This window comes from Hemicordylus capensis, chromosome 1 (genome assembly GCF_027244095.1).
Source record: "Hemicordylus capensis ecotype Gifberg chromosome 1, rHemCap1.1.pri, whole genome shotgun sequence".
NCBI classification, from domain to species: Eukaryota; Metazoa; Chordata; class Lepidosauria; order Squamata; family Cordylidae; genus Hemicordylus; species Hemicordylus capensis.
In genome coordinates this window covers 87,780,235-87,924,413 of record NC_069657.1, presented here as the reverse complement: position 1 = coordinate 87,924,413, position 144,179 = coordinate 87,780,235, and the positions used below count along the sequence as shown (strand labels likewise).

Below are 144,179 nucleotides of genomic sequence, written 5' to 3'. Positions count from 1 at the left end.
CGCACAGGAGCAGGAAGAAGTAAGGCTGCAGCTTACTTACAGCGGAGCTGGTATATATAAAGAGTTAAGGGATCTTCGCTCCTCCTCCCCGCCATTGGTGCCATGCTCCTCCCCCTCCTCTTCATTCACTCACCCAGCAGCCACCCTTCCCTTTCACTCAGTACAAAAAGAAAAATTATATATAATGTTGACTAAAATCATTACATTCCTACAGAATAAAGTTAGAACAGCATTCTTCAGTTCAGATGTAGTTCAGTGAAAGTATCTATTTAATAGTTTAAATCCAATGTCATTTTTATACTGCACTGTGAATGTATGACTGGAAAGCTATTTTAAGATATATTTATTAAGGAAGTACAGTTAGACAAGTCATTGCAGCTCACATAGACTGCCTTGGCTTTTCATTTTGTGATGTTTGAACTGATTCCTCAATGTACATTTCTGACTTTTATAGGGGTTTATTAGAGGCCAATTTATATTGAGACAAATGGACTGTGTGTGTGTGTGTGTGTGTGTGTGTGTGTATAGTGGCACATAATATTGCACATGTGCGCACACACTGCCTTGATACTGCCGCCCAGAACAAAACTCATTCCACTCACTGAATAAAATACAATTAGAGGGAACCCTGGTAGCACTATTCATATATTTTGAGTGAATGTCTGTCCAAGCAGTCATTTCAAAAGTCAACATAGGGACTAGGCTCCTCAACAATATAGGGGATAGATAACATTTACTCTGTACAAACGCTGGATGTAACACATGAATAACTATATGTGTAAAGATCAACAGTCACGTGTATACTATGCAGTTTGGTATGTGCATTTAAGATAATGTGGGTCTAGGGCTATATGTCAAATAGCTCAGGACTAAGTGGAGAACCAGTGATAGAGGGGAGTGCTGGCACATGCGGACCACACAGGATGTGTGCAACCAGGTGTGCATCTTTCTCCCCTTCATATGGTCATCTATTCTTTTGAAGGGCCAGAAGATTCTCTTCTGGGCAAGCATGCCTATAGAAATAGTGAGATGGGGAGAGAATGCAAAACACATGAACTACATCAGCATAACTGACTCAGGAGGAGGGGGAGCGCATCTTGCATCTCAGAGTTTTCCACTAGGCGTCAGCTGCTCTTTAACCAGAGTGGCGCTTTGCAGGCGTCATCCCAGTTTCTTTCACACTGTGGGAACAGCCTTTTATAACTGTTTTGACTGTAACCAAGGAATTAGGGAGATGGATGAAGGCAGCCAACAGTGTGACAATCTTCTAAAGACTCACAGATGGAGAGCCGACTTTTGCAAGCTGAATCACTCTGAGGGATCACTTTCTTCAGGCACATCAGCTCAGCAACAAGGACCCAGGGGCAGATGTCTACCCTTTCTCCTAAACTGAAGGGAATTTAAAAAGCCCCTCTTTCCCCTCCACAAACATATAGACAGGTTGTGTAGTGAGGCTGCATTTTTTTTAAAGAAACTGAAAGCAAATATATCATATATCAAGGTCTTCTGCCCCTTGGCATCAAGCGAATCTTGTTTCTAAGAGGATTGGTATGGACGGCTTAGTGCATCTGGAGGTGGGGTACAGTTTGACTGCAAGTTCTGCTCTAACTATGATAAGATCCTCCCATTTCACCAGAAACCACATTTCCCAAAGTTCCCAGGCCACAAATGATGTCTGCCTTGGTAATTGCCCTACAAGGCAAGGCAAGCCTTCTCTGTGCTTACATTAACTCTTGCACATGTGTTCAGATTCAGCTGAACCCTGTGCTCACGGCACATGGCTGTGTGCAATGTATCTCTCTCCATGCCATTCTTCTTATGGAGCCTCTGGTGGTGGCAAGAGAGATTCTGGAGTGGGGTGGCTGCAAATTGCCTTACCACATCTAAAGATCCTTTCTTAGCAGCCTCATTCAGTTCTCAGTGTGATGAGGAAAAGTTAACAGCAGTTTATAATTGCTGGCACATTTCAAGCGTGTAAACACCAAGGAGGGGAGAGAGAATTGTTTAGGGTGGTCTAAGTGAACAGAAATAGGACAAAGGGGAAGGGCAAGAGAGAAGGCAAACATATGGATACAGAGAAGAGATTCTGTGAAGGGAGGAAAGCAAACAAGACCATCTCAAGGAACTGTGTCTCACTTCTGAGGCACCAGAGTTGTGCCTAGGAGACAAAGGGTCAGTCTGGAGAATATGCCTCCTGGCCTTCTCAGATGCACAAAGGAGGATTGTGGGTACACATGTCCTGCATCTAGTGTGTCATCTTACCCCTATTTAATCATCCAAACCATCTCTCCACATGCAATTAAGCAGCGGCAAGGCAACATGTTGGAGGGGGTGGAGACATGTGCATATGCACACCCATACTCCTTCCTGCTGTATTTGAGAGGTCTAGCGGATATATCATCCAAGCCAACCCTATATGCTATTCCTTTGCTTGAAAGTAATGTGACTGCATCTTTTGTGGGTCAAACTAGATGTTATATTACACCCACCATTAGTGCTGAAGGACTGAACTTTTCTTTCAAAAATAGCAGATGCAGGTGACCAAATCTGGACTGAGACCATGGCAGTGGGGCAAGGGCCTTAATCCTTTGTCCTTGCATGGTCCCAACTCCCGTTGGCTTCCAGTTGTCATCGGGGGAAAAGAAAACTACCATTGATGTCAACAACAGCCTTTCCCCGCTATGTACTAGCAGCTGCAGTGAGTCTGATCCAGATCAGGACCATGAAGGAGACAAAGGGTTAAGTCTGCCCCACCAAGTTCCTGATCTTGTTTGGGATACATGTGGCTTGCTTTCTATTTTTTTTTTTTTTTTAAAGAAAGGTTGTTATGGTGGTGGCTGTTATTAAGCTATTGTTATAGGGAGTCTCCAACTTACAAATAGGTTGTGTTCCAAAGGTTCATTTGTAAGGTGTTCATAACTTGGAACGCATATAGCTCCCAAGAGTGATGACCTGTTTGTATGTGTGGGTTGGTGATTGTGAGCTGGGGACTTCCTTAATGTAATATGTTATGGAGCTTTGTTTGTACGTATGGGTGTTTGTAGCTCGGGTGGGTGCCTGTATTGTTATTTAAAGTTATATCCCTTTTCAACAAAAAATAAAATAAAATAACAAAAGGAATGAGGAAAAGGTTCCCTGTCCCAAATCAGGTCAGAGTCTAAAACGAAACACAAAGGAGACACCAGCAACAGCCACTGGGAGAGATGCTGTGTTGAGGTTGGATAGGGACAGTTGCTCTCCCCCTGCTAAATATGAGACACCACTCTTCCCTTGCCCAGTGAGCAGGGAGGTTAAGCCTGTCATTAAGGATCATCTGGTGTGGCCTGGACCTGCGTGGTTGCTTCCTGTACCGCTGTCATAATATATATAATAGAGAGACCAGATAGGAGGAGAGTATGACACAGCAACACTTGTGATGTCCTAGGAGTAGCAGCCTCAAGCATGAGTATCCATATTCTACTCCTGCTCCCATATGGCCTCCCCATTACATACATTGAGGCTACACTCACAAGCATGTGAAACCGGGCTAAGGGAGCCCAGCCCAGTTTTGCATGCTCATGAGAACCACCGGGCTCAAGGGCGAGCCTGGTGGCAAGCCCACCTAAACAGCCACCCTCTTGAATGAGGTTAAGGGAGTGAGCACTCCCTTAGCTTTTTTTTTTTTTTTTGGTTGTTTATCATGGTGGGCACACTTGGGGGGAGGAGGGCTCCCAATAATGCACTGTGCACTCGCGCAGTGCATTATTGGGGCTCCTGGGGGTGGGGTTCAGGACAGCGATGCTTCCCTGTGCCCAACCCCTGGAGCGGCTGAATGAGGCGCTGCAGGGAAGCTGCCACACGTCTGGGCAGGCGATCCTCCCACCCTGGGTCCTATGGAGGATCGTCTGTGGGGAAGGGAAGGTTAACCCTCCTTCCCCGCAGTTAGCCCCAAAGCTCTCCTCACTGATCGTGAGAAGAGCTTCATTACTAAAGCCACAGCTGAAGCAGCCATGTGGAACTGGCAGCCAGATTTTTAACAAGGGCTTCCTATTGGAGGCACATACCCAATCTTGCACCATCTGCACTGGCCACCAATTTGTTTCCAGGCTTAGTTGAAGATGATGACTATAACCTTGTGAGCCTTAAATGGTTGGGGACTTTAAATGCCTTGCAATATGTTCCAATCACTGTCTGCAGCCTTGCTCTGGCTGGATGTGCCTTCTGGGGCATGGTGGTCATCAGTTAGGAAGAGGGCCTTTTCAGCGGTGGTACTGACTCTGTGGGATACATTTCCTTGATTCCTGTCCTGTACTCTTCAGGCATTGTGCAAACCTGACTTTTTCATTCTCCTTTTGAGAAAGGGAGATGCTTGGTTGTGCTTGGTGATGGTTGGGTTGTTTCAGTTGTGGAATATGGTGGATTTGGGGAGGGGGCTGCTTTTCATCAGTGTTATTATTTTTATGGTTGGCTTTGTGTGTTTTTTTACTTTTGAATGTAAGTCCTCTTAGTCCATCCTTGGTGAAACAGCTGGATATACATTTTTAAACAAACAAACAAAATATTGTCATATATAATGTAACTGTGCTTTGCAATCTCTCTCCTAGAGAAACCTATTGGGGTTCCTCAACGACAAGCCTGGTAAAGGGCAGACAAGTTTGTTCCGTAGACAAACTTGTCCATTCCAGTGTATAGGCACAGAGACATGCAAGGAGAGTTTTCGGGCACACACTCAGTTCCCTGTGGGTGTTGGCAGGACCCTGCAATGCCTCATAAAAATCACTGCAACTCAGTGGGTTTCTCTGATAAGACAATTTGATGTAGAAACTGCGCCCTGAAGGTATTTTGAATATATACAGATATATCCTAGTTTATCTGTCAGCTATCAGTGTTGTGACATTCTGCTAACTATTCCTGCTCTGGTCCTGTTTGGACTACTACTGTAATGTTTTGGACACAGGACTGCTTTTGAAGACGGTTTAGAAACGTCTGTTAGTGCATAATATTTCAGCCAGACTACTGACCAGGATCAGGCAAATTGAATGCATCTCCTCAGGCTTAAAACAAGCACACTAGCTCCTGCTCTGTTTCCTGGCATAAATCAAAGCACTGATTTTAACCTTCATAGCCCCACATGGCTTAGGATCCAGGTACTTTTAAGGACCTCCCACATTAACCTACCTAATTATTAAGATTTTCTCAGAGGCTGGGTACCAAGTCTGATATCCATTCAACACCAAGTGAATATTGTTCCCCCCACCCCACCCCAGCCCTGCAAACCTTTAGAGCTTTAGATTTTTGTTTTAATCCGGTTTATAAACATTTTTTGCTGATTCTGTTTTTAATACAACATTACAATACGATTGCTTTTATTGTTAGATACTCTAAGAAACGTAGGTCACAAGAGCAGGATATTAAATATTCCAGGTAACTATCAAATACTGTCAAATATCAACTGTTCAATATTCAATACTGGAACTAAGTATAGTTGAGTATGAAAAAGAGATATCATTTGATGAATATTCCATTTTCCAGACAATATCTGGAGAATATTCAACTTCAAAATCTATAAGGGAGAATTTTGAAGATAATTTTGGGGAGAGCACATTTGTTTCATGGATTACTGTAAAAAGTATTGTAAAATAAATAAGTAACTTTATTTATTGTTCACCAGTCCAGCCAACTATCTTTACTGGTGATGGATCAATGTAGAAAAACATCTGAGACTGAAGAATGACACCTAGTGGATATGTAGTAGATTACAGCTAGTCATGTAATTTAATTATTTTACAATTTTTATCCTAGTTCACCATTGACTAAAGCTGCTTACAACATTACAAACAACAAAAATCAGAACACTGAATATAGACACAAAAGCAGTCAGCATCACTTTAGTTAGTTCCACAAGCTCTGTTAGAAAAGGTTAGTTTTGCACAGCTTTCAAAAAGCTAAAATCTTCTATGGACAGTAACACCACAGCTAGATGGAAAAAGTAGAAAAACAAGTTATTCTGGTAAAAACTAATCTATCTACTTTCCTTTCACTATAATCTTATTTGATAATTGCCATCCTCACAAGTTAACCCACTTCAGCCTTAAACATTCACACCGCCATTATCTTGAATTGGGGTAGATGAGATGTATCCCATTGATGTATCCCTATGTTTCACTCACTACAACTGCACAAAATTTGGTTCAAATCAGTTATGCAATCCACAAGTTAGCCCACTTATGCCTCAAACATTCACATGTCTGCCATCTTGAATTGGGGTACACAACATCAACACACACTATGTCCTATGTGTCCCTATAGCTGTAGCAAGTTTGGTTCAAATTGGTTAGGCGGTTCACAAGTTAGCCCATTTGTACTTCAAATGTTCAGGCATCTGCCATCTTGAACTGGGGTGCATGGCATCATCACAAACTATGCCACTGAGGTAACCCTATGTGTCCTTACAACTGTACTAATTTGGTCCACGTTCACGCATCCTCCATCCTGAACTGGAGTGGATGACTCATCCACCCCATATGCCACTGCAGAGTCCCAAAGTGTCCCTACTGCTGTAGCAAATTTGGTTCATATTGGTCCAGGCATTGCAAAGTTGATAGGGACACACACATTCTCCCTCCCTCTCTCTCTGCTGCTTGATCTCATAAGTTTACTTTCCTTAAGGAAAGTAGGCTAAAAACTGACATTGTCAGGTTGGCTCCCACAGGAGGCAAAATGAGGCAATTGCTTGAGATGGCACCTGTTGTTAACTACACCTGGTTTTGCACTCTGTACATGCTCAGAGGGAAAGAGGGAAAGTCACATCATGCACAAACTGAATTGGTTCTTGGAGATGGTGACCATGTAGGATCTGGGCACGCAAACAGAGATAGAGAGAGACACACTCAGAAAGTTCAATGGGCTTTATTATAAAAAGTTGCTCATCAGGATAAAATAAAAACATGTTTCTGATTCAAAGTGTAGTGTAATGTGCCTGACTAACATATGTGTGTGCAATCAGTAATTACAGCTATCTAATAATCTAACAAATTCTAATAAAATATTTAGAGAGAAATAGAGAGAGAAGAAGGAGGGAGGGCTTAGGAAGGGGGTGGCAGTGATTTGTAAGGAGGAGGAAAGTGGGGAGCAGGCTAGGCTGTGCGTTGAATAGGCATCTCACCAGGTTCACGAAGAAGGCTTCAAAGGAATTGTTCATTGCTGGAGCTTGAGAGCAATGCAGGCTTCAGATGGAGGAGAAACGCGGGTGCTGGAGAACAGGAGCCTGGGGTGCAAGCTTTAAGTAGTCAAGCAGGCTGGGGTCAGCTGCTCAGAGCAAAGTGAAGCACCATGGCTGGGTAATCTGGACTTCTCACTGCGCAGCAGAAGTCACAGACAGTTCCTGTCCATGGACAGAGTTCCTGCTTGTTGCCCCGCGGCTCAGCAGCAAACTCTGGGATGGCTCTTGAGCAAGTATGCTTGTTAGGCAAGATTGCTTGGGAGTATCATGGCTGGGGAGTCTTGACTTCTTACTGTGTAGCAGAAGTCACAAACAGTCCCTTCTCCTTGGAAAGAGTTCCTGCCTCTAGCCCAGCGGCTTGGGCAGCAAACTCTTGGATTGCTCATGAGCAAGTCTTGTTTGTAGGCAAAAGATTGCTTGTAGGCAAAAGACTGCTAATCTGCCATGTCCAGAGACTCCGTCTTACAGTGGTTCCATCCTTTGATGTCCACTTGAGTCTTCTGGATCACAAAAGGCGTCTATTCCTGCTATCCTTTGGATATTGTCTTTTAATTATCAAAATTAGCTCAGGATATTTGGTCAGTCCAGGGTAAACAGGGTCTCAGTTCATCTCCTGTTAGCAGAGTATTGTTCTATTGTCATTCCCCAAAACAAATCTACATCTTCTCCTGCCTTGTCCCAAGAATGTTAAAAGTCAGGAGCTAGTGAAAGAATTAGCTCTATTTGTGTGAGACAGCAATTACGTCACTTCTTGTGTACCTCTATCTAGTGTGTAATTATAGCAAGAGAATATTTAAAGTAACATCAAAAAGGGAGAGGAGAGTTAATCAATACATTTGACTAAAGCAGAAGCATCCTGTCAGTGAGGGAAGGGGATTACTGGAGAGCCAGTTAATTTCAGCAGTGTGGGACTGGTAATTAAGCCTAACCCATTGTGTCTCTTGTCTGATAAACAATGCTAGATTGCCCCTGACTTTACAAATCATTTACCAGGCAGTCATGAGATCTGGGTGTTGTGTACTGGTTAGGTCATCTGAATTCAGGAATTAATTCATTCCTTAATATAAAATGGAATCAGACACAGGCCTGAATTCCATATACTTCTGGGTTGGTACCTCTGGGTCTAATGTTGGGGCACAGAGGGGGTCCCCAACACTATAGAGTTGGTATTTGGGGTGCCCCCCGCCCCTTGCTCCCTGCTACTCTCAGGAACGTTTTTCACTCATAACCTTGCCTCATAACTTTTTTTCACTCACACCTTGTCTCCACCTTGCTTGCCATCTCCTCTTCCTCATGATCCTTCCCATGTGTGCCCCTGGCAGTACCAGCTGACCTCGGCATATTACTACCTCCCGCTGTCTCTTCCCTTCTCTCCAGCAGCATGTTAGTCTGCTTTATTTCTGGACAAGCTTGTTGCTGGAGTGAAGCGACAAGAGAGGAAGAGAGCTGCTACTACTGGCTTAGCAGTTCAGCAACGATGGAGAGGCCAGCTGCAGGAAGCACATTCTGCACTGTCTTGCATATACCTTGCAGACAGGAGGGGACAGCACATCCCAGGCACTGTGCCTGGGCACAGACACAGGTGCCTGAGCCTGTGAGACGGGGGGTGGGGCCAGCAACAGACAGGCCAGTGAGGCAGCAGGGTGGCAGCAGCAGAACTAGCTCCTGCCCAAGGATGGGGCCAGCAAAAGGATCAGGGCAGTTCATTGCCATTTGTCTAGAGAAGGAAATGGCAATAAGCCAGCCTGCACATCATACATTACAAGGTTTGCCATCTAGGCTTTTCTCCAACTCCAACCCCATCAGTTATCCACAGGGCTCCTTCTGCCCCCTCAAACAATGCTGCTTTTCCACCCTTGCTGCCCCTTATACTTGGAACTGCCCCCCTGAACACCTGCATGGTGCCTCCTCTCTTACTTCCTCAAAGCCCGCCTGAAGTCTTTGGCACAACCCTTTTGTCACTATACCTGTCCATAGCCTACCTATATAGAACAGGTCACACAGCAGGCAATAGCTAGGTGACCCTAACCCTAACCCCTGCTAACTTGGGAAAGAGGCACCTTTTAACATGGTAATTCTCTTTATTTAGCAGCAGGAGGGTAACTGGCCCTATCCACCCCCAGCACAGTACCTCCAGTGACTGTTGCTGGTGTCTGTCTAGTGTTTATTTTTCATGGGGGTGGTTGGCACCCTCTGTGCACTAGACCACCACTCACTCTGGGCCACCCCAGCACCCCATAAGTGGCTTTAAGGTTTTTCTCCATAGGGAAGAATGGAGGTTTCAGCAGCCCCATAATTGCACTTGGGGGGTGCTGGGGTGGCCCAGAGCAAGGGTGCCAACCACCCCCATGGGTTGCTAACCCATGGGGTACTGGGTTTTGTTGTTTCTGAGGTGTTCTGAGTGTAGATTCTTTGGTAGCATAGTAGATTTTCAATGACAAACCATGAATCCACTCTCATTTGCTAACCTTAAAGACACATAAACTTCAAAAATCACTTAAAAATCAGCCCTTTGCCCAATTCCTTTCAAATAATTCTGATTGTTTCCTTGCCCCGCCTGGGCACTACCACCCACCACACTCTGCTCTAGGACACCCCTTCCCCCCTGATGTGAAGCTATACATTTGCTGCAATCCGCATTATTCCCTATGAGGAATTCAAAAATACTTTAAAAATTCACCAATAATTGGAGGAGTGTCCGATTGCCTTGGGGTTTTGTGGGTGGTAGACACCCCTGAGTGCCTACCACCCACCCCAATTTTGTACCCTAGCTGCTCCAAAATAGGGTATAATGGGCTGGTTTGGGTCCCAGTATACCCTATGAGAAAAAATAAAAATAAATTTCAAAAATTCATTAAAAAATCATAAAAATGTCTGATTGCTTTGAGGTTTGGGTGGTAGGTACCCATGGGTGCCAGCTACCACCCCACCCACTTTTGGAGGTTCGAACCAGTTCAAAATGGTTTGAAATGGTTTGAATTCAAACCGAACCAAGGGGAGGTTCGAGCAAAACCAAAACCGAATCTCCCCCTCCTGCTTCAAACCTGGTTCAAATTCAAACCAAACTGGGCAAACCAGTTTTGTGCACATCCCTATTCCTAATCATATGCAGAATGCCTTCCTTGTTCCTGGTCTTCTGAAGAGAGGCAACAGCTGCTGTAGCTGACAGGCAACCAAGGGATGTGTTACGTGGTTTGAGCTCTGCACTGGGCAGCCTGGCTTGTGATGTTGTTGCCCAAAAGCCTCAAATATTTTTCCAATCCTGATTAGCAGGAGGGAGGGGTGAGTCTGTGTCAGTGTGTTTATAAAATAGGGGGGTGCAACTTCCTTTCTCTTCTACTTATTTAAATGACTATTCAGAATGTGAAGAAACATTATTCAGTTACTCCTCATCCAACTGTACACCCTGAGACACGTTACATGTGCAGGTTTTGGATTTGACCAGTAGATGGCATATGTTTACTAGCTGAGATGAATACAAAAGCTCACTTCTTCCTCTGTAGGCTTCCTGTCCTGACCTGGACACAAAAAGTTGTTGACTATGAAGTTAATGAACCATTTGGAGTTGATTTACACATTCAGGCTAATCACTGGTCTCAGCTCTCTTCAATTCAGTTGGTGTGGCAGAGGAGTTTGGTAGCATGTGGTGACTACAAGTGTGAGCTCTGAGCTAGGATGTCCTTCGCTTAAATATATCTGGTCATTAATTCAGTCATTAATTTCTTAAGTGGCCTCAGCAAACTGATTCTCTCTGCCTCAGAGAGCAGTGGAAGAGGTGTAGCACAGGTCAGCACTGCTGCACAGTACAGCTGTACAAAGGCAGTTTCCATTGGGCATGCTGTTGTGTAATTGCATCTGTGCAACACTATAAGGACATAAGAACAGCCCTGCTGGATCGGGCCCAAGGCCCATCTAGTCCAGCATCCTGTTTTGCACAGTGGCCCACCAGATGCCGCTGGAAGCCTACAGGCAGGAGTTGAGTGGATGCCCTCTCTCCTGCTGTTACTCCCCTGCAACTGGTACTCCTTATGGGAAGCTACCTGCGGTCGACTCTTCCAGAGTTGTATACACACGCACAGCAGTGCAGGGAAGATTCATACCACCTGAGTTGCTTTGTGTAGTATGCTAGCCACTATTGTTAATTCAGACATGCAGAAACATACATTGCATGTTTCATTGCTCTCCCATAGAAAAACTCAATAGAGCAGAAAAAGCACATAAGAAAGTTTTTATTTCTGTTGAGGGTGTTAAATAATAAAGGATTTTTAGCCTACTTTCTGAAGGGAAAGTAGGCTTATGAGATCACACACCCCTCTCTCTGACCCTCTGATAACTTGGTGTTTACAGTCCAATACAAACTAAATTCACAGCAGTAGTAAAAGAGGAATACAATTCAATAATGAAAATGGTTAAAAATCTAACTTTGTTTATGAATCACCTGGGGTCTTAATCTGATGGAAACATACACACACACCACACAATGTCTAGAACTATCTTTCAATTCTGTTGAAAAATACTGGATTAATTATAAGAGTTCAGAAAAGCTGAAGGCTATCTATATTTTCTAAGATTGTTAAAATCTAGTTTTGTTTATAAATCAACTGGGGTCTTAATCTGATAAAGAGAAATACAGTAAGATATTTGTATGCATGTGTGCACACACTGTCTAGAACTATCTTATTATTTTTGTAGCATGTGTAATTCTGATTAATCTGTGAATTTATTTATGAGGAGTCTTTTATATGTTTTGTATGCTTTAACTATAGTTGTATAACAGCTTTTTGAAAAGTAAATTTGTGTGTGTGTTCACTAGGCCCCCTGCCTATTCATAATACCATGTCATGTTGTCGCAAAACCCTTTTCTGTTGATCAAAGCTAGCAGGGCATGTTCATAGAGTGGTTACAGACACAACCCTATTTGTGCCTCAAAAATGTGCAAGATGGCCACCACTCTTATTTCACACAAGTGATTCAGAGACATGAAACTAATGCCAAATGGTCAAGCACACTTGGTAAGGCATGTTCATTGAGTGCTTGCACATCCCTATTTGTGCCCCCCCCATATGCTAGGTGGTCCCCCTGTATGAGCAATTTAGACCAACTAAGGATGTGAAACCTATACATGGTTTCTATGGCATTCTATCACATGCCAGTGCTAAATCAATTACGAAATCATATCGGGAATGTCCATAGGTCACATGACGTAGGCCCTACATCCTCTATGACATAAGCAGGACCTCCTGACCTTAGGATATGCATTCATTCATTCATTCATACAACCCCTTTCATATCCCCCTTTCACAACACATGGGTGGGGATCCTATGGGCCCCCAACAAGTGTTTGGGGTTTTGTTTTTTTTTGCCAATCAGCCATGTTGCTTCAAGATGGTAGCAAACCAAAGTATAGATAACATCACTTTTGTAACGTATGTGCTGACAGTCGGATATAAACCAAATTCACAGCATACGGAGGATGTGCTAAGTAAAAGCCACCATGTTAAAAGAAGCAGAAAGTAGGTTCTACATCAATTCTGCTCAGAACTTAGAATTACTTCTTACTTACATACAACCTCTTCTTCTGTATCTCCCACCCCCACCCCTACTGCCAGCAGTGATGCATTCTATCAGAGCTATACCATGTATAGACTCTTGTATATTTGAAGACAGCTGGATTGAGGCCAGAACTACTCATCATTCACTCATCTTCTTGGTGAAAGTCTCATGTGTTCATTTGTGCGTCTGTGTGTCACATATCTGATGCCACAGCCAATTACAAGTTTAGATCAGTTTGTTGGCACATTACATCCAACCTTTTGTTAACTCTTTTTGCAACCAGTCAAATAAGCAAGAAAATAAATGGGGTAAAAGTCTGTGTGTATAAAATAGTTTTCTTCCTTGTTTAAGACAAATCAAGATTTGAGGGCAATGTGACTCATGAAACATAAAGGGCAAGTGTGTTCGGTTCTTGGTAGTCTTTGTTCTCAGTTGAAATTACTCTAAGCCACCCCTGTAGAGAGCTGGCACAAAAGACTCTATATTATTACCTTATTTTCTTATGAAGCTTTCCCTCATATCTCACTCAGAATTAACTGGTACTCTGTAATTCGTTAAATTGTTTTATAAAAATAACCTCAAATTCCAAACTATGCCTCTTCCTTTAAAAAATAATAATAATAATGGGAGATATAGTTCCAGCAGGCTCTGTTGTGGCCAGCCTTAGTCCACGCTCTGCTCTAGTTGCAGATTGTTCTGTGTTCATGAAGGGTCCCCCACCCCCCAGGTTTACAATTTCTTAAAACGTTTAAAGTCATGTCCAGTTCTCACGAAGACAGAAGTTTATAGATAGACTCCTAGAAAACTACAGGAAGTACCAAGTCCAGGCTTAAAGGGAGCAGGGGGAACTAGACCTCCAAGTGCACTGCCAGAATCTAGATTTTCCAGGTTATATGTGACATGTATATTCAGTATTCACACTGATGATTCCTCTAACTCCCCAGTCTTTTTCACATTCTTTCATGCAATTTCCTTCCATCTCCATCTTCACACAATTCACTCATCAACAGCCACACTAGATGAGACACGGAAGACTTATGACTAAATCTATCAACATCTTTTTTCCAAAGCTTAAAAGCAGCTGCATAGGCAGCTGTTGCATGGGCTACTGAATAGAATCAGGGCCACAACACTGGGCGCACAATTGACATTGCTGCCACACCCAGTTGTTAATAGACAAAAAATGGTATAATATGCTGGTGCGAATAACAGTTTCAGATGAATGACACCGAATAAGAAAATAGCTTAGGGGATAGGTTTCCCTCCCAGTGCTACTTTCTTGATTAAATTAGCAGTCCAACAATTCTTCTTTGAAGATAAAATAGAACTGGTCAGAAAATTCAGGCACATATCTTCTGCATCTTCTTCATCACACATCACATCATTCTCACAAAGTGCTGTTTACAGTCTGACTTCTCGGCCTTTGAATTTCCTCTCTTCCGCAATAATATGTTTTCCTTAGCCCGCATGTAAACCACTGCCTTGTCTCTTGTCTAAGGTACCACTGATTTCCTCTCCTTCTCCTTCTAGTCTGCAAAGAAGGAGAGGAGAGCTGGTCTTGTGGTAGCAAGCACGACTTAGCTAAGCAGGGTCCACCCTGGTTGCATATGAATGGGAGACTTGATATGTGAGCACTGCAAGATATTCCCCTTAGGTGATGGAGCCACTCTGGGAAGAGCAGAAGGTTCCAGGTTCCCTCCCTGGCATCTCCAAGATAGGGCTGAGAGAGATTCCTGCCTGCAACCTTGGAGAAGCTACTGCCAGTCTGTGTAGACAATACTGAGCTAGATGGACCGATGGTCTGACTCAGTATACGACAGCTTCCACCTCTACAGGGAGGCTAAATATCTCCACTAAAAGTTAACTATTTCCTTCTTTAGTTTGGTTCTCAATAGTCTAAATATCTGAATTACTCCTCAGTAACTCAGAACACTGCCATTCATTTTCCATCTTCTACTTTGCTTCCCAAATATCCCCCCCTTTCCCCTCAACTTTTTAATCTTCAAGGAGAAGAATAACAAAATGCAATGTGATTTTCATACTAGTTACACAGTCTGAAGGCAAAAACCTTGACAGATGTTGTAACACAATCCACACATAAAATAGTTCGTGGTTGGCTAAGCCAAAGAAAACAACTGAATTCCAGTCTGTGGCCATATTGGACCATTTTGAGACATTATTTCATTGCAGCATGGGTTCTGGTAGCTAGCGGTCATCACTTCAGACAATGCAAGATACCAAGTTCAGAGCAGTTTCCATAGATCTTCCAGGCTGAGACCATTAGAGGAATTCTGTTCCTTAAAAAGATGGAGAAGAAGAGATATTGGTAACATCCAGATTGGTCTACTACAATGCGATCTATGTGGGGCTGCCCTTGAAGACGGTTCAGAAAGTTCAGCTGGTGCAAGTTCAGCTGCTGCAAGGATGCTCGTAGGTGCAAGTTGCTTAATGAGTGTCACACCCATCCTGTGGCAGCTTCAATAGTTACTGGTCCACTTCTGGGCTAGATTCAAGGTGTTGGTCTTGAACTTTAAAGCTCTACACGACTTAGGGCCGGGGTACCTGTCGGACCGCATTTGCCCATATGAACCTTCCAGGGTCCTCCACTCATCATCTCAGGCCCTGCCTGCTCATGGCCTCGCCACTAACAGAGATCCGGTCGGTGGGGACTATGTATTTTAAACTTTGAAAAGTTAAACTTTGAAAAGTTTAAAATCCCCATGTATTTTAAACTTTGAAAAGAAAACAGAGGGAAATCATTGTTTTCATTTGTTGTATGCACCACCAAACTTGAGCTGCCCGGACAAGGAGAGCTATTGCTAGTTAGTACAAATTCTACAACTTGACTTAGCAAGAAGCAGGAAACAGTTTTTTTGCTGACAGGGTTAGGCACTTCCTGCTTCTCAGTACATTCGACAGTTATTGCAGACATAGTAACAAGAGATGGGGAGGCGGGCAAATCACTGACTGGAATGATTGTCCAGTCATTCAAAGTTTGATTTGAGCCCATTGGTTCAGGGAGAGGAGAGGGCAGGAGACAGAGCAGAAGAAGAAGCTGCCATATGGGGAAATCCAGCAAAATATCATGTGTGGGGCAAAGAAAAGAAGTGGCTCTGTGAAGCAGCCCCTAAATATTTCTCTCTCTACGTTATTAAAGAGAAAAAAAGGAGTATTATAGAAAACTAGGGTATATTGCGAGAACTGCCTTTTCAATAGAACTCAATTTCAACCAGTTCCAACGTTTCTATAATTTAGGTTGTTTACAGCAATATTTAATATCAATTTACATTTATTATTGAATTCCACAAATCTACAAGAGAGAGGAATTGTTATACCAAGGATGCTGTGGCCCTAAAAACACTTATCAGGGAGTGGGCTCAATTGAACAAATAGCACTTACCTCATGCATTATGCATTGTGAACTATATGTTACTCCTCTGTGTTATAAGGAGTTGTATTTAAGCTTTCATTTACAATCTGTGAGTGTTTAGTGTCCCTGTTTACTGCCTAGGCTTGCTTTGGTTCATACATTTCTTGGAAGACCTGCAACCATATTTTCTGTCTGTCTAAGCTTAGACTGGCAAAGGTTACAGGTCAAGTATCTAAAATCTATGGGATTGATTTAATATTTAATATTGTAACATCTACAATGTAATGAGTTTCATTTGCCTTCTGTTTTTAAACCCTCTGAAACCATGAATCTTGAATTTATTGAAGTGTGACTTCATGGACTGGGTCTCACGATCAGTGAGACCCGGTTTGGGGCAGTGAACGGAAAGAGTGGGCTAAGCCCGCTCTCCCCGCTCACAAGCGGGCAGGGAGCCCTGGGCGGCCGGATCAGCCACCCACACGCTTGCCGGCTCCGTGACGGAGCCAGCGGGGGTGGGGGGGCGGGGGGTGCATGGCCCCCGCAAGCCCCCTGCGAGTGCGCAGGGCATACTGGGGAGACCCCCAGAGCCGGGAGGCAGCTTTTCGCCTCCTGGCCAGGGGTTTGCTCATAAGTAGGCGTGGCGCAAAGGCGCGCGCGGCTACTCGCGATCCTAAAAAGCAGGTTTGCTGGAGCACTCGCTCCACAAACCTGCTTTTTAGCAGGGGTTCTCGAGTCGGTTACCTGCTCAAGAACCACCGGGCTTGGCTGCGAGCCCGGTGGTTCTTATGGTCAACACAAATCGGGCTAGCCTCTGCTAGCCCTATTTTTGTTGATCGTGAGAATCACCCCCATATGTGTGAAAATGCATACTATGTGCAATATAGCACCTATATTTTGCACCTATATTGCATATGTGCAATATAGGTGCAAAAAATGTACAGCACAATCTTATGCATATGTATTCGGAAGAAAGTTCCATTGTATTCAATGGAGCTTACTCCTAGATAAGTAGAGTTGCAGCAGGCTTAGTGAATTATGTGTGTAAAAGAGTAGATAACTCTCTAGTTCTGCTCAGCAGATTTGCTGATAAATAATTAGCTCTTTTCTTATATTGTCTTCAAAGTAATGTACATCCACTGCACTTCAGCAAACTCAGTGTCACATTTAATCATGTTTGAAATCGTATGCATGCATGCATGGCTAGTTATCTATGCAGTTCATGATGCATACAGCTCCCTTCTTTAATTTGCATCACCAAAGTTGTTCTTAAATGCCCTGACAAAACCCAGGCAGTAGCTGGAATTGTTTGCACACAATGGATTGTATACAAAAACATTTAAAATGACTAAGCACCTTTGAAATCAAGAAGACACATTTGTCAGGACTAAGTTCTATCTCAAGAGACATAGGAAGTTGCCTTATACCGAGTCAGACCATTGGTCTATCTAGCTCAGTATTGTGTACCGGCAGTAGATTCTCCAAGGTTCCTAGCAGGAGCCTTTCCCAGTCCTACCTGGAGATACTGCCAGAAATTGAATCTGAGACCCAGCAGTGGGATTGGGGGAGTGGTAGATGAACCTCAAGTGAGACTTGTTCTCATTCTTCTTGCCCTGATCTAGCGGTCTCCCTCAATGTGCCCAGCTGCGACACTAACCCTTTGCACAAGGGCTCATCATTTGCCCAGTTTCCTAAACCAGCAAACAACCAGATTGCAAGCAAGGGGTTAACACCGTGGCTGGCACGGTGAGGAGAAGCAAAGCAGCTGGGACAGGGCGAGAGAACCAGAGAGGCTCATTTACACCCACACACCCCCTTCACCCGTACCAGCAGCCACTTCTGGGGCCTTCTGCATGCAAAGCAGATGCTCCACCACTGAGCTACAGCCTCACCCTCATGATTAAATCCCATTGAAATGAATGAAATTAGTTCATTTCAATTAGTTAGTTTGAACTGGGCAAATGTGTTGTAATGTAAGTTAAAATACTTTGGCCCAATTCAGATAATGAGAAACCACGGTTCTAACCATGGATAAGGAAAACAAACGGATCAAAACTTGGTTTCAGACTATTCCTTAAGTCTGATTTGAAGTAAACTAGTTCTTTTGTATGTTAGATGAAATTGTGGTTTATTTTGGTCCAAAAATAAAAGCTTTATTTCCTCTCATCTTGCACATGAAAGTGGAATAGAAGGGTGGGATAAGCATGTGAACCCACAGTTCACAGAGGCTCATTCAGGCAGTGGGAAACCATGGTTTCCCTGACACCTGAGTTCGGCCATTGTTAACTACTCAAGTGCCACACAGTGGCTTCATTGTTATGTAATGCAGAACCGCGGGTCCAATGGGCCCTTGGTCCTGCTCCCCACCACACCCAGCTCTCCTGTCCGAATTTGGACATAACAGAGAGCAGGGAGCCTGCAGACAGCGACTCTTCAGAGAGGAGGGGGAACTGGCTGTGTGTGCTTCCTTTTTTCATGAAGGACAGCCCACACAACCAATGACAGCTGGAGAGAAGGAGGAGCTTCCACCCTCAACTCTGGTTTGAGGGAACACAGGCTGCAGTTCCGAATTTGGATGCAACACAGGCTGCATTAAACTTTGAGTTGGAATAGCTAAACTCACTACAACCAAAAGGTACACGTTGGACTCAGGAGAGTGGAACTTCAGGTCATTTTCCACGTGGAACCGGAGTTCCAAGGGGCTGTCCTGCATTCAGACATTCAGGTTTGGCAACTTCTGGGCCCTTTCAACTCTGGTTCCGTGTTACATACCGATGGGGCTCATATGATGTGGCAGCATGTTTCCATTGTGCCAGTTACAAAGCATCATGTGCCCATGCTGTTGAGGACAAAACTGGAGACAGTGAATTGATATGTATCTTAGCCACTCAGCCTCTGTCCTTCTTGCTCTTCATCCTGTGTGAAGAATATATCTATACAGATTCCAGTGTGGGAGCCCCATTGAACATACAGCCCCTGAAAGCAAAAAAGGCTAGAGTTACAACTTTTCACCAGCCTTTGAGGCTGCACCTTTAACAGCTGCTTGATGTGCAGATATTAACAGGCAGGGGCATATCTAGGGGTAGGGCAGGCAGGGCACGTGCCCTGGGCGCCACTTGAAGGGGGGTGCCATTTTGTAAAATTTTTTTTTTTTAAAGGCTGCCCAAAACAAAATGGCCACCATGCATGCTCAAATGGCCTCTGTGAGGCCCTAGGTCATGCCAGGCCTTGCAGAGGCCATTTGAGCATGCACGGTGGCCATTTTGTTTTCAGTGGCTATTTAAAAAAAAAGATTTTTTTAAATGGCCACTGCACATGCTCAAATGGTCCCTGCGAGGCCCTAGAGGCCAGTGGGGGGAGGAGGAACCTTTGCAAACCCCCCAGCCTTTAGGAAGCCCCCCGAAGGGGCTACAGGTAAAAAAATAATAATATATAATATAAGTCACTGTACACATATTCAGATTGGCACTATGTACAGAGAATCAGGGCTTGTGAATACTGAGCTGATGCTTATGAGCTAGGATTGTATTCATTTGCTCTTACTTTGCTTCTTGTGATAAGTGAGTTAAATGTGATGTCTTGCTAATATGGCTATTAATGGTCAGTTTATCTTTGAATCAGTGTGAAATCCTTAATATTAAGGCCCACTGGGAGTTTCTTGCTCTCTTTCTCTCATTTAACTGTCTTTCTGAAAGACTAGAATCTATTCCAAGCAGTGACACAGTTTACTCTGCATATCCTTTAATTATTTTTTCAGAGTATCTGGGGAAAGTCAAATTCTCCATTTATTTTTAAAACTCATGTAATGGTGATGCTACAATGCATAGTAGAGAATTAGACAGGCACCTCTGTTTAGTTTTCCAAGTACACCTCCACATAGTATTTGGGTATTTCATGAGCCCCAGCATACTGAAATTTGTAGTTTTCCAGCATTTTTTGATCTGGCTAAGTCCACTGCTAAAATAGTTTTTGAAATATTAAAAGATTAACGAGCCTGACTTGTATTTTTCAGCTGATATTATGGTAAAGTTATCTCAAAGATGGGTGTCAGATGCTTGGACAGGGGGCGCAATTTCAGTGTTTGCCCTAGGCGCTATTTTCCCTAGATATGCCTCTGTTAACAGGGGATAATCACCACTTCAGGGGTACAGTGACAAAAAGAGTGTGCTGGCAAGACCTATCCCTTGTACTCATATGCACCTTAGTCGCTCTCTTCTGCTCTCCACAGCTATAGCATTTGAGCCTGAAGAGGTGAATGCTTATGCCCATGATTTGAAAAGTTTCATCAGCTGATTTGTACAGATCAAGTGGTTGCTAAAGGCACAAGAGCAGGACAAGCCATTTGTTCTGGTCAGTTGGTGACCCTAGAGACAAGTCAGTTGGCAACCCTAGAGACATTCCATGAACTGCTCATGTATGTCTTGTGTTCTTAGATCCTAATCCTAACTTAGAAGAAGGAAAGGACATAGAGGAAGATATCTCCAGTGGGCATTTCTGGACAATGAATGGTAGCCAATTGCAACTTATCACCAGCCTCTAAGGCTGCACCTTTAACAGCCCTTGATGTGCAGACATTAACAGGTGATAATCATCGCTTCAGGGTTACAGTGACAAAAGGAGTGTGCTGGCAAGACCTATCCCCTGTACTCATATGCACCTTAGCTGCTATCTTCTGCTCTCCACAGCTATAGCATTTGAGCCTGAAGAGGTGAATGCTTACATCCATGCTTTGAAAAGTTTCATCAGCTGATTTGCTAAAGGCACAAGAACAGGACAAGCCATTTATTCTAGTCAGTTGGTGACCCTAGAGACAAGTCAGTATTCCATGAGCAGCTCATGTATGGCTTGTGTTCTTAGATCCTAATCCTAACCTAGAAGAAGGACAGGACACAGAGGAGGGTACCTCCAGTGGACATCTTCTGGACAATGAATGGTAGCCAGTTAACCCAAAAATACAAGCAAAGAAAAACGAGGAACTCCTAAGGCCTCTGTATTAATGTAGCTGTTGATAAACAAACTTTTACTGCACATCCAGTTGACTCTGTGAGTTTAATGCAAATTATGTGGTAGAAATCAAACAGGAAATATATTCTAAGACTTGAAATATTCTCTGCAAATATTTTGCTACAAGCCCTAGGAAGGAACAAATCCCACAACTCTCTATAACATACAAAGTAGTGTTATTGCTACCACACCAATGCCAAGCATGTAGTGGAAGTTTTCCCTCCCCTGAAGCCATAGTGCTTAAGATTAGAAATATTATTACTAGTAATCTTGACACAACCTTAACTATCAGCTATTGTCTAATTCTCACAAGCAGCACATGAGATTAAGTAAACCTGCTTCTGGACTGTTTCACGTGGCAACTCACATGATTGAATACATGATTGCCTGTGGGCTTCCCAGAGGCATGAGGTGGGCCAACCAGGAACCTAACCCCCGCAATCAAATAGCCCTCAATGATTTGATATTCACGGCCTCCACAGTTGCATCCAGGAACAGAACCCCTGCGAATATCGAGGTCCTCCTGTACTTCCTAGTGCTCTGCTCACACTTTCATTAGGGCTCAGTTAAAGCGACCCTCTTGGCACTGGGAAATGTGCAGCATTATGTAGAGGTCAGCATGGTGGGAAATGGCTCTCAAATAATTTATTTATTTATTTGTCAAAATGGCATCGGTAGAATACAGGAGGGGTTTACCATTGCCATCTCCCGTGCAATATGAGATTATGCCTTTCAGCATCTTCGTATATCGCTGCTGTCCAATATAGGTGTTTCCCATAGTCTGGGAAACATACCAGCAGGGATTCGAACCAGCAACCTCTGGTTTGCTATTCAAGTCATTTTCCCCGCTGCACCATTAGGTGCAGTTTATCCAAGTTTATCCAAGTTTATTCACTATCCAAGTTTATTCACTAATAAGTCCTACTGAGTTCTGTGAGGCTGTGAGGAATGCAATCTTCTTGTCTTTCTTTGTATAAATGAATAGCATAAACCTCTGTAAGCTATCAGCCAGAAATTTTGTCATTCACTCTGGAGTACACCTATTCAAATAAATGAGGCTACTTTGGAATAGGAAGGACCAATGCCTAGAATCTCTAATATTCATCATCTCTAGGATGAGACAACACCAAAAAAGCAGACTTAAAGCAGGAAATGGAATGTCAGTATTATAGCCAAATAGGGAGGAAAGATGGAAAATAAAGATTGGTGTTTGAATTTGGCAAAAACATTAAGCTTAGCATTATATCCTCTCCAAACAACTGCTTTAACTCAACTATTTCCTTTCTCTTTTTAAAATGAGAGATCCAGTAGACAAAATATTGTTATTTCTGCTATTAATAATAATAATAATAATAATAACCAATAGACATTCTAAAAATAGCTCCATTTATGCCCAAAAGAATAATTAAACTCTCTTCCATTGAAATCAATGGGATGTAAAAGTACTTAACTTTGGCTGGATTGTTCCCAGTGTCTGGCTATAATATACATACACCCCATATATAGTGAAGAGAGTAGGCGGCCTAATGGTGCCAGCTCAAAACTGTCCTAATGATTTCAACAAATTTACTCCCAATAATTTGTCTGTTTATGCAAAATAACTCCCTCATTTCAATGAAGGTAAGTGTGCATATGACTGCAGCCTTTAAAATAAAGGGGGAAGAAGAAAGAAGGGAACAGGTTGGGTGGGGCACTGACTGTCCTGTCTTTGCCTCTGCCCCACCTTTCCTCAGGTGTGTAGGATCTCCTTGGGCTGTTGCTGCTGCTGTGGCTGGGGGCCCTGCTCCTATATAGGGCATGCTGGCCCAAGGGCGCAAGCCGTCTTTGTGGCTCTCAGCCGCGGGGCGAGCTGCCTGGGGCCCAGAAGACCTTTCTCCTTGTAGCCCAGAAGACCTTGCTTCCTGCAACCGAGAAGCTAGCAAGAGATTGGATAAGTCTGGTTCTGGTTTCTATTAAGCCAAGAAGCTGTGGTGGGTTAGTCTGGGGAGATGTGTCTGGGAGAGCGAAAAAGTGGTCATGGAGTGGGGGCAGTGATATCACAGGTAGCGGGCTGAGGGAGGTATGGCGGTGGGGGTTGGGCAGGCCGTTACAGGGGAAACCGGTCCAGGCAATTGAGGCCTGTTCCTTTTTCCAGCTCTTCTCCCAACCCTCTGACCCCAGGGAGCTCTGAGAACATTCCCTCGAGGATTAGGGTGCTGCTGCTGAATGCCAGGTCAGTTAATGCAAAAACATCTCTCATCCACGATTTGATTGTGGATGAGCATGCTAAGCTGGTATGTGTGACGGAGACCTGGTTGGATGCGCTGGGCGGGGTCGGTCTCTCTCAGCTTTGTCCTCCAGGTTTCCAGATCGTGCAGCAGCCCCGCCTCGAGGGTCGGGGAGGAGGCGTTGCAGTCATCTTTCGAGAGACCCTCCCCATTTCCAGGTGCCCGGTCAGGCAATCTAAGAATTTCGAGTGTTTGTCCTTGAGGGTGGGCCTCCGAGATAGGCTGGGGATTATGCTGGTGTACCGACCACCCCGCTGCACTTCAGTCTCCCTACCTGAGCTGGCGGGGGTGGTCTCGGAGGTGGCCTTGGGTTCCCCCAGGCTTATTGTTTTGGGGGATTTCAATGTCCACGCTGAGGCCCCCCTAGTGGGTGCGGCTCAGGAATTCATGGCCTCCATGGCAACCATGGGCCTGTCTCAATTGGTATCGGGCCCTACCCACGTTGCAGGACACACTCTGGATCTGGTTTTTGCCGACCGGGAAATAAATGATCTGGAGGTGGGGGAATTTGAGACAACTCCCTTGTCATGGACAGATCATCACCTGCTGGGGTTTAGTTTGACTGCTCCGTCTGCTCTCTGCAGGGGTGGTGGGCCGATTAGGATTGTCCGCCCCCAGAGGCTTATGGATCCGCGTGGATTCCAGACGGCCCTCGGGGAGTTTCCAGTGTCCAGAGCTGGTGACCCTATCGAGGCCCTGGTAATCTCTGGAATGGAGAGATGACCCGGGCTGTTGACACGGTTGCTCCTAAATGCCCTCTCCTGCTTGGTGGAGCCCGATCTGCTCCTTGGTTTTCCTCGGAGCTTAGGGCGATGAAGCAACTCGGACGACGGCTAGAATGACGCTGGAGGAAGAGTCGTCACGAATCTGACCGAACACGGGCTAGAGCCCATTTTAGGGACTACTCCGTGGCGGTGGGGGCGGCGAAGAAATGTTTTTTCTCCACCTCCATTGCGTCTGCTCAGTGCAGGCAAACAGAGCTGTTTCATGTGGTAAAAACCTTGCTCCACACATCCCCCCAGACAATGGGGGAGGAGCCATCTACAGCTCTTTGTGATCAGTTTCCCTGTCGCTTTGCAGATAAAGTCGCTCGCATCCGTGCTGACCTGGACTCCAGAGTTTTGGCAGTTCCGGCAGACGTGCCTTTGGTACCATCTGGTCCCGTTGTGTTGGATTCTTTTCGGTTGGTGCGGCTGGAGGATGTGGACAAGATCCTGGGCAGTGTGCAGGCAACTTTGTGTGCTCTTGACCCTTGCCCTTCATGGTTAATAAAAGCTGCCAGGGAGGGGACAGGTAGATGGTTGGAGGTGATGATTAATGCTTCATTAAGGGAGGGCAGGATGCCATCGTGCCTCAACCACTATTTAAAAAGCCCTCCCTTGATCCCTCCAACCTGGATAACTATAGACCTGTGTCTAACCTTCCCTTTTTGGGCAAGGTGATGGAGCGTGTGGTGGTGTCCCAGCTGCAGAGGGTCTTGGATGATACGGATTATTTGGACCCTTTTCAATCTGGCTTCTGCCCTGGGTTTGGGACTGAGACTGCCTTGGTCGCTCTAGTGGATGACCTACGCTGGGAACTAGACAGGGGAAGTGCATCCCTGTTGGTTCTGCTGGACCTCTCGGCGGCGTTCGATACCATTGACCATGGTATCCTTCTGGGCCGCCTCTCGAGTATGGGAATCGGAGGCACTGCATTGCAGTGGTTCCGGTCCTTTCTTGGGGGGAGGGTCCAGAAGGTGGTGCTGGGAGACAACTGCTCGGCCCCGTGGCCGTTGGCCTGTGGGGTCCCGCAGGGATCGGTCTTGTCCCCCATGCTGTTTAACATCTACATGAAGCCGCTGGGAGAGGTCATCCGGGGATTTGGACTGAGTTGTCAGCAATATGCGGATGACACTCAGCTCTATCTCTCCTTGGGAGGCGGTGGATGTCCTGAATCGGGGGCTGGAGGCCGTGATGGGTTGGATGTGGGCTAATAAACTGAAATTGAATCCGGATAAGATGGAGGTACTGTTGGTCAATAGGAGAGCCAATCGGGATGAGGAGATTTTACCAGTTCTGGATGGGGTTGCACTCCCCTTGAAGAAGCAAGTACGCAGCTTGGGGGTACTACTGGACCCAGCTCTGCTTTTGGAGGCTAAGGTGGAGGCGGTGGCCAGGGATGCCTTTGCACGGCTTCGGCTAGTGCGCCAGCTGCATCCCTTTCTCGAGAAGGCAGAACTGGCCATGGTTACCCATGCCTTAGTCACGTCGCGGCTGGATTACTGTAATGCGCTCTACGTGGGGCTGCCCTTGAAGAATATCCGGAAACTACAGCTAGTGCAAAATGCGGCAGCTAGGGTTTTATCCAGAGCTGCCCATTGGAAAGAGTTGCACTGGCTGCCGGTTCGTTTCTGGGTCCAATTCAAGGTGCTGGTTTTGACTTTTAAAGCCCTTAACAGTTTGGGCCCGGGGTATTTGAGGGACTGCCTGCTCCCAAGGGTTGCTGCCCGCTTGACGAGGACATCTGAGGGGGCCCTGCTCCGGGTACCGACAATGAGAGAGGCCCGGCTGTTGTGCACTTGGGACAGGGCCTTCTCTGTTGCTGCCCCCAGACTCTGGAATGCTCTCCCAGTGGCCATTTGCTCCTCGGACTCCATCACGGCTTTTAGAAAGCTTGTTAAAGCTTGGCTTTTTCTCCAGGCTTTTACATAATCATTTTTACTGCTGCTTCTGTGTTTTTTTTCCTGTTGTATTGTTTTTATGCTAGTATTTTATAGATTTTAAATTTGGTCTGTTTTTATATATTTTTTAGCTTAATATTTTTATTGTCTTTTATTGTATGTTTTAACTTTTGTAAACCGCCTTGGGGTTGTCTTTTAACGAAAGGCGGTATATAAATGCAACAATAAATTAAAAAAATTAAAAAAATCAATGAAGCTGTTCTGTGGTATAAGTGTTAGATTTCTAGTTCTTGTGAAAGGAAACAAAAAAAGTCTACAAAATAATGAAGGTAAACTAGCCTTTAGGAGACATAGTAATATTATTATACTAATTAATATGTTGAATAACCAGCATTTAATCATTGTAATAAACACATCATTATGACAGTTTTGATTAATGTGTACTATTGCCAAAAGAACAAGTTGCCAGACTGCAGGAACTTTCATGCACAGGTTTTGATTCTGAACAAACTAATAAATGTTTAAGCCAGTGAGTGTATGCCTGTATTCTTGGCCAAAAATAGCCTTAACTAAGTAATAGACTGGCCACTTGGCACATCAAGTTCTAGAGCTCTCACAAACAGAAATCACGTACTCAGGTCTTAAGGAGACCTAGCATACTGCTTTGGACACTGCAGATAAATTATTTTGGAGGAAGTAGTTTGTGCAGCACAGCAGTTCAGGGCTGCAGAATCAAAATATGGAGGCTATTCTGACGATCAGCCAAAATTGGGCTAGGGGAGCCTAGCCCGATTTCGGCTGTGTGAGCCACCGGGCTAAATACCCCTCCCCTTAAACCGGGTTTGTAGAGCGAGTGCTCCACAAACCCGGTTTTTAAAATCGTGAGTAGCTGCAATGCGGCTCTGCGCCGTGGTTACTCACAAGTAGACCCCCAGAGGGGAGGTGAAAAGCCGCCTCCCGGCTCCGGGGGTCTCTCCAGTATGCCCTGCGTGCTCGCGCAGGGCATACTGGAGCTTCTGGGGGCCGCGCGGCCCCCGAACTCCCCAGCCCCCACTGGCTCCATCACGGAGCCAGCAATCATGTGGGCAGCCGATCCGGCCACCCAGGGCTCCCGCCCTGATCGTCTGCAGGGAGAGGGGGCTTAGCCCGCTCTCCCTGCTTAGCTCCCCAAACCAGGTCTCACTGATTGTGAGACACGGCTCATGGAGTTTTCCGGTGTGTATTTAGGAGTGATAATTTAAATCATGTTTTTAAAATGTCTCCCATCTGAGCAATTATGTCAAACTGCTTTGCACCATGCATGCTTAAAGATTAAAGTGTTTGAATCCTCAGAAGGGCTATGCCTGCCTAGTGTAGGTAGGGTGGCCAGCTTTGATTTAAACTACTCCTGAAGATCCCCCTCCCAAATATTTTCCACTATACCTCTCCATTATAATCTCCAGGTTTGCTTTCAATAGTCACCTTAATATTGAGGTTATTCCTGGAAACTCCAGGCCATTCCTGGGGAGTTGGCAACCCTAAGTGCAGGAGGAAGTCACAGTGTTGTGTTTCTTCATGGAGAGCACATAGCAGTGCTTACTTTATGGGATAAAATAAAACCTGTAATGAAATCACAAGCCCCAAACAAATAATCCCTTATCCCAAGCCCTTTTGGTTTCTTAACCTTGGGCCCCCAGATGTTGTTGGACTACAACACCCAGAATCCCCAGCCACAAAGGCCATTTCTGGGGAGTCTGGGAGTTGCAGTCCAACAACATCTGGGGACCCAAGGTTAAGAAACATTGAAGTCGTTCTCATAATCAGCTCTACCCCAGTTAATGCAGCCTTATCCAGATAGAGCTGGTTGTGAGAAGCTCCAGGATAGGACCCGATCCCAATGCTCTTCAGCTACGTAGCCTGAGTTTGAAATCTGGGCTAAATGTGAGGACTAAAAGTCCACACCTGGCTGTGTGGACGCTCAGACTGCTGGCAGCCCGAGCGTCCATACAGTTTGGTAGAAGGAGCTCTCGGCAGCAGAGAAATCTCCCAGTGCACCATGCTTCTGGCGACATGCATTGTGGGATGCAGGAGGACCAAGCCTGGTCCCCCCCCCCCCGAGCACTCTTGCACTGGTCATGTTGACGTGGGACACTTTGGACCCTGGGAGCAGTTCCAGTCACGTGGAGGAAAGCAGGCAGGCTCCTGCCTCCCCTCCGCCCCAACCCTCCTCAGCCCCAGCTCATGGTCATGTGAAGGATCCTATAACTTCTCAGTGTGTGGTAAATGTATTCCTGAGGGTATATGAGACCCAGGAAGGAGGTATGGGATGAGGCTGAGAGGAGAAATAAGCCCAGTGAGGAGGATGGAGAAAAGAGTGCCTGCTTGCCTTTGCTTCTTTCTGTACAAACAGGCCTTTTAAAAATAGGTTTTTAGAATATTTTTTTAAAAGCATTTAAAATGTTTGTGTATTGCATTTTGTGTTTTATTGAACTTCTTGTTGTTGTGTGTTGTATATATTATTTTGTTGTTCTGCTGTGAGCCACCCAGATAACAATTTGTTATAGGATGGCTAACAAAATGTTGTTCTTTGCTGCTGGTTACTGCCTAGAATTAATCTCTCTTTCTCTTTTCCTGTCCCTCTCACCCTCTTTTCCCATCTCCATCATGTCCCTTCCAACACTTAAAATGATAACAAAGGAATTGGCATGACGTGCAATGTGTGGCACTTTCTATTTACCAGCAATATTTGGCATGCTGCGCTTTGCATGGCACTAGGTTCAGCCCTCCTGGCTTTGGCCAACATCATCTCTAACCCGAATACATTCTCTAATTCAGCACCCCTGGTGTAAAAGATGGCACCCAACCCACAGTAGACTGGGCATCTGTCATATCGCCGCCTTCTTCTACGCAGTCTTCTTCTTCTAACATATGGCACAAATTCGTGTAAATATATAATCCACTGGAAAATAGAGGTACTTCTTACATTGTTCAGAAGTTAGTGGGTACTTGTTACTTAAAAGATTGAGAAACAAGCTCTAAAGCATACTAAGGGGGCCATCACAAGAGATGTGAGCAACGCCCCCGCCCCCATAATCAGAGGACTGGCAGACAGAGCCTATCATCAGGACCATTGGCAGCCACAGTCCATCAGCCTTTGTGTACATGCTGATACCATATGCTGAATTCAGCACTAACCTTATTCAGTTTTTTAAAGTTGGTTTAGAGGTAATCGGTGCTCTTGACATAACTTGTGAGACTAAGCCATGGTGAATCAAGCCCTCTTTGCACCAGAGGCAGGGTGTCAAACAGGGTTGTCCCTAGGCAGGGACTCAGGGAAAAGTAGAGTGTGAGCACATTTGTATTTATTTACTTGTTTGTTTGTTTATTGTATTACACATTTGTATACTGCTTATGGTCTCCAGGCAGTTTACATAATAAAATACATCATGCATGAATGGTGAGTTTTAAAAGCCAATCATGATCAATATTGCACTGCCTTCATTCTGAAACCCACCCTCCTCATCTTCCTTGCAGCAAGCTCTGCTATCTTAGCAAGTGTAATGAAGTTACAGCCCTTGACTGTAATGATATTACAGCCCATAGCAAGTGTAATGATATTACAGCAGCTCATGTGAGGGGGGAAATGCTGAATTATCCCTGGCGTGCTGCTTGGGTGTGCTTCTCATAAAACTATTCTGAATTTCCGGTAGACTTAAAATGCTGCCACCAGATCTCTCCTACAGGCTACTCTGAACAGGAATTGGAGTGATCAAAGACTCCTCTTCACCCTTTCCTCCTTGCTAACAAGCAAGGGTATAAATTCAATTGTTCTCCCAGGCCTGCTGCCTGCACATGGAGTTAAATTGTTAAGTTGGCCAAGCATCAATTGAGAAGCATTTTGCACCAGAGAAAATCTCCCCTCCTTCTCCTGCTGGGTCAATAACCATCCTTGGAGGCTTGAAAAAGGTAAAGAACAAAGAAAAGACTTTTATTCAAAAGGCTACAAAAATAGGTTGTCTTAAGCTTCAGTTTTAGGTTGCATTTAAGAACGCTTAGATGGTTACAGAGTCCTTTACAATTACTACAGATTGGTTCTGTCTGAGGCTCTTGGTTGGTTGGGTAAATTTTTTTTAAAAAAAACTTAGTTAGGTTACAAGAATACTTCAACAGCACCCCAAATGATACTGGGGTGGCATACAGTAAAATCTTAGTTACTGAAGCTATTCTCACGAGCAAAGGAGCCCAACCCAGTTCCTGCTGCGTATGTGCAGCAACGGAAGATGCACGGCTCACGGCGACAGCAAGCCTACTTACAGAGTCCACCACTTAACCTGGGTTTCAGAAACGAGTGCCCGAGTAGCCTCCCGACTGGCTACAACAAATCTCCAGGCATCAGGAGGCTCCCCAAAAGGCACCACGCACTCGTGCGGTGCCTAATGGGACTCCTGGGGGCCAGGAGGCCCCCGAACCCCACCACCCCAACCAGCTCTGTGATGGAGCAGTAATCGTCTAGGCAGCCGATCTCCCACCCAGGGAGGGCTTCCTGCTCGACTGCGGGGAGAGAAGGTTAAGCCACTCTCCTCACAAACCCTCTTTTGGCTCTACACACGGATCGTGTATAGAGCCTTGCAAATAACATATTTAGGAAATGCAAAGCACACACCAAAGACACAGAAATGTTCACGCAAATTATTACTAAAATATGTTCTCCTACCCTTAACTTCTGAAGCCACTAGCCTTGGCTTCCTTTTCCCTAGAACTCACCAAGCTCCTGATAAGAATCAAGCCTCCTGCAATCCTTTCTCCCCAGGATCTACAGTCATACTGCAGCAAAACTCAGTTACTGCATGTTCTCCTGTGCTCCTCCAGCTCAGAACTCCCCTTCTTCTTCCCAGAATGCCCAGCAACAGCCCTCTAGGTCCTACCCACCTGGCATACTGATTAGCTGAGCTCTGGAGTTCACCAGCCTGTCAGTCAAGACAAGGGTTAGAATTCACTTCCTGTTAACTCTTCAGAGGGAGGGGAGACTGAGCTGCATTGCATCCACAGATTTATCCTGTTGCTACATCAGAGATGTTTTAATTCATTGGACATCTCACATCTATGAACCTTGATGTTTTTGATTCAATTAAAGGTTGTTAACTCTATACTGAAGAGATGTGCCTGAGACTTATGGCTTCCTTCTGAAAGTAACACTTGTGTCTCTTATTTTCATCAGGCAGCATTGCCTAGTGAATATTTTGACTCTTCAACCTAGAGGTATACAAGGTTCCTCTGGGGTTAATCCCAAGAATGAAGTTGTTCTCTTCATTGAGAAGGAAGTAGCTTCAAAATTGTATTACCTTGCTCAAGGCCCTTTTATGGGTTCGTGCACTTCCCTAACCCCCAAGTTCGTGCACTTCCCTAACCCCCAGAAGCTAAAAGGGGATTGTGGGGGAAAGGAAAGCAGAACTTTCATTGGAGGGTTGTTGGATTTCCTTCCTCTCTTTCTCTGTGCTAATGTTTTCCTTACTCACAAACGCAGAGGGGTGTGTGTGTGTATGTTTCCTCTGTTTTTGTGTTTGCTGAACTCTGCTCTCCAAACTTCAGTATACTGCAAATATGCAGAATAAAGCAAGCTAAGGGGGAACTCAAAACTGTCTCCACTTTCCATTCCCCAGCCTCTTCCCTGTAGTGTCTGTTAATTACTTCTGATAACAAGAAAAATTTAGCACCAGCAATCTGAATTATGCATTTGCTCTGTTTCTTTCTTTTCTGACTCCCTAATGGGCTTGTTTGTTTTTCAGCTGCAGGCGGGGTGGGGTGGCACTATTAGCACAAGGTTACATGCATGGCACTTCTCACACATACTAAAGAATGGCATCCGTGTCAAATGTTGTACGCCTTCTGTGCAGCCTTCTTCCCCATTCCCTCCTTTTTAAAAGCATAGGGCAGGAGGATATCTTTCCACCTCACTGGTGTCCCAAGAATCTGCTGCCTGAGGCAACTGCCTCACCCTGCCTCACAGAAGGGCCGCCCATGTGTGAAATCAATCATGTGTGAACCTCAATTCTATGCATGTTTGCCTGGAAATAAGTTTCCCTGTCTACAGTGAGATTTACTCTCAAGTAAATGTGCATAGAGTGCAGTCTTACTTGTCACTTAACCATACTGGCCCTACCTGTGGCCCTGACTCTACACACCAGTTGCTTGACTTAAAATTAGTTCTCTTTCAATAATGCCAGTGGGTCTTCCATAAGGCAGCCTCTCCCTGTGCAAACACCTTGTTAATATATAGGAATGCTATATATGTGTGTGTTTTGTCAAGGTCAAGTCTGAAGACACAGATGAAGACACAGATTATTCTGCTAGGAATGGCTGAGGACTCTATTCCGGAACCTGTTTCCATACTAAGGCTGAGTGATTCGTGAGGTACTAAAAAGGAAAAACACCCCTGAGCATATACATGGTGTCTTTCCCTCACCATTGAGTAGATGCTTCTGCCAGCCCCTATAGCCTCACATTTCTAGAAAATTTTATCTGAACCTGGCACTTTCCTTTCTATAAATGCCATTCTACACACTAGAACACTATGCAGATGCTCCAGAATGTGTGTGGAATGTGTGTGAATGGCAGGCTCTGACCTCTCTGGCTGTTCTCTCCATGTTTTGAAGCACATCTGCAATACTTATACATGCTACCCATGTATGTAACTCTCTGTGAGACTGGGAAACTGTGCAGAGAGGTGCCTGTTCATATACGTGCATACATGTAGGCATGTTTTTGTTGCTGTTATTATTTTTACATTTATATCCCGCTCTTCCTCCAAGGAGCCCAGAGCGGTGTACTACATACTTGAGTTCCTCTTTCACAACAACCCTATGAAGTAGGTTAGGCTGAGAGAGAAGTGACTGGCCCAGAGTCACCCAGCTAGTTTCATGGCTGAATGGGGATTTGAACTCGGGTCTCCCCGATCCTAGTCCAGCACTCTAACCACTACACCACGCTGGCTCCATGTTAAAGATGTGCTGAGGAATGCACAACGGGTTGGTGGGGGTGGGGCAGAGCCTTGCTTTTCAACATCGCTCTATCCCTACACACATTCGTTCAGGACCCAGAGAACAAAAAGGTCTGGCTTGCCAACACAAGTACACACAACAGCGAAGTTATTGGGCTGGAAAATATTGGCCACCAAATTGCCATGCAAAGGAGTGTTTAACCATGCAGTCAATCCCTCATCTGACCAATGTGAAAAATATATAACTTGTCCCTACAATCAGGCTCTGTACCAGAGGACTGGAAAGTAGCCAATGTGACTCCAGTTTTCAAGAAGGGATCCAGGGGGGATCCAGGAAATTACAGGCTGGTCATCTTAACTTCAGTTCCTGGTAAACTGATGGAAAGCATACTTAAGGACAAAATTGTTAAGCATACAGAACAGGCCTTGTTGAAGGAGAACCAGCATGGCTTCTGCAAGGGAAAGCCTTGCCTCACCAACCTTTTGGAGTTCTTTGAGAGTGTTAACAGGCATGTGGAATAAGGTGATCTGGTAGACATAGTATACATGGACTTCCAAAAAGCTTTTGATAAAGTTCCCCACCAAAGGCTCTTGAGTAAACTTAGCAGTCATGGAATAAGGGGACAGGTTCATGTGTGGATCAGTAACTAGTTGGATGACAGGAAACAGAGTAGGAATAAATAGACAGTTTTCACAATGGAGGGAGTAGGAAGTGGGGTCTCCCAGGAATCAGTACTGGGACCAGTGCTCTTTAATTTGTTCATAAATGATCTAGAAGTTGAGATGACCAGTGAAGTGGCCAGATTTGCAGATGACACAAAACTATTTAGGGTAGTGAAATCCACAACGGATTGTGAGGAGCTCCAAAAAGATCTCTCCAAACGGGGAGAGGGCGACAAAATGGGAAATGCGGTTCAATGTAAGCAAGTGTGAAGTAATGCACATTGGGGCCAAAAAACCCAACTTCACATATATGCTGTTGGGATCTGAGCTGTTGGTGACTGCTCATTGAAAGTGTAATCTCAGTGTGTGGCAGCTGTGAAAAAAGCTAATTCCATGCTAAGAAGCAGTAGGAAGGGGATTGAAAATAAAAATGCTAATATTATGAAGCCCTTTTACAAATCTATGGTGCGGCCACATCTGGGGTATGGCATAGAGCTTTGGTCACCATATCTTAAGAAGGATATTGTAGAACTGGAAAAGGTGCAGAAGAGAGAAAAGGGTGACCAAAATGATCAGGGGCCTGGAGCACCTTCCTTATGATGCTAGGCTATAGCATCTGGGGCTCTTTACCTTGGAAAAGAGGCGACTAAGGGGAGACATGATCAAAGTGTATAAAATTATGCATGGGGTGGAGAGGGTAAACAGAGAGAAATTTGTCTCCCTCTCTTGCAACACCCCATGAAACTGAAGGAAATTTAGGACCAACAAGAAGAAATATTTTTTCACACAGTGACTAATTAATCTATGGAATTCCTTTCCATGGGATGTGGTGATGGCCACCAGCTTGGATGGCTTTAAAAGGGGCTTAGACAGATTCATGGAGGACAGGTCTATCAATGGCTACTAGTCTAGTGGCTGTGGGCCATCTCCAGCCTCAGAGGCATGATGAGTCTCAATATCAGCTGCAGGGGAGCAACAGCAGGACATGTCCTCACCTCTTGCCTGTGGGCTCCCCAGAGGCAGCTGGTGAGCCACTGTGTGAAACAGGATGCTGGACTGGATGGGCCTTGTGCCTGATCCAGCAGGGCTGTTCTTATGTTCTAATGATTGCTTTAAGTATGGTTTGGACAGCCTGCCCCTCATGTGACTATGTGGGGATGGCACAGCATGCTGAGTGGGGGTGAGGAAATGTGTGCACACACATGCTTGGGTCACCAGTTTGATGGTAACATCAAACCAATCCCTATCAGATATTCGACTATTAGGTTAACTGAAGTGTGCAAGCAGAGGGAGTGGCATCACAGCCCCACGGCTCCTCCCCCCCGGAGTCTTAGAATAATTAAATAGATAAAAATGTATGCAGATAGAGAAGGAGCCTCCACAATATGCCCCCCCCCAACCCCAATAAAACGTTTGAAAATGGCTGCCTCTATAGCCAATCCTGTTTTGCATGTAAGTGATGATGATTTATGTTTGCATACTGCTTTTCGGAAGAAAAAAAAGTTCTCCGTACAGTTCACATAGTGGATTATATAGCAAAAGGGATAAGAGTTCAAACACTCTTGTAGGCAGCACTGTGGTGGCAGGTTGTACCCCAAGATAGGCATGTTCATTTTAACACATACAGATGAACTCTCATAGATAGGTAGGTAGGTGAGTGTTTGTAGGGAGGTGACCGTGGCGCAGGGGGAGGCAGAGACATCAAGTAGGCTTTCCCACCGGCATTTACAGAATGTGTGAAGAGTGACAGAAACTAAACAGCCCTGTCACATTCACATGATTAGGGTTACCAGCTTTCTAGGACCAGCCTAGAGTCTCCAGGTCAGGAATTAGCATCAGTGTTGAGGTGATTTTTAAAAGCAATCCTGGAGATGTTAATGGTTTGTTATTGTGCAAAATACTGGAAAAATCCTTGGAAAAATGATCTCCAGGAATACCTTCAGTCAGAGTCAGCAACCTGATGTTCTGCTTTTAGCTGAAAATGTAATATTATGATCCTACCAGGAGAGCTGGTCTTGTGGTAGCAAGCATGAATTGTCCCCTTTGCAAAGCAGGGTCCACCCTAGTTTGCATCTGAATGGGAGACATGTGTGAGTACTGTAAGATGTTCCCCTCTGGGGACAGGGCCGCTCTAGGAAGAGCTTGCATGCAGAATGTTCCAATCTCCCTTCCTGGAATCTCCAAGATAGGGCTGAGAGAGACCCCTGCTTGCAACCTTGGAGAAGCTGCTGCCAGTCTGTGTCGACTATCCTGTGCTAGATGGACCAATGGTCTGACTCGGTAGGCAGCTTCCTATGTACCTACAGTTTAGGCAGACGAACCAAAGCGCGCCAAACTCTGCATAGGACCGGGCTTTCAAGGCCACAAGTCTTGGAAGTTCCAAGTTGGAACACAGACTTGCTTCGAAGGAAGCGTGGATAAGATTGGACAGTTAATGTCCTACTTGTGTACACATTTACAAACCTGAAGTGAAAAGCCCGAAGCACACTGCTGCTAGTAAAATATTGGAAGAACCTGATTTAAGAAGAAAGGAAGGCTGGGCAGAGTCGGCAACCTCCTGGGTTGTTTGTTTGTCAACTTCTAGTCAGCACTATTTGAAGCAAAGGACGGATTGTAAGGTTAAAGGAACGTCTCTCTCCCTGCCCCCGGGACATCTGCTTGGAGAATAGGCCGCGCTGCCTGGTTCCTTCAGGCAAGCAAGGGTTAAGCTTGCAAGGCGTCTCCGGGCTGCCCTAGGGGGTTGGCCATTGCTGCTGCTGCCGCCTCCTCCTGATCAAGAGAGAAAGCAGCAGCTGGGGTTGGGCAGCCAAGCTCAGCCGAAGCCACATCGACTGTATTTTCCGCGGCACGCAAGACTAGCCAGGCGTTGCTAGCAGGGCTCCAGTTGCAGGTAATCAAGCGTCGACTCCACGCGGTCTCGTGGCGATCTCCACCTCCCAGGAGCGCCTTGCTTGTGTTGGAGGGCTACGGTTAGAGCGAGGAGACCCGGGTGGGGGTAGGATCCAGCCAGATTAAAGGAGTTTCACCGTGAGGCTTGGCCACTCTCGCTGGCGGCTGCTGCTGCTTTCCTCCGGGGACTGATCTCTTCTCCGTTCCTAGTTGGTGGGGGTAAGTGTCTTTCCGCGCTCCACGTTGCTCTTTCCTCTTTTCTACCCGCCCCCCCCTTAAAATATTGCTGAGCCTTGTCCTGCAGCAACGCTACGCGGCAGTCGCATTTGGGTCAGTTCTGCTGAACTGGGGCGGCTGGTTGCGCTGCGCGCTCTCTCTCCCCCCCCCATACGGCGGGGGGGTGTAGCACGTGACAGTGTTTTCCTGGCGTGTCCAGTTGCTATTCTGGATTTACCTGCTTTTTAGTAGGCACTGGAGGGCCCTGTTGAAATAAGGTGTAGCGGAGAGGCTGAAATAGGGGACACGTTTCTCACCAGCTTGATAAGTAATGTAAAGCGCGAAGACTTGTGTCTCCCCCAGAAGTTCTGCTTGTTCTCTCTCTTCCTTTCCTCTCTTTCCCCCGACCCGCTGTTCCCCTTAACGCAGTATTTTTGGCTTCCTGGTTGGTATTCATCGTGGATAAATGCTCTGTGGGGCACTTCAGGGAAAGTACTGGTGTGGCACAAGCACAAGTTCAGTAGGTGAAGATGTTTCCCGTATGCTAGGAAATGCTTCGCTTGGAAGGGAAAGGGGGTTTCCAGTAGGAACTATTGGCTTAAAACTGGGCTGGGTGGAGAACTTGCGTTAACTGGAAACAAAGTTCAGATCTGTCCCCCGCCTCCGCCTCCGCCACCCCCTTCCCACGTGGAATAAAAAAGAGCTTCCTCGTAATACTGCAGTTTTGGAATCTAATTGAATCACATCTTGACTGTGGAGAATGGTGATGTGTTCAGCTGTTGTAAAAGCACCTATTACTGTAAGACACAAAAAATGTGGTGGTGAGCCAGAAGGCTGAAGTCCAGCATGTGGGCCAGACTACTGCATTCTAATGCCAGAATGTGGGCTTACTGCAGTTCTCCAAAGATGGTGGGGGTGGCGGGACAACAACATAGGAAGCTGCCATATGCTGAGTCAGACCATTGGTCTATCTAGCTCAGTATTGTCTTCACAGACTGGCAGCGGCTTCTTCAAGCTTGCAGGCAGGAATCTCTCTCAGCAACGTACTGTATACTTTGGTAGTTTGTTGGTTCAATTAAAAAAAATCTTGTCCTAAAAATCTTGTCCTATCTTGGAGAAGCCAGGGAGGGAACTTGGAACCTTCGGCTCTTCCCAGAGTGGCTCCATCCCCTAAGGGTAATATCTTACAGTGCTCACACTCCCTTTCATATGCAACCAGGGTGGACCCTGCTTAGCTAAGGGGACAAGTCATGCTTGCTACCACAAGACCAGTGTCTTCAGGTGATGTGTATATGCCAGCTATCAGAAACGAATGTGGAATAATTCATTTGTGTGGTTGTGTATAGTGATGTCCTCAGCCTGCAAAGTCACATGGCATGGTGAAAAACTCTGCTCATAAGAGGAGAACTGGCTTAATGAAAGCTTTTCTTGGAGGGGGAATAAACTCCCAAAGAGTCACTTCTAGGCATTCTTTGTAGCAGACTAAAAAGCAGAGATGGATAAAGCAGACCTGATCTTGAAGCAGTGAAAGCCAGCACTAAATTTTTGCAACAGCTGCCAACTTGTAGTATTCTAGGGTTTGCTTCCAAGATAGCACATGCCAGCAGTTATGTCTGTCACAGTGGTGAATTGTTTTATCTATAAACTGTGTCTTGGTAATTAAGTGGCTCCAGTGACAGCCCCTGTGGTGGTGGTACTTGGCATGAGCTGCTGTTTGCCATTTATATGCATGACACGCATGCAGAGAAACTTTAGATTATTTGGATTGTCATGGAAAGGGAGTGCTGTGAGTAGACGTAAACTCTGTTGCCAGTTCAGGAGGTTTTCTTTTCTTGGAATGCAGCAGCTGTGGTTGACAGCTGCCAACTCTCTAGTGTAGAACTGTATTATGGGCATAGAAGCTTGGTCCCATCAACGTTTTATCACAGAAACTAGAGCTGGAAGAAGTCTGCAGCATCCATTTTCTGTCATTCTCACTTGGTGTTCTAGTGCCTCGTCCAGTATGGTAAGCGGCAGCGCTGTGTGTTTGGCTAAAGGAAGCCAGCCACAACAGTCTAATAATGTGTGAGGAAGTAAAAATCTTATTATTCCACCGGGCAGCTTGACTAGTTGCTGCTGTTCAAGCTTGATAATGCTGCTCTTTCAATTCCTTGTGGGGATTTTCAGTGTGTACCATACCTTAAAAAATAGGATGTATTGGTACTAATATGCTTGCGGAAATTCTCTGTTGGGATGCTTATTAGAAGGGGTTGATTTGATGCTTAGGATTTGTGATTGGAAAAATTTTTTAGTCTGGCAGACTGGTGCTTTTTAGTCATTTGAGGCAGTTTAATATGCTATAGGGAGCTGCTTCAATTCATCAGATTTGGCTTACTAAATGTATTCACACACACACACACACGGCATGGCTAGTCTGATCTTCTTCTTTATTTGTGGCATATCATGATCCAGATAAGGCATGTTCATGTGATGACTGTTTGGGGTATAGAGAATTGCAGTGAGGGGAACATGGCTATATGATACCCTGGTGGCTTTTAAGTCTATCATCTGACATTCATTTTCTTGCTAGCGTACGCCCTCCCACAATGAATTCATGTGTTCTTTAGTTGTCTGACCCTTGAACGTACCAGGCTGTCACCTGACTAGTTCAGTTAATGGTTCTCCATGTGTAGTGTCTGCAGGTGTATTTTTGTGAGGTATCTTAAGAAGCAGGATGCAGATATTTTTAACTGACTTATTATCCTCTTCATAATCTTAAAACTTGGTATCTTGCACTGTTTCATGAGTCTGAAAAGGTGTGATAGAGGCTTGAATTTGAACTCCCTCTACCTCTCACTTGTTGGTAATATCAGGTGCTTCTTGGCTGAGAATGTCAGAGTGCTGCAGTAGCATAAAGCTGAAACAGAAACGTCAAGAATGAATAGCTGACTGCTGTGTTATACTTGCTTTGGCCTTGATAATTACTGGATAATCACACCAAGCAAGGCAAGGACTTACTAGAAAAACACACAATACTTTTGGCAATGTTCAGCGACTGGATGGACCCCCTGCTTCCGATGGCCTGCTAGGCCCCTTCGGTTTTGACAGCCTTCAGGACCCTGCAGTGGGAGAGAGATTGTATGAACACGTCTGCCTGGTTATGAAGGAATCCAAAGACTTTTAGCAATGGCTGGCTGTGTTATAAGCACCCAACATTCCCTGTGCCAGTATAAAATTTTCCACTGAAATAGATGGGTTTTTTTCTTCTGTGACATTTGAACTAGTGACAGATTGAGCAACTTCAGAAACCTTCATTTTGTGGTATACTTAAAAGATATAACTTCAGTAAACTGCTAAGAGTAGTTCCCATAGATGCACTCACACACATTATTAGTCTGGTTCACTTTTTCAGCAGAATATAAGAAGCCCATTGGGGAAATTGGACCCAAGCTCTGCAGTAGGTGGGGAAAACTCCACAGCAGCTGCATTTTAACAAAAAGAAAATGGAAGCAGCTGTAGAGTGAAGAATAACATTGCAGTGCCTGTGTTAATATTAAATGCAGCCTCAAGCTGATCCATTATCCAAAAACTGGAGACATTTTTAAGAGCTACTTCATTTGCAGTTGTTAAAGCCTTTTCCTGTGTCTGAGAAAAGAAGAGATCCATAATACTTCTGGAGTGCTGCGTGTCATTGCATGGAAAATGAGTTATTGCTTCCAGTTCTGTTTGCGTAGCACACTAGAACTATATGCACACAGATTTCTGTGTGGTGTGTGTGTATATATATCGCTAGGCAGAGGAGGGAGGAAAAACTGCCTCATTTCAGGATTTCACATGAATATGAGACTACCTAGGAGGAACTGGAAAGCTTATATTAATAAACCTGTACTTTTGATTTGCGCTAAACAGTGGGGAAATGCTTGACTGATAAGCAGAAGGTTGCCGGTTCGAATCACCGCTGATCATATATCGGGCAGCAGTGATATAGGAAGATGCTGAAAGGCATAATCTCATACTGCGCGGGAGGAGGCAATGGTAAACTCCTCCTGTATTCTACCAAAGAAAACTACAGGGCTCTGTGGGCATCAGGAGTTGAAATCAACGTGATGGCACACTTTACCTTTAAGAGGAACTGGAAAGCTTATATTAATAAACCTGGGTTTTTTCAAAGCAACTTGTGGACAGGATATGTATCCCATAACATGATAACTGATTGTGTGAACAAGTCCTGCGTTAACTTTAAGATGTGTCCTAATCGCAAAAGGTATTTGGGCCTTGCATAGCTTCTAAGTCTCATTAAGCTTCTGGCATCCTGCTTATAGAGCAATTGGCTTTTATTCTGTGACACACTTTTTCTGTCACTCTTCAAAGCTTAAGCACAGCAATCAGGTTCATGGTTCAAATGTGGAAAGAGTGTTCTAGTTCAAATACTTGAAGTACATAGTCTGGCTTTTGGGTCTTGCTAGGTTATCCTTTCTAGCTTCTGTTTCTGTTCTCTCTCCCTCCCTCCCTACCTACCCAACCCCATCAAGGGTACTTCTGTTGTTTTTGGTTCAGCACTGTCTACAATAATTTCCCTGAAATTCCAGTTCTGGCAAGAGTATTAAAGCTAAACTCTTGGGCTAGAGGGACCAGTCTGACGCAGATATTGGGAAAAAATGTATTGTATACTGTAAATGCTGCTGGCCCAGGAAGGTGGTGGCAGTGACATAGCAGAGGTCTGGGTACAGAAAGGCCGGGGGCGATGGCTAGGCACACTCATCAGGCATACTTGAATCAAAGATTCAAGCTGACTTCATTTAGGCCTTATTCTAGGCCAGGCTTGACACTTTCTTTGGATCTAGGAGCCTGCCCAGAAACTCGGGACACTTGAGAAAAAATAACTGTCTTGGTGATGGACATTGTGGAAGGGGATGGTAAATGGATTCTCTTTATCCCCTTTACAAATAACATACTTGGAACAGAAACAGGGCTGTCTGGGATATTTAACTTCCCACCCCTTAAATAACACTACCTCTGAATATTCTGGTCTAGGTGCCATGGTTAAATTTCTAGACACCTTTAGACACCTTTATGACTCTCTGGTGACTTGTCAAGCCCTGTTTTGGGCTGTGTGTGTAACTGTGCTCCTGTAATCAGTTTAGGAATAAATTGCAGGATAAAGGCAATGCCTGGACAATTGCTTTGAGGGATGCATAGAGAGATTCAGAAAGAACCTTATTTGTTGTCTCTCCCCTACCTCCCAGTTGTCTCCTCTTTTCCTCCCCAAGCTTCATGGTAAGGATGTGCATGAAGTATTTTGGCGCTTCCAATTCTGGGTGCCAAAACATTTTAAGCTGCCCCAGCTGAATTGTTTCAGTGGGGGGCAAGCGGGCACTTTAAAAGGAGGAATGCACTTCAAAAGGGTCTTACTTATCCCTCCACCACGGTGATGTCTGTTCAGAAAAGCCATGTTGCATGGCTGCTTCCTGCATGGAAACAGGATGGTCCCTGTTCCTAGCAGCCTATGGGTGGCATTGGGATGTAAATGGCATCTACACATGAACAAATGTCATGTTCATGGTCAGCAACAACATGCTGACCATGCAAATGATGTTTATGCATGTGCAGATGCCATTTACGTGCCGATGCTGCCCGTGGACTGCTGGGAACAGGGAACTTCCTGTTTCCAAGCAGGAAGCAGCCATTTGGCATGATTTTTAATATGGATCTCCCCGCCCTCCCCACGCGCTGTGCAAAACGCTTTGTGCACATCTCTACTTCATGGGCATGCTAAGACCTCTCGAATTTAGAAATCATAAGTCTAAAAGGACTACCTGCCAATGCTGTAGTATGCAGAAGAAACTTTGTTCCAAAAGCTTTCTTTGAGTCTCAGTTAATGGGGATGGGTATGTGATGTTTTATGTACTTGTAGGCAGTCGTAATTCTTAACATCTAACTGGCTATTTCAGCAAGCATGGTGATGGTTCTTATTCTCTTCCTGAACCAAAGAGGCCACATTTCTTGTACCCATGCAGGGAATAATAGGAAACATCAGTAGTGGGAGCTTGGAAGGGTACTAAGGGCATTGGAGAGGGGGTTATGTTGATTCTCTTCCAGGTGCAAACTGTCTCTCTTCTATCGTATTTGTTTTGTGAGGTAAAGTGGTGTACCGTACATAACAGTAGTGAGTCCTCCTGTAGCTTAGTAGGAGGATGTTACAAGAATGATACCCAACAGGGTCTTACCCAGAGAAAAGGTTTACAGTGTAGACACATGCTCCATAATAGACCTGTTAAAGGCTTGTTCAAACTGTGTGTTCCCTGCCTCTCCCATTCCTGTGTTTCAAGGGTGGCATATTTTAGTTCCACTGCATAGAATAATTATCATAGGAATGAAACCAGAGATCATCTTGGCCTTTTTAGGGTCAAAACTCAAGCTGACTTTGGCTGCTATTCTGCCTATTGTATGCCGAGCCCTCTGAAGGCCAGCCAAGGCCATGCCTAATAAAATCCATAAACATTTCCTGGGTATTACGTTATTTGACTTAAATCAACAGTTCAAGAGTATCTGATTGAAAGAGACGCCATTTTAGCCTCAAAGTACTGGTTGCATAGGTGCTAAAGGACCTGTCCATTTCTATGCTGCAGGGACTAAAAGATGCAACTTGTTGTCCTAATGTCACCTTATAGAGACCTTGACCCTTTAGTCCTCATCCCATAATGAAACTGGATATATTCAAGTGCATGTTCTCCACTACACCTTTCCAGCTTTTTTATCTGAAACTAGGACTGCAAGCTCTCAGAGTAAGGAGTAGTCATTTTACTTGCATTACTCTGCAAGTGCTGTTTACACTGTTGCCATGCCAGCAATAAGCATATTGAGCAAAGGGCAGTAAACCTTGCTGGTTTGGTATTGCTGGAGGCTTTTGCCGCTGTTTTGCCACTGTATTGCTGGAGGCTCTTGCCGCACATTTCAAACATGGTACAAAAATACCCCCAAAGGTCGCTGACCCAGAATCTACTACCATCCACAATGCTAGCGCTGCAGTAACATCATTGGCACAAGTTGCTCTCTTGCACACAATTATTACTCATTACGATCCTAGCATTGCAACAGCTGCCACAGCAGCACCCTTAGTAGCAAGCATAGCTCAACTACAAGCAACTTAAGCCACATTTTGACTTGAGTACACCTTACAATGCAGATTGCAGACCAGAGCAGTGAGTGAAGCACAAGTTAGTCTCAAGCCCAGACATGGAGCTCATCACAGGAATCGCCAAGAAATACACAAACCTGTCCATTTCTTGCCACAACACTATCTTGCAAACAAAACAAACCACAACTCAAGGAAGGCAGGCACCCAAGTTCTGCAAGCAAAACCAAATAGTAATAGCACAGCGAGGCTCTACACATGATCGCTGCAGAGACCCCTGAGGCCAGGAGGCTTGCTGTTGCCTGCCGGTCAGGGGTCTACTCGTGAGTTGCCATGGCATCTTGCAATCCAATGTCCTACATGCATATATAGGATATTATTTGTACATCCATCCTCCCGTCAACCTCTTGTAATACAAGAGTGCTAACCACCAGTAGCCATTTGTATAACACAATTTTCTGCTCTGAAATATCACATAAAAACTACACACTTCAGTAAATTTATGAAGTTCTTGAATTTTGATCAGCTTTTTCTGAACCCAAAATACCAAATTTGCCAAGTACTTAGGGAAGGAAGGATGAGGTGTACGCTCATGAGAACAGGGCAGGATCGGAGATGTGGAGTCGCAACATATTTTCTTGTATCCTCATCAAGTGCTACATGGAGAGCAGCATAGTAGGCATAGGCTTGGCTATACTTATCCTGCCAGTTCCCCTGAGATTATTCTATCCTGCGCTGGTTGTACTTCAAGAAGTAGTCACTCTGTAATTGCCTTGCAGGTACAGGAGAACCTCATTCTTCATGGAACCTCTGTTTGCAGTTCCATGTATCCATGGGGTGTCTTATTGACACCTGTTTCTAGTATCTGCGGATACGAATGGGTTAAAACCCATGTATCCGCAGTTCCTAGAGGGCTGGACATGACTGTAGAAGTCACTTCTGGCCACCATTTTGTCTCTAGGGAAATGGGGCAAGCCATTTTATTTTATTTTATTGCATCTGTACACCGCCCCAAACTTTTGTCTCTGGGCGGTTAACAATAGTATAAAACAAGTTAAAATATATACCAAAACTTAAAACAACTTAACAATTTAAAATCAACCACGAATTACAACCTTAAAATTTTAAAGACAGAAAAAGCTTGGGTGAAGAGGTGGGTTTTCAAATGCTTTCTAAAAATTGTTGGAGATGAGGAGGATCGTATCTCAGTAGGGAGCGCATTCCACAGTCTTGGGGCAGCAACCGAGAAAGCCCGTCCCCCGTGTGGCCACCAGCCGAGCTGGCAGCAACTGGAGACGGACCTCTCCAGACAACTTTAATGGGCAGTGGGGATCATAATGAAGAAGACGTTCTCTTAGATACCCAGGGCCTAAGCCATTTAGGGCTTTATAAGTTATGACAAGCACTTTGTATTTTGCCCGGAAACCTATTGGCAGCCAGTATAACTCTATCAACAAAGGAGTGATGTGGTCTCTCCGAGATGACCCAGAGACCAATCTGGCCGCTGTGTTCTGTACCAACTGAAGCTTCTGGACTACGTACAAAGGCAGCCCCACATAGAGCACATTGCAGAAGTCAAGTCTGGAGGTTACCAACAAATGTACCACTGTTTTGAGGTCATTGATCTCAAGAAACGGGCGCACCTGGCGTATCGGCCGAAGCTGATAAAAAGCACCCCTGGCCACCGCCTCAACCTGAGAAACCAGGGAGAGGTGTGGATCCAGAAGTACTCCCAGACTGCAAACCTGTTCCTTTTGGGGAAGTGTGACCCCCTTCTAGAACAGGCAGATCAAAATCGTCTCTAGAGTTCTGACCCCGCACAATAAGTACCTCCGTCTTATCTGGATTCAGTTTCAATTTATTCTCCCTCATCCAGCCCATTACTGCTTCCAGGCAGGCATTTAGGGAAGTTATGACATCTCCTGAAGAATTTGACATGCAGAAGTAGATTTGGGTGTCATCAGCTTACTGATAATACCCAGCTCCAAATCCCCTGATGATCTCTCCCAGCGGTTTCATGTAGATGTTAAAAAGCATTGGAGAAAGTACGGAGCTCTGAGGGACACCATTCCTAAGCTCAGATTTTGAAGAGCAACAATCTCCAAGGGACACCATCTGGAATCTGTCCAAGAGGTAGGAGCGGAGCCACTGTAAAACAGTGCCTCCCACCCCCAACACCCTCAGACGTTCCAGAAGGATACTATGGTCGATAGTATCAAAAGCCGCCGAGAGATCCAAAAGGATCAACAGAGTCACGCTTCCTCTGTCAATTCCCAATGGGAGATCATCCATCAGGCCGACCAAGGCAGTCTCCACCCCATAGCCCGCCGAAAACCAGTTTGAAATGAGTCTAATCAGTTTCCTCCAAGACCACCTGGAGCTGAGAGGCCACCACCTTCTCAATTACCTTGCCCAGCCATGGGAGGTTGGAAGCAGGCCTATAGTTGCTCAGCTCTGAGGGATCTAATGCAGGCTTCTTAAGAAGAAGTCTAATGATTGCCTCCAGTCCTTAAGACAAGGAGGCATCCTGCCCTTCCTCAGAGAAGCATTTATGATTTCTACCAGGCCTCCTATAACAGCCTCCCTGCTAGATAGAACAAGCCATGTTGGACAAGGGTCAAGAGAACAAGTGGTAGGCCTTACCGCTCCGAGCAGCTTGTCCACATCCTGAGTCACATACTGAAACCAATCCAGTCGAACCACGTAAGAGGAGTTGTCGGACACCTCCAATTCAGACATCTAATTAATTGTGGAGTCTCCGTTTAAGTTGGCCCGAATCCGAGATATTTTATCTGCAAAAAACTCTTTAAACACATTGCAGCGGGTAAATTCTGATTCAAGGTGGGGGGCACTTCTTTGCCGCACGTATTGCCTGAGCATAGATCTTTAAATGTGCTCCATGTCGTAATCTGTCAGATTCGGTTCGAGACTTTCTCCACTTGCGTTCCAGTCGCCTACCTTGCCGCTTCTGCCCCCGTAGATCTTCCGTATACCAAGGGGCCTGTTTTGAAGAGGGTCGGAGGAGACGCGTAGGAGCAATCGTGTCTACTGCCCTGGTGAGCATGTTGTTCCAGTTTTGCACCAGGGCATCAACAGGATCACCAGCAGAGCCAACATTAAATCCCTCCAAGGCTTCTTGGAATCCTATTGGATCCAATAACCTCTTTGGGCAGACCATTCTAATAGGCCCCTCACCCCTGCAGAGATGGAAAGTGGTTGTAAGCCTAACCTTAACCAGATGGTGGTCCGTCCATGACAATGGGGAAATCACAGGAGTCCCTGCCCACGGAACACCACCCTAATCAGAGTAAAAGACCAAATCAAGTGTGTGACCTACAATGTGCGTCGGTCCGGAGACCACTTGGGACCACTTTCTGTGGCTCACTTCTGGGGGGGACGGGACGGACTTTTTGTCATTTAGGGGGGCAATCCATCCTTTGGGAAGCATTCCTGAGCACACGGACCAGTGGAGCATGCCAAAGCAAGTTCTGGGCTGTTGGGGGGGGCTTAAATCTTTCCCCCCTCCATCCTGGAACCTAACCCCCTTTCCCCATAGACTGAATGCGTCCTTACTCACAGTTCTGTTACTCATGAGTAGTGAGGTTCTCCTGTAGTTGTGGCCCCTCCTTGGCTTTCTAATTCCTAATGGAAAAAGCTAATTCAGAATTCTACAAAAAAAGGTGTAAATAGCCACAATCCAGATACAAAAACTTGAGTTTGTAATCATAGAGCTTTTTAAAATGGAAATTCAAGTATTTGTAGAGACTCTATCATAAGATAAACAGTTTGGTTTTTTTTTAAGCTGAGCATTGTAGTAACTTTCCTAAGCATGCCTTCAAGTTTTAGGTAAGGCGTGAGAAATTACAAGTGGCAGCAGTTACATTAATAAGTGAAGGTTTCACACATGGGTGACAAGAAAAGCCAGTGCATAATTCTTATACAGTATGCTCATTTAGGAATCTCAAGTTTGTGTCACTAATTACTACCTCCAGGGTAGCTTGTAGCTGGTACAAAAAGTAAAGAGCAGGGTTTTAATGATATGACTAATTCAGAGCATACAGAAAGGAGGATTCCATATGGCAATAATTAAGCAATGTATGTGTGAAAGACATTGGCTATGCTGAACTTCCCTCTATCCCTGCAGGGGAACAGTACTAAACAATTTTAGCCTCTGCTAATTTATCTAATAACTCCCAGACCTTTGGCCAGCTTGTAAATATTTTCCAGTTGAGGGCTGAAGAGGAAACAATGAGTAAGAATGGAATTCCCTAGCATGGCAAGGGCCTACTGCAGCAAGCTCTGTTGCTAAGATCCATGATTAGCTCAAAGAGGATTCAGTAATGGTGTTGCCAGACATCTCTAGGCTTTCCCTGGAAAGCCACAAACCGAACAGAGTTTCTAGATTCCACATTCATGTCTTCCAGAGCTGGGGGTGGGTGGGGAAGGTGTGTGTGTTGTCTCTGTGTGTGTGGTGTGTGTGTGTAGAGGGAGAATGGGAAACCAGCTATAAATATCCGGTGAGGGAGACTGCTAGCAAGGAAAAACCCACCTGCCTCTAGTCAGGTGTATAGACCAGTAGCAGACACAAGCTATGTGAGCCTGAGTAGAACAGAAGAAACATTTTTTCTTCTTTGCCAGAAAACCATTTGTTCTGTTATCTTTCTCCAGATCCTGCCAACTCTTTGCTCCCAGCTTTCTGTCCTCCATGCATATACAACTCTGTGAGAAAATGGGGAAAATCTTAATTGCGCTTCCAAGTTGTATCCCTTAAACAAAACCAGCTCTATCCATTATGTGGCATTGAATTTAAACAAATACTTAAGCTGCCTCTAATGCTGTTTTTTTATGCTACCAAAGAATCTACACTCAGAACACTTCAGAAACAACAAAACCCAGTACCCCATGGGTTAGCAACCCATGGAGGTGGTTGGCACCCTGTCTCTGCCACCCCAGCACCCCCCAAGTGCAGTTATGGGACTGCTGAAACCTCCATTCTTCCCTATGGAGAAAAACCTTAAAGCCACTTGTGGGGTGCTGGGGTGGCCCAGAGTGAGGGTGGTCTAGTGCAAAGAGGGTGCCAACCACCCCCATGGGTTGCTAACCCATGGGGTACTGGGTTTTGTTGTTTCTGAAGTGTTCTGAGTGTAGATTCTTTGGTAGCATATAAGATTTTCAATGACAAACCATGAATCCACTCTCGTGCTAACCTTTAAGACACATAAACTTCAAAAATCACTTAAACATCAGCCCTTTGCCAAATTCCTTTCAAATAGTTCTGATAGCTTCTTGGGCCCCCTTGGGCACTACCACCCACCACACTCTGCTCTAGGCCACCCCTTTGCCCCCGACGTGAAGCTATACATTTGCTGACACCTCCATGCTTCTTTATGGAGAAAAACCTTAAAGTTGCGTAAACTTCAAAAATCACTTAAAAATCAGTCTTTTGCCCAATCCCTTTCGAATAATTCTGATAGCTTCCTTGCCTACCCTAGGAACTACCAACTACCACACTCCACTCTAGGGTGCTCCTTTCCCCCTGATGTGAAGCTGTACATTTGCTGCAATCCTAATTATTCCCTATGAAGAATTCAAAAACAATTTTAAAATTCACCAATAATCAAAGGAGTGTCCAATTGCCTTGGGGTTTTGTGGGTGGTAGTCATCCCTGTCGGTCTACCACCCACCCCGCTTTTGTGCCCCTAGGTGCTCCACAATAGGGGATATGGGCTGGTTCTGGTCCCATTATACTCTATGAGAAAAATAATTGAAAATATTTCAAATATTCATAAAAAATTGTAGGAATGTCTGATTGTTTCAGGGTTTGCATGGTTGTTGGCACCCATGGGTGTTCCACAATAAGGTATAATGGCCTGGTTCGAGTCCCATTATAACCGATGAGAAAAAAATAAAAATAATTTTCAAAAATTCATAAAAAATCGTACGAGTGTCCGATTGCTTTGGGGTTTGGGTGGCAGGTACCCCTGGGTACCAGCTACCATCCTACCAATTTTTGGATGTCCGAACCGGTTTGAATCGAACTACCCCCTGGTTCGGTTCAAATTCAAACCTGCAGCTCGAACCTGATGGCTGGTTCAGTTTGAATTTGAATCTTCGAACCACCCTGGTTCAAATTTGAACCGGTTCGCACATCCCTAGCAGACAATGGCATGACTGGGAAAGCAAATAGATTGGTTTAGGTGTATCTCTCTCCTCTCTTCTCACTTGACTTCCCCAGGGGTTCTGCTGTCATCTGCCAGCTTCTTCTGACTACATTTCTAGGTGCTCAAGCAGAGCAGCAGGACTACAAGTTGTAGGTGAGTCAGAAGAGGGGAGAAGACAGGGTAGTCCAACCTTCTTTCCCAGCCACCTCTATCACTTCTTGGTAGAAGGGAGATGCACAAGTGAGCAGCACAAGAACAAGCCTTGCTGTGGGGTACATTATAACAGCAAAGGAAGGCTGGGAAGAGAGGAAAACACTGGCTGACTTACTGCACAGTATTGCATTCATGTTGTAAAATTGCATTTGTGCAGTTGCACAAAAGTGCTTTTGTGAAAGTGCACACATTACCAAAAGACAATGTTTCAATGGTATGGCCATATCATTGTGCAGCTGAGTTTGTGCCATTCTTGCACTTGCACAAGAGTGGTCTTGCCTAACTGCATGAATACAGTGTTACAACATGCACACAAAGTTGTGCAGTATGTCAACTACTATCCTAAACAACCTGTTTCCTTCCTCTGATATTTCTAACATCCCCATACCAAACATCAATAGGTCTGTGACCTGTCTAGTCTGAAAACTGAAGCTGGCTCACACTGAGGCCTTTAAACGAAATAACTGCAAGGGACTTCATATGCATTGCACACAGGTTTAGAATTTACAGCAATAGTATGCAGAGAGAGAGAAGGAATTTGCGGACATATAAGCAACAGTGACTGGCAAGCTTCTTGACTAAAATGAATAAAACGTGTTGCAATGGGGATTTAAAACTATGAGGTAGGTTTCACCTTTCAGGTCTATCTGAACTGGTTGTTCCTACTGAAGGCCCAAAGGACTTGAAGAAAGTCCTCTGCACATGGAGTGGGGAGAGCTTCTTGAGATGCAGATTATTGGCTCTAGCATTACTTTATGGGCCAGCACTGGTTAGTAACTTGGTGATATCTGCCTCCCCATCCAGTAGTAAGCAGAAACTTGACCCACAAGGCCATCTTGTTAAATCTGTGAGTGATCACATTCTTAGCTCTTTCTCTGGAGCTTTAGGAGGAATACATAAGCTGCTTGTTAAGCATGTGGAAGGAGTGCTAAAGCTGGCTGGCAAAGATGCTGAGGAAACAGTGTGAACTATAGCTCTTATGAATGAAGACTTGTAAATTCATTGGGCAGTGGTGGTATGGGTACTAATTACACAAAATATCTTTGGATCATGGTCATAGAAGGTGAGTTGTCTTCCCCCCCAAAGCACATTCTTAATTCCTATAAGTCTGTTCTGTCCCAAGAGTTGTTGGTGAACACTATCAGCTTTGCCATTTAAGCCAGACTTGTATCCTATGAACTATATACATATAAACTCCTTGATGAGCTGTGATAAGATGTGCTTCCTTATACCTAAGTCAAACTGCCATAGACTGTATCTTGATGAATACTGTACATATAGTAGCTATCTCTGAAGCTCGTGATTACTCTGTTTAGGTAGATGGGCAACCTCTTCTGTGTTATACATGAAGAATCTAATGTTACTACTTATATTTTTATGTCAGACAGGTTCTCAGAATTAGGAATGTTGATGGTTCTTGGTTTGGGGGATCACATGTATGCTTATGTAGGAGTTAAGTCCCACTTATTCAATGGGGCCTACTTCCAGGTAAGTTCTCTTAGGATTGCAGTTCATGTGAGATGCAGATTTGATGCACAATTGAAAATAGCCAACTGCATACATCAGACTCTCTGAATAAAGAGTATGTTTGATGGGTTTGTGAGTGTAGGGTAGAAGAAGATACAGCATCCTGAATCTGGTTGCTTGTTTTGGTGCCTATTTTCTGATGTGCAGCAACAGGAGTTTGAGCTTTATAGACTGTGTCTGATCCTTTGATTAGTGCATTGGAGGAAAATACCTCTTGTGTCTTACCAGCTGAATACTGAGGCCTTTCTCCACACCTTCAGCAGAATTATTTCTAGCTTATTTGATTTGATTACTCATCCGCTCACATGAATAATAGGGCTGAACTGTAATAGGGGAAGAGTTGGCTTTCATAAGCATCTTTATGCCCTCCAATAGTGTGCATACACCCCATTTTGGCAGCCCTTGTTTTGATAGTCCTTGTTTTGCTGCACTGGTGGGTAACTAAACTGCCATTGCATATGGCAGTGTACTGCTCTTCTCATCCCACCTTTTCAAAGCAAAGAGAGAGCTTTGTTTGCCCTTGGTAAGGTTGTGCAGCCAAAATCAGATTGGATATGTAGCATTGTGCTGTCATAATCCTCTGTAGCTCCCTTCTCTGTTTGTTTGTTTTGTTTTTTAAACAGCCATGCGTAACACAAAGGGGCTATTCTGATGATCAGCAAAAATCGGGCTAGCCTCTGCTAGCCCGATTTTTGCTGATTGTCAGAACCACTGGGCTCACAGCCGAGCCTGGTGGTTCTGGAGTGGCTAACCCGCTCCTGTAGCCCGCCCCTTAGCCTGGGTTTGCGGAGTGAGCGCTCGGCAAACCCGGGCTATCTGCTCGTGAGTAGCAGCAGCGCGGCTCTATATTTAGACCCCCGACCGGGAGGCGAAAAGCTGCCTCCCGGCTCCGGGGGTCTCCCCAGTATGCCCTGTGTGTTCGTGCAGGGCATACTGGGGCTTCCGGGGGCCACGTGGCCCCCGAGCTCCCCAGCCCCTCACGGATTGTGACACCCAGTCCAAAGTGTGCACCCCCAAAATCCCACTTTCACTTGATTTTTCTTGCCCCAAATAGCATTACATCAGTTTTACATTTTGTTCCCAAAGCATCAAGCTGCATTTTGCAATTGTCCTGTACATCTGCAAGTCAAGGTAGCCTATGACTGAATTAATTTGAGGCTTGGAATTCTCTAAAGTTTGTCATAGACTAGATTAGGCTGGCTAGCTACTAGTTTAGAACAGTAGAACTAATTACTGCAGTTCATTCCTTTTAATTGTGTTTGGGCTCGGTGTTTCAAGTGGGACAAGAAATAATGGGATGGCTTTGTTTGAAATCTGACCAGAGTCTGTCCATTGAGAAGAAGTGGGACTGCTTTAGATCCACCTGAAAATGGGATGACATTCCACTTTGAGACCTGAATTTTCTGTATATCACATGCACCAGAATAAACATAGGGTGAGGATAGGTATTATGTTACAGCAATGGGCATAGAATCTCTCTCTGGTACTGAAAAGTCTTCCTTCCTGGTTGGTTTGTTTTTTGGTCAGAGGTATGTGTAGATAACTGCATTTTAAGTAGATGGGCATGTCAACAGGGGAAGAATATGTACTCTGGTGCATAAAACCATATGAACTCTTGGAATTTAGAAGCGATGTCTGCTTTACAGGTGACCTTTTAACTTGCTAATTACAAACATATATGGTATGAGATTATTTGGGTGTGGGCAAAGTGATGAGCCAAGCCCTTGCACTTGTGCAGTGAAGAACTTGTTGATGCTACTATTCCCTGTCTTCCAGCCAGAAGACTTGTCTCTCTGACTCCTGTTGAGCTGGGTCTCAATCTTGCTATGGGCAGCTGTCTGCCTAGAAGAGCTTGTGAGCCTTACATTTGTAGCTGATGAATGGGCTATATTCCTTGCCAGAAACGTTTTAGGGTGTGTGTGTGTGTGTGTGTGTGAGAGAGAGAGAGAGAGAGAGAGAGGATCCTTTTCTTGGCACAAATATGACTTCTACACTGTGTTTGAATAGATTATTTGGCCACATTAGGATAGAACCTGAATTGGAATTAGCTGAAATAACATATGCATTTTAAAACACTCTAATTTTCACATGAGAATCCTCTTTCTCCTCTCCCCTGCTTCAGAAAATATATAAATGGTTGCAGTGGACAAGTTTTTCTTGCTTTAAATGTTACCGCAGGCCCTTCAGCTAGTACAAGAGAAAATATCCTTCTCCCCTCAGTCCATCATACTGTGCTATAAGCAGATTTTTATACAGTTCATTTTAGCCCATGCTACCACATTGTCTTTCGTCACACCCCCTCTCCTCTCTGAAGCTGTTAGTAGTTGGAAATCTTGTAAGTTTGCTAATGCCTTGTCTGTGTGTTGGGGCTCAACAAATCTTGGGCACCAGGGAGCCTTGGTGCCTCGAAACTTAATTGGGGTGCCTAGACAAGGATATTAAGAAGTAGTTATTTAATCTTTATTTGTCCCAGGCAGTCCTGTTTCTGTTCAAGTATGTTAGTTGTAAAGGGGATAAAGTGAATCCCATTTCACCCTCCACAGTGAATATATCATTATTTCCAGTAATTTTGTAAGGTGTACATTGACTGGTGCCTAGATCCAAAGATAGTTTGTCAAGGCCTGCAGTATGTGGCAGGGGAAATTGGGTGTGCCTTTAGGTTATTCTATATACTGCCTTTCAACAAGTTTTTTTCAAGGAGGCTTATAAATATAAGCATAAAACCACCACAGAAAATATTAACTGATCTTTTAAAAGAAGTGGTACAATGAAAATATTAAAAAGTCCAAGAGAATTAAAAGGCCTTCATCTGTCTCCGCTACTATCCAAATGAATAGAGGCGCAGACACCTGGTGAACCTGTGCACACCAGCGCTGATACATATATCCCTTTGAAGGTGACCACAGAGTGTGTATTCCAGCATTGGTGAAATTGATGAGGTTATTTTCTCCATCCCCATGTTTCCATACACAGAGGAAATGTTTAAATAAAGGATGGGGATATGGAAAAATGGGTGAAAGACTAAAAATGTGTTCTGGATAGAACATATCTGTTCATAAGCAGCACCAGTGCGGGAAGTCTGAAATACAGTTACAAACCATCATCATCAGGAAATGACATTCACTCCCTAAATGCCTGCCTACAGGCAGTAATGGGCTGAATGAGGGACAAAAAATTGAAGCTGAATCTAAGCAAGACAGAGGTGCTCAGAATTTAAGTGATGAGTTGGATCTTCCTGTGCTGGATGGGATTACACTCCTCCCAGAAGGAACAGGTACACAGCTTGGGAGTGCTCTTGGATCCAGGCCGCACCCTGGTATCTCAGGTGGAGGCTATGGCCAGGAGCGCTTTCCATCAACTTTGGCTAATTCAACAGCTGCATATATTCCTTGCAGAGAACAATATCATACAGTGGTGCATCAGCAGGTAACCTCCAGGCTCGACTACTGCAATGTGCTCTACTTGGGGCTGCCTTTGTACGTAGTTTGGAAACTTTAGTTAGTTCAAAATGTATCAGCCAGATTGGTCTCTGGGGTAACCTGGAGAGACCATATTATGCCTGTCTTAAAACAGTTGCACTGGCTGCCAATATGTTTCCAGGTGAAATACAAAGTGCTGGTTATTACCATTTAAAGCTCTGAACGGCTTGGGTCCAGGCTATCTTAGAGAGCACCTTCTTCAGTATTGTCGTAAATCTGTTAGCTTGGCTAACCCAACAGGATTTACAACCCCTTTCAGCACTCCCCCGTGAGATAACAGAAAGCAGCAGCAAAACTGCAAGAAGGAAAAGAAAAGGCTCACAAAGAAAATAGTAAAGGAATAAAGTCCCCTGAACTGAACTAGGTACCCCCCTCTAACAATAACTAGTAATAAGTGAAAAGAAAACACAAAGCAAGGAATGAAACGAGCGAAGGACACCAGAACAAGGAATTAACGGAACAAAGCAGGAAAGCATAAACAAGGCAAACTGGAACTCGGAAAAAGTCTGGAATTCAAATAGCATGCTGTCTGCGGCCAGTAAAAGTTGCAAACAGCATCTGACTGAGCAAGTGAGAGACTGCTAAATATATATGGCTCAAGAGAACCAGCAGCCAATCAGGCTTCCCTGAGTCAGCACTTAGGCTTCCTCTCTTGTGATCTCCTGCGCCTGAGTGACTGAGCTTGCCTCTTGGGATGCCTTCTCAAGACAGGTGAAATCCCAGGCTCCTCCCCATCAGAAATCATGTCTGGCAGCTGTTGCGAATCCTCAGCTACAGAGTCTGGTCTCCCTGCCAAATCCTGTTGCTGTGCCTCTGAGCCCTCACTAGCAGGCGAATCCTCCTGCTCTGACTCTTCTGAGTCAGAGGTCTGAGCCATGACAGTTATGATCCTCATCACTCGTTGAGGTCATCTGGAGAGGTCTGTCTCTAGTTCCCACAGGTACGTCTGGTGGCAACTTGGAACTTGGCCTTTTCTGTAGCTGTTCCTGGCCTATGGAATGCACTCCCGGCAGATATCCGCAGTTTAGGCTTGCTGTCTGCCTTTAAGAGAGCTCTAAAAACTTACTTGTTTGGCCTGGCCTTCCAAGGTTTGTAAATTTTTAAAAAGTATTTTAGTTAGTTTTAAATGCCTTTTAATTGTGTTTGAATTGTGTTTGTGTTGTTTTTAGCACTGTGTTTTAAATGGTGTGTGTGTTTATGTCCTTTTAAAGTTGTTGTACACCACCCCAGAGCCTTTGGATGGGGCAGTTTATAAATGTAATAAATAAATAATAATAAATAAACCTTAGCTACCTCCTGACATGAGTGATTATAAATGTGTATTTAAAAATACTCTTCTTTTAAAGCCATTCAGACTGATGTGTGCTCTGGGGGGTGGGGAACCCTCACTTTCCATCTGCCTTCTCCCACTTAGCTCAGGGGTTCTCCAACTGGAGGTTGGGACTCCCAAAGGCATCCTAAACAGCTTGGGAGGGAGCTGTCAGGAGGAAAGGGGCCTTGGCCATCATGACCAAGGTGTGGAGACAGGTGAGGATGATGGGAGGCAGATGGACAGAAGCCAAAAGCTACTTGTCTCTGCTGCTCAAAGAGCCAAGGGCAGGCACAGCAGTGGCTCTTCTTTGGCTGACGGACCAGGGGAGAACTTCCTCTTGGGAGACACTCACTAAAACAACAACAACAACAAATATTTATATACTGCTCTTCAACCAAAGTTCTCAGAGCGGTTTACATAAATATAAATGAGATGGCACCCTGTCCCCACAGGGCTTACAATCTAAAAAGAAACATAAAGGTAGACACCAGCAACAGCCACTGGAGGAATGCTGAGCTGGGGATGGATAGGGCCAGTTGCTCTCGCCCTGCTAAATAAAGAGAATCACCACTTTAAAAAAAGTGCCTCTTTGCTCAGTTAGCAGGAGTTTCTGCTAACTAGAGCTCATCTCGTGAGTGGCCAAAGAAGTGCCATTGCTGTGCTCCCTTTGGCTTTGTGAGCAGTGAGGATCCAGGTGGTTTTCAGCTAGACTGGAAACAGTTTGCCTGACCCTCAGCAATGTGTTTCTGGTCTATACGTCATTCGTCAGGATGTCAGCCAGTAGCTTTAAACATGGAGGGTGTGTGTGTGTTCCATGTAGCTTTATATATTTTAGGGAGTCACAGTATCAAAAGGTTTGAGAATCCCTGACTTAGCTCAACATCCTGATGTAGGGCTTACTGTACAGAGGTTTTGCAACACAGTGCTAGAAACAAACAAGTAAAGCAGCCCCAGTTATGTCCAGGAGTATAACTTTAAGCCTTGGCAAATAGCTCTGCTATTCTTTCAGATGATGAAAATAACAGCTTTCATTAAAAGGGGGAAGCCATTATATTTGCCTGCACTAAAGTTACAGCTAGAGATGTGCAGAACCAGTTCAGTCGCAAACTGGACCAGTTTGATTACAAACCGGTTCAAGCTGACTTATCGAACTACCCAGCCAATCAGTTCAAACCAACCAGTTTGCTTTGGCACAGTTAAGTCCAAATTCAGACAAAACCCCGCCAAATGGTTCATGCACACCCCTAGTTACAGCTTGAGTCTCTGGACAGTTCACTGTTTCCTTTTCAATGAATATCCTGTGTGCTTTCTTTTCAGCTCATATCCTGGGATACAGGAGAGGTGCAGGCAGCAGCATTGCAAAGGGCTATGCTTCAACTTCTGGGAGTTGCCCTCTGTTAATGATGTCTTGCAAATGGCTGCATTAAAATCCTTCTAGAAGGGCTTTACTTTCTTAAGGGCATCAGAAAAATGTATTGTCTTAAATGGGCAACTCTTGTAATCCCAGTAATGTTCGTATTGCCAGTATCTTTGGTTTGCATTTTTGACTCCCACCCCCTATTCTGGTTGTGTGGCATCACTGCTATGCAAGCAATGATTCCAGGAACTCCACTGGAAAAGAATCCTTTGCTTAATATGCAGAGTGTGGTGTTCTGTAGCTCCTCCTACTTCTTGCTTCCTGATTTTAATATTATTAACAGACTTTGAGAATAAGCCTTGAATGGAAAAATTTGTATTGGAATCTGAGAAGCAGGGAATAATTGGAGTCTGGGAGAACAGTCCTGTGTGAGGCTGTGACATTTACAGAGTGGGTAAGGACAAAGGAGCAGCAGCAAGGAAATGCTGAGACCTTGTAGGGATAGACATGGCCTTCTGAAAGCAATCCCCTGCTGCTGCTGCTGCTTTTTAAAAAGAATCACACAGCAGCTTTTACTTCAGAACAATAGTGATGTAGTTTAGGATGCAACCTGAGATGAGGTGGCTGTTCACTAGGGCATGAAGCAACATGTCAAACGGCCAAGCTGTTCACTTAGCAAAAATGTTTTTGTCATAAGGAGGGGAAATTTACTGTTAATTGAGAACTGGGCTGGCCATAATGCTGGAATGCAGATAGCAACAGAAAAAATGAATGTGAAGTACTTGAGATCTGCCTCTTTTTTTTAATGTCAAAAGTCGGGAATAAGGAAAGATGGAAGAGGCCAGTCATGGCACTGTGGCATGATCTTGCATTCATGAATTGCTGGAGATCATGTTCATAACACTGGATTGTGAACACAGTTGCGGTCCTACAGGAGATCAAGCCAAGATTATCACTTAACTTGTTTATATGTTAGACATGGGAGCTCAGTTTACTTCCTTGCCAGCTGTACTCCTCTCCATCCCATTGTACTCCTCACATTTGTTTTGTTCCCTTTATGTACACTTTAATACACACAATAAAATATAGATTAAAACAAAATTGTCAAGTTTCTACAGTTTTCTGCTGTTTGAGAGTTTGTAGGCTTTCTCTTCGGGTAATAACTTGGTTAACTGCCCTCTAATTTGCATATTGGTGTTCACAAGAAAGCCATCTCCTTATGGCAAATTAAATGGCCAGAGCTAGCCTTTGGGTAAACCATTGAAACTTGTGTCCTAGAGCAAATATTGGCAAGGGTGAAACTGGATGCACACAGAAAAATGAAAGTTGAGTTGTAGCCACAGAGTTGGAAAGCTTCTAGTACAAACAGCTCTAATTCTGTGTGCGAGGGATAGCAGGAGCTGTGCATTTAACCTTGGGAGAAATTCAAAAGATGGCTGGAGTCTTTTACATATCATCTTTAAGAGTTTGGCTCTACTTCTAGCTGCTTTCTGCCTGGAGTCCTGTTCATGTCTCTTCCATTTGAAGCAAATGTGAAAAGTAATCCAGTTTAAAGCCTGCCTTTTAAAAAAAATTAACCACATAGCTCCCAGAAAATCTCCATCTTAATGCAAGACTATTCCTGCTGAGGATCTAGACCAAGGCTTTACAACTTTGGCCCTCCTATGGATGTTGTTCTACACCTCCCATCATCCCTGACTACTAGCCACTGTGGCTGGGGATGATGGGAGATGTCCAAAAACAGGAAGAGGGCGGAAGTTGTGCAATTCTGGTCTGAGCAATGAACTTGCTTAATTCCTTTTTTAAAGCCACCTAAGCCAATGGCACCTGCTGCAACTTCTGGTAGCAAAATCCCTAAAGTAAGTAATGCTTTGTGTCAGATTTTCTCTTGTCTGAAAGAAGATTCAAGGAGATCTATTGTGGCTTTACTACCCCAGCCTTGTCTAAACTAGAAACTTTCAGATGCTTTAGCCTTCTGGTAAGGGTACTCTTGCCCTTGATCATGGTTTTTCTGAATCTATTTCTAGCTCTAAAATATCCTCCTATGAAATGTGGACTCTATGCAGTATTCCAAATGTAATGGCACTATAGACTAATACAAGCATTGCAATAATGGTTTTTGTCTCTCATAATCCTTAGCATGGATTTTACCTATCCAATACTGTTACACAGTAAAAATGGAAATTTTCATTCATCTCTTGTGACCCCCAAGATCTCTCCTGGTTCAGTTCTGACCATTTCATTTATATTTGACACTTGCATCTTTCTTTCTTTCTTTTTTTACTGCAGTGTGCATCACTTGCCATTTTGTTGACCCTTTCATTGCTTGTTCCTTACTCAGATTAAGGTTTTAAATAGTATTGGTCCCAAAACAGTTCCTTGAGGGAGCTCCCTGCTTGCTTCCCAGAACTATGAAAACTGTAAGTTTACTCAAATGCTCCAATTCCAGTTACTGATCCTAGGAGGACCTATCTCAGACCTGCTTAACTTAGGCCCCCATCTGTTTTTGGATTACAACTCCTATAATCCCCATCTACAGTGGCCAATAGCCAGGGATTATGGTAATTGTAGGCCAACATCTCCAGGAGGGCCAAAGTTGAGCAACCCTGACCTATCCTCTTATTTTATGTTTGCAAAGTTTTTATAAAAAAGCTTTTTGGAAGTTTATGTATATGCCTGCTAGATCACACTTTCTCCAAAAGGTTATTGATGCAGAACATCTCTCTGCAGAAGCATTTGTTGAATAAGGATCAGCACTGATTCTTCTTCATGTTTCTAATAATGTATTATTGGAGAAGTCACTGCCAGTCTGTAGACAATACTGAATTAGGTGGACCAGTGGTCTTACTCAGTATAAGGCAACCTCCTATGTTCCTATTAATGTGGAGCAAACACTAACCTAATGCCCCTGTAATTTCCTGGCTCCACACAGAACCCTTCTTTAAAAACTGGTGTGATATTTGGACAGTCTTCCAGTAAGGAGAACTATATTAGTACATGTGTTAGGTAATCAGTCATTTAACATTCTTAAGAACTCTTGAGTGTATGCTGTCTGGACCAAGACTTGATGAGCTGTAATTGTTAATTATCTCCCATACTTCATGTCTTGTCACCTTTATTTGACTTGGTTCTTCAAATACCTTCCTGAATAAAGCAATTCATGCATGACTCTATCCAACATCTTGCACTTTGAAAACCAGCATACATTCATTGAGCTTCACTGAAAATTTTCCTTCAGTAATCCTTTCACACCTTTGTGTCAGATCTACTTAGCTGTATTTGTTGACCTGCATCATGTATCTTCTGACTGTTCATTAGCGGAGTCTCTTCTGTTCCTACCCACCTGTGCCGTTTCCGCTTCCTTAGCCTAGCAGGAGGTGGATCCGCTACCAGTTAATAATGGGCTGGGTCTGGTGTGGGACCAGCTCCCAGGATAGAGTTGATGCATGCAGCCTTTATTACATTGGATGTGGGGCAGTGATGCTATGGAGGTTGTATATGCAGCTTTTGTCTACTAGCAAAAAAGAGAGAGTCATAGACTAAAGTAAGAGGAAGGACCTTCTCAGGTGGCATACAGAAAATAGCTTTGGCCTATACCCATAATGTCCAATGCAGCTCTAAATGGAAGAACATAATCTCATTCTGGAGGAAAACTAGACAAAGTACATCCAGATTGTATTTGCTATCAATATAGTAGTTTAAGATGCCAAAAATGTGTTGGAAGAAACCAGTTTTCCCCTCTTACCTGTAAAGAGTTAAAACCAGAAGGAAGTAGAGGCATATGCACAGCTTTCCTAAACCTGCCCTCTCTTAGGGGTGTTATGGAGGCCAAGCATGAATTGTCTGATCATCTAATAGCAGCAATGGGTTGCCTGAGGGCCAGTCTTATTTACCTTGGGTGCATGTTAATGCTGTACTACCCAAAACTGAGCCCATGCTTGAATCTTTCAAAGCATGCTTTCAGTTTGGAATAACAATTAGCTGATTCTAGGAGATCAGACTTGATCTTAATTCCCCAACGTCACTAGCCTGTTGCAGTTTCAAAAGTTGAAGACTGTAACTGGGATAGCTAGTGAGAATTGCTGCTGCTTCATTCATTGGTGCTGCCACAACAGTTAGATAGATATGTCGCCCTACTGCCATAGGGCTCAGGGCGGCTTACAAGCAAACACACAACACCACAATTTCATAAACATATATCTTACATATCCTCATAAATTCCACATGACATAATAACCAAGGATTACAAGATCACTCACTCAACAACAAATATTTATATACTGCTTTTCAACAAAAGTTTCCAAAGCGGTTCACACAGAGAAACAATAAATCAATAAGATGGTTGCCTGTCCCCAAAAAGCTCACAATCTAAAAAGAAAAATAAGACAGACACCAGCAACAGTCACTGGAAGTACTGTCCTAGGGGTGGATCAGGCCAGTTACTCTCCCCCTGCTAAATAAAGAGAATCACCACATTAAAAAGGTGCCTCTTTGCCCAGTTAGCAGAATTCAGTTTTAGAACAGAGATCCCAATAGCCCTAACTGCTTTGGCACACTTAATAAAATGTACTGTATGGAACCATCCTAGAAACTTGGGACTTTTAAAATACTACTTGGAGGTTCATTGCACATTTTTGCAATATTTAAATTTTCCCTGTCCTCCTGTAAAATCATGTTTGTGTGACACAATCTTGTCTAGTCATCATAAGGATGTATAAGATCCCATGCTCTGTTGCAGTCTCAAAGAAAATGCATGCACAGAAAGGTTATGGAGCCCTAGCAGTGGTTGGGTGCAAGTACAGTAAATGCATTTTGATAAATTCAGTCTGATGCTTTCAGTTATGCCTAAAGAGATCCCAAATTAGTTTAGCCATGACATTGGTGCGGTTCTTTCCCTTAGGACCTAGTACCTAGTAGATCCTTGTGAATTAGGTAATAAGCGGGGCATATATCCCTGCCGTTCATGCTGTTGTGTACCTCAAGCCCCTCTAGACTCTTCTGTAAGAGAGAACATTTGTAGGTGGGCATTTTTTATGGTAAGTACTTCTGCTAAAAAGTGGATGGCAGCTTAGAGTCCTGAGCAGACATAAGTACTGATGAATCATTTGCTTGTTGTGGGTGCTTACTGTGGATCAATTCAATTTCAATGTTTGGCCATTGTGGCTGGGAATGATGGGCGTTTAGTCAAACATCATCTGGGGATCCAAGTTTGAGAACCCCTGATTTAGATCCCCTTGGAACATTCCTCATCTTACCCTGAACTGGCCCCTGCCCCAGTAAACAGGGCTGTAGCTGTAAAAGCTCAAGATAACAGCCGTAGAATAATGGCTAGCATAATCAAGTCTGTAACTAGCTGGTGTTCTCTGGGTGGTTCTACTCAGACTGGCTTTGGGATGACCGTGTTCTCCATGTTGTGGACGTGGAACACAAAGCAATTCTGCAACTGGCTGGAAAAGGCCGCCCAGCCTGCCTTTTTCGTTTCTGGTTAACCCATTTCCAGACTATCAGCTGCTGAAATGGAAAGAAAGTCTGGAGATCCTGAACCCACCGCCCCCCCCCGCCTCCGGAAATGAATCCAGTCCTCTCTGCCTCTCCTTCAGCTGCCAAATTCCTGTGGAACTTTTCCCATATGTATGTCCTCCCCCTCCCTAACTTGGCTAGAGCATCCTTTCCAGAACTCTTTCTGCACAGACTCTTATGGTCAAAGTGATGAATTGGCTTCCTCATGGCTGTTTGATCACAGGCCGGAGAATGGGAGGATGGGTGGAATGATGCAGATTGTAAGTGGCAGAGCTCGGTGTGAGACTTGTCAGGTTTGTAAATGACTAATGTTCTCATGCTGCTCCAGTTAACTTCACTAGGCTCACCCACCTATCAGGTAACCTGTACAGAGTACTCTGCCCAATCTCGTGCACAGGCCGCATGTGACACTTCTCTCATCTTGAAACCAGCTTTGCTGACAGAACTGTCTGAACAGTTTGAAGTGCCATGGGGTTTGCACTGAGAAACACCCCCCCCTTTAACTTAGGATAAGGTGTGAGTGATAATTAGTGCAAATCTGCTGTCTGTGGTTGAGTTATTCTTTTTTTCCTTTTCCCTTTTTTTTATTTATAAAAAGTTGAAATTATTTCAGTGATGGCACTGGGAAGCTGGACTGTCGATGGGATGGAGTGTCTGATATAGAAGGTAAATGGACAATGCAAGAAGCAGTGAGGATGAAATGTTGCACACTATCCCGAAGTGCAAGACTCTGGTCACCTTTTGATCCATTTAGCAGATGGATCTCTGACAAGTCCTGCATGGGTTTTGTTCCCCTCTGATAGTGAGGACTAGAAAGATTACATATATAAAATGCTGAAATCCCAGTTCTGTGTCGGTCCCACTGCCCGTGTGCATACACATGTATAGAAAGCCTGCCTATGGCTCTGTCTTCACTCGACTTAAACACATGCTCTTATCTCTTGAAGTGACACCTTTTAGGTTTGGCCTGTCAATGTCATGGCTATTTCAGTGGTAGGACACCAGAGTTATATAAATACTTAACCACATTGACAGCTAACAGGGATTGCATTTAATGTGCAGCTCTAAACTTGACAGTGGGACTTGTGTTATGCTGAGACACTCTGGAGCCTTTAGAACACTGAGTGGGCTCATGGTGCATGATGTGTGACGTTAAAGATACCAGATGTCCCATCATGTTAAAGTAAGGGAAGTCAAAGAAGTTGGATAAAAATTAAAGAAGGGAGAATACTACCCTGATGTCTTGATTTGGTTTTCTGTAATAAAATTCACTTCTATGTGAGTTGCCAGTTGCAGCAGTGGTCTGTGCCATGATCAAAATTAGATATTTGGAAAGATGACAGAGGAGGAAACTGTATTTTTCCACAGCCCAAGGAGGTCATCCTCCAATAGTATGGATTGTGCATGTTCCAAGGAGAGGTCTATCATCGGCTGCTAGTTGGAGGGCTGTGGGCCACCTCCAGCCTCAAAGGCAGAATGCCTCTGAGTACCAGTTGCAGGGGAGTAACAGCAGGAGAGAGGGCATGCCCTCAACTCCTGTTCGTGGCTTCCAGCGGCATCTGATGGGCCACTGTGTAAAACAGGATGCTGCACTAGATGGGCCTTGGGCCTGATCCAGCAGGGCTGTTCTTATGTTCAATGACAGGACCAAATTAGAATTGAAGGCGTGGATAACTTCCTGCTTGGGAGGCAGCAAAACTTCAGTTCCTGTCTTGCTCTGGTGAACAAAAATCACTCTTGTTTTTTCTTAAGCTTTTTGCTGGCTAGCTTCATTTCTCCTTTCTCCTTTCTTTCTTACCTATCGTAGCATTGTGCTAGGGTGAGAAGGAAGTGGGTTTATTAACCCAAAGACTCAAAATTTTACTCTTGTTTCTTATTTGGCTTATTGGTTCCCCTTCTTGCTTTCATTTCCCACTGCGAGCATTTTTTCCTCAGCTACGTCATGCAGCGGTCTCACGCTGGTGTCCTCTTAGAGGGGTCTCTATCCGAAGGGCCACAATCATTCCAGAGGCAGATCTCGGCTCAGAGACCCTCCCTCTGCTAGCAAAGGACCCCCGCTCAACTTTGCCTAGCCAGGAATGTGCTGCACCTCCCTCAGTAACCCATGGCTGAGCCTTGGAGGCCTCTAAGAAGGCTCAGAAAAAAGGCTAAGAAAAAATCGAAGCATTTGGAGGACAAAAGATGCAAGCGGGTCAACTTTGAATAAATGCTCAGCCTTGGCTGCTGCCGTGTGCCTGAGCAAAAAGCTGCTTCTGCAGGTGGTTTGTGAGAAGCGTCCCCCTCACTCTTTGCCAGTTCCCTCCAGCACTGGTTCCGCTCAGCCCTCGGAACAGAGTGATATCACACAGTAGCCTCCTATTCCTGCTCCAGCTCCGCTTGAGGAGGTGATTGAGATTAGGGCTTCTGTTAAGGAGCCCATGCCTGCTGAGCCGCCTGTTCCCGCCTTGGAGCTTACTGCATGCTCCCGGTGGTACCCCCCACTTCTCTGCCTCTCCTCCTGGCTGAGCAACCGTCTCTAGAGCTCTCCGTTGACCAACCACCTCCAGAGCACCCTGGCGTCTCTGGCACTTACTGTACCTGCACTGCCCACAGAACCAGCAGGGCCGAGCGTTCCACCTAAAAAGCCTCTGGATGCTCCTATTGCTGGCGCGGACCCATTCCCACTTGATATTTCAGCTTTGTTGGGGGAATTCATCACACAGCAGTGTATATTACCCTTCTCAAGGCTCAGCTTACTCCACCAGCTAAGCTCTTGACTCCCTCCCATTCCCGGGGTGAATTGGCATCCTTCTAGATCTTCCTCACCAGCCTCTAGCCCACTGAGGCAGCCTGTTGCATCTAATGAATGGGACCGTTTCCAACCTTGCATCAGAGTAGCTCGAAAAAAGAAGAGGGCTAGATCTCCATCTTTGGAAAGGGCCCCCTCTTCTGAGCACCCAGCTCCCCTCCTGCCCAGCTTCCTACTAACCCTCCTATTCTTCCTACCAGACCACCTCCTATCCCTGTGGCAGTTCTGTCTGGGTCTCTTTCTAATGTCCCTAGAACTCATGCTACCATATCTGACCAACAGGCAATCCTAAGCGATCATAACAATGCCTCACTGTCTCACAAGGAAGAGGGGGAGCTCTTGGATGAGAACATGCCAGCCACTATTCCATCCTCTATGCGCCTTTTCTCCTCCAATTTTGAAGTTATGTTCTCTAAAGCTAGGTGCACTGTTAACAATGTTGCCCACTTAGATATAGCCCAGTCTACATCGACTTTGGAGCATGTTTTTCCTTCCAGTTCTACACGCACCACTGGTCCTTTCCCTCTGATAGTGAGGGAAGTTGTGATGGCTGAATAGGCTGCTCCCATCTCTAACAAGTTGGTGGGCCCTATTCAGAGGCAGTTATTTAATAAAATATTTGTCCCAGGCAGTCCTGTTTCAGTTCAAAGTAAGTTACTTGTAAAGGGGATACAGAGAAACCCAGTCCCGCTTCCCCTCCACAACATCTGCCACTAAGTCTGGTTATTTTGTCAAGTGTCTGTTGACCGGCTCTTTATGTCTAAATAGTTGTCAAGGCTTGTAATAAAGTTAGCATCACTTGGCTGTAAGCTCTGCAGGTATGGAGCATAATTGCTTGGTGTGTGTGAGGTCTCTAATTGGGGCACAAGGGCTGGGAAATGAATGTGCTTCTTGAAAGATCTCAGAACGGTAGTGTCATTTTGTTTCTTCAGAATGAGCATGAAATAGCAATTCAGTTCAAGAAGGCCCACTGTTTTTCCTGCTAAGTGGAACTGAACTACAGTTTACCATAAAGTTTGGGAGGCACACCAGTGGAGTTGCTCTGGATTCGGCCCCAGTAACTAACTAGAATAGGGGAAATCATCTTTACATAGGAGATGTCTTATTTCTGACATGACAGCCCCAGAGTTTGTATCTTTGTCTCTCTCGGAATGGGTGGATTCCACTTCTGGGCAGGAACAAAATATCTCTGGTTCTCGGTTCTTGCAAAATGTGGATGTAACTCAGACTCTTATTATAAGGGGCAAGGTCTATTGAGTAAGAAGGAATCTGTGTTTACATGTCTGAGAATGCTCCGTCCCTATTTGAGATTGACTTGATGCTCTGTGTGATTGACGGGTGTCATACAATATACACCCCTCTCAATATTGTGTTATAAACTTAGGATTCTGGGCTGGGTGTTACAGTGGCTAGGCACTTTGTGTGTGGAGGACAGGTTTGGTATGCTAAGAAGCTTTGGTTCAAATCCTCACTAAGCCTTGAAGCTCGCACTGTGACTTTGGGGTAACTGAAATTGCTCAACCAACCATGCTTCACAGTTGGAGACTGAAGTGCTACTCCAAGCTGCTTGGAAGAAGCTGATAACTCTTATCATAAGAACATAACATAGAGTTCTTATCAACTTTGCAAGTGAAGGATGACCTGCATTCAAGGAACAGATATTTCTATAGAAGTTAGTATTTGTTAGTCTTTGGTGACTGGTCCTGTGAGCAATTTATTGCACAAGAAAACTCTATATGCTTCACTCCATCTCTGTAATGTTTACTTCCTCACTTTTGTTCTCTGCAAATGTGTGCTTTGAATCTGAATTTGCCTTGTTGATTTTTGTGGATTCTCTCTCTTGAGGAATCCTTCCTTTTGAGAAGAATTCTAAAATGGAAATTCTTGCCTGTCTGATACTCTAGACAGGATCTTGAAAAGTATACATTTTCTAAAGTGCCAGAAATGTTGTTCTTGGGTGCCATGGGGTGCATGACACTTGTCTTCTGTCTTGCAACTGGAGATGCTGGGCTGACTGGAGCTGCTTTGTCGTGTCCAACCCTACCTAGATCATTTTCCTGCTGCTGCTTTGATCAGCTGTCAAAAATAACTTGTAAAACATGTATACTTTGACATTCACTTTGAAATTGCTATGCAAGAGGTAAAAAATCCACTTCAGAAGTTAAAAAAAAATCCACTTCATAACTTCAGGCAACACACAAACATGATCTGCTTCAGCAGCACACTACTTTTGTACTGTAACTTGAGTTCCATATACGCTTATGAAGACATTGCCCATTTGACACTCTAAAATTGCTGAAATATGCAGCGTATTATGCTTACTATGTAACTGCCACTTGCTCAGTTTATCTTTTGGTCTGAACTTAAGAACAGCAGAGAGATTCATAAAAGCCCATTAAAGCAACTAATAAGAAACATGAAATGTAAGTGCAAAACCAGATGTGATAGAAATAGCTCTCGGAATCAGTAGGCTACTGCTTTGGCCTGCCCCTCTTCAGAAGTGTGCCCCTGCTTGTTAAGATTCAGTTAATGCCTGTCAAGTACATAGCAAGCTTCCGTATACCGTCAGACCATTGGTCCATCTAGCTCAGTATTGTCTACACAGACTGGCAGCAGCTTCTCCAAGATTGCAGGCAGGAATCTCTCTCAGCCCTATCTTGGAGATGCCAGGGAGGGAACCTGGAACCTTCTGCTCTTCCCAGAGTGGCTCCATCACCTAAGGGAAATATCTTACAGGGCTCACATATCAAGTCTCCCATTCATATGCAACCAGGGTAGACCCTGCTTAGCTAAGTCGTGCTTGCTACCACAATGTACTGTATGCTTTGGTAGTTTGTTGGTTCAATTAAAAAATCTTGCCCTATTAAAAAAAATAAAAAATATTGCCCTATCTTGGAGAAGCTCACTTGTATCTCCAAAATGAATGATGATCTGAGAGGTGTTGGAAATGGAAGATCAAATTATCTGGCCAGTGAGTGTTGAGGAGCTGCTGCCAGGTTTGCTGGTTATTTTTTACACTGGAGCAAGACACTGCCACACATCTCAAATTAGACTTCAGCAGTGTACTGAGAGGTTGCAAAAAGGGGTTGAGTAGGCAGTTTGAGGTGAGTGGCAGTTTGTAAAGACTTGTTAAAAGACCTTTACAAGTAGTTTACTATGTAAAACCAACTTGTAAAATAAAATTCTAAAAGCCAGTTCAGAGTTAATTGCCTCAGCTTTGTGGCCTCTAGTGGGTTTGTGAAACACTGAACAAAGGTACATGTGACTGACATGATGAAACAAGGACACAAAAGTGTCCTCGAGGTGCAAATTATCCCAAACCATAATCTGGGTAGGGCTATCTGATGATAAGTTCTAGTAAGAACCGATCTGCTTTCCTTTCACTATCCCTACAACTGCTGGTTCGAATCCCCATTGGTATGTTTCTCAGACTATGGGAAAACACTTATATTGGGCAGCAGTGATATAGGGAGATGCTGAAAGGAATCACCTCATACTGCGCAGGAGGAGGCAATGGTAAACCCCTCCTGTATTCTATCAAAGACAACCACAGGGCTCTGTGGTCGCCAGGAGTCGACACAGACTCAACGACACACTTTACTTTACAACTGGACTAAACTTGATCCAGATCAGCTAGGCAGTTCACAAGTTAGCCCACTTGCACTTCTAATATTCTTGCAACTGCCATCTTGAATTGGGGTGGATGACATTACAAACTCTGCCCCCAAGGTGTCTGTACAAATTTGGTTCATATCAGTTAAGTGCAGTGTTCCCTCTAAGGTGAGCACATGTGTGCGTGCTCACACTTTTTTAAAATGTCCGCTCAGTTTTAGATCCTGCTCAGGTTGAATCAGGAAGGCCCCACTTTGAATGCATGTGCATGCACACACTGCCTTGATAGCGCCACCCAGAACAAAACTCATTGCACACACAGATGAAAAAAAGAACACTGGTTGAGGGGTCCGTATGTCTCCCTACAATTGTACCCGATTTTGGTTCATATTGGTCCAGGCATTGCGAAGTTGATGAAATGGGGAATTTTTTCCCCTTCAGTTACAGTAGGTATGGAAGTGGTTAATTTAACATGTATTTCCCTTGATTCTCATTTGGACAAGTGCAGTAGCTGGTTAGCGCTCCTAGAAAGGATGGGACTTTAGAAAACTCTCCAACGTTATATGCCTTGGGAGCTTTCTCAATAGGTTGACTCAAGGTTGACTCAGCCTTCCATTCTTCTGAGGTCGGTAAAATGAGTACCCAGAATGTTGGGGGGCAATATGCTAAATCACTGTAAACCGCTTAGAGAGCTCCGGCTATAGAGCGGTATATAAATGTAAGTGCTATTGCTATTGCTAATAACATTTTAGAACTCTGATTTATTTATTTTTGTTGTTGTAGCTAAGTGTCACTATGCTCTGTATTGGAGAATGGTGGAGGTACAGAGTATGTCTTAATTTCAAAATGATGTGTTTGGACACAGTGTAAATCCACTGCACTTGGATAACTTTAATTTCTTGCACACCTAACTGGGTGTACCCTATGTATTTAGCAACCAGATTAGTAGCTGGAGTCTTCATGGAGCACTGCCTCTAGGGAATGTACTGATTACTTCTGTTTAGTAAAACAAGGATCATTAATTCTGTCACTGCTTATTAACGTTCTGCAGGTGTATGTGCTTGTAACAAAAAACCAAAACAAAAAACAACCTGCATAGCTGGCTCTCTGGTATTCTCACTTTTTCTTTTAAAAATGACCTTGGGTTATAGAGTTTGGTAAAATTGCTGTAGCTGAAGATCTAATGCAGGGCTGCACAAGTCCAGTCCTCCAGCTGTTGTTGGGCTACAATTCCCATCATCCCTAGCCACAGTGGCAAATAGTCAGGGATGATGGGAGTTGTGGTCCAACATCACCAGGAGGGCCAAAGCTGTTCATCCCTGATCCCTGGGCTGCACCACTAGATGATGTGCTTGTTCCCTCCCATGCTGCTTACTCTTGACTGATCTCTTTCCCTCAACCCTGAGGGCAAGTTCAGTCACTTCAGTTGAACTGCTCCATTGTTGACAAAGTAGGACTGTTGCCTAATTTTAAAAAAATAGATGATTGTGTGCATGTAATTTTCATATAAAAAACCAATCTTTCTAAAGAGTAAAAACATGGATTAGATGAAGTACACATGTCACAAGAGACATCTTGAAGTCATCTTCCCTCTTAGAAAAGGTATCCCCTCCTGAGATGGTGCTTACTTTCTGCAGGGGTGTGTGTCTTAAAATTGCTGCCTGATTAATTGGGTGTCCTTAGTCAAATTCTATAGCATAATATTCCATAAAGTTTTATAGGTACTGTACATAGGTTAAAAAAAATGGCACTGGTCCAAACAAGTTGTGTTTGCAGTCTAAAATCAATATGATACAAAAAGAAGAAAAGACAATCTAGGCTAGGGTACCAAAACTTCCTGTTTACATGGTGAGCAGATAGAAAAGTGACAGAGGAGACCAGTCAAATGAGCCGGGTGGCTTGATAATTGATTTAAATCACCAAGAGAACCTCAGTTTAAACAATTTAAATTGTTATACACCGATGATACTTCACATATTTCGTCAGCAGTGGTGGAACTCTGATAATTAAAACATGTTAACTCAGGACATTTACAAATCTAGGAAGTATACTTAATGTATTTTTTTAGATAATTAGATTTTTACTAATTTAGGAACTAGTACATAATACCTGGTGTGTTATGTAATGGATAGCTTTACTCATTACCTGTGTGAAGCCCTGCATCTCATTTCATTGCTTACACTTAACATATATTTTTCTCTTTACTTGGGGAAGACATTGCTTCAAAATATTCCCAAACAGGGTATTTCTTACACCCAGAAGCTGTGACAGTTTTTCAGTGGCAAAATGTGGGGCAATATAGGAAGCTACATATTAAATAATACCTTCCCTTTTTCCTCCCTCCCACTCCCCACTATTTTTCTACTCCACCTCAATTCCTGTGTTTCTCTGTCTTGTTTTCTCTACTTTGGCCCAGGACCACTACAGAACAACCAGCCTACTATCCAGACTGTATTTGCACACAGAAAACACTTAGAAATAAACCAAAAGCCCAGAAATTTCCAGAAGCGAGAGCTGATAGGTACTAGGCAGACCAGAGCCATTTCCCTAAGATGAATCTGAAATGAATGCCCATGTTTGGCAGGCAACTCAATGGCTTCGTTCGGACAGAATGCCAACCCAGAGGTAAATGTGCCAGAGGTTGGAGTTTGTGATGAACCAGATGAGTGAAGCCATAGTTTTGTTGCCCAACCACTACTAAGTTTTCACTCCCAAACCTGAATTTAAACCCTTGTTTTGTAATTTTTTGTTGCTGAAACCTGAGGTTTGAAGGCACCACTGTATCTGCCTTCTGCTGCTGCTATAATCTGGGTTTTGTGTGCAAGCTCCTCCCACAACCATAGAGAGGTCAGCTCAGAGCAGTCCAGAAATGTGCCTGTTCTAGGGTGGCTGTGTTTCTTGCTGGCCACCTCTTGGAGCTGATGCTCCACCCTTTGCCATCTCCTTATCCCCTCATGCCACTGCTTGGAAACAGGGATGCCACATCCCTCGAGTTCATTCATTTAGAGGGACAGAGCCACATTGAAGCAAGCCCACTTCCCCCTGTGTGTTTTGGACTTATTGTGTTCCTGAGAGGGAGAAGGATGGGAGGACAAGATAGAGATGCAGAAGAGGTTTCCAGCAATTCATCACTGCAGTGCTTTGTGCACAAACATACTCGGTTCTAGTAATACAAATAAGTGGGCACATTTCTGACCACACACCTCTAAGTCGCCCTCAGTTCCCCCATCCTTCTGTCTTCAGAATGAAAGCTTGCACGCAGCTTTATTTTCATGAGTGAGGTTTCCATCCAGACCTGTGTCCCACCTGTATTCCACATTATTTTGCTTTGCATGCATGAGTTAGATGCCCCCATCCCTCCTCCTTTCCCCTCATGTGAAAAGACCAGGGTAGCACCCTATGCCCTATTCCTCTGTCTACTTGGACAATCACCACCAGCCATGCAGTCTCAGTGTTCCATGACAGCTTCTCCATCCACAATTGGCACAGGCACCACCACAAAAAGCAGCCAGATGGGATGGAGGCAGGAAAGTTTGTGCAAAGTTGTAGATGGAGGCAGAGATGGGGGTATTCCGTGGACCCCTGACCATGTCCAGTCACAGTTGCAGCAGTTCAGGAATGAGACCACCTTCAACTGGATGTCTAGATCGATAGTGCAGAGGGGCTTCTAATGCACTGGGGCACAATGCAAGGAAAGACTGCCATTTCCGAAGAAGAAATTGACGGAGCTCATACGCACAACAAAATGTCAGGAGTGAAGCCAAGGACCCTGCTACACTGTTACCAGTTTGCATCACCAGCTGAAGGGACATAACGCCCAGGAGCACAGCTGGGAGTAGAGTCCCACCCCGCAGAAGAGGCAAAGAGCAAGCCAGATGGCACCACTGACCAGCATGCCAGGGAGTGGCCGGGTGTTTCAACCACCTGTTTCCTGTCCCCATGGATTGGGGTGGAGTTTCTGTCCCACACAAAGGGGATACATTTGCCTAGTGTTTCAAATGCTTACTTGCCAATTGGGATCGTGGTGGGGCATCACAGAGGGAGGAACTGGGCAAGTTTTGTGACTGGCCGATTACACCTTTGGGGTAAGCAGCACCACACAAAGGAGACAAACTTCAAAAGTGCTGCAGCCACCTGGTTCCCCATGAGGAACTTAAGCGGCTTATGTCCCAACCAAAGGGAAGAAACTAGGGAAGTGCTGCAACTTGTTAATTACCCACTGTAGAAGTGAGGCAGTATCTGACATCCAAAGTGGTAACTGGGTAATGGTTCAAATTGCTCACATCCCTATTGGGTGTTGTGGGGCAGTAGCATGTAGAGGGGATAAACTTGCCAAGAGCTGTGAGTGCTTGCTTCCCCATGGGAAGGGGTGTGTGGTTGTGGCCCACAAAAAGATGGATTTGCAGCTTGCCCAAATGCTTTGTTACCCACTGGGGGGTTGCCCCCTGTAGAAAGAGGATGAACTGGGTAACTGCTACAACTGCAAACTTCCCCTTTGGGTTTGCTGCCTACACTATCCAAAGGTGAGAAACTGGAAAGCAAATCATAAACAGCACAGCAAACCACTCCTCTGCCGTTGTCCAAACTCCTCTCTCTACCCACAAGGACATGCAGGAGCAGCACAACCAGATCCTCACACTAAAAACCTCAGATATGCAGGACCCTATACCACGAATACAAAGGCCGGGTATATTTTTCCACGTATGGGGAGGGCATCCTTCACACGATGGGTTGTCAGTCACTGCATGCTCTGAGACAGGGCCAATAGGATTTGAGCACGATCGTTACTCCCCCTGCCGAGCCCTAGCTTACCCAGTTCTGGTCCTGTCTTCGCTCTGTGACAGTACTACTTTTTCCTTCTCTCCATTCTGCTGTGTGCAAGGGGGGGAAAGGAGTTGTTGGCGACAGATACGGTCGGTGGTTTTGTCGGTTCTCTGTTATTGTGTGTGTTTTTTCCGTTTTGTAGTTGCCTAGTCAATTTCACCCTTTTCCCCTCCAAGTGTTCCCTCGTTGTTCGTTCTTCTGTCAGTTTCTCTTCCACCACCGTTTGCAGTCAGAGCCATGGAAGTCGCACATACGGGCGACATGTTGCGGGGTTCCCTCTCTGAAGGACCCCTCTCGGATGCCCCAATTCAAAAGTCCCCAATAGTCCCTTCGGGGGCTGGGGAAAGTGCAAAAACGGCCGATGCGGGCATAATTCCGGCTGAAAGTGCTCCTACTATTGTGAAGGTGCTTACCAAGAAGAAAGTGCTTACGGGCACGGGCCATTCTAAAGCACTCAAAAAATCAAAGCACTTGGGGGCGGAGAGCACAAAGCCTAAAAAGAAGAAGAAAGCTAAGGCTTCTCTCTTATCTAAGGCGCCCGTGAGTGAAAGGCTCCAGATGAAGGCGGTGAGAGAGCGACAGCCGGGAAAGGAGGCAACGGCTCTTCCCGCTCAAATAGCGCCCGCCATTTTAGAGCACTTAAATCCGTCCGCGGCTTCTCAGAGCTCGATCGGATCGGTTGCTGGGGCTTTTGCTGGGGCATTGCTGCCCGTTGTACAGGCGACGGGGGAGCCGGCCATGATCTCCCCCACCTTCTCGGCCCGATCGGAACCGCTCCAGCCTCAGTCGTCTGCGGTGAGTGTTTTGGCGGGAGAACCGCTGACGGGCGCTGTGGGCCCTAGCGGGGAGTTGCTATCAGCAAAAGAAATTGCTTGGCTTACTGCCTTTGTTCAAAAGAATTGCCTCGCGGTGGTGTCTCCTCTCTTGAACCAGCAAGGCAGTCTTAATGCCTCAGTGCCTCTGATCAGGTCTGATGTCCCGGGTGGCTCAACAAATCCTGTGGCTTGCAGTGCTGCTCAGACGGAGGGACAAAATAATATGGTGGGCGCCAATATACAACGGTCCCAACCACGCAGGGGCAGACGCCCATCTTTTTCCTCCTCACCGGACTCCAGTCCGGTCAGGCAGTCCATCCCTGTGGGAGAAAGGGTATGGCTGGCTAGAAATGCCAGAAAGCGACGCCAGGGGAGAATTTCTCAAGTTTATTCCTCTGGGGGGGAGGACTCTCCTGTTATGAAAAGAACATGTACACGATCTAATGTTGCAGCCCCTTTGATAGAGGGGCCACAAGGGGATCAAGGGGTTCCCATTTCCACGTCAGGCGCTCCTGCCAGTCGACCTCGGGGTCCGAGTTCGAGTTCTGACGAATCGGAAAAGGAGGAGGGTGAGTTGTCTGATGAACAGACTCCATCAGAAACTCCCTCCTCAGCACGGTTGTTTTCCCTTAACGAGTTTGAGATTCTTTTGGCTAAGGCTAAAAGAGCAATTAAAGATGTTTCTAATGACTCCAGCCCTCAGCCGGTACCCGGGCTAGATCAGGAAGTCTTCCCATCCACTTCCACCTCCCCAGCCACAGTCCCCTTCCCATCCCTGTTCAGGGAAGTAATGTTGGCAGAATGGGGGATCCCTATGGCATCTAAACCTTCCTTAAGTTTTCCTAAAAAATTGTATACTCTTCCTTCTGATATTATGTCCCTCATAGCCGTTCCAGTGGTTGATGCTCCGGTTGCGCAATTGGTGACTGGAGCATTGGTCAATAAAGAAGGTGAGGAATTCCTCAAGTCACCAGAGGAGAAGAAAACGGATCATCTCCTGAAAAAAGCGCACGAAGCCTCGGCGACCATCATCCGGGCAGCCTCCACTAACTCCATATTTGCAAGGGCGACAATTCTCTGGACAAAGGAGTTGGCAAAACTGGTACCTCCAGAACTCACAAAACTGCGTCAGGGCCTGAATAAAATTGCAAGGGCTTCTGCCCTAATGGCGGACTCTAGCCTGGATTGCTTGCAACATGCTTCCAGAGCTATGGCGGCCAATGTAGCGGTTCGTAGGGGTCTCTGGTTGCGACACTGGAATGTCGACTCTAAATCAAAGGCAGCTTTGGCGGCCACCCCCTTTCGTGGTGTGAAGTTGTTTGGGGAGGCCTTGGAACCAGTGTTGGTAGAGACACGTGATAAAAAGAAAGCCATGCCTATGGGTCGGGGGAGGCCCTTTCGAGGGGGGACAAATTTTCAACATTCCTTTCGTCCCTTTAGGTCCTTCGGAAGATCAGGATCTGCTGGCTTTCGAGACAATTTCAGAGACAGAGATTTCAGAGGGAACCAGTATAGGTCCACCTGGCGCCAGTCCTGGAACCCAAGATCCAGGGGATCAAACAAACGTGGAGCTTCCTTTGCCGCTGGACAGGATCGTCGCGCCCGTAAACAATGACTACTGTCAGGTAGGAGGCAGGTTGAGTGCCTTTGCCACAGTTTGGGGGGACACGACCACGGACTCCTGGGTCCTTCACACCGTTTCTCAGGGGTACCGCATAGACTTCATGTCTGCGCCCCCAGACTTTTTCTACATCACGCCTCTTTCCAAAAACCCCGTGAAGAGAAAGTTGATGCAGGATGCCATCCAACATCTATTGGACATTCGGGCCGTGGAACCAGTTCCTGCACAGCAGACCTTCAAAGGGGTTTTCTCCCTCCTTTTCCTGGTCCCAAAAAAGGACGATTCTTGGAGGGCGATCTTAAATTTGAAGCGGCTGAATCGGTACGTGAGGAAAAGGCATTTCAGGATGGAGTCCCTCCGATCCATCAAGGCAGCGGTTCTGCCAGGGGACTGGTTGGCCTCGTTAGATTTGTCAGAGGCATATCTTCACGTACCAATTCATCCGGATTATCGACGTTTCCTCCGGTTTTCATACAACGGCCGCTCCTATCAGTACAAGGCCCTACCCTTCGGCCTTTCCACGGCGCCGAGGGTATTTACCAAATTGATGGTGGCGGTCATCGCCCATGCCAGGTTACAGGGCATCCATGCCTATCCTTATTTAGACGATGTTTTACTGCGGGCAATTTCGGAGGAGGAGGCCGAGGCGAGTGTCTGTCGTGCAGTCAGTATCCTTCAGAATCACGGGTTTCTCATCAATGCCACCAAGAGTCATCTGCGTCCTACTCAGGTCCTCGTTCATCTCGGTGTATTGTTCGACACCAAGACAGCGGTCGTTCGCCTACCCAAAGAAAGGAGGCAAAAGATCGCAACGACGGTCATTTCACTGGTGCACAGGAAGAAGGTCCCACTCCTTTGCCTGGCTCAGCTCCTGGGCATGATGGTGGCTTGTTTCGACTGCGTGCCCTGGTCAAGATGGCATTCCAGGCCTCTGCAGTGGCTTCTTCTGCCTCACCAGGAGGACATTATGGACAGACGGAACATCTGGGTCAAACTGACCTCAAGAGTTCGGCATTCCCTTCGGTGGTGGACCTCGTCGGCCATGCTACGGGGCCTTCCCTTGGAGCTAATGCAGAGATCTGTAGTCACGACGGACGCCAGCAGGTTCGGTTGGGGGGCCCACTACCTCGATCTGCAGGCCCAAGGAATATGGGCTCAGGAGGAACTCTGCCACAATATAAATTGGCTGGAACTGAGGGCCGTCCGCTTGGCTCTGTTGAAGTTCCAAGTTCACCTCGAGGGCAAGGATGTACTAATCCGCACAGACAACATTACCACGAAAGCTCATTTGAACCATCAGGGAGGAACGAGGTCACGAACGCTAATGCTAGAGTCGGATGCGCTGTTCAGCTGGGCGGAACTCCACCTGCGCTCAATAGCAGCAGAACACCTGGCGGGTCGGTCGAATATCCTGGCAGACTGGCTGAGCAGACAGTATCTGGATCCGGGGGAATGGTCGCTCCACCAGGAGGTGTTCAAGCAGGTCTCCAGGATGTGGGGCCCCCCAGTCTTGGACCTCTTCGCTTCCCGTTCAAACAGCAAACTTCCACGGTTCTTCTCTCGACACTTTTGCCCTCAGGCGGAACAGGTGGACGCCCTGACGTCCAGATGGCCTCGCGGTGTACTCCTTTACGCCTTCCCCCCGCTGACTATACTACGCAGAGTCATCAGGAAGCTGATGTCCGAGAGAGCGGAGGTTATTCTTATAGCCCCATTCTGGCCAAGACGTCCGTGGTTTTCGGATCTATTGGCCCTGTCAGTGCGGAAACCATGGGCCCTGCCCAGCAGACCAGATCTTCTCAATCAGGGGCCACTGCTACATCCGGATCCTGTTTGGCTCCGCCTTCACGCGTGGAGATTGAGCGCCGGGTGTTAGAAGAGAAGGGATACCCTGAGCCAGTCCAACAAACTATTTTGGCGGCGAGGCGTCACTCCACTAAGCGTATCTATCAGATGACATGGAACACCTTCTGTGCCTGGTCACGTAAGGAGGGTCTTGATCCGACGCAGGCGGGGGTGTCGTCTGTGCTTAGTTTTTTGCAGGCAGGAATTGCCAAAGGTCTCCGCCCAGGTACTCTTCGACGTCAGATCTCTGCGCTATCATCAGTTCTGAGCCTTGGCAGCACAGACTCAAATTCGCTCCATCCCGACATTCGGAGATTCTTGAGAGGAGCAGTCAACCTTAATCCCCCTCCGGTTCCCAGGTTTCCTTCGTGGGACTTGGATAAGGTTCTTCAGGCGCTCACGAAGGATCCCTTCGAACCGCTTCGTAAGATCTCTCTAAGGTTGATGACCTTTAAGGTTCTTTTTCTGGTCGCGATAACATCTGCCAGGAGGGTTTCTGAGCTCGCCGCCCTATCGGCTCGTGACGAGCTATGCGTGTTTCAAAAAGAGGCTGTCGTAATGAAGTTGGACCCCACCTTTCTTCCCAAGGTGAACTCTGTATTCCATAGGGCACAAGAAATCGTATTACCATCTTTTTGTCCAAAGCCTCTCCATCCAAAAGAACATCTTTGGCATTCGCTGGATGTACGTAGGGCACTCCGTATTTATCTTAAACGGACCAAACCATTTAGGAAGTCTGATTCCCTTTTTGTTTGCTTCTTGCCTTCTAAGTTAGGTTTCAAGGCTTCTAAGGATGCTTTAGCGCGGTGGATAAGAACCACTATTGCGTTGGCATATGAGTCCCTACATCTGCCCATACCTTCTGGAATCACGGCGCATTCAACTAGGAGTGCTTCGGCATCGGCAGCCTTCTCGGCTAGGGTACCGGTGGAAGACATCTGTAAAGCAGCAGCATGGTCTTCCTCGTCACCCTTCGTGAAACATTACAAGATTCCCTCATTTCATCAACCGCTGGCAGCTCTGGGACGCACGGTCCTACAAAAGGTGTTGGAGGTCTAGCCGGGGGAAACCTTGGCATCCGTTACCCTCCCACACACATTTAGCTTGGATATGTCCCATCGTGTGAAGGATGCCCTCCCCATACGTGGAAAAAGAAACATTGGTAGACTTACCGTGAAGGGTTCTTTTTCAAGTATGGGGAGGGCATCCGGCCCGCCCTCGGATGCTTGGGTGGGGAGTTTTTCGGGGTGGCGGCACAACTCCTAGGGTGCATAGAATCAATCTATCACTTTTTCTTCCTCTCAGACTTGTTTTTCCTGAAGGGCCATTATGGGCCTTGGCTTTGTTTACCTTTCTACCTTGTCTACTTCCTTCTGAGTTATAGAGACTGCTGATCGCTCTACAGACCAGAACTGGGTAAGCTAGGGCTCGGCAGGGGGAGTAACGATCGTGCTCAAATCCTATTGGCCCTGTCTCAGAGCATGCAGTGACTGACAACCCATCGTGTGAAGGATGCCCTCCCCATACTTGAAAAAGAACCCTTCACGGTAAGTCTACCAATGTTTCTTTCTCAACCACAGATAACATGGAACCGTGAATAATGGGGGCCACATGTATGTCTATACCTGTGGCCAGGGCTCATTCCTCTGTTTATAATGGAGTGCATCTTGCTGTATTGGTATGAAGTGGGCATCTGTCACCTTATAATGGTAGCAATCCAAAATTCTCCAGGAAACCTGAGGCATTTCCTGACTCTCAACATCTCTGTCCTCTAAGGTGGGTGCAATCAACACACCTTGGAAACATACAGAATCTTGTCTTGTGGTAGTAATGTCTTTCGAAAATGCCATGTATATCAGTCTAGGAGGAGAGTACAAAATGGGCTGCACCACACAGAGATGCAGGCTTGGCTGGAACCTGATCTTGGCTGGAGCCCAATCCTGTGCGTACTTGCTTAGAAATAAGTTCTGTTGGCTTCATCCCATGTCATTGTGTGTGTATATAATCCAGGCAATCACCTATTTTGTGCCCTGTCCAGGAGTGGGAGGAAAAGTGGTTGCTGAGTACTCCTCCTCTCCCCCACCCCCAAAGCCATCTAGTTCTTTTCAGTATCTAATCCATTGTCTTGGCTGAAGAATCCTGACCTCGGTGAAGCAGAGGCCAAAGGAAGGCAGCCAGTAGACTGGTCATCATGGGCTTTAAATTTCAGATACTATTTCTGGCATTGGATTGAACATTAAGCCAGTACTGCCTGCAGAGCTAAGGTGTATGCGCTGACTCTTCCTGTCATTTTCTGCTCCGGGGCAGGTATAGCAGTACCAGAGAGTGATGATTCTCTCTGACCCATTTTTGGAAGGGTGGTATAGAAATCAAATAAATAATAAATAAATGATTCCATGAGCAACTAATTCTGTGACCCTGGGTGTGAGGGTAAGGATAGAGATTGATGCCTTGAAGCTGCAACTGCTTTGAGGGTGGTTGTTTTTTTTTAAAAGCCTCCTTGAGTCACCCAAAGACTGAGGAATGACGACAGGAATACAGATCAGTGGTTTGCATGTCAAAATAGCTTCCCATGCTGCATTCTGTAATACTGCCTGACACGTTTTCTGAAATGGTTTTTATGAGACTAGGCCGGCTTGTACATCTTGTGACTCTCCCACAAATGAAATGCACCACACCAGCCATACATGACAATTAGTGGAAAGTTCAGTTACTCTGGTCTCAATGCTTGCCTGGAACTGCAAGAAATTGAGCACCAGCTGTGGTGCAGCTGGTGGGCTATATATAATTTAGTCATAAGGTACCTGTGCCTGGGCTAGGCCCTACACATAAAGGTGCCCTCAAGCATTGTAACAGTACTCATGGTGTCCTATGCCCAAATCTTTTACAGAAAAGTAGAGGATATGCTCTTTTTGCCTAGGCCTTTGGTTAGTCAGTGGTTGTTCACTGACTTATTTCTAGTTGGATCTTCTTTAATAAAATTCTTGACTTTAATTTCAGTGACTTGTTCACTGTGCTATACACATGCAAATATGTCTAGAATGCCAGTGCTAAAAGCAGACTGCTCTATAGAAATAGATGTAATAATAATTAATGACCCCCTGCTCATGCTTCTTTACTAGAGTTGTGAAGAACCCATTACAGATGGGAGAAGTAGCAAATATTATGAATGTGTGTTAAGTAGTAAAACTTTAAATAACCAGAATTGAACCACAGAAGTAGGGTAAGAATGAGGTGGTAAGAATGTTATGATGGAGGCAGAATACTTAATATATGCACATCAGCAACTAACTGTCTTTATAAACTTGGCTTTCAATTTCTGCATGGCCACTGTGAATTTTGCCACTTTGTATGTGGCATTACTCCCAAATAGGCAAGAAAAAACTGCTTTAAATCTGATAGGTTTGCGGTGGGGTGTTTGTGCACACTCTCTCGGTATCTGAAACTGATTTATCCCAGTAAGATGTATAATGACACAGGTTCTCAGTTGTCTGGACTCCACAGATATGGGCATTGTTTTGTTGTGAATAGTACAAACATAATGCCTCCTACATTTTTAATGTCTTGTAATCATGTACTTCTGCCAAGTTGATGGCATTCTCTTTTAGTATATGCAACAATATACCACTGGTAGTCAGGAAATAGAAGACATTTTTCTAGTGGCTATAGTGTGTGCTTACAAACTAATAAAGTGGTGGATCTATTAACTGCACAATACAAATGCTGCAGCTAATCATGGTGGAGCACCAATTTCTTGACATTCTTCTTAGCTTAGATGTGCATTTGGCTATGCTGGTTAGTGGTAAATGCATGTTTTGTGCTTGGTGATGTATATGTATGCCAGATGAGAACTAGCACTAGTGATCTACCATGTAAGGTGGTGTATATCAGTGAAGGCTGGCCTCTTCCAGGGTGTGTGTGTGATGGGGAGGTGCACATGAACATTGGAAAAAGGTGTGAACACCAATACAGTGCTTATTCCAGTTTATGCCCGGGGTAGCATGTGAGGAGACAGCTGGAGACTCTTGAACCTCTGGTATGACTTTGAGAAGAAAAGCTGCATAGTTGCTCCAACCCTTCTCTTTCTCACAGTGTCTTCATGCAAGTCTTTGCTAGGCTTTTGGAGGGGCAAAATGAAACACGCTCTGCTTGACACTTTTATTCAGGTATTGAAGAAGAAAGCCACTTGGGTTCACATTATAGGGGTACCAGGCGTGAGTCATGAGTTCTCTCCCTTCAGCCTGTAACAAGAAGGCCTCTGTTCACTTTTGTGTGTGAAGTTTATTTCTCCCCTTCTCAGAATGTGCTTGATTGTGTGCATTTCCAGGGTTTGGGTTCACTGCATTAAGGAATCCTCTGCAGGGATGTTGAGAGAAACTTCAAGTAGAAATCCTTAAATGGCCTTTCTGCTGTTCTGAGCAAAGTTTTTTTTTTATTTTTGTATGTCTTGATGTGTGGATTCTGGGGTCTAAGGCTTGCAAAGCCTTGTGAGTTCATTTGAGCTTACTTTGAATTCTGCTGTTCTTCTCTACACCTATTCCCCATCCTATATAATAAAAGGCTAAGTGAGTGGCCGTGGCCTTGGAATGTTGGGGATCTGCGTCCCTGCCTCCCTGGGCTGTTCTGGGCCTGCGCAAAGCGCAGGCCCAGAAGAGCCCAAGGGACACAAGACCTCAGACACCAGTGTCCCACAGCCACGGGCGGCCATTAGCCGGTGTGTGGCGGCGGGGGAAAGTGGCCGAGGCGGCGGCAGAGCCGCCGCCTCGGCCATGAGCTGCGGCACGGCGAGAGGAGGCCGAGACAACCAGAAGCGGCCGCCCTGAAAAAGGCGAGGGCAATGGCGGCGGGGGAAGACCGAGATGGGGGACAGGGAAACTGGGCAAGGTGGCGGCGAAGCCGCCAACGAGGCCCCCGCCTGCTCACAGCCGTCGCCCCCGCCTGCTCACCCACCCTCCCAGCTGCCCAAAATGAAGCTGGGCGAGGTGGCGACAAAGCCGCCAACGAGGCCCCCGCCCGCTCACAGCCGCCGCCGCCTGCTCACCCGCCCTCCCAGCTGCCCAAAATCACCTTCCCCGCTCCCCCCCAAAAAAGATTAAGGGCCAAAATGGCCCATGAGAAGGTCGCCGCCCCCGCCTATCGCCCTCCCAGCTGTCGAAGACCACCTTACCCGCTCCAGCCCGAGGGAAAAGAGAGGAGCTCACGAGCAGAGCTCCTCTCTGTGCTAAGTCACTGCTCAAACTGCCGCTATGGACGCAAAGGACGCCTATTGCGTCCATTGCGACAGTATGGGCAGCAGCTTAACACAGAGAATAGCTCTGTTTCCGAGTTCCTCTCTTCTCCTTCGGGCTGGAGCGGGTAAGGTGGGCTCCGGCAGCTGGGTGCGCGGGAGGGCGATAGGCGGGGGCGGCCACCTTCTCATGGGCCATTTTGGCCGTTATTCATCCACCCCCCCTCCAAAAAAAGTAAAAGCAAAATAAGGAAGAACAAAAACAGAGACAACAACAAAACAAAAAGAGAGAGGGGACAAGGGGGGGGGGAAAGAGACAGAAAGAGAGAGAGAGAGACAGAAAAGACGGGATAGAAAGCTAGCGCCCGTTATCATAACGGGCTTAAAAATACTAGTACTTTATAAGTAGCAAATCCTTGGTCACACTGCCTGAGGGGTGTGTGCATTATTTTTTTTTTATGCACAGAGAGAGAGAACACTTTCTTTGCTGAGGAAAACAGTTTCCCTAGTCTGTCTTCTAGATGGAAAGAGAAGTGCTCTTGGTTAAGAAATAACCTGTACTAGTAAGATGGGCTATCCATGCATCAAACGTGTTTGAAGTCCTTATGAGTACCATACTAATTGCTTAACTGATCAGTTGATGGACTAAAGCTTTAGTTGGCTTTTCTGAGGTTGCCAAGCGGACTACAAAGATACAATGGTTTCTTCCTCCCCCTTAGGTAGATTAAAACCTTTTTGGAAATTGAAGAAGCAGTAAGTGGTACATAAAAGAACCCCAATTAGAAATCTTGGTCTTGACATATAAACAACTTATCATGAAGTATTCCACTTTAATCTAATTTAAAGTTAGATTATCTAATAAAGTAATAATAATAATACTTCATTAATTCCAATGCATTGATCCCACATACTCAAATCCTTCCAAGTATTTACACATTAAAAACACAAATTTAAAAATCTACATACCTATCTCTCATACACACACACACACACACACACACACACACTCATCATCATCATCATCTCTTTAAAAAACCCAAATAATGTTTCATCTATGGTTTCCAATTCATGCAATACAGGTCAGTACGGACCTTAATTAGAGCGCCATGGATAGATCTCAAATCTCCATATGAAATTATGACGGTTTCCAAAAAGTGAAATAATTATTTCATACTCAGACTCATTTCAGCTGTTACTCAGCTGCTTTCAGTGGTGTGGATTCAAAAATCCTTCAGTACAGGTGTGTATATGTCATGTTGTACTCTTGTAGCTCAAAATGAAGACATCCTCTCCTCTGCCGAGTCTGATGGATCCTTCACATTAAATGGGTCCTTCCAGTTGGTAACCAAAGTGATAACTTAACTTGAAAGGCAAAGTGCCTGTGCTGTTCCATCTAGCAGAAAGAACCACAGGCAAATGAAGCTGGTTGAAACACATTTGCCGTCTAATCTTTGTCTCCTTTCTCATGGAGCCCTTATGATTCTAGTGTGCAACTGCACTGTAGAACACTCTAATAATCTGGTGTATAAACTAATGAAAATACGTAAGGACCACTTTGTTCATCTAACCGTGCATAGTAGCTTCTGCTTACTACATTGTAATTATCTCAATCAGTTGAGATAACTATGTTTTCAATATGTTGGTGTATCTCTTCCCCAGAAGTACTTTTAAGGAATGCAGATAAAAATCTCTGTTAAAATGTTAATCATCTGATCAGTTGATAGCTATGCTATAATACAGTATGGCGACCGGTATTGGATTTAGGGATGGCAATTTCTTAGTTTAGGACTGCTCTAAGTTTAACGGGTATCATTCTGCAGACCTGGTGTAGGCAAAGAAACTTTGACCCAGGTTGGTGTTAAAACTTGTGAGAGCAGATGAGAACCAACTGCTTACTGATATAGGTACAAATGTGTTATGCTTGGCTTTCAAAACCCTACTGGGAGACTACATTTTCAATATAAACTAACTCTCCAATAGAATTTTTGGCTGGATTAATGCTCAATACATTCTCTTTGAAAGAATGCATATTCTGTATCAGGATCTCTCTCTCCCCCCACCCTTTACTGTAATCATAGACATGATTTGAGGATTAGAAGCCTTCCCAAGATACTGATGCCAAATAGTTACTAATCTAATCTATATTGTCTAGTTTAAGAATGTAATTCTATAGAAACAGAACTTGATAAACGCGGCTTTTATAATGGTGGTTTGCACTCTGGATTTATAATTCAGGTCCAGAATAGAATGGACAGATCTGTTTCAACAACAGATGACTATGCAATGTTTTCACCTGCCTTGAAATGCCCTTTATTGATCCAACATGGGCATATAGTATGCAGGATTTTGTCAGTCTACCGTGAAATCTGCCTTCCCATCCCTGCCACATAATGTAGGTATTTCCCTAGTTTTACAAGAATGACTGCCAGTAGGTACTAGGGATATGCACAAACCTGTTCGGTGTTCTGTTCCTAGAACACCAAACGGGTCCGGAACCCACACGTTCAAACTAAATCATGCATGGGGGCTCCTTTTAAGGCGTGGGGAGGGTGTTCTTACCTCCCCTGCCGCACTTCCCCCTCCCACATTCCCACCACGTCCAGTATTACACTGACCAGTGTGGCAAGAGGGAATACAGCCACCCTGCGGTTTTTACAGCAGTGCCAGAGTGGGAAGCATAGTAGGGGAGGTAAGAGAGTACCCTCCCCATGCCTTACAGGAGCCCCTATCTACTAGTGATGTGCCCGGACCAATCCGGAAGCCATTCTACAGGCCTCCGGACCGGTCCAGACATGGGCAGTTTGGATTTGGGTGGATTGGGGGGGGGTCCTTTAAAGGCGGGGGAGGGTTTACTTATCCCTCCCTCCGCTTTCCTCCCTCCGGATCACGTATTTTCTGTAGTAACTGGGCGGCTGGATACCTCCCTCCTACCCCTTCCCCCAGCTTGGCTGCAAAAGCCTTTTAGAAGCCTTTTGCGCGAAAATGTGTGCGTGCGCAAAAGGCTTCTAAAAGCGTTTTGCAGGCAAGCGGGGGGGGAGGGATGGCAGGGAGGTATCCTGCTGCCCCGATTTCTACAGAAAATACGTGAGCTGGAGGGGGGAAAGCGGTGGGAGGGGTAAGTAAATCCTCTCCCACCCTTAAAGGAACCCCCCACCCCAGTGCCGGACCGCAGCTCTGCGGTTCCGTGCACACCCCTACCATCCACCTTCCAGGTATGCACAGGACCGGTTCCATGCACACCCCTAGTAGGTACAACTCAAAGTAGCTGCATCTGAGTTAATTTGACCTAAAATGGATGACCAATGGATGAAGTTTAAGCTTTCTAAGACTTCACATTTGAGAGCCTTATCCTAAACATCAATACATTTTGTGTCTGTGCATGTGCACGCGCTCTTGAGGCTGATGTTAAAATGCCTTGGGCGTAGGCACCAATCAATAAATACTCCTTGTTCTAAGCACCTGTTTGAGGTTCTGACTCTCTTCTGAAGTGGAAACCTCTTCAAAAGAATGAGTTGCTTGTTGGAAGAGCAGAGCCAAGTCTTACTAATTAGTGCCCACCGTTCTTTTTCTTTCAATAAAAAAGGTAGAATCTTTCTAAATGGTTTTGCGTAATAAATGTAGAGTCTGAATATATCTGTTAAATCCTGTTGCTTCCCTGCCTGAAATAGCTGGAAAGTAGTTATTGTTGAACTAAATAGTTTAACTTTCTCTTCGCAGAAGAAACATCTCTTTCTGCCCAGCAAAACTGATATATTTCTGAAAACTAGTCTGTTGCTGTTTAGTGAGAGAACGATCCAATTAGAATGATGCACCAGTTCAGTTCCATACTGACCTCAGTATTGACCTAAATATCCTAAAAGGATTAAAAGCAGGTTTTAGACTGGAACAGAATTTGTTTTTGTTGCATTGCCCTGGTTGAATACAGCCCAGTGTAAGGAAACTAAGCAGATCTGCTGTATGTTTAAGAGTTGGCTGCTCTTCTTCTGTTACTTGTCTGTTTCCTGTTATATTGTCAAAGTCTGTTAAGGATGATGTCTGATAGTCACTCAACATGATGAGAATTGCCAACTCTTTTCCTGTGCTAGAGGAGGCAACAACTCATTGAAGAAATTGAAAGTCTCTCACAATGACTGTGAGACATGTCTGTTCACAATAGCTCTTCAGTTGTTGCTTTCCACCTTTTTCAAAGTGTCCTCTTCATAGAGTACCTTGTACATTTTGAGACCACTAATACGGGTGTCTCTTTTAAAACTGTCTCCTGCAAATTAATGTCCACCTGCCTCAGCTGAGGCACACCAGAATATTTTGGTGGTAGTAAAGAGGTGTCAATCAAAATAATAAGTGTGCCTACTGTTCTCTCTTGGACTTTGTGTTTAAAACTGAACTTCCTTTAGCTTTTGCTGACTTTCAGTTGCTCTCCTGACACCAATTGTCTCTGTCAGTCTCTCAGCTCCTCCTCCTCCATAGTTCTTTATATGCACATACAACCTATATGATTGCTGAACTCCAGATTGTGGAATATACATTATTTTCTGTGGGCCTGTGTGAGCAGAAGGATGTGCACTGTCAAGAAGAGCTATACCTCTATGAACTACTATGTGCTGTGGATGTTTGAAACTCATTTGCTCACTGGTATCTCCAGTTTAAGGAGCCTTGATAGGGATCGAATGGTGCTGTGCTTATTGGATTAGTTGGCTCACTGTATTGGTGGGGTAATCTAGTAAATTAAGGACTAGCCCGAATGGGTGACAATTCTCTCATATGATGAGACCAAACAAAATCTGTGTTCTACTATGGAAATGTTCTGCTAGAAAAGTAATCTGTTGAAGTGCTTGTGTGTTGAAGGACTGGCTGTGGTGGGAGGAGGAGGAGGAAAGGTGGGAGTCCTGTGAAAGGGCTTCCTGACCACAGTTAAGTGACAACGGTGCAGAGGATGCATGCTCATGTGGTTGTATCTTTGTTTCCTCCTCAGGTTCTGTGAAAAGAGAAGATGGGGTCTGGTTGTCTGAAAGTCACAAAATACTTCCTTTTTCTCTTCAATCTCCTCTTCTTTGTAAGTATCTGTACACAGAATCTGGGAAATTGTGGAGTGTGAAGCGTGTGTGGAAGAGTAACCTAAGAAGAGTAGTGAATTGTCTACAATGGTGATACATTTATATTATGGGAAAGATTACATAACTCTCAAAAGGACCACTAAACTTCACTGCAATAGGTTAATAGTGGGAGGCAGACATAGCTGCTGAAGAACAAATTTGTCAAGGGTAGATATTGGTTAACTGGAGAATGGTTGGAGATGTTTAAGATTATGAAGGTGAGGATGTGAGGGAATCTGGACAATCTGCATGGATCAGGATTTTTTTTGTAAAAGTGTCAGAGTTGGATCCAAATTAGTACTTTTGTGGATGGAACAAGCGCCCTCTGGGAGGGGTACGGGGGAACAGTAGAAAATCTACTTTCCTATACACAATTAGAACTGCTTGCATTCATAGAACTACTAGTTGGGAGCCAACCCATTCTTCTTTGGGGCACATTCTTGTTTAACCCAAGCCTTGCATCAAGCTAACATATATAGCCAGAAATATGACTAACACTGTCTCTCTAGTAAGTAGCATCCAATCACCATGTTGTGATTTGCCATTTTAAAAGAATATATGCTATTTGCTGCTGGTCAAACATAGTAAATGGTCTAATGCCCCTTTTTCCTCCAGTTGTCTTCAGCCCAAACAATTCTGTTCAACACAAGAAGTTTAAGCTGACTTTCAAGATATAGAAACTTCTTTATTTGGGTTACCTGAGTGGTGCCTAGAAGCAGGCTGCATGTTCTATGAATAGACTTTAGAAGGCTTATAATATTCTGCAAGAGTTCCTGGCTTGGTCAAATTTGTCTGCTTCTTGATGAAATTCTTCCAAGCTCTCTCAGGTTCTGTACATATTCCTTATCCATAATAGCCATTTAGGACAGAAACTGGCTTGAACAGTGTGAGTGTGTGAAATAGTAGCAGATACCCAAGAGAATAAGAGGCTGGGATGTGCATCTAGCTGAATGAAATGTGGTGACTCACTTGTAACTGCTTTGAGTATTATATACTCCCTTATGAAGGTGAGGCAAGCCCAGCAAATTTCAAGCAAGTCCTTGGCTGTTCTCTGCAGTGATCTGCTGTGTGGTGGGGACACCCAGCCACAACACACATGGCTACAATTTGTACACCACTGAATAATTTTTCTGCTGGCCAGTGTTTCTTATTGCAAAACGAAATAAAGTGGTACCAAGATGAGCAGCAGCTCTAGAAAAATAGAACAAAGGACAGGCTGAACAAGAATTTCTGTCTGCATGAAGTCACTGTGTCCAGGTTGTGTTCATCAGTACCCTGTTGAGAGGTCAGCTGAGGGCCTTATTAACAGTTCTCTCATTAGGCTTATTGACTGCTTCCCCATTCTGTTCTAAGTCTTTTTGCTTTCTAGTGTAAATTCCAGGATAAGATTTCTAAAGCGTGTTTTATGGAGGGAGCCTGTCACTACTGTGTTTGCACCTCAGTCGTAGGTAATGCAGATCAATACTGCTGGTTGCCAGCTGCATTCATTCATTCTCCCTGCCCCCAACCGATTATCTACTTGTCCCTCTGCTTTCTTTCTCTTTTGTATCTGGTCTCATTTCTGCTTGCCATATTTGATTGCGTTAGGGCTATCTTTTGAAGACCTATCTATCTATCTATCTATCTATCTATCTATCTATCTATCTATCTGTTTATTTATTAGCACATTTTTATACCACCCCCAACCCAAGGTCTCACTGTTGAGAAAGTTGTTATAAACCATAGTAACTAATTACTAATGTGTGGGGTATGTTCCATACAGTCTCACTTAAAATTGCTTCACTGGCTCCTAGCTCATTTCTGGGTCCAGTTCAAGCTGCTGGTTTTATCTTGGTTCCAAACCGATTAGGGTTTTAAAGGTTACATTAAGGATCACCACCTCACATACAAACCTGGCCATTTATTGAGTTCCACAACAAAAGGCCTTTCTTTGCATGGTCCTCCTTCTCCCCCTTCCAGCTTTAGTGGTAAGGTGAGTGGTGGTGACCCATAGCACAGCCTCCTCAGTCATTGTTGTGAGGAGAAACTGAAGTATGTAGTACACAGCTCTGGGCTCCTTGGAAGAAGGGCGGGATATAAAATGTAATAAATAAATAAATAAATAAATGGTGTTCTGCAGTAGGCTTACCTAGTGCTGATGTCCCTTTCAGCACCAGTGAAAACTCCCTTATTTTCCCAGGTCTTTGAAATGCTAATGTATGTGCATTGTGTTTTGACTTGCAGCAGGGAGGTAACTTGCCTGGGGAGCAAGAAATTGCTGGTTCAAATCCCTGCTGGTATGTTTCCCAGACTATATGGGAAACACCTATATCAGGCAGCAGTGATATAGGATGATCCTGAAATGCATCATCTCATACTGCATGGGAGATGGCAATAGTAAACCCCTCCTGTATTCTACCAAGACAACCACAGGGCTCTCTGGTCACCAGGATTTGACATTGACTCGATGGCACAACTTTAGCTTTTGTTGCTGTTATGGTTTTTATGTATTTCCTGTTGTCATCTTTGTTAACTGTTAGTGCCTCTGAAAGGTTTACCTGAAGAGCAGAATGTACACTTCCTAAATAAAAATGACTGAAAAACAATAATATTCAAGGAATATAAATTAAAGAAATGGCAGGTACCAAGTACACTGGATTCCCGTGTGTTAACAGGTTGTCACCTGCAGATACTGCCTTCTGGAAGCTCCCTTAAGACAAGGTTGCCAGCTTATAACAGATGAATTTGCAAGTATGAGATACCTTGAAAGCATGCATTTTGCAGAGTACTCATCCTTTTGTAACTTTGCCTGCTTCTCATGCATTGCAGAATTCTGTGTTGTTTTGGAGGATTTGGTGATCATTTCTAATGGCAAGTGTTGAATGCAGTGTTACAAATGAAAATAAAACAAATATATGCACACACACAATCCAATATGAAAAAACAAAAATGCCCCCAAAGATAGCTGCTCCAATGTGATTTTTTTCACTGTTGGCCACTATAGTAGAGGATCTAGTCTCCTGTTTGGGGTGATTTCACACTGACAGTATTTGATTACATCACCACCTCTTTTGGATCTTCCCTCTGAGGGATCAGATTCTGGCCACTGTGTTGAAGAAACCCTGCTGGTGGTAGTATGTGTCAGTGAATGACTTAACTATATATTTGAATGACTGGTAAGTCATGTGTTATACTTGGCAAACTATTCTTGGATTTTTTGAGGAACTGCTACGTAGGAGGGGGACTGAGGCTGTAAACCTGAGCACACTTCCTCCTCCATAGACACTTCCTATTTGGTAGCTCTTTCATGCAGTGTTTAATCCCCACCTACTCTCTCGGAAACAAACTCAGCTGCTTTAGGAACTGCTCTTCTGTATCTTCCTCTTGCTTTCAGATTTTGAGCATCAATCACCAACCTTTTACAAACTGTCTGGAATTCCCCACCTTCTTCTACATTTGATAGGCTTAAAATATGATCATCATTACTTAAACTTGAGTGAATGTCGCACCTTCCAACTCACTGGATTTTGTTTAAGGCATCTTTTCCAGGCTTATTTGAAAGGATAAGACATTGGGGATTTGGGCATAAGTGTCTACATAAGTTTTCTCTTGAGACCTCTTGTTCTATGCCACCTCATCTGGTTTGGAGAGACTGGGTTGTGCCTGGTCCAGCTCATTCCGACCTTAATGTCTTTTCCAGTAAAATACTTCTAAAGTCTTGTTGGGTTCAAGGAAAAGAAAAAGCCACTCACTGGTTCTCCCAAACTAAGAAGATTTCAAGGTACTTGCTCCACATTACAGTGTTGGAGAGCAGTGGGAGGGCTTTGTGTTTATATGCTTTTTGCTCCCTTGGGGGTTCCATGGGTCCTTTTCACTCTTGATTTTGCTGCCTCTAGGGCTTAAAATAACAATGACTATAACAGGTACCTTGTCATAGTGCACTTGTAGGAGGTCAAGCAGTTGTTGTCTCTATTTGAGGAGCCCTCACCTCCTCTTTCTTTCAAAGATGATGCTGAACATTGTTTTGCTGGCCCTGCCTTGAGGGAACTTCGCATGTTACAAGGAGCAGTGTAAAGCTAATGCACATCTGACATATGTGATTCAGAAGATGCACCCTCCCATAGGGGAGAGGTACAGATGTTTTTCTTTGCATGCTATAAATGATGTGAAAGTCATTTGCACATCTGCTTTTGACCCCCATTTCTAACTTGCAAAGTGGTGTCAGTGGCACAAGCTGCAGATCTTTTCAGCCCAGGTGTTCTCTTTCAAACACTATAAATCGCTAAATTCAAGTGTTGCTTCCCCAAATCGTGAATGTTTCCCCCTGCTCCTTCTGCCACTTTCTCATCATGTGCCATAGACTCTGCATGGCAAAATAGCTGACTGAGATGATGCATCTGGGACACATCTGGATCTGGTTTTCCACTACATGGGAGTGGGTGATTCTCTCCCCCCCCCTTCCTTTTCTGCATGCTTTCTTTCCATCTCTGAACAATCAGCATTCTAGTTAAAGCTGCCAGGGACCAAAGGTCATGAATAGTTTTAGCATAAAGAAACAAGTAGTTCTTAGCAGAACTAATGGATCCTACTTTCTACTATATGAGTCTTACCTAAGATCCCCTCTCTTACACTATGTATTGATTTGTATCAGACTGGCAGCATATAGGTTTCAAAGGACTGTTGTCTATACTTAAAGTATAGTGGTTGTGATCTTGAAGCAACATAGTAGATCATTCCCCCCCACCCACACACACACACAACCTAGCCCTTTGTCATGTGCTGTGAACTTGGTTTGTATCAGATTGTAAACTCAAATGTTATTAAAGGGATACAGACACAGTTGTCCCCCAAGCCACTTTCCCTCTGGAAAGTAGGCTAAACATCTTAGTCCCCATAACAAGGGTATTCTTCTAGTAGGTAGACTGCCTCTTCCATTCTATTGGGGGATGAGCAGAGGTAAGGTACATCTTTTCTGACCTTCGGTGTGGTCTGGAATCGCAGAGAGCAATGTGCAATATGCTACCTATAGTCCCTTAGTAGTGTTGCTTTTGTGTTTTTGTCTGAAACAGAAAACTTCCCTCTGTACTTGGTAGAAGACAGATGTTTGACTTGAAAAGCAAGCTGTAATTGCTTGTTCCTTGTTGCCAGACAGTAACTTCTTTAAAGAGACCAGAAAAAAATAGGTAACCTTATCTGCTTAAGTACTCTGTAGCATTACTGGAATTCTCTCGGGGCAGAGGCAATTACTCTGGGTAACAGCCTCTATTGACACTTGATACCACTGAATGCAATATCACATTTCCCTTTTCCATCTCTGCTTCATTGGCATCTGTTATGCTATGTTATGACCAGTGGTCATAACAATAAACGTATTACTTACTTACTGTAATATAAGTAAAGTTATGTAATGTTAATCTAAGTAATGTTAGTGTTAAGTGTACCTTTTTTTAGTTGGAGTTTGAGTGGGTGGGGAGAACAATTGAAAATGTCTCATGAAATTTGGAGAAGCAAGTGAGCTGCTAACTTCATATATTTACATGTCCCTACTTCGCGCTTTGTCATATATGTATAGTTGCACATGTGTATAGAGCAAACACACTTGCTGCATAAAGCAGAAATTGGCCTTCATCTGGAGGCTCATGTGCCTCAGCTTTGCCCTGATGAGTGTGTGGTGATCTCTATGGCAACCCTTTTCACCACAGACAAAGGGTGAGAGGCACCAAAGGAAACTTAGTCTGAGTGGGGTGAGGAAAGAAGCTACACATCTACAATGGCCTGTTAAAAGGCTTTGCTCTACAGTAACCCTGCTCCTCCTTCCATTGAATCTTATTTTGTAAAGGGTATTTTCCCCCCTGTCTTGGTCTGGTTCCTCTCTTTCCGCTCAGTCATATTTCACCCCTTCTCCCTCACTAGCCAGTAAAGCCAAGAAATGTTCTTGTGGAGCCCTGATGGAATCTGAGCTGACAGGAGGTGGATCCAAACTGTTTGGCTGAATAAAGCCAGATCTGAGCAGGGGAAATATTTTCCCACATTTTGCACAGAAAGAAGTGGGGAGTGTCTTGAGGGAGTTGGCTATCTTTAAAAGAAAGCAAGTGATGGGGAGGGGGAAACTGCTGGAGGCTACACCACTGTCATGCTGTGGTCTTTCTGAGAGGCCTGTTGGAACGTCCTCTGGCTAGACCACAGGTGACAGGAAGCAGCTGTTCTCAAGACTTGTCGGCTTGTTTGCAGAACGGCTTCTTATCCCAGGGGAAAGATCTGTTTCTATGTACTGGCTTGGCATCGTGACCCCTTGGGAACCAGGAGCAAGATCCTGAGCATAATAGACCAAAAGAGGTGAACCTATTCTCCTTAGTAGAAACCACTACATTTTGTACAGTAGTATGTTTGAGAGAGACTCTGAAATCAATATAGCCCACTTCAGGCATTCAAATCAGTGTGTCTGGATGGGGGCCAGGAGTGCTGGCTAGCCATGCCCCCTTGTGCTGATGTGCTCCATGGCCAGGCCTCCTGCTTGCCTTCCATTCAGTGCTTTTCTGCCAGAGGCAAACAATGCAAGAAGAGTTTCTGCCATTGTTCTCAAACCCTGGCCACACAGGGTTTTAGAACGCAAGAGTCACTCTTCTCCATACTCAGTGAGAGCTGGGACCATGGCCATGGAGTGTGTCAGCAAGGCAGCTAGCTTCCACCTGTCCACACTCCATTATGCTTTCATTTGGGTGCTTGAAGAGGACTTTTGTCCATGCTATCACAAACCTTCCCTTTTAGACATGGGAGCTATCATGGAATGAAATGCATGGACTTGTGTGGCCAGATGCCCTGTGGAAAACGCTTGCAATGTAAACAGCTGCTACCTGGTGGCTGTAATGCATAAACTGGTTTTAAAACATGTGGAGCAGGCTTTCTGTTGAAGTATGGGTATGTCTTTGTTTAAACGAAACAAGAATAGTTTACTGTCCATGATACCTTACTTGGCGAAGCTTTCCCAAACAAAGGAGACTGTGTCTATAAACAAGCATCTTAATCTTCTGACTTCTTACTGAAACTCTGGAGCAAGGAAAGCCCAAGAGTACGCGTGTGTACTCTTGCTGCTGCCAAGATTCTGCATCTGTTTTGCAAGATCTCACACCTTTTGTACTGGTCCCCCTTGATGAAGTTGTTGGTTGTGGTGGTTTAGTTGCTTATGCAGAACCTTGTATGTGCATGGTACTTTACAAAGAATGAAAGGACAGATTCTTGTCCCAAGGGGCTTACAGTAACAGACACAAGGGAGACCAGAGGAAGGATAGGTAAATAGAGGCAAGGGTAACTGGAAGCTGCTGTTTCAGTTAAACATGTCTTATACTTGAGTTATAGTAGAGTATTGGGACTAGGATTTCAGGAGGGAAACAAAAGAAGTAAAACTAATGACATCATGAAGACTGGAGGAGGCCGTTCCAGGAATAAGGGGCAGCAATGGAGAAAGGGCAGAGTTGTTCAAGGGAGCAGGAGATCTTTGGGCAGCTGAGGGTAGAGCTGGATAAGCAAAAATAACAGGGAGGGAGGGATGAATGATTCACCCATTGCTCTTCAAACTTGTTGTTTTCTGTGCTGCTCATTTGAGGTTTTGAAGCCTCAACATTGGACGAGTAAAGGAAAACTCTGCATTGTTGCTGACAACATAGATAATCCTGTCGTCACTGAGTTGAGGCACTGACAAAATGAGTATCCGATCTGTATCTTCATGTAATCTGATTTAATAAACCTTCTGCCTGCCAAATTATTCTTGAAAATGCAAGACATTCTGGAGAATGTGTTGATATGCCTTAGTCCTTTCCTGTTGTACTCCTTGTGTGGTTTTAAAGCTTCCTGTTAAAGCATTTGAATGGCTTAAAAGAAAGTGCTCAAGTTTTCCTGGAGGTGCATTCAGTTTTGAGCATAAAGAATTGTGCACATGCTCCATGGCTCTCGTCACATTCTGTGGGGCTGAGCCTTGTCATTAAGAAAGAGAAACTCAAGTATGTAGTACACCACTCTGGGCTCCTTGGAGGAAGAGCGGGATAGAAATGTTTTTTAAAAGAAAGAACAAGTTATGGAGGACCTGCCAGAATCACTTCTTTTTACACAGCCGTTGGCCTTCTGTGATCCTGGACCTTGCCTTAAAGTGTAGCAATATGATGGATCTTTTCAAAAGTGCCTCGTGACTTGTTCTGCTTGGTTTATCATGTCTTTGAAATCATGTCCATGTTAGAGTAGTGTTGGACTGTAATTGTAGCCTGGAAGGAGATGACAGCCTCCTTGAAAGTACCCTGTTGCCAGTTCGCAGTGGAGATGGCTTTGACTTGTTCCTTAAACAAGATAAAATGCTGCTCCCTGAAGCAGATTTTGCTTCAGAAGCCTTGCTGCTGTAGTTACAGAGAAGAGAGCAGTTGGAGATTTCGAAAGGTATATCCACATCAGCAGTTTGTCATGCAACAAGGTTGCGTATTCAATTGCCTGCTCTTTCAGTGTTCTTGTTTCTTTCTTAGTTTTCACACACAAGCTTGTATGGAATAAAATACACACCTTCTCTATGGAACAGCCTCCTCAATGAGGCCCACCTGTTCTTTTTAAACACCAGATGAATACCTTTCTGTTTGTTCCAACTTTTGATGATGATGATGATGATGATTTTAATGTTAAATGGTTAGTGTGTGTGTTTAAAATATTGTAATTTGTTTTGTTGTATGTTGTGGTCTTTGCCACCCAGAGAACAATTTGTTATGGGGAGGCTCACAAAGTTGGTGGTGGTTGATTTGAGGCATAATTTTTTCTGTAAAAAATCGGAGCTTTGCCCCATTTTGGCCCAAATTTGCTCTATTGCACTGTTGACAAGAGTTACAGTACCTGGCTGATTATTTCTTTATTTTTCTGGAAGTTAAATCTATCTATTGCCTTATCCTTGTCCACCCTCATTTACTGCACCAAACAAAATGTATTTAGGTGGATGGGTGTAACTGCACAAAATGGATCCATTTCTTCTGGGATAACAAAATGTCCTATGCTGACTTGGGGGCAAGCAGCAGCCTCCTGTTGATTTTTTTCCTAGAAGAAATCTTGCCACCCCTGCCAGCGGTAGGAGTTGGAGTTCTCACCTAAATCCAATCTAATCCCTTGCTGTAACTTTATTTTTTCTGCTGGGATGCAGAGAGATGCTGCCAAACGTCTTCCTGCTAACGCATGGTGCGAAAGGGCTTTAACTGTCTTGCTTGACGACAAATAGCCTTCTAGGAATGCAACTTGGCAAGAGTTGTGGCTTTTGTCGGCAACAGTACAACTTTGCTCATGTCCTGGGATTACTGCTTCAATGTCAGTAGCAGCAAGGTCAGATTTGCCTTTTACCCATGCTTTCAGATGGCCATCTAAACTTGATCATCCCTACCTTAAATTCTGCAGTGCAGGGAATTGGGGTATTCCTTCCATGGGAATACAAGAGTCAGACTTCCTGCCGACATCTCATCTTGGATGTCTGCAGAAGCACTGCAGTGCCTCTAAATACCAGTTGCAGGGGAGCAACAGCAGGAGAGGAGGCATGTCTTCATCTGTTGCTAGGAGGCTTCCTAAACATATCTGGTGGGCCACTATGGGAAAACAGGATGCTGGACTAGATGGGCCTTGGGCTGATCCAGCAGCACTGCCCCTATGTTTTGGCACATACCAGGGCAGTGCTTTCTTTTCACCTTACCACCCTGCTTCCAGGGAATGACTCAAAAATTGGGCTTGCATGTACAGTTGGAAGAAACACTCAAGATGAGACTCTGTTGCCATTTAGCCATACAACAATGTTTTTCAGGCACAGAAATCAATATATTTACTCTGATGGGGGCAGGGAGACAATGTTTTCCTCTTAATAACAAGAAATGGGAAGATCTAATTGTAAAACTTCTGCTTGCTCCAACAGCTCTGTAGGAGGAACTTGGCTTTTGCATGGATTCCTGGAGACTTGTTCTCCTTGTCCCAAGCAGACTTGGTGATTAGCTGGAGCAAAGCTGGATTGTGGTGCTACAGGAACTGGCCTGCTCTCTTTCTGTGCAGCCTTCTGATGAGGAATGCCAGCTGGCAGTGTCTGTGGAACACGGTTGGGCTACAGTGTGTGTGTGCAGCCTGCTTGTGGCTGTCTGCCACAGGCTTTGCTGCTGTATGAATGTTGCATGACTTGTGACTTTGCTGGGTTCCAAAGTCAGACACAGGAGGCCACACAGCAGAACTAGCTTGTTTCCTCATTCAAGAGTGTAGTTGCATGTGATGGGCCTGATACAATCCTTTGTGCGGCTCTTTCCTACTGCACTCTCTGTATATGCCAAGAGTCTAGCTCCATTGTGCTCTCTGCTACAAGCATGCTAATTGCCTTTTTTGGTGGTGTGTGAGAAGAAATGGGTGGTCCAATACATACTTACATGCATGGTGGACAATAGCATGCATCCAAGAGACTCTGGATTTTAGTATGATAAGGGCATGTCTGAAGCTGCTGCTCCAGTTCGTCTGCCTCAAAAATAGAAGCCTAGGGTGAGTGGAAGACCAAGGTTGAATTCCTGCTGAGTTAGTAACCCTTTTTGTTGGATTCACTTTTTTGCCTATCTCATAAATGTACAAACCATAAACCATTTTGTATTTAAGCTAGGGTTCTCTTCATTAGATCTGCCTAGTGTACTGGAAGGGCTGTTTAGGTTTTACTTCTTACTTCAAAGTAACAAATGAAGTTGTGTACAGCCACCAATTTTTTTTCACTCATGGAAAATGCTTCTGGCTGGGCTGGGCATCTGGAGAAAAACCTTGGCCAAAAGAGAGAGAAACAGGAGGTGATATCGATTAGCTGGCTATCCTAACTTTCTCCCTGCCTCTCTTGCCTATGTGTCTTTATTGGATTGAATTGTTTTGTCAGTACTATAAACTTGGTTTTGTTGTAAGCTGCTCTGTAGGTTTTCATTTAGAAGAGTGGAATATAAATAAAACAAAAATATGTGTATATTTAAGTAACCAAAACTTTGTTTTCCAGATCTTGGGTGCCGTGATCCTGGGCTTTGGAATATGGATTTTGGTCGACAAAAGCAGCTTCATTTCAGTTCTGCGTAAGACACACCATTTCTTCCTAGGTTTTCCTGTGTAGCTTCCCCTGTAAGAGAGAACACCGTATCATATCTTCCCTTTGCTATTTTAGTAAACACATCTGAAGAGTAGCCCATCTTCAGATCCTAGACGTAAGCAGAGGTGCTTCCTGCTAGATTTAGAACAGACTTCTGTAGCTAATCAGCTTTGTTTTTCTGGTAAGGCTATGCCGGGTCAGGCCAAGAGCATTAGCCTTGAAAAATTCTCAGCTATGTGGTAACTTTGGTTCTCTTCAACAAACGTCTGAAGACACATTAGGAAATGGAAGTCACTAAGCTAATGCATTAAAAAACAAGACAAAACCCTAACAATCCTCCCTGTGCCCCAGTGTGTACTGTTTCCACGTTCCATGTTGGCATGTTTTACCGTTCTTATCTGGGTCACTGCTGCAGTTTACTCACAAGGGAGTAGTAGAAAGAAAGACCTTTTGCTAAAAGGGGTATTAAACCAAGCTGTTTCCCCTTGTAATGCCTGCAGCTGTTCTTAGACTTCAGGAACACTGAGGATTTCACTTATGGCCTGGTTTCGCCTCTATGGCCTGGAACCAAAACGTATAACTAAAGGAGCGGAGTGGCTCTCGTTCTCCTAGTCCCATTTACCAGAGAGGCACTGATCCTGCTACTTGCTGTTTCCAAAAAAACCTTTACACACCAAGGCATTCCAGTGAGCTGCCTGTGTGTGAGAGAGTATGTGCGTGTTTGCATGCGCATTCATTGGTTCATTCACTTGGCTTTTTCCCCAGAAAAGGAGAAAAGATGGCGCAAAAGGGAATATAAACTTGGAAGCCTTTTGCCAACAAAGTTTGCAAGGCTTTCCTTGAAAAGCTGCAGATGATAAGCTACACCCAGGCCCTGTCTTTCTGTTATGATCTCTTGAAGGCTTTGTCTATACAGTTGGAAAGTTCGTGATTGTAGAATGTGTAAAGTGAGTCGGAGTCACAGTAGCATGTACAATTTCAGACTGGCTCTGGGGGGATCTGAGTAAAATTCTGAAGCTATTGCAGCTGACTACTTGGAATCTGCTACAACTACCCTTTGGAAAGCTCAAAACTTGCAGCAGGCTTCCTGCTGAAGTTCAAAAGACCTGTTATGATGTCATGTCAGCTGTATTCTAGCTTGACAGCCATCTCTCTCTGAGCCCTTTCTCACGTGCAGTGAGAAAGGCCTACCTGTTTTGCAGGAAGGAAGCCCGGAAGTGCTTACCTCCCTGCAGACAGTTGTCCTGCTGTCCCTGGGCGGGTGGATCAACGGCCCAAACAAGCTCCAGCTCCTGCCAGTAGCAGCGAGGGTTGGAGTGCTGCTCTGTGTCTCCCTGTGTCGCCCCCTCCCCCCGCCGAGCTCCAGTAATGCAAGTCCCCATAAAGCAAGTCTGTGGTGCTTTATGGGGGTCTTCCCTTCCCCACTCTGCAAGCCACGGCTGACATACGATTAAAAAAAACCGGGTTAGGAGAGCACTCACTCTTCTAACCCCGTAGAAGGCTCCATAGGTGGGTTTGCTGCTGTGGTGCCGCTGAGACTGGGCGGTTCACACACATGTGCAAAACCGGGCTAAAGGAGCCCAGCTTGGGTTCTGCACAACCACATGGATAGCCTCTCTGTCTTTCTCAAAGTATCTTGTGGGCAGATGAATAAACTGGAGTTGAATATGAAACTGTTCAGTAATTTCCTCCTCCACCTTGGGAGTACAGGTAGCCCTCGTTATTCATGGGGGTTCCATGAACAGGCACGAATACAGAAACCATAAATAATGAAACCTTACCCCTATGGTAATCTAGGGGTTAGATTCCTAACAAAAAAGTGGGGAGGGAGCAAAAAAGCAAGAGGGGCAGAAATAAGAGTTGAAAATCACAGTACCTTATTCTCCTGGTCTCCAGCTCTAACAATGTCCCCCACAACTTGAAATGGATGCATTCAGACAAATATTCACTCCACCCCCCAAAAAGTAAGAGCTGCAAAATGGTTCTTCACAGTAAAATGGCAGCCAGAAATGACATCAGAAGTTATTTCCAGCCACATAAAACCATGGATAGGCGAATTTTGCCTGTGTTTCTATCTGCAGATGAAGAAACTGGGTCTCTAAGGTGAAACCACAAACTGTGAGTCTTTGGATAATGAGGGCCACCTGTATATTAATGGGATATATGAGCCATATTCCCATAGAAATGTAGACCAAATGTGGAAGAAAAACCAGGTGCAAAATTCAGCTTTCTAGGAATTTCAGAAAGCTCAATTTCAGCTTTCTTTTCATTCATAAAAAGAGCAGGTATATAGACCTTATTGTCAGGTTGTGATTGAAATTTCAACAGAAACACCACACACTCTTTTAAAGTATATCCAAACAAACTTCCAGTAGCTGAGACAGAATTTCAGTGTTCTATTATTAAAATAATAAAGATGGAAGACGAGCATTTAAAAAAAAAAATAAATCTCTCCCTTTTTGGGAACTGCAGGATGCAGCACACATAATTGCACCCCAGGATAATATCCCTCACACACACACACCCGGCATGTCCATTTTGCAGTTCAAGGATCCTATGGTGGGTGAGGGGATATGATTGAGCATGGAGGAGGCTCCACCTCTTTTGCTGGCAGTTCCCTGGAGCTACGGGCAAGAGGGCTCTGTCAACAGTTGCACCCCAAGAGCTTGGATGCTGGTAACTAACAATGTCTGTCCTTCTGGGGCAACGGTTTGGGCCCAGGATACCTGAGGGACCGCCTGCTCCCAACGGTTACTGCCCTCTTGACGAAGTCATCCGAGGGGGCTCTGCTCCGGGTGCAGACAATGAGGGAGGCTCGGTTGTTGTGCACGCAGGACAGGGCCTTCTCAGTTGCTGCCCCCAGACTCTGGAATGCTCTCCCGGTGGCTATTTGCTCCTCGGTCTCCATCACAGCTTTTAGAAAGAGTGTGAAATCTTGGCTCTTTGCCCAGGCATTTATTTGATTCTCTGCTGCTGCTGTTTGTACTCTGTATTGCTTTTATGCTTTTCTTTTAAATTTTTAATCAGATTTGTTTAATATTTTTCACTTAATATTTTAATTGTGTCTTTTTACTATCTTGTTTTTAAGTTTTGTTGTAAACTGCCTTGGGATTGTTTTAATGAAAGGCGGTATATAAATTTAACAACAAACAGACTCACTCACTCACTCAGTGGATCCACTAGGCAAGAGAAAAGGCAGAGCCACATTGGTTAGGGGTAAACAAAGTTAACCTCTTCCCTTTATTTTAAACTGTGACTAGATAGTGTCTCTCTCTCTCTCTCTCTCTCTCTCTCTCTGGTTATAAAGTCATGGTTTCCCTGAATATTGGGGATTCTGCCATTGCCTGGTATGGAAAAACCCAATCCCAATGCAGTCTTTGTGTTGAATGCAAATTCATACTTGACTACCACTTTATTGATTGAATGACTGTACCAATATTTTGTACCAGTGTTCATAATACTTGCAGGTAATGGAATTCAGCTCTTCTTGGCACAGAATTGTAACTCTCAAAGCACAGAATATGCACAGTTCTCTTGCTGTCTTCAAAATAACGAATACGTAAATGGATTCCTTTTGCCATATGTGCCTAATATTTATCTATTTCTTGGTTCCCCCAGAGAACTCATCACACTCATTAAAAGTTGGAGCATTCATTCTCATTGGAGTTGGGTCTGTCACCATGTTGATGGGGTTCTTGGGCTGTATTGGAGCAGTCAATGAGATTCGGTGTCTCTTGGGACTGGTGAGTGTTGCAGATAATGCTGTTTTAAGTGACTTTCCCCTTCTTACTGATGCTTCCTGTGGTTTTCATATGTTGCAGCTGGCTGACAGACCAAGGTGGATAGGAAGACCTCTTTACCACAAATGATGGCAAAGAACTCTGGCAGCATAAGACCCCAATACTAAAAATGATCTTTCTGCACACAGTTCTGCTTAGGGGTAGGCAGGGGAAGGATATTCTTGTCCCAGTGCCAGTTGTCTCTTGTCTGCTTTCATAGCCTGGAAGGTGCCTTTTCTTCCCTGTACAAAGTAAAAGAGCTACTCCCTGTGATGTTGAGGAGGCCATTGAGGTACACCACCATTAACAGGGACCAGGTTGAGAAGGGTCCATGTTCTACTTCCAGCCTGCCTAGATTCCTATGTGAATTTTATTGGTATTTCTTATTGGAACTGCCAGATGGAAGCCTGCTTAGTACGTTCTGTGAACTCCCAGCTTGCCATTGGTAAGCAGGCAAAAACTGAAAATAAATCTTGATGTGAAAGGCCTTCATTGATTAAGGTGTTTGGGATCCTAAAGGGAATGTAGCCTGTTTCTAAATCTATAGATTCTTCCTCTGAACTCCATTCTATAGAGTTGAAGGTTTTTATGACTACCGTGATCTCTGATGCTACTGTAAACCATGGGTATGCCAAATGTTAGTGACACACCCTCTATTTCTTTTTCTTTTTTATAGTACTTCACTTGCCTGTTGCTGATCCTCCTAGCCCAGATAGCCGTTGGCGTGCTCATCTACACTCAACAAGAAACAGTATTTATTATTTTTCTATATGCTTCTCTCCCCCACTTCATTTTTGTTGAGTTGACACTTCTAAAAGACGTGCATCATGTTCTCGTCCTTCCTTAAGGCATGCAGTCTTTTTAAGTGTCAACATGAGGAACACAGTGATATGTTCAGCACCATGTTATGAGATGTGTGCATCATGTCAGATTTTTCCATAGAAGGCTTTAACAGTGCATTTCACTTGCTTGTATCTTCACTGTGCGTGGGTGTAATAAGAGGGTGGGGGAACTACAGAAAGACGTAGAGCAAAGAAAATGCTTCAGTCTCTTATGTTTCCTGCAAACTATTCTGAGTTAGTAACTGTGATCTCTGAAGTCCCTCTTGGGGTCTCTAAATTAAGATATGGAAGACTGTCCCATATCTGTCCCATGTGGTCTAATTTAAATTTTTAAAGAACACCCACTTGTTCTAATTAAAGTATTCCGTTCCATCCCCTCTTGGTGCAAACCGTTAGTTAATGCTATCAGCTAATAGGAAATAGAAATTTCAGAATTACAAAGAAAATACTGGTCACAAGCTAAATGAAGTTGGTCTCTGAATGAAGTTGTGCATTTTTAATGTACATAGAAATTGTATTGACCAAATGTAGTACAGAAGTATAAAAATATACTTTTAGGTGTTTCAAGCTGCTTTGAGAGGGCTAAGAGCATGTTAAGAAAGTTTGGATAAATGCTTAAGGAATTGTTCTAGATTTTTCTTTAGCCAATTCTGTTAACTACCAGAAGTCTAGATATTGAATTGATAATTTAGAGCAAAAAACCCCTCCTAATCTGATCAGAATATATTTTTAAAGAGGTGGAAAATCTAAAAACTTACTCTGTTTATCTTGCCACACAAACTTGGGTAGAGGCCTTGCATCCCAAGAGTAGTTGAATTTGTATAGGGAGCTACGTGAAAAGGCGTAGGGCTACCAATCTCCATCTCTCTCTCCCCGCGTGCACGCACACGCAATCTAGTTACAGGATGTACACACTCATACAGATCTGCAGGAGCCTCTGAACTTGTGAATATGGCATTCTAACCACTTCCCCTCTTACTCTACAAGATATGTGGTGACTGTGTGTTGTAACTGCCAAAACTGACATGCCAGAGCCCATTCCTGCAGATTTGTGGGATGGGGGTTAGTATTTTTTGCTTAAGTTCTTAAAAAATAATCTTCTGTAGCCTTGATGATATCCTATGGTGGCTGAATATGTGGTCTTAATGGATTGTCTTATCCATGTGTTAGATGTTTTCATATTACACGCTTTATTGTGAACAGTTTAGGATTTTGGCTAAGCTGTTTATAATCCTTAAGACCTGCCAGAGATCTTTCCTTGATGTCAAGGGGGACCAGCCTTGGCTTTGACATAAAGCCAGTCCAGGGGTATGGGGTAGGTTAGGTTGAGTTTGTTTGGATTTCTTCCCCCAAGGCATCAAGGAGCAATGCTTTTCCTTGGTGTAGGTACCATACTATTGTTGCTACCTACAGTGGGTATAGGAAAGAATCACCCCCTTTGATAGACCTTAAATTCTGGTTGCCTTACATCCTGAAATAAAAACACAAAGAAAATTCCCTTCACCAGCTGTACTTATCCAATGCAACCTATAACATCCAACTGAAAAACATCACAATTAAAGCCCAGAAAAAGTGTCAGAAATAAAAAACAAGAATTACTGAGATTGAAAAAGGATCACCCCCCCAATGTCAATATTTTGTTGAACCACCTTTTGCTTTAATAACAGCCTGGGTCTGTTGGGATACTTCTCTATCAACCTTGCACATCTAGACGGAGCAATATTTGCCTACTCCTCCATACAGAACTGTTCAAGTTCGGTCACATTGGATGGTAGGTGTTGGTGGACTGCTATCCTCCCTGGATCCGGTCGGCCCTCCAAACTGGATGGAAGAGCAAGGAGGAAACTGGTAAGAGAGGTTACCAAGAGGCCAATGGCCACTCTGAAGGAGTTAAAGGACTTCATGGCAAAGAGTGGTTGTTCTGTGCATGTGACAACAATTTCACGAGCGCTCCACAGATGTGGCTTGTTCGGGAGGGTCGCAAGGAGAAAGCCACTTCTCAAGAAAGGCCACATTAAAGCTCGTTTAAGCTTTGCCAGAAGGCACCTTGAAGATTCTGATGCCAAATGGAAAAAGGTCTTATGGTCAGATGAGACCAAGATTGAACTATTTGGCCTCAACACCAAACAGTACACCTGGCGTAAATCCAACGCAGCTCACCATCCACAACACACCATACCTACAGTGAAGCATGGAGGTGGCAGCATCCTGTTGTGGGGGTGTTTCTCTGCTTCAGGGACTGGGGTTCTCGTTAGGGTAGAAGGAAAAATGGATGGGGCAAAATACCGTCAGATTCTGGAAGAAAACCTGCTACCCTCTGCCAGACAGTTGAGGATGGGCAGAAGATTCACCTTTCAACATGACAACGATCCGAAGCACACAGCAAAATTGACCACAAGTGGCTGAAGGAGAAAAAAGTGAACGTCCTCATGTGGCCCAGTCAGAGCCCAGACCTAAATCCCATAGAAAATCTGTGGAGAGATTTGAAGATAGCAGTCCACCAACACCTACCATCCAATGTGACCAAACTTGAACAGTTCTGTATGGAGGAGTGGGCAAATATTGCTCCGTCTAGATGTGCAAGGTTGATAGAGAAGTATCCCAACAGACTCAAGGCTGTTATTAAAGCAAAAGGTGGTTCAACAAAATATTGACATTGGGGGGGTGATCCTTTTTCAATCTCAGTAATTCTTGTTTTTTATTTCTGACACTTTTTCTGGACTGTAATTGTGATGTTTTTCAGTTGGATGTTATAGGTTGCATTGGATAAGTACAGCTGGTGAAGGGAATTTTCTTTGTGTTTTCATTTCAGGATGTAAGGCAACCAGAATTTAAGGTCTATCAAAGGGGGTGATTCTTTCCTATACCCACTGTATCTCTGTTGATCCTATCCCATTAGCAGCACATGACCAGAACCTTTGGGCAACTCGGGCTGGAAAGATGTTTGTGTCTTCACAGGATCATGCAGATCAGAATAGCCTTGCTCCTACCTTGAATTTGATTATTGTGCGAACCAGGCCGTTCTGTGCCTTCAGACTTTACTTTCTGGGGTAGAGTTGTGTTTTCAACATTTTCTGTGACTCTCCACTCCCTTCTTGTTAATGCAGAAGTTCTGGTTTTGGCTTCTCATAGCTCCATGTGATAAAGATGTAGACCCACATGTTTAGATTACCCTAGCAACAGCGGTTGGTCTTGAAGTCTGATTTTTATCCTCCTTCACATGAGGTGGGGTATGGGGGAAGCATTCTTGGAAATATCAGAGAAATATTCCTCCTCTTTTGGCAGGAAGAGGCTGGCACACGAAGCTCTTCTCCCCACATGTCTCTTGATGAAGGTGGCCTAAGTCCAGCTGGAGGAGAGCCTGCCCTCCTCCCTTCTCTGGTCTGACTCGAAGCATCCCATATTTCTTTATTGTGAGGGGAAAGTTTCCTGTGGTTTGCATTATAATTAAAAGCTAGCTTCATACAAGGGCCTTAGTAAATCTGTCCAGTACAAGCCAGTTTTCTACTAAACTTTCCTCACAGCTGCCTTCCTCAGATTCCTCATGTCTGTAGTCTTTTTATCTTTCCCTTATTGAGAGACTGCTAGCATTTTATTTTTTACAGATATGACCATAAGAATTGCTTTAAGGGTCAGATCCTCCAGTTGTGTTGAATTGTCTTGTTAACTTCTAGTGCAGTCTACTACTGCATTTGGGAACATAGGCAGCTGCCATTTACTGAGTCAGACCATTGGTCTATCTAGCACAGTATTGTCTTCACAGACTGGCAGCACCTTCTCCAAGGTTGCAGGCAGGAATCCCTCTCAACCCTATCTTGGAGAAGCCAGGGAGGGAACTTGAAACCTTCTGCTCTTCCCAGAGCGGCTCCATCCCCCTAAGGGGAATATCTTACAGTGCTCACATGTTTAGTCTCCCATTCAGATGCAACCAGGGCAGACCCTGCTTAGGTAAGGGGGCAAGTCATGCTTGCTACCACAAGACCAGCTCTCCTCTCTTTCTTAAACCTCTAATTCTTGATTGCATCAATATCATTTATTTATTATTTATTCAATTTCTATACCACCCTTCCAAAAAGGCTCAAGGCAGTTTACACAAGTAAATAATAAATAAATAAGATGGATCCCTGCCCCCAAAGGGCTCACAATCTAAAAAGAAACATAAGATAGACACCAGCAGCAGTCACTGGAGGTACTGTGCTGGTGGTGGATAGGGCCAGTTATTCTCCCCCCGCTACATAAAGAGAATCACCATGTTATCTAGCCACCTTCAAAGAACTTAAAGATACATGCATGTGTGACTTTGACTAAATCATTTTTTCTATCACCAAGTCATTTTCTGTGACTAAACTGACTCTTGAACCAAAATTCCTCAGTCCAAATCAACACTATATAGCACAGGCTTCCCCAACCTGCAGCCCTCCAGATGTTGCTGAACTACTATAAATTGTGGCTAGGGATGCTGGGAGTTGTAGTTGAGCAACATCTGGAGGGCTGCAGGTTGGGGAAGCCCGATATAGCACATGGACCCAAGTTCTGTACATATCTTGTACAGGCCTTAACTGTAGTTGTCCAGTGGAAATATATTTGGCACAACTATGCTGTGGAAAATGTAGATTGAAAGAGCTATGAACACTGTTCCTTGCACATTACTCTAACTTCTCTCCTGGGTTTAACGATACTGTCCTTTGGACTATCCCTGCCTGTCTCATCCAGTTTCAAGCTCTCTCTTCATAAATTTACTCATTTTGATGGTTGATGAGCTTTCCTAGCCTTGACAGCCACAGCACACAATTTCCCCCTAAAATAAATGGAGCCAGCTAATGGAATAAGATGGGTGCTGTCACTCGCAGCGTTCTAAAGCTTTTTAACTACAGCAACTGCTGAGGTTCTCATGGATTTTTCTGGGGTTCACTCTTTTTTGTCCATACATGATTTGCCAGTGCACCCAAGGGTACCCTGAACAGATCCACCAATCCAGTCCTCAGCCAACCTGCCAAGGTGATTGCTTCCCCAGTGGCTCAGCGTAGTCTGGAGCTCATCCATTGTCTGCTCGAGGAGAAGAGCAGTAGGCAAAGCCTGGCTCAGCTTTGTGGTCTGGGCACACAACTTGTCTGTAGCAACAAAGGACGGTTCGAGTGCCAATTCAACCTCGGAATTGAGTGCCCAGTCCTGCTTCCAAGCCACACCTCCTTGCTAGGGCATGGATGGCAGACTCTTGCTCCTGCTGGTGGCAGAGCAAGAGAGAGATGGAGTTCCACTGGGTTAGAACATCCTGAGGGATCAGGTGTTCAGGTAGGCCGAGCTCAAGCTCTCCTGGAGCCTACCTTTTCCACTCCAGGAGAAGTAAGCTGCTAGCTTGGAGCACTTATCCACAAGAGCAGCTGTGGCCCAGCATCTGCAGTGGGGATGTTTCACCTGGCCACAGCCCTTGAAGGGCTAAGCACATCCTGCACAACCAGGTTCAGAGTGTGCGCCACACAACGGATGGGCACACTGAAGCAGCTCGCCTCCCTAATGTCCGCAGCATTATCAGTGATCATGAAGCCTTGGTGAAGTTTTGGATGCCCTGGCGATCCATGGCCACCGACAACCCATCTGCCACAGAGTCTAGCACCTCCACCTGCAGCACAGCCCACCTGTGCTTTGCTGCATAGGAAGGGCTGGCCGCACCATCACAAGCGTACCGTAAGGGACAAGAGAGCAACATTCCTCCTACTGCGACTGTCTGCAGTAAAGTGCACACTGATGTCAGGGGCTACTACACACAGTGGCCCCGACACTGCCTCACTGCACACCTGGTACAGGGAGGACACCATCCGCCTGCTGAAGGTGGTGCATGAGGGGACGTTATAGTTGGGGTTAAGAAGTTGGAGCAGCTGGCAGAAACTGGCATTTACCACCCCACTTCCCCTGGAATGGCTGGTTGTCGAAACTTTGTTTCACTTCCATTAAAAAAAAACACCCACATGTATCCCATGTATGTTGTTGCTGTGACTTTCTGCTGCTTTCAGTGAAACTGGTAGATTAATACACAGTCCATATGCCTCTTGAAGCTAAACACATATGAAGTTGTCTGAAACAGACCTTTGGTTCAACTAAGCCAGTATTCTCTTCTGGCTGACAGCAGCTCTCCAGAGCTTTAGACAGGTGCCTTCTTCAGCCATACCTGGAGTTGCCAGGCATTGAACTTGGGACCCTCTGCACACAAAGCATGTGGTATACCACTTAGCTATAATCCATCTCCAAGGATGGGGAGGTGTGATGGGACTACAGATATGACAGACAAATCTGAGCATGCAAGATGAGTGGAGAGCCTTCAGGCATGAGGCTCATTCCTGCAGCACAAGACCTTGGTATGGGTTTCTTCAGACATCACTAATACCAAGATGTTTGATAGGGAGGTGTTAGAAGTGTAGAATTAACATACTTCATTTAACGTATATGGAAATATTTAACTTTAACCGGGCTGTATCAAGGAGAAACTTGTGTTAGATAGATAGATAGAGAGATAGATAGATAGTAACTTAGCCCCTGCTCACTGGGCAGAGAGGCACCTTTCAAAGTTGTGGTTCTCTGTATTAAGCAGAGGGAGAGCAATTGGCCTTAATCAGCCGCAGCACAGCATCTCTCCACCGGCTGTTGCCTTTATTTCTTTATAGACTGTGAGTCTTATGGGCTAGGGAACCATCATCTTCCTTTTCCCCCTCTGTAAATTGCTTTGAGAACTCTTGTTGAAAAGCAGCGTGTGAACAATGGCAGTGATAGTAGTTAACAGATATATTTATTCACTCTGCATGTTGTAAATCGCCCAGAGACATAAGTTTTGGGCGGTATAAAAATATGTTATGTAAAATAAAATGTAAGGAACATTGCTGATGAGTTGGTATTTGAAATGATTGGGGAAGTCAGTGGGTCCACCCATGGCAGTACTTGGGGGTCACAGAGTTCAGTCCACTTGGAAACAGTGCTGCCTGTTTGAGGGGTATGTGTGTGTTGGGAGGCGGGCAGGCTGTAGTTACATAGTGATGGAATGGCCCTCGCATGCTTTTCTAATTCACTCGTGCCAGGAGTCAGCCTGGCACTAAAAAAAGACTTGAGTCCTGGTGCATTGCTAGGCAAACATAAAGGGCATTGTACTTGCCATCAAATTAAGTATCGGTTGCTACTGGCTGTCTTGAAAATAGCACCTTGATTTGCTGTGTCTGAGTTGCCTACAAAAGCAGCTTTCCCTTGCCAGCATACAGAACAAAAAGAGGAGGAACAAAGGCCTCCAGGTTCGTTGCCTTTTAGGGCTTATAACAAAGACAGCCAGGACCAATAGCATTAGCTGCAGGAACCAGGTCAAGTTGCTTTGCTTCTCATGTCTCTGACCCCCATTGGGGGGAAGGGAAGCTCGGCAGTGTGACGGTGGGGGGGGGGATGGGCAAGGCTGTGTGATCTGCTTTCATCTGATTGCATGACCAATAAGAATGTATAAGCAGATGATGTAGCCTCCTTCAGAGCAGCTTTGCACTGAGGCACACTCTCTGTAGCTGCCATAGAAAAGAGCACTGCTGGGTTATGTCTGAGCAAAGAGCAGGCATTACCAGAATCGCCCAGTGTGACTTGCTGTTAACAATTACTAGTTCACTGTGGAAACTTGACCTAATTGAAAGCCCATTGCAAATGTGCAGGTGCCAGCTCTTTTCTCAGCCTGATTCCGATAGCTCAGTTTCCTTGCACTTGATTCCTGGTGGTTGGTGGGGTTTTTTGTTTGAGAAAATGGAAAGAGCACTTTCTTTTAATAGGTTGAGGAGAACAGACAGGCTGCATGACTAAATGCAGTTACTAGACCACCCCACTTAATGAGCTCGGGATCTGACATAAGTTACCATGAGGAAGATCTGTTTGTAGGGAGGAGGAGGTGGCTTTTAACATCTGCTTCCCAGAGACAATGGCTGCCCAGTGGTGAGAGCCTGTGTGGTTGCTGTCTGCTGTTGTCAGCTTGCCAGCCTGTGTGCCCCCTAGCGTGTGGGGCTTTGGCTGCCTGGCAGGTGAGTCTGTGCAGGATCGGGGCCAGAGGGAGTGAGTCAGCAATTCCTGAGGGTAAGCTGCTCAGATTAGCCATCTTTCTGGACTTATAAAAGGACTGCTGCCCTGTGGTGGCGGGGGTGACACCGAAGGGGCAACACCAAAGGGGGTCACCCCTTTGGGGGAGCCACTTTGGGGGGCAATGAGGGCAAGGGCCTGGTGATAGTCTTTGGCTTCTGTTGCTTTTGGATCCTGGGTGTTCCAGATCTGTCTTGGTTTGTCTGGGGATGGGGAGACAGGGGGTGTGTCCACTGATTGTGGGGTGGCTATTCTGGTGGTGGGTGGGAATAGAGGAAGTAAAGTTGGCAGGTCAGCACGTTCTTACAGGGGAAAGGAAGTCAGAAATCTATTAGCTGTTTCCCCTTCCAGCTTCCCTGCCAGCTCTATGACCTTGTGGAGCAGTGCCAACATCCCACAGATTCTCACCTTGCTCCTCTGTAATGCCAGGTCTGTTAAGAATAAGTCGGAAACCATCCAGGATCTGATTCTGGATGAAGGGGCAGACCTGGTATGTATTACAAAGACTTGGTTGAGGGAGGCTGGTGGCCCATTCTGGTTCCAGCTTCTTCCTCCAGGGTACTCTGTTGAGCAGGTTCGGGGATGTGGGCAGGGAGGTGGAGTCGCTGTGGTCTATAAGAATAACCTCTCCCTGACCAGGATCCGTGTCAAAGTGTCTGACGATATTGAATATGTGTACCTAAGTTTGGGGGCCAGGGATAGACTGGGACTTCTCTTGGTGTACCAATCGTCCCTCTGCCCAATGGAATCCCTAACTGAGCTGATGGACTTGTTCTCAGGTTTGGCGTTGGAGTCTCCCAGGCTTGTGGTGCTGGGGGGACTTTAATGTCCACTTTGGGGCCAATTTGTCTGGGACGGCTCAGGAGTTCATAGCAGCCATGACGACTATGGGCCTATCCCAAAGGGTCTCGGGACCGATGCACATTGCAGGTCACGTGATTGATCTGGTCTTTCACTCTGATCAGGGTGGTGTTCCGTGGGTGAGGACTCGTGTGATTTCCCCATTGTCATGGACGGACCACCATCTGGTTAAGGTTGGACTCAGTCACACCCCACCTTCACAGGGGTGAGGGGCCCATTAGAATGGTCCGCCAGAGAAGGTTATTGGATCCAATAGTGTTCCAAGAAGCCTTGGAGGGATTTACTGTTGGCTCTGCCGGTGCTCTGTTGATGCCCTGGTGGAGAACTGGAACAGTGAGCTCACCAGGGCAGTAGACATGATAGCACCTAAAGGTCCTCTCCAACCCGCTTACAAATTGGCCCCTTGGTATACGGAAGAACTACGGTGGCTGAAGCGGCGAAGTAGATGACTGGAGTGCAAGTGGAGGAAGACTTGACTCAAATCCAACAGATTACAGCATAGAGCACAGCTGAAGATCTATGCTTTGGCAATACGGGCGGCAAAGAAGCGATTCTTTTCGGCCTGTATTGTGTCTGGAAGTTCACGTCTGGCGGAGTTGTCCAGGGTTGTGAGAGGGCTAATGAATGCCCCTTCTCCCTTGAATCAGAATTTGGAACCATCTATTACCCTCTGTGACGTGATTAATGATTTTTGTGTGGATAAAATCTCTCTTATTACTGCAGTGTCTGAATTGGAGGTGTCCAGTGATTCCTCTTATGTGATTAGGCTGGATCAGTTTCAGTTTGTGACTCATGAGGATGTGAACAAGCTACTTGGAGCGATGCAGCCTACCACCTGTTCTTTTGACCCCTGCCTGATGTGGCTAATACTGTGTTGCAGGGAGCTTGTTGTGGAAGGCCTGGTAGAGATCATAAATGCTTCTCTGAGGGAGGTAGGATGCCTCCTTGTCTTAAGGAGGCAATTATTAGACCACCAGAAGCCTGCCCTGGATTTCTCAGAGTTGAGCAACTATAAGCCTGTCTCCAATCTTCCATGGCTAGGCAAGGTAATTGAGAGGGTGGTGACCTCCCAACTCGAGGCAGTCTTGGATGAAGCTGATTATTTAGACCCATTTCAGACTGGCTTTCGGGTGGGCTATGGGGTGGAGACTGCCTTGGTCAGCCTGATAGATGATCTCCAATTGGGAATGGAAAGAGGAAGTGTGACTCTGTTGGTCCTTTTGGACCTCTCAGCGGCTTTTGATACTATCGACCATAGTATTCTTCTGGAGTGTCTGAGGAGGTTGGGGGTGGGAGGCACTGATCTACAGTGGTTCCATTCTTACATCTCGGGCAGATTCCAGATGGTGTCTCTCAGGGACTGTTCTTCTTCAAAATCTGAACTTTTGTATGGTGTCCCTCAGGGCTCCATATTCTCTCCGATGTTGTTTAACATCTATATGAAACCACTGGGAGAGATCATCAGGAGATTTGGTGCAGGGTACTATCAGTATGCTGATGACACTCAAATCTATTTCTCCATGTCAACATCATCGGGAGAAGGCATAACCTCCCTAAATGCCTGCTTGGAGGCAGTAATGGGCTGGATGAGAGGTAACAAACTGAGACTGAATCCAGATAAGATGGAGGTACTTATTGTGCGGGGTTGGCACTCAGAAGATGATTTTGATCTGCCTGTTCTGGATGGGGTCACACTTCCCCAGAAGGAACAGGTATGCAGTCTAGGGGTGATTCTGGACACAAAACTCTCCAATGTGTCCCAGGTTAAGGTGGTAGCTAGAGAAGCCTTTTATCAGCTTTGGCTGATACGCCAGCTGCATCCATTTCTTGAGATAAATGACCTCAGAACAGTAGTGCATCTGCTGGTCACCTCCAGACTTGACTACTGCAATGTGTTCTATGTGGGGCTGCCTTTGTACGTAGCCAGTCCAGAATAACTGCAGTTAGTCCAGAATACGGCAGCCTGGTTGGTCTCTGGGTCATCTCAGAGAGACTGTATCACTCCTATCTTAAAAGATCTACACTGGCTGCCGATAAGTTTCTGAGCAAAGTACAAGGTTTTGGTTATCACCTATAAAGTCCTAAACCATTTGGGCCCTGGGTATTTAAGAGACTGTCTTCTTTGCTATGAACCACACTGTCCATTGAGATCATTTGGAGAGGTCCATCTGCAGTTGCCACCGGCTCATCTGGTGGCTACTCAGGGACGGGCCTTCTCCATAGCTGCCCCGAGGCTTTGGAACACACTTCCTGCTGAAATAAGAGCCTCCCCATCTCTTACAACTTTTAAAATGGCAGTCAAGATGCATTTGTTCACCCAGGCTTTTAATTAGATGTTGTTTTAATTGTGTGTTAATAGTTTTAACTTTTTAAATTTTAATTGTTGAAATGTGTCATTCTTTTTATTGGTTGTTTTTATGGTTTTGTAAACTGCCCAGAGAACTTGTGTTTTGGGCGGTATAAAAATACGTTAGATAGATATATAGATAAATAATAAATAAATACTGGTAGGAGAGTCACAACTATGAAAACCTGGGTAAAGAAACCTGTGGCCCAAATGCCTTGCCAACAGAGGAGGAGCTCTTCCTTCCTTCACTACCTGCATACTAGTCTTGGTGTGCATGCCAATTCTGAAATTTTGAATTAATACCATTATCTATGGAACTGTCTGTTGCATCCTGTTTGGGCCTCCAAAAGCCTCATAGCATAAAGGAATGTTCCTTGAAAATGGTTCTCGTTTACTGTAGACGATGAGGAAGCCACATGATTTTTAGATGGGATCTGAGATGGAGTTAGAAAACCCAGACAGTCGTTTGGATGAAAGGGGTTCCTTCATATTCTCCTACTTTATGTGTGTCAACGTTCCCCTTTCCTCACACTTTGACAAAAACTGTACCACTCTTTTGCATCTGCCCTCAACCTCTGCTCTTATGTGTGCTGTGGCTTGCATGGCGTAGGGAAGTCTGTTTCCTGCAGCTGCCAGAATCTCTTAAGGCTTCTGCAAAGAGAGCCTCCCACTCCTGCCCGCCCCTCACAGCTCTTCTGTCCCTCGCTGGTCTGATAGTTGAAAGTTTGGCGATGCAGAGGAGGGACCTCCCTTATCCTCCGAGGACTCAGCAAAATCCTCTAACCTAAAATACATTGGGTTTTTTCTTTGCTTCTCATTCCCCTTCCTCCCAAATTGTCTCCTCATCCCAACATTCTACACTCCTTGGCAACAGTTGCCTAGCATCCGTTGCCTGGACTCTAATTCTGAGAGCAGCCTCCTATACCACAGCCGGCAGGTTCAAAGCAGGGTTCCCTAACACTGCTCTTTAAGTATAGCCTGTGTACAAAAGCACACACACTTCTTCTTTTTAAAGTCTAATGGAGTAAGGTACCCAATTCCTTTTCAGCCATACATAAACATCTTGCACATGGATACACATACAAGAACAGGAGTGCACACTCCTAGAGACTTTGGTAGGGGTGGGTGGGTGGTGGAAGGAAAGAGAGAGAGAGAGAGAAAGAGAGAAGTGGTATGGAAGCAAACAGAAACATGCACCGTCTTGACTTCTGTTCCAACACTGTCTGCTTGCTGCTGACAAGACAGGTGCTGAGAGAGCCCTGTAGTTTGTGGGAGTGGTCACGTCCCTAGGAAACCTAGACCATTCTCCATGCTTTTTCAAAGGCTTATTATTATTATTATTACTACTACTACATTTATATCCTGCTCTTCCTCCAAGGAGCCCAGAGCGGGGTACTACATACTTAAGTTTCTCTTTCACAACAACCCTGTGAAGTAGGCTAGGCTGAGAGAGAAGTGACTGGCCCAGAGTCACACAGCAAGTATCATGGCTGAATGGGGATTTGAACTTGGGTCTCCCCAATCCTAGTCCAGCACTCTAACCACTACACCACACTGGCTCACTCTTCTCCCTGGGGGCTGGTGATAATTATTCATAAACCACTGCTTGCTTCTTAGTAGACTGCTAGTGATGCTGATCAAAAAGCAAGATGTCTTTTGGTGTTTAACCAAATTCACAAAAACAGAAAAACCCTTCAGGTCTTTTGTTTTTTTGCCAGCAAGTATGCAGTAATCTTCAGAGCCATGGGTCTCTGCACACTCAGTGTGAATTTGGAGAAGAGGTAGATGGACCACAGCTATGGGGGAGGTGAGGCTTCCAGCTGGATTGCAGGAGGCTCATGCTATGAGTCTTGCAGATTTCTGAGGCTCAGTATACCCTTAACCATGTCAGAGCATCTCTCTACTGCTCAAGGTTTGCTTAGATGCTGGGACCAAGTGGGCAGGCCACTTGACTGTTCCTTCCACCTGAAAATTGGCCCTTGCTTCTATATCCAGATAGTCTCAGGGTAGCATGGAAAGAAGCCACAGGGAAGCTGTTCTGCTGTTGCTGCCTGGTAAATGTGACTTGAACCTTCAGTTAGGACTTGGCAATTTTAACTTGCATATCCCACAGAGGAGTGCAACCTTCGCTTTTAGTATTAAAATACTGTCAAACTTGGCTGACAGACACATCCTTGATTTGTCATTTGGATCTATGCAAATCTAATTATTCTCCTAAGAAGTTCAGTCTGTTTGGATCTTGTATATCTCTATTGTGTGTTAAGCTTAGCTGTTCTTGTACCTTTGTTATGGGATGTGATTGAAACAAGTAGAATATTATTAACTTGCATGTGTTGCTAAAGTTCATCTGGGTTAAACTACCTTTTAAAAATCTGAAGTGCAAACTCCAAGAAATCAATGCTGAAACTTTTTGTGTTCACTCTGCCAGCTCAGAAATGAAATGTCTGATATCGTCGTTGGCCTCATCCGGAACTACAATCCTAATGATGAAACCAATAGGACCATTGAAGATGCATGGGACTATGTCCAGTTACAGGTAAGTTCCCATGAGAGAGTTGATGAGATGAGCAGGTGAGATCAGCCAACCCATGTTGCAAGGGAGTCATATTGGCAACCTTTACTTTAGTGATGGTGTGGTGTTTTGGACATACCCACCCAGAGGTCTTGACATAAATATGTGGTGGTGTTAGAAATTGGCTACAAGCAAAGAGAGGTTATCATTGGGCTCTTTAATCTGCCCTACTTGAGGTGATGTGTTATAGTTATGCCTCACAGTGCTGCTCCTCACATTATATCAGCTTTGAAAACCAAATCCAACTTTATGCAATTGGCAAGTAGTCGCCTGCCTGTGAAAGGCCATTCCACAATAAATATTGGCCTAGTCCATGCTCTCCTGTTTTAGACTTCATTTTTTGCTTTCTCTTTTTGTACTGCTGTGAGCTATGGAAGACATAGACAAAGATCACACACAATTGCCCTACATGGGCACATAGAGTATGTATGCACGCTATCATGCTTGAAAATTATACAAATATCTATTTTCCCAGATGTACAGCTTATGTATCTCCTGTACCTGTAGACTTGACAAGTAGCTTAATTCCTCTTGAGAATATTACTAGTCAAATTTAGGGATTATCATGATTTTTTAAAAAATGATCAAATGTCAGATCCTGTTCTTGAGCAATAAAAAAATGCTTCAGCTTGATCAGCACGAGCATTTTCAAGAACAGTTCAACCCAAGTATTGTACATTAAATAGTTTAGAATACACTCCTGTTCCCAAATTAAGACGTTAGCTGTTGCCTTGACAGTTTTACCATACTCTCCCTAAACTTCAAAAAATAAAAATATTTCCAACTAAACATGAACAAGTCTTTTGTACCTATGTAGGTTAAGGCCTGAGTTCATGGACTTTTTCTGCTGCTGCCGCCACCTCACATGGTCTCTTTGTGCAAACTATGGTGAACCAGGAAGGGAGGAATGAAACTAGAGCAGGCCAAGCCCAGTTCAGGCTTGAGTTCTTCCAGATCATTGCCCACCACTAAGTGTTTGCCTTTTGGGAACTTACAATTTCCTGATTCAAATTATGTTGCAAGTAGGGAACAGGCTGTGTCCTACACAATTCTGTGGGTAAATACATAAGACCTTTTCTGGCTGTGGGGCTTTCAACTTAAATAAATTGCTTTCCCAGTTAACCGCTATGCCTGTTTCACCCACTTGCGAAGGGAGAGGAAAATAAAAGGGCTCCATCTTTTGGTGACTTGCAGTTATTGTCACCAGAATGCCAGGTGCTGTTTTGAGATGGCATTGAGTAAACTAAACTATTGTGTTGCCTCCAGTGTAATTTTAAACTACCACTTTGAAGATCCAAGGCAATGTATACTTACAGAGTGGAATGTGTACATAATCCATTAATGAACTCTCTTTAGCGTAAAAATGGGTGCAAACAACTTACAACTAGGATGGTTTCATTTGCGGTCTAGATGAGACACATTCAGATACCACTACACCTGAATCAAGCTGAAGTGATACTGCCCGGACACAGGTTTATTACTTTAGTGGGCACTAGATGTAAGGTGCTTCTCGGAGTCTTAGCACCATATGCTGTCACTACTTCCTTTTTCACAGCCAATCAAAATCCACAAAAAAGGCTGGGTATCCATCCTGTTTCTTGCATCAGTGCCTTGCAATAGTGCCTTCCTTGGGTTCTGAGCAGATGAGACTGGCCTGGGAGCAGCCCTCTCAAGCAGAATGAACTTGATATTGTTTAAAGGAGGGATATGCTGAATGTTTTATCTCCTTAAATATAGCTGTCTTGCTGTGGATGGAATGGACCAGATGACTGGAAAAACAACACAATCCTCCTGAAGAGCAACCAGACCTACTACCCTTGCTCTTGCAGTATTGAGTCTGACTCCAGTAAAAATGGGGGCTTCTGTGACTTCAGTATTCCTGTAAATTCAACATCTGATGTCTGGCCAGTTCACAACCAGGTGCGTACATCTAACTTTATGAAGCCCACATGAGAGATTCCTATTGGAGCCTTCCAGATTACTTAAAAAGAGATGTGGAGCTGGAAAATGCCAAGAATAGATCATGCTTCCTATTCCATTATGGACATAGCTGGCAGCTTCCCATAAGAGCCTAACTCAACACAGCATATAGAATTTATAATTTTCTTTTTAAAAACTATAACAAATTTCCTTTATGATTGAAGGGGCAGGCTTGAAAACCAGGGGACACTCTCCTTTTAGCTGTTGGGTTTCCCAGCTGTCTTTGAAAACAGCCCCAGGGTTCACACTGGGAAATTTCTATTGAAGTATGCAAGTCTAATCAACATTCTTATGATGTGTATTAAATAATATATATTCAATGAGAATATAAACAACTATTAGCTAAAAGGACCATGTTCCTAAGTACAGATTTACAGGAATAGTCATTGCCTTCATGGCCTGCTTATGAGCTTCTAAGAGGTACCTAACTACTGGCAAGCTGCTGATAGAAGTGGAAGGCTAGAGCAGATGGACGCTTGGTCTGATTTCAGTAGCACAGTTCTTATTGGCATCCGTTTTCACTGAGTTGCATATGAAGTTGCAACTAAGTTGCAATTAAGCACCATTCATATTAAGGATTCAAGACAGACCGAAGTACCACTTATTTCAATGGAACTCGGTTATGACTAACTTTCATTGGAAACAACCTAGAGAAGTTCATGTGGAATAAATGGAGAGTGCTCTGACTTGCATGCTTCCCATTAGTTGGTTCTTTTTCTGAAATCGCTAAATAGCAGGGGTCCACAAATTTGGGATTAGCTCACTAGCCAGCCATTATTTGTGCCACTAACCCCCTCTTTCCTCCAAATCCTTGGACACACAGGCAGAGGACCTGGGAGTGAAGCGGGGCTTTAGAGAGGCTAAGAAATGATGGGAGCCCTCCCTTACTGCACAAAAGGGATTCCTGCTGCTTCTCTCATTCTCAAAACTGGCATTAGAAATGATACCTCCGGAGAGGAGATCCATGTGGTGCTATGTCTCCTGAGTGCCAGGGGCACTTGCCATTGGTGAGCTGGTCACTGAGTTTGTGGATGCATGCTAATTAGGGATGGAAGTCCTCTCAAATTCCAGCTCTCCTACATCAGGGGTTCCCAGCCTTCGGTTCCCATATTATGATGGAATACAACTCCCATTATCCCTAGCCACAATGGCCATTGTGTCTAGGGCGATGGTTGTTATTGTTGAACAACATCTGAGACAAAGGTTGGGAACCCCTGCTCTAGTGTGCTCCCTCCTTTGGGGAGTCACATTCATACGCTTAAATACTTTGTAACTACAGCTTCTTGTACTGTTTTTGTGTTGGTTTTTAGGAGTGCCAGACAGGTGTGAAGATCTGGGTAAAAGATAACCTTGGTGTCATTCTTGGCGTCTGCTCGGGGGTTGCTTTTATTGAGGTAAGCTTCGTTTCATTGTTTTACCCTGGATTTGCTCTCTGTGGACTTAAAAGTGAGGGCAGCAGGGTGAGAGGACTCTTCCTGGCCCCATAATTGCTCTCTCCTTTCAGTGGCAGGTGAACAGGGTGGCCGATGAGGGGTGGACACACCCCATCTGCTGAAAATTATCCTGTACAAGTGTACACAAAGACTTGACCATAACCTTACAAGTTGGGTGGAGCAGAGCTGTGGTGTGTGGAACTGACCTGTCTTTTAGCATTCTTATTGTAATGTCTACCCATCCACTAACATTCCAGTCACTGAACTGATGGATGGTCGCCCAAAACACTTACTGCATATTGCCTCTAGCAAACATGAATTGCTTTTCCCATGCTTTATTTCCTGCTGTATTTGGGGTCTTGTCAAAGCCAGCTGGTAGGGATGTGCACAGAACCAGTTCCGTGCACTCCCGGGGGGGGGGGGGCGTAACTTTAAGAGGCAGGGAAGGTGCTGCCTATTTGCCAACCTCCACTCCACCGGCGTTCCTCCCTGTGCCCTGTTCTTTGTCACCACACAAATGACAGATGCATGTGCGTGTCAGCCATTTGCTTGGTGACACAGAATGGGGTGCAGGGAGGAATGCTGCAGTCCTGCATGTGCACTTTTGGAGATAGTGCAGGTGACGGAAGAGCAGCAGGGCGGGGGCTGGCAGGTAGGCAGTGCCTTCCCTGCCTCTTAAAGTTATATACACACACACACACACACACACACACACACACACACACACACACACAGAGCCCCCATGTTCGAATTGGTTCGGTGTTCCAGAAAAGGAGTGCTGGACCAGTTCTGTGCACATCCCTTCCAGATGGCAATTACTGTGAGATGGAAGTAACTGATGGGGCTTGTTACTACTTTTGTTGTTGCTGTTTTTAAAAAGGCTTTTTTGGACACAGATGTCTCCCCAGCTTCACTCCGTTTAAATGTCCCACTTTCCTGGAAACTGCACACTAAAAGTGTTTGGGAATAACAAAACAAAAACATTTCTGATAATGAATTGAGGAGACTAGTAACCTGCCCAAGGGTGTGCTATGAGCCAGTGAGAGCTGTGTGACTTGAACCCAGGTCCAAGTCCAGCAGTTCAACAAAAGTATCTCTCCTTATTTGGATTTCCTAGATGCTGAAATACTGTTGCCATCTAGATGTATGTCAGGTGGGCACAACAATGATTCTTTTTTTATGCAGTGCACTATGATTATAGAACACTAGTATGTTTCAGCCCATTATAATAATGGGCGCTAGTTTTTTCCCCCCTTTATGCCTTCTTCCTCCGCCCCCCCCCCACCTGATTAAGGGCCAAATCGGCCCAAACAATTGCCCCCGCCCTCCCAGCTGCCCGAGTCCTCCTCACCTGCCCGCCCCCATGATTAAGGGCCAATTCGGGCCAAACAATTGCCGCCGCCGCCCGGCCGCCCTCCCAGCTGCCCGAGTCCTCCTCAACCCTGGCCCGCGTCAGTCGGGCGATCTTAGACCATATTCTGAGAAGGAGAGAGGAGCTCGCAAACAGAGCTCCTCTCTCTGCAAAGGCTCTGCCCGAACTGGCGCTTTGGGCGCAAAGGACACCTGTTGCATCCTTTGCGTCCATAGCGCCAGTTCGGGCACAGCCTTTGCAGAGAGAGGAGCTCTGTTTGCGAGCTCCTCTCTCCTTCTCAGAACATGGTCTAAGATCGCCCGACTGACGCGGGCCGGGGTTGAGGAGGACTCGGGCAGCTGGGAGGGCGGCCGGGTGGCGGCGGCAATTGTTTGGCCCGAATTGGCCCTTAATCATGGGGGGGGGGCAGGTGAGGAGGACCCGGGCAGCTCGGAGGGCCGGCGGGCGGGAGGGCGGCGGCGGCAATTGTTTGGGACGATTTGGCCAACATGGCCGCCCGTTTCTGGGCGGCCGTATCTTTCTCGGCAGTTCTGGGCATGCGCTCCGCGCATGCCCAGAACTGCCAAGAAAGACACGGGCAGCACGGGATCACACTCAAGCTCTTTATTATAGAGGATGGTTCCAGGAGAGATCTGCCTTGCTCCATCTTTGCTTGCTTTCTCCTGGGGCAGTTGAGTATGACTGACTGCAGCAGTCATATTTTTCATTTTGGTTTTTCATTGGTCCATATGGACAAGTTCTGATGCTTTTTGATGGGATGTTGCTGTTTTTTATGATTTAATATGCAAAGATTATTATATGTGTGGCATGGTATAGTTTGTTATATGGTGTCTTAGTAGCAGAAAAATGGAGTATATCAGAATAATCAATCTGATAGTATCACTTTACATATATTAATGTATATTACACACTCTACATTTTTAACATGTTTTACAGAGACGCATAAGCAAAAGACAAATCTCTGCACTTACAGTCTTAATTTTTGACAGCAGAGGAAATTGGGTTTATAGGCTGAGGAGATAAATATGGCACATATACTGAACTTAGACCTGTGTTGCATTGCAATCATGGGCAAGAGCAGCAGGGCTTCTTTTTCTTTCCATACTTGTCCTAGGCTGACCTGTCATCTTTTCCCCCCCTCTTGCAGCTGCTGGGAATGGTGCTCTCCATTTGCCTCTGCAAAAACATTCACACTGAAGACTACACCAAAGTGCCCAAGTACTGAGACTGCTGTCATTGGGTGCTGCCCGAGAGCAAATGGAACATGTCCTTCCTCATACCTGGACTGTCTGCATCACTTACCATTCCTCCTGTGGCATCCAGCACTGCTGTGGATCAGTTAGGCTGCACTGCAGCTATGAGTTCTTTGAGGGATCAGGGGCTTGGGCAGCCCCCTCCTCTCTTGATGGTTCTTCTATGAAGCAGGCCACTTAAGTCTTCCTCTACTTGTGCAATGCCCTGCACCTTTACTGACAGCACTGTGCTAGATAGTCCTTTCCTTATTTTTATCTACTTCTGACCAATTGTGATTAGGGTTAGACAGCCTTCCTGCAGTTCTTTACTATCATTGCTATGTGTACACTACCTTTGCATCCCACTCAGTCAGGAAGAATCTTCAGGGCTTTGGCTAATGTTGGTGGCTTGGTAGTGGGTCTGTGTGCTTCCCCCCCACTCCCCGCCCTTTAACACCTCTGCCTTTCACAACTTCGCTTCCTCAAACACCAATTACTCCTCTTTGCTTACTGCTCAGTCTTTGGTGACATCCATCAGTTTCAGCTTGGGCTCAGCTGCAAGCTTTTGCTTTCTTCACCAGTTACCCCCTCTGGACAGGAGTGTGTGGCTTGGGTGATCGGAATTCTCTCTCCTCTGCCACACTCTTCTTCTCCCTGGATCCTGTTAGCTTGGAGGCACTTTACAGACTGTGTGTGACATGTGCAAGACTGAGTATGTGCAAGTTCATTGGGATATGTTCCTGGGTTGCCAATTTTTATAGAGGTGAGGATTGAGACCACATATATGTATTTCTTCCAGTATAGGTTTTCTGTGGTTATGTTTTGTGTTGTGTTAAGAAAATGTTGGCTTTTCATACCAACAAGGGGAGGGTGGGGAAGCACCACTGCTGCAGGACATGAGCAATGAGTCTTTTTGTTCCTTCTGTTATACGTGCATATCTGGTTGGGTGACGTATGAACCTGGAGTAACTAAGATTGCCACCTGAATCACGAGGCCCCTGAAATAGGGAGACACTATGAGGGTATTTGGTGTGTTCACAGGGAGGAGTTTCTGCACCCAATAGCTAGTCTAGTGATTCTGTTTTAGGTGAGAGGGCAATGGTATCTCTTCAGTAGAATCCCTTACTTTGGGTTGGGGAATGGGAAAGGTTGGTACTCAGTAGTGGTTGCATTCAGAGCTGTAGATTCCACAACCCGCATGGCAATGAATGTGGCATGGAAGGCATCCACTTCAAAGAACTAGTTATGGAAAGTTGAGTAAAATTGGACAAAGGATCTTCATAATCTTCCATGTATTAAAAGTTCTTGACTTCCACGAATATGCAGGTCAGTGCGTCTGGGCACTGTTGCCATGTTCCAGCTGAGCACAGGAAGCTTCATGGGAGGGATATCTACAAATCAACGGTTAAACCATTGTCCCGAGGGGAAAATTGAATGAGCTTCATGCTAATAGCCAATATCAGCCCTGTCAAGAGGATCTTCATGCACCCTCAGGACACACATGCTATTATTTCTTAAGGGATTATTGACAATAACAAATACAGGAGGAGACTGGTGTTTATAATTTTGCTTTGGTTAAACTTAGTTTACTTTCTGTGCAGTGAGAGCTGGATAATTGATGGAGGATATTCTCAATCCTTCATATTGTTGAACAGAACTTTAATGTTGGTAAAGAAGAAAGTTGCAAGTCTCCAAGGTTCATGGGAGTGACCTCTTGAGCTCCCTCTTACTACTTCCATTCTGGTAACTGCTTTTCAAATTGGTTGTAAAACTAGGTTTTATATTCACCTTTTGTGCTTCAATTGATACGCTGCTTCATTGATAAGCTGTTTTTGCTATGGTTCTTGTTCTCTTGGATTCAGCTCGAGAAAAAGAAAAGCTGAGCCCCTTCTGGATTTTTACTTTGTTTTTAGAAACCTCTTCCAAATGGAAGAAATGCATGTACAGATTCAAACAAATAATGGGTGGGTATTTCAGTAATAAAAATATTTGCTTAAAAAAATCACAAATGTTTGTACGTTCAGTGTGTTGTCTTCGTATTAGCACACATTTGAGTGGCCTTGGGAAATCTTTATGATTCTAAGAAAAAATGGCGTTCTTTAAGGTAGAATCTGCCAATTGTAGCATTGCCTATATTGCCCAGAGTCATTTGGCAAATGACCTGGGTTAGGGTTCGGTATACAAACTATTGCTAAGTACAGTTTGGACAGTTGCTTTAATTGAGCAATACACTAAATATCCAAAAGAGTAAGCTTAGATTTGGTTTCTTTACATAGTCACTGACAGCTGATGGCAGAGGCTGGTGATACTAAAAGACTCTGATAATGAGGATAAAGAGGTATTATACACAGACCGGAAGTGGTCTCTAGCTAGATGAAGGAGCTCATATCTTTAGCAATGATCTAGAAGAGGGAATCTTGGCAGGTACAAGTGTGTTTCACTTTGTAACAAACCCACTTGAGTTTGGGCAGTTTAACTAATTCACCCCTGTTCCAGTGCAGTGTTTGCCACCACTCTCTGCTTCCAGGGAAAACTCAAATTTGAGTCTGAACCAACTTTTGGAGGATCCCCTCTGTTTCTGCAGAATGGGAGCCCGGCTTAGTTGACTCCTTCAGTTAAGTTTCCCTTTTTAGTAGCTCAACCAAGCAGTCAGCTCATGGGGAGCTGCAACACAAAGAGGTAAGATAGTTCTCTTTAAAAGGTTACATCTACAGGAACCAAGGTGGGTAGGGGAGCAGGTAGGCATTGGGAAAATAAATCAAAAATCACTTCTAACATATTCTAAAGCAAAGAACTTGCATATATTGATGGAGAATGGTCCTGCCAGTAGATGGAAAAGTAGCTGATGGGCATGATGCTCTCGCTTTAAGATGGAATAGCTTCCATGATGATGCACATGGTTCCTTGACACACTCCTTCATGACAACTTGTACCAGCTGAAATTACATCTTCCACACATCTTTTAAAGTACAGTAGCATTTGTCTTCTTATACCACCTGGTTATTTTAGTACTATGTAGGATGCAGCTACCGATCTTGGAGAGACGAACACATTATCCTGACATCATTGTAGAACACTATTTCTTCTCCACTAGAGGGTGTTGATGTCATATGGAAATACTAACTACAACGTAAGGTAGGGCAGCAACCATTCTCAATCCTATTGTTCTTTAAGTAGGGAGTTCTACTTTTAAAACCATGCATGTTGTTTGGTCATTGTGCAAGCTTCCCAGTTTTATACTTGGTTCATGCCTTCATAAACACTTGCTAGTGTTTATGCACATTCACTGTTCAGCTTCTTAAACCAGATTTACTACTACTACTACAACTACAAAAATGCTTCTTACCTATATAGTGAATATAGTGTCTAGGAGTTAAGATTATAGAAACAACTCTTCCACCTATCTGAAGCTTCTGCTTTAGTAGAGCTATAATCTTGAACCTCTGAGTTAGGAACATAGGAAGCTGCCATATATTGAGTCAGACCATTGGTCCATCTAGCTCAGTATTGTCTTCACAGACTGGCAGCGGCTTCTCCAAGGTTGCAGGCAGGGATCTCTTTCAGCCCTATCTTGGAGAAGCCAGGGAGGAAACTTGGAACTTTCTGCTCTTCCCAGAGCGGCTCCATCCCCCTAAGGGGAATATCTTACTGCGTTCACACTTCTAGTCTCCCATTCATATGCAACCAGGGCAAACCCTGCTTAGCTAAGGGGATAAATCATGCTTGCTACCACAAGACCAGCTCACCTCCTCCTGGTAGAAGGATAAACAGTGCCAGGTCAGAAACAAAAGCAACAAACTTCAAAATTCCAAAATTGTTTGTAAAATGTATTCAAGTTTGTTTATTAAATAAAGCACAAAGAATCCGACTGTGCATGAATGGGCTATGCTCTTTGTTAGGAAGTACCATTTCATAATTATGTTCGCTATGCTTATTGAAATGCTAACTGGCTAGGAGTTTCTTTTTAAAAGCTCACTACATATATAATCATGTTTGTAATTCCTTTACGGCAAACTGCTTTCTGAGCCAACGGGGGCACAGCTTGTCCAGACTGACAGGCTGATGACCTACAGAGATCGTCCAATCAGTACACCAGGTGGGTGGGACCTAGAGGCAGAAGAGGTGTCTGCCTACAGCAGCAAAATTTGAGGCAGTGGCCGTAGCCCCAGGGAGTGGAGTGAGTTCCCCCTTTTACTTTGATTTGGAAAAAAGCCACAGCAGCAGTATCTGGGGCGGGGCGGGGGGGACCAGGCTAGGGGAAAGTTATCCCTTTTGCCCCTAAAGATTGCTGGCGGCGGGATGGGGTGCAGCAGTGGAGGCTGGCTGGCTGCAGAGATGGTGAGGGGGCAAGGGGGAGAGCCACGGTGTCCCTCTTTTTTATCTCTAAGCCTGCTGTGTGGGTGGCAGTGGCAAGCTCCAGCTCCTTCCTCTCCCCTCCCTGCTAGCTGACTGAATGGCCAGGCTCTGCTATCAGCAACCTGCTCCCTCATTTTTAACTGTATCTAAAATCTGGGAAAGCCTCAGACAGAACCAGTCTGTAGTAATTGGGAAAGACTCAGTAACCATTTAAACGTTCTTAACCTAAAATTGATGCTTAAGACAGCCTATTTTTGTAGCCTTTTGAAACTCATTCCAACTCATTCCAATAGTGCCCACCAGAGATCATATTGAGTCAGACATGCCTATTGACCCAACACAAGGCACAGCCCTAGTTGCCATGTCTCTGCAATTTTCTACACAAAAGTGTTTCAGTAATATAAAACCTTTTCTGTTAGGAGCTGAGGATGATTCTGCAGCGTACACAGCAGCCCCAGACAAGAAAACCCAGCACCCACATTGGACCCAAGCACCATCCTTAGGGTGTATTCAAGCATCCATCCTCTATCCTTCTGTATTATTGACAGTTTATTGGAGGTTTTCAGAAGTTTCACAGTTGCATTCCCATCCCCAGTTGCTGTTCTCTGCTTGTATACTCAGTAAACTAAATAAATATTTAAAAGACAGGAAAGGGGCAAAAGAAAAAAGAAAGAGGAAGCATCTTAAGCTACAACTGCAGTTTCCTACCTTCAGTCTGGGGCAGATTGTGCATTTAGACAAACTTCTTTGCATACAATGTGGAAGAACCCAAGGTAAAGGTAAAGTGTGCCATTGCGTCCGTGTCGGCTCCTGGCGACCACAGAGCCCTGTGGTTGTCTTTGGTAGAATACCGGAGGGGTTTACCATTGCCATCTCCTGCACAGTATGAGATGATGCCTTTCAGCACCTTCTTATATCGCTGCTGCCTGATATAGGAGTCTCCCATAGTCTGGGAAACATACCAGCAGGGATTCGAACCAGCAACCTCTGGCTTGCTAATCAAGTCATTTCCCCACTGTGCCACAAGGTAGTGGTTCAAAATGTATGTCTAGTTTGAGCACTAACCAGATGGGAACATTCTTATTCTCCAGTGTAGACGGCTGCATTCCCTCACATTTCCAGATCTATATGATATGACAAATCGTTCTTTAATTACCTGAGTCCTTACGAAACGCACTATGATTTCAAGTTCCTGATTTATTTCAGAGCAAGCCTGTGCTCCTAATCATGTAGAATAAATGCATCCAGATGATTGAGTGGGTTCAGCTTTGGTCACGATGTCTAGAGATGACATAATATCCCATTATGTCTCCAGAGTTGAAAGGGGGGGAGGGCTCTCTTGTGTACTCGGTTAAACACAGGACTTTCCCCTTGGCTTTTTAATATGATCATTGCAACACAAAAACCATTCATAGCCTTTGCTCTGCTGTCTGTATGTGACTAAATTGGCCATGACCTTGCTCTGTAACGCAGTCTCCAGTGCTGGCCTGATAAGCGTCAATGTGGGTGGTAGCATTCTTCCAGAAATCTTATTTTTTAGATATCTGGAAAGCACTAACTGAGAGATCCAGATGTAGATGTCTACAGTTGCTTTACTTTGTGCTTACAGTCATCTCTAAATGCAGGACACTGTATTCTTCTTCACAAAGAGCCACAATCTATGCAAAAAGGATCTGGCCAGCTTTGAGGCTAGTGCAAAAAATGCAAATCAATGCTGCCACTTTCTGTTTATGTTTTTGGATAAGCCGTGTGGATTTGAGAGGTATGTACTCTTGCATCTCAATCGACATTTTGTTGTTTATATCATTAGGCACTCTGGCCTTGCAACCCCTCAGTGTGCTCAGTGATCTTTTCTTATATGCTTACCACATACTTGTAGTGTGCACACAGGGATCCTGATGGGCCACTAAGAAGATGGAAAGGATTCCCACTTATTGGTAAATGCCTGTTACTAGATACCTCTTAAGTGTCCAAGAGAAGTATAGAGTCAAAAGGATTGTCTATCCTTTTGCATTACATCTTCTTAATCCAAGGAATGTATAGTGTGTGTGTGTGGGGGGGGGGATATTTTATGTCCCACCCTCACCCCCTCTGTCCAGATTGCATTGTTGTCTGTACTCACCGAAAAGAGAGGCCTGGAGTGTTTAGGCAGCTTGCCTCCAGCTCGTTTCCCCAGTTTCCTTTAATGATCTCTACCTTCATTAAATCTTGGAAAGGAGGAGGCATTCCAAAACCTTTCCGTGAAGCTGCTTTGATATTAAGGAGGCCCAGTTCTTGACATCTCTGGCTCCTCAGTCCTCACGTGGCACAGTTCCCAGTGGCTTATTTTAGTGGTGTGTGTGGGGGGGGTGAAGTGTATCTTTCATGCTTGTTGAGGGGCGATCTGATCTGCCTCAGACTCCTGCCGGTTTCCATTGCCCTTCAGTTCTTCATGTCATCACCTGCTCTTAGTCTAAGGTTTATGAACTTTCTTAACGGTTCAGCATGAACAAAAAGCATCCTCACTCCTACAAGTGCTAGCTGCTCACTGGCTCCACTACCAACGGTATGAGGCCATAAGGTGTATTCTTACAGCCCTGACCATGACTGCTACAGTGGAATCTGCCAGGCAGCTTTCAGTAGGAAGTTTTGCCAAAGTTTGCGTTGGCAGCGAGAAATAAGAGAGGCAAGGTACATGGTGCTTAACATTCTCTTTAGAGAAGGTTAAGTAGAGATGGGCTGCCTGGTAAAAGCTTTAGGCGGCTTGACTTGATGTGAAAGGCAATGTTGCAATTCATCATGGCTTTTACTGCATATGTCTTGTTTGGTTTGTGCTTAGCATTTTGCTGCTAATCTTGGTGTATTTCCTGTCTGTCCCGAAGTTTGTCCGGATTGTAGGGAAAGCAAAGCAACATTACTAAGACTTTTGTCACTCCTGAGCAAAATGTGCCTTAGTCTGTTCTCTTCACCACCTTGCTACTTGCTGTAAGCAGTGGTGTGCCAAATAGGGTTGCTAAATTGCCATGCTGACAAACTGCACCTGTTGAATTTCTAAATCATGGGCCTATGCAAGGCATTGGAGCCCTGCTAATACTGAAGTGCACAATGTTCTATTTGTCTTAAGCTGCATTTAAAATGGACCCAAGCTTCAGTATATGGCTTCTTCAAATGACACATTGCACACACATGCATGTAGCAGAATCCTGATGGTGACAATACTGAAAGCTATATGGGGGTGGGGGAACCAAAAGTGGAGAAATTGGATGTGAAAAGGCTTAAGCCACAAGTTATCAAATGTGGGTACCCAGATGTTGGAGTACAACTCTCAATCTCCAGCCATTGTGGCTGGAAATGATGGGAGTTGTAGTCTAACATCTGTAAGGTTATAGGCCACCTCCAGCCTCAAAGGCAAGATGCTTCTAAATACCAGTTGTAGGGGAGCTACAGTAGGAGAGAGGGCATGCCCTCACCTCTTGCTTGTGGGCTTCTGTAGTGACCAGACTCCCCTCCCTCTAACCAGTTAACTGGAAGTGAACCCTGTCTTGACTTGACAGGCTAGTAAACTCCAAGGCTCAGCCAATCAGCACACCAGGTGGGTGGGACCTAAAGTGTTGTTGCCAAGAAGAGGGGAGGTCTTTGTTGCTAGGCAGGAGAGGCATAGAAGGACATGTGGCCATGGAGGTTGGCTGCAGGAGGATGACTGCAGCTCTTGGAAGATAGAACTGCGGGGGGCTTGATTATCAACCAGAGTTTGGTGAGTTCAAGGAAAAAGGAAGCCAAGGCTAGTGGTTTCAGAGGTTTAGGGCAGGAGAAAGTGGTTTTGTAAAAGTTTGCATTATAATTTCTATTTCTTTGGTGTGCATGCTTTTGCATATTCCTGATAATGTTCTGTTACTGTTTACCTGTAAATTACAATAAGAAACATTAGCAATAAAACTGTATTTTTATAGTTCTTTTCTTTTTACGAGCCTCTCCAAGTTGTTTTTTAACTCGGAAAAGGGGGTGGGTGGGCAAAGGGGGATTCCTCTGGTGCAATCACATCCTCAAATGGTCAGAAGCTATCAGTTTTCTCACCATGTGCAGCCTTGCACATGGAAGATATTTTTATACTTGCCCAAGAGCAAAATAGAGTTTTTCTCCTGGGATTCCACCCCAAGCCCAGGGAGGTTCAAGCTCTGTCAATAAGAGGGGTGGCAGCAGCAGCACTTTAAACCTACTGGGAATATAGAATAGTTTTAAGAGAAGCCTAGCCAGGCAACTCAGCAGGGATTTCAGCATTTCTTTCCCTCACATGGACTAGATCTGAGACAAAGGCTTTAATCCACTACAGCTTCCCAGAGGTATCTGGTGGGCCACTGTGTGAAACAGGATGCTGGACTAGATGGGCCTTGAGCCTGATCCAGCAGGGCTGTTCTTATGTTCTTGTCTGAGAACAGCCAGCTTAAGCAGCTCCTACCACCTCTCTGTTCTATATTTTTCACCCCCACCCCCACTAATGTGGCATGTTTTAAAATTTGAGATTCAGTTGCATGTAATTGTGGGCAATGTGTAGTTAGGCCCTGATTTTAAGCTACAGCATGAATTCTGGCTCATTTTCTTCTCCCTGATCCTGCGAGACTCTTTGCTAGATGTCTGCTATTAAAAAAAAAAAAATACTAGGACAATTGAAATAAGTTTCTCAAGCATGAACTCAAGACTACCTTAGCATAGCTGACAGTGGAAAAACTGAGCTCTCAGAATTCGATAACTTCAAATAATTCTGGTCCTTGGATAATGAGTACTGCTTTTAGAAAGGTGCGTACACACACACATATATATACACACACAACACACACGTGTGTGTGTGTGTGTGCGTGTGTGCGCATGTGCATGCCAAATCCCTTCCCCTTTCTTCTCTTTTCGGTATAGTTTCATCTCTAATCCAGTTAACACTTTGTGATATCCAGAATTTGTTCTCCCGGCCTCATTTCTGGCTACGGAGTCTGTGTGATATTCCAGTAACAGCTACTGCCAATTTGTTCTTTCTTTGTTATTATTTGTTGTTAGCCTGGTGGGAAAAGTCTAAGTGCATTATTCTCCACAGCCTTCTCCTTTAATTGAAAGTTAAAGGCTCACTAAATTATAACTGGAATATGGTTTTAAATTGTTTTAAGATTTTTATTTTAAATCTGTTTTAAGTTGTGTTGAAATGCCCAGACAAAGGTTTGGGGCAGTATACAAATGTGAAAATTAAAATAAACTAAAATAAAAATAATAAATAAAGTGTTATGGCTGAAAAAAGGAAATCTTATCTGGCTATCCACAGTAGACCCAGTAGACTCTGGGTTGGCTGCTCTTGCTAAAACCCCTTCTTCTGACTTTCCTATAATAAAGTATGCTTTATTTCACTTGAAGGGATGAAGAATGCCATTCACAAGCACAAAAAAACCCCCCTCTGTTCTTATGAAACCAGTTATCAGATCAATCCTATTTTAATCTTCACATTCATTGGGAAATAGCCTTTTCACCATGCTGTGCAATTATTTGCATAAGTGTAAACTTTGTGTATTGTATTTAAAAATGCAAAGGGGAAAGAGCACTCTGGATTTGGATGTATTTGGGGCCTACTTTGTGTTATAGCTTTCCAATTTCATTTTTGCACATGTTGCTATTGACACTGCAGGTTGTCTTCCCTGCCCCCCGGGGGACAACTCAGAGAGAGAGAAGAGACTTTCTGATATTTTAAAACCCTGAACAGTTTGTCTTGGATAAGATAAAGTCTGGGAGATACAAAGAGGCACTACAGAAATCATGCCTGTTTGAGCTGGCAAACGCAATCAAACATATTAAGGATCTGGTTCACACACACACCCCCGACATCTTGGATTTTTTCTTTCTTTCCCCTTTCTCTAGTAGTGTATGGTGTGTACAATGTTATGGCAGACTGAAGCTTTGAGAGCAATTGCGAGACACTGAGAACCTCCTAAATGGGGACCTCAAAGAGTCTTCTTATCTGAACTGATACCAAGAGGAAAGATTCAAGTCTTGATATTTCAGTATTGCAAGTATAGCTTTATTTCTGCTTCTAAATATTTAGAGGAGAAACTATAAGGCAGGAGTTCGTGTAAATTGATGCTTGTGTAAATCTGAAGAAGCCCTGTGTCAAGCAGGTCAGGCATGGATCTATGTGCAACCACAATGCCCATCTCATGTGCAGTGGTGGGAGAGACTCCCTCCTGCTACTTTCTCCTGGTGCTCCCCATGTACAAATGGGAGCATCGCGCAGTGGCCCCTACAGTATATCATTGTGGGGCCTCAGGAGGACATTCCCATTTTCAGACAGAGTGCCAGGAAAGGCAATGGCAGCAGATCCACACTGTTGAATGACACAGAGGCCTTTGGGAAGAAGCCCATTTTCCAATACGGAAGATAGGAGGAATGTGATGGGTTTTCCAACTCCCTATCCATTAATGAGAGGAACACAGTGGCAGATCCTCTTCCTCCCATCCTCTGAGGGAAAAGATCTTCCATTACCACCACCACATTGCCCCAAGAGAGAGGAGGAGTTGCCATGGAACCCAGCAGCAGCTGCTGCTCCTCTCACCTTCCCCATTGACCAATGGGAGACATTTTAGAAACTCTTTGGCTCCTCCTCCCCCTCTCAGCCTGGGATGGTAGCAGAGGTGTGGGCATATAGCTTTTGTCTTGGTCTTCTTAAAACTGGATTTTGGAGGCAAGGAAATAGTTGGCCATGTCTCAATAGATGAGCTCATCTCTGAGCAGAAATTCAGATGATGGAACTGCTATCTCATGACACAAATTAAAGATTGATTTAAACTTGACAAGTGTTTTTTCAGCTATTATACAGCTGCAGTTATGAGAAAAATTGATCCATCTTGTGCAACCATTAAAAGCACGGACACTCTTTTTAGTCCAGGCATTGTTGAGCCTGTTATTAAGTCAGCAGTTTATCCTAGGAGACTACTTTGCCAGGTTTTGCAATAGGTGCTATGTACCTGGAGGACTCCTGCTCGAAAGGTTTTCAACAAGTGGCTTTTCTCATTATTGTGCAGCAGTAACACAGAAGTTTGGCAGCTCCAGCATCCTCTATTGGTACACCATCCAATGTTGTACATCTACAAATGAATGTATTTTACTTCACATTAAGTGGACAGCAGTGGTGATTGTGCAACATCATGAGGTTTGCTGTCATGCCCTACTAAAATATTATTCTGGCATACTAATTTTGAAGTGTACATTCCCTGCAGTCAAGAAGGTATACTTCCACATTTTTATGTGACAAACCTGTGTGTGATATTCCAGAGTTTCAAAGTTAAGTAGCAAACACTCAGCTTTGTAGTTCAAAATAATTCAAAAATGTGTTTCCAGAGTTATTCAAAGTCTGGTACACACTAGCGTAAGTGAAGTCTATTAAAATTTCTATGTTCAAGGAAGATTGAACTTGATGGTTGGAAAGTTACACACTCTGTGTGTGTGTGCGTGCACACACACACGTAGCCCGTACACATTAGGAGAAAATAGTGATTGCACCTATTTTACAGGTATTTCAAATGGCCTGGATCAAGTGCTGGAAACAATTGTGAAATACAAAAAAACTACTGTTCCCTAGAATGAGCAGAGAAAACTATTCTGTTTATCATATTCACAAGAGAAGATTCCAAGAGGTCCTCCTGAACTGCATTTGACTGAAGAGGCAGCTTTCAGAGTGTGAAAAGCTCCATTAATCCCAGCTCCACTAATGCTTGGGAACCTAGTAGGACAACCACTATCCAGTCTCTACTGAGCACTGCAGATCCTCCATGGAGCCACTTATTTGATATTTGTAGCTGGCAGCACACAGAATATGAAGTTAGAATTGTATGCCCCTAGAAGTCTGTAAAGCATTGCAACTGGGGAGGCCCCAGATAAGAAGGTTAAGGAATTAGCCTCCAGCAAACAAGAATGAAACATCCAACATGCAGGCTCCTGGCAACAGCAGCACTGCAGTGAGGTTATATCCTGGAGCAGCTACTTAATATTCTCTGTTAGGAACCATCATGCATCCTGGGGAAGGAAACAGCTGCTGAAAAACCCCAGAGAACAGACAAAACAGGAAACGCACAAATGCTGAAGACCAAAGCACATGAGAGTGCCTCTCAGTCATCAGCTTCATTAGGAGGCACCCTCCAGCCCTTGCTTCTTCCTTCTCACCACCACTTCCCCTTCCTGTTTGTCTATTGCACTAGCCAGCCTGTGCCAGCAAGTGTCCCCAGTCTCTTCCCCTGAAGGGTCTGTGCTCTTCTCTATTTTCTCTATTCCTAAGGACAGCATGAACAAATGTAATGTGTGAACTGGTGGATTCCACAGCAAGGATATGTCTTCAAATCAAAAAGTATTTAATTTGGATATTTCATTTTTAGAATGGGGAAGGAAAGCAATCTGGAACACACTCAAGTTCCTCCAGCAGCAATTCTTATGACTGCAGCAGCTGGAAATGTTGGAATTGCGTATCAGTGCTAACAACTTTTGTACTATTTCCTTGTCCGTGTAAAGCAATGTGCTATTTTAAGTACTATATGTAATGCTGCAACTGAAGTGCTGTTCAAGCAAGCTGAGAAAATGGTGTTTCTTCTTCAAGTGAGAGTAAAGCAATAAGAACAGCCCTGTTGGATCAGGCCCATCTAGTCCAGCATCCTGTTTCCCACAATGGTGCGTCAGATGCCTTTGGGAAGCGCACAAGCAGGAGATGAAGACAAGACATGCCCCCTCTCCTGCAACTCGTATTCAAAGGCATCTTGCCTCTGAGCCTAGAGGGTATCCTAAAGCCACTGATAGACCTGTCCTTCATAAATTTGTCAAAGTGCCTGTTTTAAAGCCATTCAGGCTACATCTCGTGACAAAGAATTCCATAGATTAATGATGTGCTGTGTGAAAAAATACTTCTTCTTGTTGGTCTCAAATTTCCTGGCAATCAGTTTCATGAGATGACAGTGCTGTGAGAAAATTTTCTCTCTCCACTCTTTTCATACCATGCATGATTTTATAGGCTTCTGCCATGTTTTCCCTTAGTCGTCTTTTTTCAAATCTAAAAAGCCCCAGATGCTGTAGCCTTGCCTTGTAAAGGAAGTACTCTACGTTCCAGTGTTTCATATTTTCAAAATTCAGAACAATCTGCTGGACATGAGCAGCAAAATCATTATTCAAACTATATCATGGAGCAAGATTAGAGGTTGTGCTGTGTTTGTGCCTAGCAGGAGAGATGCTGTACAGGCCACATGATCAGAAGGGTGTTATGCTCAAAAACGATAGCTCCGAATAGGATTTCTGGTGTTCTTTAAAACAATACTTCAGGATTCTGCTCATCTGAGTGTTCCAGGAGTTAAATATTACCAGTACTAGGAAAATTCAGAACTGTAAATAAGGCTGCCACCTTTTCTTAAACAAGCAAACAAAAACCCCAGCAGCCTGACAGACAGGAATCCAGCAGCAGATGGTGGTTTTCCTGTAAGGTAGAGCTAAAACACTGAGGAAAGTTTCTTCTGCTTAATTGGTGGTGTTAAATGTACAGGCCCAGGGCTTAGTAAAAAAGAAGAAACGTCAGTGAAAGAGAAGGGAAGAGAAAGAACATTCATAAGTTATTAAAAATGCTACTGCACACCATCCTTTCAAGCCATGATCTGCCTGGGATGCTGATTTCTGACTCTTTGAAGCTTTCTTTTATCCAAACTATTGGGAAGTGCTGACTAGTCCCCAAAACTCTGTTATGTGGAACATTCTTGCTAGATTCAGCAACTTCCATGGTGCTTGGTAATACTGAAGAAAAGGAAATACAAGGACAGGAAGTATTGGACGACAGTAACTCGATAAAGCTGTCCTGTAACCTTCCTGTTTCAGGGAGCTGTGGCCAGCCCAGGACCTCCCTCCTCTTCTCCTCTTGTATAATGTATGTCCAGTGATAGTGTGTGTCAACAGATTTGTTGTTCCAGCAGGTTATTCAGTTCCTTCCCTAGGTCTCCTGAGGTAGCAGCCTGGGTGCATGGTTAGTGAAATTTCCAATTAAATACCTTTACCCATCATTCTTATAGCCTTCCTTGCTCCTGCCATGTGTGTTGAATGTAACATGCAAATAACTGTACTTATCTATGTATGAGTGTGCTGTACACAAGTTGTGCATGCTTTGAACATGTGTGAATAAGGCTTCAGTGTGTGAACAAGATCTGTAAGTGTATACACTGTATACAGGTTGCATGTGCGTTAAACACAACATGCAAGTAGGGCTATAGAGCACTCCTTCGTTTGAGCATCTTCTGCAGAAGGGAAACTCAGTGCAGTCACTTCTTCCAACCCCACACACATTGTCGGATCAAGAGAGAACGTGTGTGTGAGAGTGTGTGTGCTGTGCACGCTACTGCTTTCATGGCTCTCCAGATCAAGTTGCAAATATAGACCAGAGAACTAATTTCAAAATGCTTTGTTTAAATAATACTCCTTAGCCTCGTCACGTGTAGCCCTTTCAAATGTTCAAAGCATTTCACAAGTAACTTTCTGTAATCTTTACAGCAGCCCTGTAAGGTAATGTGGGTTACCCCATATTGCGGAAGGGGTGGGGGTGGGTGTGAAGGGGAGGGGAGGTAGTGATACTAAGAAGGAATGGCTTGCATAAGACCACCTGGCAAGTTAGTATTAGAGGCAAGACTTGAACCACAAAAGTCCTGATTTGTAGCTCTGTATATTAACCATTATGCTGTACCAGTCACACAATGATGTAATTTCAGTTTTGGTTGCTTCCATACTAACTGGCTATATAGACAGCTATGTTCTTATAGACATAATTTATTTTGATACTTTCGATACTATCAACCATAGTATCCTTCTGGAACGTCCGAGAGTGTTGGGGGTGGGAAGCAGTGCTTTGCAGTGGTTCCGCTTCTACCTTTCGGGCAGATTCCAGATGGTGTCGCTTGGAGACTGTTGCTCTTCAAAATATGGGGTCCCTCAGGGCTCCATACTGTCTCCAATGCTTTTTAATATCTACATGAAACAGTTGGGAGAGATCATCCGGAGATTTGGTGCTGGGTGTTATCAGTATGCTGATGACACCCAAATCTATTTCTCCATGTCAGCATCATCAGAAGAAGGTATATCCTCCCTGAATGCCTGCTTGGAATCAGTAATGGGGTGGAAGAGGGATAACAAACTGAAACCGAATCCAGACAAGATGGAGGTACTTATTGTGTGTGGTCATCACTCGGGAAGCGATATTGATCTAGATGGGGTCACACTTCCTCAGAAGGAACAGGTACGCAGGCTGGGAGTGCTTCTGGATCCACACCTTTCCCTGGTTCCCCAGCTTGAGGCAGTGGCCAGAAGCGCTTTCTATCAGCTTCGGTTGATATGCCAGCTGCGTCCGTTTCTTGAGGTTCATGATCTCAAAACAGTAGTACACTTGCTGGTAACCTCCAGACTTGATTACTGCAATGCACTCTATGTGGGGCTGCCTTTGTATGTAGTCTGGAAACTACAATTAGTACAAAATACGGCAGCCAGGTTGGTCTCCAGGTCATCTCGAAGAGACCATATTACTCCTATATTACAGGGGTTGCACTGGCTGCCTATAAGTTTCCGGGCAAAATACAAAGTGCTGGTTATAACCTATAAAGCCCTAAACAGCTTAGGCCCACGGTATTTAAGAGAGCATCTTCTGCATGATCCCCATCGTCCACTACGTACATCAGAGGAGGCTCGTCTGTGGCTACCTTCATGTCGTTTGCTGGCCACCCAGGGACAGGCCTTCTCTGTTGTCGCCCCAAGACTTTGGAATGCACTTCCCATGGGAATAAGAGTCTTCCCATCTCTAGTGGCTTTTAAAAAGTGTCTAAAGACTTATCTTTTTACCCAGGCCTTTTAGCTTTTTAGCTTTTAACTTTTAAACTTTTGATTGTTTATTATTTGTTTTAAACTGTTTTTAGTATTTGTTGTGAACCATCCTGAGACCTTGGGTTAGGGTGGTATAAAAATGTGCTCAATAAATAACTAAATAAATAAATAATTTGCTCAGTCATTGATTGCAGAGAATCCAGATCATGAGGTAGCCTGCCAACCCATTATATTACAGTTTGTTTCTGTGTTCTCATCTTTTTAAAGATCTGATTGGTGGACATTGTTCTGACTTTGAATGCAATTGCAGTGCCGTCTGCCCCATACAGACTGGTAAAGAAGCACTGATGCTGATGAAAAGAGCGATCCATCAGGCATTTAAGGAATGTGATTGGTGATGCCCTGCCATTCTGCACTGCTCATTTGTCTTTCCCAATCCACTTGCTTGTGTAGCCCTTCTTAGGGGTTATTCCTAAGTAACAGCCTCTTCCTTGTGGGATATTTTCCTAGGTCTTGCCCATTTTTCAAAGGTTCCATAATTTCTAAGTCAATTGTACTTGATTTAAACTTCCCTCAGGATAAACAAGTCCTATAGATCCTTGTAATATAATTCACTTAAGAACAATTTGGGCAGAAACAGTAATGAAAGATACAAACCAATAGATTTTACTTATGAAGTTGGGAGATAATAATAATAATAATAATAATAATAATAATAATAATAATAATAATAATGGAATAAATAAAAGGGGAGTAAATGTAATGAATGGGAAATATTTTTTAAAAAAATTTACAGGTGCTTAAATTTATTTATTTATTTTATTTATTTTATTTATTTTTACGTCTATATCTCGTTCTTCCTCCAAGGAGCCCAATGCTACATACTTGAGTTTCTCCTCACAACAACCCTGTGAAGTAGATTAGGCTGAGAGTGAAGTGAATGGCCCAGAGTCACCCAGCTAGTTTCATGGCTGAATGGGGATTTGAACTCGGGTCTCCCTGGTCCTAGTCCAGCACTCTAACTACTACACCAATAGTATGGTAGATGGAACAGAGTTCAGATTCTGCTTTTTACTGACAAGATTAAATGTCTAAATTGCCACACAATTCTTAATAAAAATCCAGTTTGTTTTTCTTCCATTTTTCTCTCTCAGAAGCAAATCTGAATGTATCACAACTGGAACATAGGAAGTTGCCATATACTGAGTCAGACCATAGGTCAATCTTGCTCATGGCAACGGCTTCTCCAAGGTTGCACGCAGGAATCTCTCTCAGCCCTATCCAGATGCCAGAGAGAGAACTTGAAACCTTCTGCTCTTCCCTGAGTGGCTCCATCCCTTAAGGGGAACATCTTATAGTGCTCACATATCAAGTCTCCCTTTCATATGCAACCAGGGTGGACCCTGCTTAGCTAAGGGGACAAGTCATGCTTGCTACCACAAGACCAGCTCTTCTCTCCTAGAAAGAAATTCACTTCTTTCTCATCCTCCCTGTCGGCCTGTTCAGAGGCTTTGTGCATGCTTACAAGTGCTGAAAGTGGGTCAGAAGTCCCCTCCCAGTGCACCACCTCACTGGTTGCGTTGCTCACAGAAATGGCAGTGTTTGTCTGCTAGAACCACGATGGCAAGCACTTCCATGATCAGCAGCCTGGATCATAAGCATGTTCAATAGCGTTGTTTTGAACGCCTGAACAGGGCTTATCTTCTTTCTCCTTCCCTTTTCTCTTCCCTCTCCCACCCCGCAAATCCCTCTTCTCCTATCTGCCACCAGCCTCTCCTTTCTCTTCTTTTCTTGGGCTGCTGCCCTCTGGAATAAAAAACTGAAATGTAGAAGAACTGTTTCAATAGCACAAAGTGCTATTGTGCTGATAGAAAACCATAAGACTTGAAAATAAGAGCTAATTTAAATAAGGCAAGGGGCTGGATTTAGGGCAGGGAAATGTTAAAGGACAATGAAAAACAATTCATTTCAACGTTTGGTGTGCCTTAAAGTGACTTCTCCTGGCAACTGGCCCATTAATTAGGCTGAGTGCAGATGACCTAGGAAACCAGAGGTCCCTACACCTCTGGTTTTCGAAGCCGGTCTTCTGAATTCAGAAAACTGGAGCTAAGGGCGAAAAGGGACCTGCGGTTTCCCTTGGCAAACCCCACTCTGAACCTTTGGTTAGAATGTTCACTAACCTTTGGTTAGTTTCACCACCCTTAACTCCAGTTTTGTGGTGCCAGCATTATGTACAAAAGCTGTTACCACAGGTAGGGGCCTACAGAGTTGGAGTTGAGGGATGAAGCTCCTCCCGTACTCTGGCCCGATTTGCTGTGCAAGCTGTCCTTCTATCAAGCAGCAAGCCCCTCTCCCACCTCTCTGCAGTTTCGCTGACTGCAGAGAGGCAGCTCTCCCTGTTATCCGAACAGGAGAGAGGTGGGGTAGAACCGTGGGTCCACTGGACCCGCAGTTACATGCCGGGTCTGAACTGGTATATATTGTGGCGCACCTAGGTCATTTTGTAGGCCAGACCTGAAGGGCTTCGGAGGCCCCCCCTGCCTCGAGGATTTCCAGCTTTTTAAACAGGCTTTTTAATAGACATGTTAAAACTATGGAATGAGAAACACAGAGCTATCTGGCCCAATAAAGACGCATTCAGAGGCAGTCTTTCGGATGGACCTTGGGGATCTGATCCATGGCTTCCTGTCTTGGGAGGGGCATCCAAATGTTCTGGGAGGCCTCCCCAGAGGCCTGCCACCACTCTGCACCCACCCTGCTGGTGCCCCTCCGTGCAGATCTAAGCCATTTTTGCTGCTATTTGTGTGGCCTGGGGTGGAGGGGTTAGCCGAGCAGGTCTCCCCTGTTGTGGTGGCAGTGGGCAGAGTGGCTGATGCTCTGCCCACTGTTCTAAGTAGTTCTAAGCAGTTGTTATCCCAAAGGTTCTTTCCGGCCCACCACTGGTCTTGTCGTAGCAAGCATGATTTGTCCCCTTAGGTAAGCAAGGTCCACCCTGGTTACAAATGAATGGGAGACTAGAAGTGTGAGCATTGTAAGATACTCCCTTCAGGGGATGGAGCCGCTCTGGGAAGAGCATCAGAAGGTTCCAAGTTCCCT

The 144,179-nt window shown here is 44.7% G+C and overlaps 1 protein-coding gene across 3 annotated transcripts; it reads left to right on the top strand.

Annotated features, from left to right (window-relative positions):
- Window positions 1-36,050: 36,050 nt before the first annotated feature.
- Window positions 36,051-126,901, top strand: CD82 (CD82 molecule). 3 transcript variants are annotated; one of them, XM_053283697.1, is made up of 9 exons: window positions 36,051-36,583; window positions 89,186-89,266; window positions 100,300-100,372; window positions 104,005-104,129; window positions 104,842-104,916; window positions 118,732-118,839; window positions 120,613-120,795; window positions 122,166-122,249; window positions 124,808-126,901. In XM_053283697.1, the coding sequence occupies exons 2-9, from the start codon at window positions 89,204-89,206 to the stop codon at window positions 124,883-124,885; spliced, it is 789 nt and encodes a 262-aa protein (XP_053139672.1). In that variant the 5' UTR covers window positions 36,051-36,583; window positions 89,186-89,203; the 3' UTR covers window positions 124,886-126,901. The 3 variants fall into 3 exon arrangements, with proteins under 3 accessions (XP_053139672.1, XP_053139673.1, XP_053139674.1); XM_053283698.1 differs by lacking the exon at window positions 36,051-36,583 and adding an exon at window positions 36,590-36,801; XM_053283699.1 differs by lacking the exon at window positions 36,051-36,583 and adding an exon at window positions 37,105-37,126.
- The last annotated feature ends 17,278 nt before the right edge of the window (window positions 126,902-144,179 follow it).

What these genes read in the sequence shown, in the direction of transcription:
- CD82 (XM_053283697.1), top strand. Translation starts at nt 89,204, where the DNA reads ATGGGGTCTGGTTGTCTGAAAGTCACAAAATACTTCCTTTTTCTCTTC. An exon ending in TCTTCAATCTCCTCTTCTTT is followed by an intron (nt 89,267 to 100,299) that starts GTAAGTATCTGT and finishes TTTGTTTTCCAG; the next exon opens with ATCTTGGGTGCCGTGATCCT. An exon ending in CGGGGGTTGCTTTTATTGAG is followed by an intron (nt 122,250 to 124,807) that starts GTAAGCTTCGTT and finishes CCCCTCTTGCAG; the next exon opens with CTGCTGGGAATGGTGCTCTC.